This window comes from Podarcis pityusensis, assembly GCF_964106645.2.
Source record: "Podarcis pityusensis genome assembly, chromosome: Z".
Lineage (NCBI taxonomy): Eukaryota > Metazoa > Chordata > Lepidosauria > Squamata > Lacertidae > Podarcis > Podarcis pityusensis.
The window spans coordinates 50,600,758-50,720,158 of record NC_138044.1 but is presented as its reverse complement, the minus strand read 5'-3'; the positions used below and the strand labels follow the sequence as shown (position 1 = coordinate 50,720,158).

Genomic DNA, 119,401 nt, shown 5'->3' with positions numbered 1-119,401 from the left:
ACAGGGCATAAACTGCCACAGTAGCCGGATTAAATCAACCGGTGGGCCGGATTGGGCCCCCAAAACCTTGGACATGCCTGCTTCTGATGGAATCTTTGGAGGAGTTGGAGAGGGCGTTGATAAGTGGTCCATGTTTCACAAGCGGAAAGTAAGATTGGTAGTACAATAGCTTGAAAACGAGCATCTTGCCTTCCCTGCGAATGTATTGACCCTAAATTACTGGCACGACGGGGGTCCGATCTCATGGGAGGCAGCCGTTTCCCACAGCAGGAAACAGGACATATACATGCATACATACATATACACTTACGGTACGTGTGTGTGTGTGTGTGTGTGTGTGAGAGAGAGAGAGAGAGAATTGGTTTTTGCACATGGTTTCCAAACATAACTTCCCATCTGATACAATATAATAAATCTTTGGCTATCACAGCCTAGACAGGAAGCAGGACTTAATACAGGGCATGCTTTTCAGCAGATAAGGCAGGTGCACCGACAACTGTTTCCATTCATTCGGACCCCTTCTTTTTCCAGATGCAAGTAGCAAAACCACTCTGGCAACCACAACGGCCGAAGAGGCGGCGAGGATCTTGGCCGAGAAGCGCCGTCTTGCAAGGGAGCAGAGGGAGCGCAAGGACCAGGAGAGAGCTCAAAGAGAAGAGGAAGAATGGTACTGTATATATAAAAATAATTTTTATTAGTTTTTCCAAATATTTTCCATCCAAACATCAGTCTTGTATACAAAATATAAAACCATTTGGCTGTTTCAGCCTAGGACGTCCCTCCTCCTCGACTAATGGTTTTCCAAATTAATCTCTAATTTATATTTTTTCATAATAGTAATTTTTATTGGTATTTCAAATTTTTCCATCATAACAGCTTTCCTATAAATTACATATAGAAACATTTGGCTGATAATCCTGGAACTTCCCTCCTCCTCAACTAATGGTTTTCCAACTCAATCTCTGGTATGCATTTTGTTCTTATTAATATTACTATTAAATCATAATCTTAAAAAACAGTTTGTGAATTGCATTAAGTAATAAATGATAATCTAACCTACAAAGCTTCTTGTAACCCTACTAGTGATGTCAGTTGTTTACAGTTGTCTTTTAAATACAACTTAGATTTATTCCAGTGTTTCAAGAAATTCTGGTCCTGCTGGTTCCGAATTTTCCCAGTTTCGCCAATTTGGCATAATCCATTACTTTCATTTGCCACTCTTCTTTCGTTGGGATCTCTTCTTGCTTCCATCATTGGGCTAGTAATATTCTCGCTACGGTTGTAGCATCTAAAAACAATGTTTTATCTTGTCTGGGTATGAAAGGTACTGTATTTTTCCGTGTATAAGACTATATTTCCCCCCAAGTTTAAAATGGGGGGTCGTCTTATACACAGAATGTTACCTTTCTTTCTTTCTTTCTTCATTTTGAGCTCCAAAAAGAGCCCCAAGTCTTATACATTGGGGCGTCTTATACATGGAAAAATGCGGTAAATCAATAAGGGGCAGCCATTCACACCCTCCTTCATATTATGATTCTGCTTTCATATTGCCATTTTAAAAAGTCTGATTTAAATTTTAAAAATCTGATTTTTTTAGTATTCTTTTTTTAAAAAGCATTGATTTTTATCCTACCTGTGCAAAAGCAAGGATCTGACCTGTTGTTGATTTATTTGGAACAGGATCAGAAAGGAAGAAGTCGCCAAGCGAGCCCTTGAGAAGCAGGCCCAGCTGGAAGAGGCCCTCCGGGAACTGGAAGACGAGAGGAGGGCAGGGGAAGAGGAGCCGCAAAGGCGGGCCGAGCAGGAGGAGCAGGAGAAGATGGCCGAGCTCCAGCTTCAGGTTTGGACTCGAGGCAGAGTGGAAAGAGGCTAGATACTGGAAAATATTTTATGTTCTGGGATGCTCAGCAGTCTGCAAAAAGCACCCTTTGGGGAATTGAGGGCAGCAGTCCCGGGATCGAATGGATCTTAATTTTCATTTCAGGTTTCTTAAGTGCATGCCAAGCTCCATTTTTAAATCTACACCAGTCAAGTGTGTTGGGATCTCTTACTGCAATAATCCCCATTGGTGGGCGAAAACTTCCTTGTCTTTTGTTTTGGTGATTCCTGCCCCTACTTGATGATGATGATGATGATGATGATTTATTATTTCTACCCCGCCCATCAGGCTGGGTTTCTCCAGCCACTCTGTGCAGCTTCTGACAGGAGATTTATTATTATTATTATTATTATTATTATTATTATTATTTTATTTGTATCCCTCCCTCCCCTGCCAGAGTTGGGCTTACATCATATTAATAACACAATATACATAAAAACAAGCAATCAATGGATTAAAATTCAAATAAATTAAAATTAAACTAAAGAAATGGCAATCCTCAGGTTAATACATCAGTCATAAAAAACTTCCCTAAACAGGGCTGCAAAGTAAGTGTTGAGTGGTTCCACCATCTCTTGGTCACCCAATAGCTTCTCTCTACTACTCAATGATTCCATAAACTCTGCTTAATCTAGTTGTGCTGAGTCTTCTTTTGACATTAGAGTTTCAATTTCAGAAAATGTTTAACAGATAAAGTATAAGCAATATATTAAAATTTTAAAAACTGGGTAAAGATATAGTCTTATATATGGAAAAATACAGTATTCTGGCGACCTCCCTCTTGCAGTCTTTTGATACTTCAGCTGTCAGCTTTAATAATAATAATAATAATTTTATGTCTACCCCGCCCATCTAGCTGTGTTTCTCGAGCTACTTTGGGTAGCCTCCGACAGGAGATTAAAAATACATTAAAACATCAGTCGTTAAAACCTTCCCTAAACAGGGCTGCCTTCAGATGTCTTCTAAAAGTCAGGTGGTTCTTTATTTCCTTTCCTTTACATCTGACAGGAGGGCGTTCCACAGGGCGGGTGTCTGGTTCTCTGTCACTTGGCTTCTCGCGGGGGGGGGGGGGGACTGCCAGAAGGCCCTCGGGATAGGGACCCCGGTGTCCGGGGTGGAGATGCTGCATCAGGTCTACTGGGGCAAGGCCGTTGAGAGCTTTCAAGGTAAGCACTGAGACTTTGAATTGTGCCCGGAAATGTCCTGGGAGCCAACGCAGGTCTTTCAGGATCGGTGTTGTGTGGTCTCAGTCAGACTTGATTTAAATCCTTTATTTTACAGAAAGGTTCAGCTTTGCTGCCTTCCTCTGAATATTGACAACCAGAGAAAAGTTTCCTCTACTGGGCTGTTTAGAGCTTTCAGGGTCTGCACCAACCCTTTGAATTAATAATAATAAAAAATTTTATTTATATCCTGCCCTCCCCAGCCAAAGCCGGGCTCAGGGCGGCTAACAACAATAAAATAGTGCAACATTCTAAAAACATTTTATTATAAAAATTAATTAAAATCAAATTGATGGCAACCATAAGCTTAAGTTCTGTAAAGATTTCCAAAGGAGGGAGTCAGGCTGCGTCCTGACCAAAGGCCTGGTGGAACAGCTCTGTCTTGCAGGCCCTGCGGAAAGATGTCAAATCCCACAGGGCCCTAGTCTCTTGTGACAGAGCGTTCCACCAGATTGGAGCCACAGCCGAAAAAGCCCTGGCTCTAGTTGAGGCCAGCCTAACCTCTCTGTGGCCTGGGACCTTCAGGATGTTTTTATTTGAAGACTGTAAGTTCCTCTGTGGGACATACCAGGAGAGGCAGTCCCGTAGGTACGAGGGTCCTAAGCCGTATAGGGCTTTAAAGGTTAAAGCCAGCACCTTAAACCTGATCCTGTACTCCACCGGGAGCCAGTGTGTCTGGTATAGCACCGGGTGAATGTGATCTCGCAGCAAAGACCCCGTAAGGAGTCTCGCCGTGGCATTCTGCACCCGCTGGAGTTTCTGGGTCAGTCTCAAGGGCAGCCCCACGTAGAGCGAGTTACAATAATCCAGTCTGGGTAAGGAGCCAACTGCTTAGCTTGGCGGAGATGAAAAAATGCCGCCTTTGTTATAGCTGTAATCTGCGCCTCCATGGAGAGGGAGCTATCGAAGATTACACCCAAACTCTTAACAGACGGTGCTGGCACTAATTGCAGCACTGCAAGAGATGGGAGTTGCCCCCTCAATTCCATATCGTCCCATCCCAGCCAGAGGACCTCTGTCTTCGAAGGATTTAACTTCAACCGGCTCCCACATAACCATCCAGCCACAGCTTCCAAACATCTGATCAGTGTGTCTGGGGCCGAGTCAGGATGGCCATCTATTGAGAGATAAAGCTGGGTGTCATCAGCATATTGATGACAACTCACTCCAAAACTCCGGACAATCTGGGCAAGGGGGCGCATAAAGATGTTTCATCCAGAAACCCACCAAGCTGTTCAGCAACCGCTCTCTCAATCACCTTACCCAGGAATGGAAGATTCGAAACTGGGCGGTAATTGGATAGATCTAAGGGATCTAATGATGTTTTCTTTAAGAGCGGGCGCACCACTGCCTCCTTCAGTTCCCCTGGGAATGTCCCGGTGCCAAGGGACAAATTGATGATATCCCCCAGGGGGGCCCGCACCTCGTCTGGACACGCTCTAATCAGCCAAGACGGGCACGGGTCGAGAGGACAGGTGGTGGGCTTTCCAGCTCGGAGGAGTTTGTCCACATCGGCTGGGGATATCTGGTCAAAGTGATCCAATACTGGACCCGAGGACAGTCGAGGGGCCTCCAGTTCCTTTATTGTATCCAAATTGGCAGGGAGGTCATGGCGGAGCAACAGGACCTTCTCCGCAAAAAAGCTTGCAAATGCCTCACAGCTGTGTGTCAAATTGTTATTTAAATTTGGCTGTCCCTCTAGGGACTTTAAAGACCTAATTATACTAAACAATTGCGCCGGGTGAGAGCTAGCGGATGCAATGGAGGCCGAGAAGTAAGACTTCTTAGCGGCCTTCACTGCCATCTCGTAGGTTTTCATAAAAACCCTATAAGATGTTCTTGAGGCTCCGTCATGGGCACCCCGCCATACTGGCTCTAGCCTGGAAACGTCCTGGGAGCCAATGCAGGTCTCTCAGGACCGGTGTTATGTGGTCTTGGCGGCCACTCCCACTCCACAGTCTGGCTGCTGCAATCTGGATTAGTTGGGAGTTTCCGGGTCGCCTTCAAAGGTGGGGCGTACACTTCCTTTGAGGCATGACTGGCTAATTCCCTATGGCCCTGTATTGGGATTCTGGCTGGGTTTGACCCAACTTTATGTTATAATAATAATAATAATAATAATAATAATAATAATAATATCATGGTCTTGACCCAATCTATTTATCAGCCTAATCTGTTTCCTTGGGGAAGTGGGAATAACCCTAATCCACGTATGCTATCCTGATATCACTGGAGCGGTCTTGGTGGTGGGCTTGTATACATATACCAGGCTTCCTCAACCTCCGCCCTCCAGATGTTTTAAGACTACAACTCCCAACATCCCTGACCATTGGTCGTGCTAGCTAGGGATCATGGGAGTTGTCGGCCAAAAACATCTGGAGGGCCGAGGTTGCAGAAGCCTGAAGTAAGGTAAAAGGGATGAATCCGTTCCAGACTTTTAAAAACAACCCCTAAAACAGCCATCAAACTTGAATTTTCTCTCTGACAAGACCATGGATCTGTGAAACGAAAGCAATCAACAATGTACTACAGTCACACAATCTATCCATCAGTAACTGAACTGGGTTCCGCACAATCACACAAAAAAGAGAGCCGCAAAAACGCAAAATAAATCACAAAAACAGACAGACCTCAGCAAAACACTCAAATCAGAAAGATTGCACTCAAAATGGCTTCCGAAAAAACATTCCCCAACCAGAAAACTTCCTTCCAGTTTTTCAGTGTTTGGGTTCTGAGTTGTTTGAGTCCCAAGGCGTTTGAAGACCAAGGTACCGCTATGCATAATATACATAATAATAATAATAACAATTGTACAGGGGAACCCCAGAGTTTGCAGAGGTACACACGCACACAAATTATACCAAACAGTATAATATATTTTGGGACACGGGTGGCGCTGTGGGTTAAACCACAGAGCCTAGGACTTGCCGATCAGAAGGTCGGCAGTTCGAATCCCCACGATGGGGTGAGCTCCCGTTGCTTAGTCCTGCTCCTGCCAACCTAGTAGTTCAAAAGCACGTCAAAGTGCAAGTAGATAAATAGGTACCGCTCCAGTGGGAAGGTAAACGGCGTTTCCGTGCGCTGCTCTTGTTCGCCAGAAGCAGCTTAGTTATGCCGGCCACATGACCCGGAAGCTGTACGCCGGCTCCCTCGGCCAGTAAAGCGAGATGAGCGCCGCAACCCCAGAGTCGGCCACGACTGGACCTAATGGTCAGGGGCCCCTTTACCTTGTATAATATATTTTATATTTTGATTTTGTTCTGCAAACCGCCCTGAGACCACTAGTTATAGGGCAGTATATAAATTCAGTAAATGATAATAAATAATGCCTCAAAGCCCCACTAAAGAGCCCAGAGGACTTTTCCAGTTGATTCTCAACATAACCTGGCGACTGAATAGGCCAGGCATCGCCAAACTTGGCCCTCCAGATGTTTTGAGACTACAGCTCCCATCATCCCTAGCTAACAGGACCAGTGGTCAGGGATGATGGGAATTGTGGTCCCAAAACAGCTGGAGGGCTGAGTTTGCCTATGCCTCCTCTAATACTGGGGGGGCGGGTTTGAACCCCTGCAGCCCATGGGATATCTGCTTGCCAAGACCTACAATATCTGTCATGGGGTGTGGGTGGAGAACGCCACATCTGCTACATGATGCAGGATCAATGATGATGATGATGATGATGATGATAATTAATTTACTGTTTCTACCCTGCCCATCTGGCTGAGCCTCAGCCCCAAAAAGATTAGCCTCCCCCCTGGCTCTTAGCTGCTTAATAGCAGTTATGGGGTGCCTGTGGCGGCACTCCAGATTTTGTAGGGCTCCAGCTCCCTTCAGCCCCAGACGGCGTGGCCATTGGCTGGGAATGGCAAGTTGGCATTTTAGCAACTACGGAAGGGCCACAGTCCCCCACCTCCCTTGCCATTATTATTCTTATTGTCTTCTTCTTTTGCAATCCCTCGTAGCCGAATCAGATTGTCTTCCATCAACATGGATTTTAGCAGTGAGCCCGTAAGTGAGGGTGGAGGCCAATTCCGGATCCGCACATCCTTCCACAGTGGGGTTTCTGGGCGGGGGTTGATCCTGGTGAAGGTTCCTTCTTCCTCGCCCGTTTCTCCCTCGTGTCCCGAATTCAAGTGTCTTCAAAGCCCAGTTACAGATAGGTAGCCGTGTTGGTCTGCCATAGTCAAAATAAAAAAATCCTTCCAGTAGCACCTTTAAGACCAACTAAGTTAGTTCTTGGTATGAGCTTTCTTGTGCAAGCATCTGAAGAAGTGTGCTTGCACACGAAAGCTCATACCAAGAACTAACTTAGTTGGTCTTAAAGGTGCTACTGGAAAGATTTTTTTATTTTTCAAAGCCCAGGACGCCTTTGGTCGAGGCTGTTCTCCAACTGGAGTGCTCACAGGCCAGTGTTTCCCTGTTGTCGGTGTTTATACTACATTTTTAAAATTTGCCTTGAGATCTTTCAACCTCTTTTGTGGACCACCAGCGTTACACTTTCCAGTGTAAGGCGATACACAACATGACCGGTCCAAAGTTGATGTTGAAGGATCATCGCTTCGACACTGGCAATCTTTGCTTCTTGCAGTACACTGCCATTAGTTCACCTGTCTTCCTGAGCGACATGCCCGATTTTCCGGAGACTCCATTGACGGAATCTCTTGCACACGCTGGACGCCTTGCAGTTTGGAGAGCTGTTCCCGGTTTCCATTCGGGTGGGGTTTTGGGAACAAAAGGGTTTTCCGGCGGTGATTCCTCTTCCCCCCAATTTTAGCGCGAAGAGGCCGAGGCAAAAGCTATGGAGGAAGCCGAGAAGCAGCGTCAGGAACGGGAGCAGATTGTGCAGCGGAACAAGCAAGAGCGGCTGGAGAGGAAAAAGGTGAGACGCCTTCCTTTTCTGCTCTCAGTCCTCTGTTTCAAAAGAATGAATGAATTTATTTCCATCGGCCATTGCAATAAAAGAGCATTGCAGTGTGCATATACCAGGCATGTCCAGCATGTAGATCGCAACCTACTGGTAGATTGTGGGGTGTTCCTGGTCAATATCTAGTCTCTCAGGGATCTCCTCCCACTACCTCAAAAAAGAAAAAGTAAAAAAAAGAAGAATGAAATAGCTCAACAACTGCTGTTTCTACTGTTTCCTAAAGAAAGCTCAACCACTCTAGCTTCCTAAGAAAAGCTGAACAACTTTGCCTTTCCAAAAAAAGCTCAGCAACTTTTGTTTTCTAGCCAAAAAGTTGACCATCAGATTAAGGTCCACTATTTGACTTCAGATTCATGAACCCTCAACTGTGTTCATTTCATTCATTCATATCTTCAGTTCCATTCATTCATTTGCTTCCTTAGAAAAAGCTCAGAAACTTTACCTTTCCAAAAAAAGCCCTGCAACTTTTGACTCCTAGCCAAAAAGTTGACCATCAGATTAAGGTCCACTATTTGACTGCAGATTTAGGACCCTTAACTGTGTTTTATATAATCGACTTTTTACTATGTTCTGTGTATATCACAGTGCTCATTCAGTTCCATTCATTCATATATTCAGTTTCATTCATTCATATATTCCATTTCCTTCAATCATTTGCCCCTAAAAAAAAGCTGAACCACTTTAGTTTCCCAGAAAAAGCTCCACAACTTTGATCTGTCCAACAACAACAGGTAGATCACTGCCCAATTTTTTGCACTGTGAATAGATCGCAGCCTCTTGGGAGTTGGACATCCCTGCCATATCCTTCAAAAGAGACATATAATGTTTCATGAAAAAGCAGCTGGATAAGCCCTTGGGTGGACGCAGACCATAGCAGTGGATACAAGTCGAAGGCCGGGATTTCCCTTGTATGCTGGCGGGGGTTGTGGGTGGGGCATTGGGTATGCTCTATAGCAGGGGTCAGCAAACTTTTTGAGCAGGGGGCCAGTCCACTGTCCCTCGGACAGTGTGGGGGGCTGGACTATATTTTGGAAACAAAAAAAAGAACGAAATCCTATGCCCCACAAATAATCCTGAGATGCATTTTAAATAAAAGGACACATTCTACTCGTGTCAAAACACGCTGATTCCCGGACCGTCCACAGGCCGGATTGAGTAGGCGATGGGGCCAGAGCCGGCCCCAAGGCCTTAGTTTGCCTACTCTATGGCCTAACAGTGATATTTGGCATTTGGGGTCCCTTTCATTTAATTGTCTCATGCAGTGGTGGCCCGACTTGACCCCCTCCAGCTGTTTTGGGACTACAACTCCATCATCCCTTGCTAATAGGACCAACGGTCAGGGATGGTGGGAGTTGTTGTCCCCAAAATCAGCCCTGGGCTGCTTTTACAATGGAGCTCAACAAAGTATGCTTGGCTTCCTCCCCAGCCCCATTTATTTCTTTGAACCTCTCTGAGGGATTTTAGGAGGGAGATAACATGACAGGCCCATGATGCACCAATGTGTCTTTTATAGCTGAGAGAGGATTTTGAGCCAGGTCTCTCTCTAACCTAATGGTGGCCAAACGTGGCCCTCTAGCTGTTTTGGGACTACAATGCCTACTATCCCTGACCACTGCTCCTGTTAGCTAGGGATGATGGGAGTTGTAGTCCCCAAACAGCTGGAGGGCCAAGTTTGACCACCACTGCAGTCAAAGTCTAACCAATACTCCCTGCTGGCATTCAAGGGTCTCCAAGCAGGAAAAGGAAAGGGCCAGATGGGCGGGGTCAAAATAATACATTATTATTATTATTATTATTATTATTATTATTATTACTACTACTACTACTACTACTACTACTACTACTGCTGCTGCTGCTATTAACTGAGTCTTGGCGTTATCTAAGTGGTGTGACTGTTCTTTGACAGAGAATAGAAGAAATAATGAGGAGGACCCGGAAGGCAGAGCAGAACGACGCCAAGGTAAATGTCTTCCAACTTTGGCTAAAGGCCTCTGGTTACCTCTGATTTCTGTTGCTAGTGTTCAAGGGGAACGTTGTTGGCGCCTGTCTTAAAAATTGTGGTTTTCTCTGAGCTCCCACAGCTGATCTGATGCTGATGTGCTGTGGCAGCTTTCATTTCATTTCATTAGAATTTTTACTGGTTTTTACACATATTTTCATACATAACATCACAGTATGCAAAAAGAAATGAAACATTTGGCTCCATTTGGCTCCGTTTTTGGACAAATACTTGCCTTGTATTGCAGGCATAGGCAAATTCCACCACTCCAGATGTCAAAAGCACGTCAGAGTGCAAGGAGATAAATAGGTCCCGCTCCGGCAGGAAGGTAAACGGTGTTTCCGTTCGCTGCTCTGGGTTCACCAGTAGCAGCTTAGTCATGCTGGCCACATAACCTGGAAAAACTGTCTGCGGACAAACGCTGGCTCCCTCGGCCAGCAAGGTGAGATGAGCGCTGCAACCCCAGAGTCGTCCGCAACTGGACTTAACGGTCCGGGGTCCCTTTACCTTTCTTATTACTATTAAATCATCGTCTTATATATAAACTAAAATAATGAAGATAAGTAACGAGCAGTAATTTTAACAGGACAAAACTTCCTGCAACCCTGCTAGCGATGTATGTTTTTTACAATTGTCTTTCAGATATAACATATATTTGTCCCCGCCTTTCAGAAAAGTCCGATCCTACTGGTTCTGGATTTTCCCCATCAGTTTGGCCAATTAGGCATAGTCCAATAATTTCATCTGCCAATCTTCTTTCGCTGGCAACTTTTAAGGCAGAATACTCTTCCTAGAGGCAAATACGGATTGCCTGAGCCATGATTGAAAATGATTGCATATTAGGGAAATTTGGCAACCTCCCTCTTGCAGTCTTTTGAGACTACAACTGACAGCTTTCTTCATCATCATCATCATCATCATCATCATATTTATTTCTACCCTGCCCATCTTGCTGATTTTCGCCAGACACTCTAAGCAGCTTCCAGTAACAACAACAACAACAACAATTTATTATTTGTACCCTGCCCATCTGGCTCTGTTTACCCAGCCACTCTGGGCGGCTTCTAGCAAAAGATTAGAAATACATTAAAACATCCGTCATTCAAAACTTCCCTAAACAGGGCTGCCTTCAGATGTCTTCTAAAAGTCCAATAGTTGTTTATTTCCTTGACATCTGACGGGAGGGCATTCCACAGGGCAGGCGCCACCACTGAGAAGGCCCTCTGCCTGCTTCCCTGTAACTTCGCTTCTTGCAGGGAGGGAACCAGAAGGCCCTGGGGAGAGGGACCCTGGCGTCCGGGGTGGAGGCACTCCTTCGGGTCTACTGGGCCGAGGCCGTTTAGGGCTTTCAAGGTCAGCACTGACACTTTGAATTGTGCCCAGAAACGTCCTGGGAGCCAATGCAGGTCTTTCAGGACCAGTGCTATATGGCCTCAATCAGACTTGATTTAAATCCTTTATTTTACAGAAAGGTTTGACTTTGCAGGCATCTTTTCAATATTGACAACCAGAGGAAGGTTATCTGTGGCTTGTAATGTCCTTCAGATGCCAGCTGGGCACAGGGCCATCTTATAACCAGCAGCTCATGTTGCAACTGACTCTTTCTGCTTCCTCTAACACAGAACGACGACAAGTCCAATGAGGAGGATGAAGGCGTCGAAGAAGATGAGGAGCTGGGCCTCGAAAAGCAAGATCAGCCTGGTAAGGGGCAGCCCTGCGACTGTTTGTCTTCCTTGCCGGGTGGATTTGATTTAAATTAAATCGATTTAAATCCCGTTTTAAATCCCTAGTCAGGAAGACTTGATTTAAATTTTTTTACAGAAAGGTTCAACCCTGCTGGCATCCTCTTAATCTTGAGAAGCAGAGGAAGGTTTCCTTTTTGGAATGATAAAACCCTTTTTTACAGAAAGGGTTGGCCTTGCTGGCTTCCTCTTCATATTGAAAACCAGAGGAAGGTTTCCTTTTTGGAATGATAAATTTCCAGAGTAGTTTCTACTGTTATATCAAAAGTGACTGATTTGGTTCTACTCTTAGAAAGACATAGACAGATAATGATGAAATGATGGTGAGGTTTAATAAGTTAACGGTTTCTATTTGGACAACTTTTCCACTGTACTTGATTGGAAGGAGACAAACAATCATTTCCTTCATCACAATTTAAACAATTTATTTAACTAAAGCAGTAACATGATAGCAGATGTATACATGTTCGTTAACTGATGGGGTTAAACTTTTTTTTTTAACGACTTAGACTGAGGGGTTTTTTTTTAAGAATAATTTTTTATTAACCGACCAATCACATCAAATCAAACCAAATTACATAAATTCCAAATTACACAGCCAAATTTTAAATTTTTGTTGGGGGTACCCATATTTCAAATTCCGAAAGGATCCAATCAACTTCTTGCTTCTTACTGCTGTTTTAATGTCCACAAATCTAACCTTATGATGTTCACAGTACTATCCAGTCCTTTCTTATTATTTTTCCACATCTCTTGTTGTTATTTTCATATATTTTTCCTTTCTCTTTGTGACCTCTGATAGTCTCCGCAAGCTGGTTAGAACAGTTTGTAATCCTGCGTGGATATTAATTTTTTTATCCAGTAGCCATATCCAGACGTTTTCCATATAACATCACTTCCATACATCAAAACAGTCTTAGCGTCATTAATCTTCACCAATCTGCCTCCTTTCTCAAAACCTCTGAGGAGATTCACTAGGAATGCAGTCTGAAAACAAATCCGTACTTCCTCCCGGCTATAAATCCTTTGGCAAGATGGCGACCCTGAATTAATTGCTGTGTCATTCCCAAAAGCTCTAATTGCTTCTTGGTCTCCATAAAGCATACTTTTGGTTAAAGTTTATCTCCACACAGACCTTAATCATCCTGCTTGGGTCAGTTCAACCGACGGTTCTAATGAGGAGGGGTTCTTGTAAATCACATAGAAGGAAAGTAAAAAAGGTTCCCCCCACCCATTCAGCCCCGTTGTCAACATACCCCGCCTTTGGTGTATCTTCATCGTAAAATATTCCTGTTTCTCCAGCCCGTTGTCTTCTTTCACAGAGGTCACTTAAATTAGCAGACTTCACTCCCCTTCTTCACTTGAAATATGTGCATTTGCTTCTTTTGTAATTAATTATTCCAAATTGCTGCAACTAGTGCGCGATCAGAGACAGCATCCAGGAGAGCCGATGTCCACACGGGGGCATTCTGCCTAGGGCCCTCACCCCCTTCTTTCGAATTAGGGGGTGATTTATGGGCACAGCAGGCAAGGGCAGTGTTCCCCATTTCCTTGGGGCAACAAGGGAGGCTGCCTACTCCCATAACAGCCTCTTAATTACCCCGTGTGGGTCGGAGAGATGGTATTGTCGGCCATCTTCCAATGCACCCCCTAGTGGCCCCGAGACTTAGACTGAGTTTTAGCAGACATGAAAAACTTAAAACAAATCCTTCTTTCCAGATGAATAGCCTTTGGACTCTAATGTAATTTAAAGAGGAAATCTGTAGAAAGGTTTTTCCTCCAAAAGCATTTTGTTTTAAAAATCCAATTTAAATTTTTAAAAATCAATAACAATTTTTAAAAATCCAATTTAAATCAAGAAAATCCAATTTTATTTATTTGTTTATTTATTTATTTATAAATCATTGATTTTTATCTACCCTGCTTTCTTAGCTAGCTTGGAGGTATTCCCTGATTTTCTCGGAAGGGGCTTCTGGCGCAGAGGGCTTTCATTCCCTCTTGTGGAAAGAATAGCATGGGGTTAGTTAAGCCTGCCATCTGCCTGCCTGCCTTACATCTTCAGTCGCAGTTTGAAAATAGTTTCCTTTTACCACCATCCGCACTCCAAATTTCAGGTGGTGACTCTTAATTATTAATGGCGGCACCCGCCCTGTGGAACGCCCTCCCATCAGATGTCAAAGAGATAAGCAACTATCTGACGTAAGACATCTGAAGGCAGCCCTCTTTAGGGAGGTTTTGAATGACTGATGTTTTAATGTATTTCTAATCTTTTGCTGGAAGCTGCCCAGATGGGCGGGGTATTAATAATAATATTTATTTTTGTTGTTGTTGTTTCAGAAAAGGCAAAATATGACTCCTCCCTCGAAGACGGTCCAGAGGCTGTGTGCGATTTGGCCGCGTTGGAAGACAGATCAAAAATGGAACCGGACAGTGTCTTTGTAAATGGGGATGAGGAGGAGGAGGTTGATCGGAAGAACGACGATGGTGGTGGGAATTCGATGTATTTGACTCAGGTGAAAGAAGCTAGGTAAGCTTGGTGCAGGTGTTGCCCACTCCTGCCCCTCCCCCAAACAGCCCCGTACAGTGGTCCCTTGGTTCCCAAACTTAATCTGTTCCAGAAGTCCGCTCCAAAACCAAAGCATTCCAAAACTGAGGATGCCAGCAAGGCTGACCCTTTCTGTAAAACAGGTACCCTGGTTCTCAAACTTAACCCGTTCCAGAAATCTATTCCAAAGCCAAAGCATTCCAAAACCAAGGCACTTATTTCCCATAGAATATCATGCAAAAGGGATTAATACGTTCCAGACTTTTAAAAGCAGCAATTTAACATGAATTTTACACTCTAACGAGACCATCAAGACATAAAACGAAAGCAATCATCAGTGTGCTGTACCATTAAAGAAATAAGATATTGTAGATGATAAAAATAGAAATAAATTTTTTATTTTCTGACCTGCACTGATGATAGTCATTGTTTGGATGGGGGGCTTTTATCCATTTCCGCAATCACACAATCAATCAATCAATCAATAAAATATCCCCTTTTTTACAGAAAGGTTCAACCTTGCTGGCATCCTCTTAATATTGACAACCAGAGGAAGGTTTCATTTTTGGAATCATGCATTTTCAGAGGAGTTTTTACAGTTATATCAAAAAATACTGATTTGGTTCTACTCTAAGAAATACATTGAAAGATAATGATGAAATGATGGTGAAGTTTCATAAGTGAACTATTTGGTCAACTTTTCTGCTGTACTTGATTAGAAGGAGACAAGCAATCATTTCCTTCATCACAATTTAACCATTTATTTCACTAAAACAATAACATGATAGCATATGTATCCCTGTTTGTTAACTGATATGGTTAAACGTTGTTTTTTTAAAGACTGAGTTTTAGCACACATGAAAAACTTAAAACAAATCCTTCTTTCCAGATGAATAGCTTTGGACTGTCATAAAACTGAAATAAAAAAATCTTTAGAAAGATTTTCCCTCCAAAAGCATCTTATTTTAAAAATCAATTTTTATTTTTAATTTTTAAAGTCATTGATTTTTATCCACCCTGCTCTCTTCCCAGTCCTCCAGCAAAGGAAACGGTTGTTGAGAACTCTGAAATCTCGTGCGTTAACAAAGAGGATCGCTCAACTGGATTTCTATCTAACCTGAATGGGAAATCTACGACATGGAATTTTGAAGAAATCATTGAACTCGGCATCCATCCCAAGACAACCATGGCTGCAGATAAAGCCACCCAGAGCTTGAAAGATGCTGCTGTTGTACCTGCGAGTCCCAGGCTGGCTTTTGAAGAAGAAAGTCCCGTGAATTCCTTGACCAAACCGATAGAGACCGCATCAGGTATAATAATAATAATAATAATAATAATAATAATAATTTATTTTTACCCTGCCCATCTGGCTGGATTTCCCCAGCCACTCTGGGCTGCTTTCAACAGGAGATCTAAAAAATATTAAATATACAGTCACAGGGGTCTGCCCAGTGCACCAAACCACCTCTCCATTGAAAGGTGGCAAATTCGCATTTGAGTTCGGCGTTCAGGGTTCTCAAAATACTTGAAACCTGGGCTGCAGGGCTGGAAAGAAGGATGCTGACTGACCTGAAGTTGGAGGGAAATAAAAGGAGAGGTTTTGGGTGGGTTAATGAAGCCCTTCCGCTTCCTCCTAAAATGGGTGTCCCCAGGGCCCCCTTTTTTGCGAACTCTGGCACTTGTGAACCAGCTCCCTATACTAGATTCAGGGAGGGAGCTGCGTTGGTCTGACGCAGTCAAAATAAATCTTAAAAAATGAAAAAATGGTCCAGTAGCAACCTAGAGACCAACAATGTTTCTTCTGGATCAAAGCTTTTGTGTGCAGGCAGACTTCTTCAAATACACTGAAGCGAAAGTCCCCAGACCCTGATATATAGAGGGAGGGGAGTCCCCAGACCCTGATATATAGAGGGAGGGAAGTCCCCAGACCATGATATATAGTGGGGGGGGAGTCCCCAGACCCTGATATACAGAGGGAGGGGAGTCCCCAGACCATGATATATAGAGGGAGGGGAGTCCCCAGACCCTGATATATAGAGGGAGGGGAGTCCCCAGACCCTGATATATAGAGGGAGGGGAGTCCCCAGACCCTGATATATAGAGGGAGGGGAGTCCCCAGACCCTGATATATAGAGGGAGGGAAGTCCCCAGACCATGATATATAGTGGGAGGGGAGTCCCCAGACCCTGATATACAGAGGGAGGGGAGTCCCCAGACCATGATATATAGAGGGAGGGGAGTCCCCAGACCCTGATATATAGAGGGAGGGGAGTCCCCAGACCATGACATATAGAGGGAGGGAAGTCCCCAGACCCTGATGTATAGTGGGAGGGGAGTCCCCAGACCCTGATATATAGAGGGAGGGGAGTCCCCAGACCCTGATATATAGAGGGAGGGGAGTCCCCGGACCCTGATATATAGAGGGAGGGGAGTCCCCAGACCATGACATATAGAGGGAGGGAAGTCCCCAGACCCTGATATATAGTGGGAGGGGAGTCCCCAGACCCTGATATATAGAGGGAGGGGAGTCCCCAGACCATGATATATAGAGGGAGGGGAGTCCCCAGACCCTGATATATAGAGGGAGGGGAGTCCCCGGACCCTGATATATAGAGGGAGGGGAGTCCCCGGACCCTGATATATAGAGGGAGGGTGAGTCCCCGGACCATGATATATAGTGGGAGGGGAGTCCCCGGACCCTGATATATAGAGGGAGGGGAGTCCCCGGACCCTGATATATAGAGGGAGGGGAGTCCCCGGACCCTGATATATAGAGGGAGGGGAGTCCCCGGACCATGATATATAGTGGGAGGGGAGTCCCCGGAACCTGATATATAGAAGGAGGGGAGTCCCTGGACCCTGATATATAGAGGGAGGGGAGTCCCCGGACCCCGATATATAGAGGGAGGGGAGTCCCCAGACCCTGATATATAGAGGGAGGGGAGTCCCCAGACCCTGATATATAGTGGGGGTGGGGTTTTCTCCAAAGGGTCGTAGGACTCAGTGGGTATGGTCAACCTGCTAGCGACTATGAATGACTGAAAAAGCAAGGGATGGTATGCAGATAACCCAAAATAGCTTTAGCGTGTGTAAAGAGACAAGAATTCAATATCTCTATTCAGACCCCATAGTTTTCAGCTAAGTGATAAGTTGCAATTCACCCACTTCTCTTTCAAGCCTATTTCTGAAATTGTTTTGCAATAAGACAGCTGCTTGGAGATCCTGTATTTAATCTCCCAGGAGATGGAAGTGTTCTCCTATTGCAGTTTTGGCCAAATTCGGCCCTCCAGTTGTTTTGGGACTACAATTCCCATCATCCCTAGCTCACAGGACCAGGGGTCAGGGATGATGGGAGTTGTAGTCCCCAAACAGCTGGAGGGCCAACTGACTTCTCTGCCGTGTGATTCCTGATTTCAGATTGATGCCCATTTATCCTTTGGCATAGAGTCTGGCCTGTTTGCCCAATATAGAGAGCCGAAGGGCACTGCTGGCATTTGATGGCATACACAGTGTTAGAAGATGAGCAATGAAATAGGCCTGAGATGGGATGTTGAATGTTGCTGGGTCCAGTTTCTAACTCAGGCAACCCCAACCTTCGGCCCTCCAGATGTTTTGGACTACAATTCCCATAATCCCTGACCACTGATCCTGTTAGCTAGGGATCGTGGGACTCAATGGGTATTGTCAATCTGTTGGCAACTGTGAACGACTGCAATTAGTCCGCCAGTAGGCATGTCCAACAGGTAGATTGCAATCTACTGGTAGATCACGGGGTGTTCCTGGTAGATCTTTGGCTCCTCAGGGATCTCCTTCCCCCCAGAATAAAAAAGAACAAAAGGAATAAAAAAAGCTCAACAACTACTGCTTCCTGTTATGTTCTGTGTATATCGCAAGGCTTATTCGGTTTCATTCATTCATATTTCCCGTTCCATTCATTCATATCTTCCGTTTCTTTCCTTCATTTGCTTCCTTAGAAAAAGCTCGTCAATGTTGGCTTCCGGAAAAAAGCCGGACAGCTTTGCCTTTCCAAAAAAAACGTGGCAACTTTGGCTTCCTGGAAAAAGCCAGACAACTTTGCCTTTCCAAAAAAAGCTCAGCAACTTTTGGCTCCTAGCCAAAAAGTGGACCATCAAATTAAGGTCCACTATTGGACTGGGGGTTCAAGACCCTCAACTGTGTATTAAATATATTCGACTTTTGATTATGTTCTGTGTGTATCGCAATGCTCATTCAGTTCCATTCATTCATCTATTCCAGGGATGTCTAACAGGTCAGTTGCGATCTACTGATAGATCCCCACGAGGTTTTGGTAGATCGTAGTTGATCTCTGGCTCCCTCGCCCAGCCCTCCATTGTTGTATGATCTCTGGAAGGGAAGACGGAACTTTCTCTGTGCTGCTGTTTTTATGCATAGTGATTTTTTTCTTGAGTGACTTTACCCCTTTATCCGTTGCCTTTAACCCACCCCCCAGAAAACAGAACTCTCCCCCCCCAAAAAAGCCCCTCCCTAAAAATAGCTCAACAACTTTGAGCTAAACCCCCCCATAAAACAAGGGTAGATCACAGCCAGTTTTTAATTCTGAATGCAGTCTCTTGAGAGTTGGCCACTCCTGCAGTTCCATTCATTCATATATTCCGTTCCATTCATTCATATATTCCGTTCCATTCATTCATATATTACCTTTCACTCATTCTTATCTTCAGTTCCAATCATTCATTTGCTTCCCAAGAGAAGCTCCACAACTTCGATCCGTCCAATGACAACAGGTAGATCACTGCCACTTTTTTTGTACTGGGAGTAGATCACAGTCTATTGAGAGTTGGACATCCCTGTCCTACAGGAAAAAGCAAGGGATAGTATGCAGTGACCCAAAACAGCTTTCATACGTGTAACGAGACAAGAATCCAATATCTCTATTGCGCAGCCAAATACTGTATTTTTGCATCTATAAGATGCTCCCTATTTTGAGGGACTCTGATTTAAGAAAATGGGGGAGGTGGCCCCCGTGTATAAGACGCCCCCAAATTTTGGACATTATTCTTTAGGGGGGAAACCTAGTCTTACACACGGAAAAAATGTGGTAACTAATTGCAATTAAAACTCCACCTGTCTTCCGTTTCTTATTAGTTCTTTCTTTCTCTCTCGCTTTTGAACAGAACTGTGAACACTAGGACCCTGGAAAGACTCCAGACTCTCCGCTTCAGGAATTTGGGGTTCCCCCCAAGTCATATGAAGGCCTTGTTTTTGGAAAAGCTGCTTGTTGAACCCCCCCCCCCCCCCGAGTTTGGTGCCGGAAAAGAAGTAAAGTCTACCCCGCCTAACTTTGCACCTTGGAAACCTTTCAGGTAGACTGTTGCTTTAATGAGTTTTCGTTAGAGGGACTGTTTGAACGCAGGTTTCTCGAAGGGACGGGAAGGAAACATTTTCCCTTCCGTGAATTGTTCATTATTCTGTTAGTAGCTTGTATTGGAGATTTACCAAATATTGTTGCACAGAGCACAGCCAGCCTAATAAAATGAAACCTAACCTTTATTAAACCACCTTGTCCTTGTCTTAACTGGCTTCACATGCACGCTCCATTATTGAAGGAGAGCTTCGTTTCAATCGTTAAGAGCGAGCCATCTTCCTTGGTGACAGGTTGGACTGTTTCTGCCATAAAAAAATCTAGCTTAGGGCTAAGATCTCTTCCGGCGCTTGGCAACAAATGTCTTGCTCGTGGCAAGTGGCAAGTTACACATTTTTCCATCTATAAGAGGCCCCCATGTATAAGACGCCCCCATGTATAAGACGCCCCCTGTTTTGGGGGACTTAGATTTAAGGAAATGGGGGGAGATGTATCCGTGTATAAGATGCCCCCTTCTTTTCGACATTATATTTTAGGGGGGGAACCTAGTCTTACACAGGGGAAAATACGGTATTTCGGTGAGCTCGCCAACAATGATCGAGTGCCGTCATTGTAATGTAGCGCTGTCGGGGCTGCAAACTGCTGTTAGCCACTGGTGGACGGAGGTGGCCCATGCCTGGGGTGGGGGTTGACAAAATCCCCCCCCCCAGGCTGATTGGCGTCGTGGCGGGTGAATTTCCGTGACAGGCACAATTGCCGCTGCGGAAATCCGCCCGCTGATCGCGCAAATACGCCAGGCGGGCAGCACTCCCATCCCCAGCAGGCGGCACCACATGCTGGGCGTATATGCGCAGGTGGCAGCACTCTCGGGAGGATCGGTGCGCCTCCGGGTACGCGTCATATTTGCCGCCCGGGTGCCCCAGCGGCTTCCCCCGCAACTGGATCCCCACCGACAACGGTCGAGTGTCATTATGGCAACATGGTGTGCAGTGCTCTACGGGGCCTACAAATTGCTGTCAGCCCCCACTTGTTGATGGCGACGACTCGCCATGAGACATTCGGCAAGGACCCGCAAAGTGCGTGGAAGGGGGGCCAGAATGGCCAAGACCAATGCCCAAATAACCTGCCAGGAGCCCCACCCCAACACCAAATGTTTGGAGGGGGCCCGGGAAGCCCACTGCATGGAGCGTCTTCCCTGATTTACCTTTAAAGCAGGCATAGGCAAACTCCGGCCCTCCAGATTTTGGGACTACAATTCCCATCCTCCCTGACCACTGGTCCTGTTAGCTAGGGAATTGTAGTCCCAAACATCTGGAGGGCCGGAGTTTGCTTATGCCTGCTTTAAACCCATCTTTATTTACTTTATTTACATTGAAAGCCATCTTAAAGTCATGCACCACCCGGAATACGTTTCCACAGGGGAAGCCTCTTCACTGTTGTGAAGCCAGCGCGCATCTGAACATGTCGAGAAAGTGAGAGGCGCGGCGTCAGCAACATGCCCAATCTGTCAAGCTGGATCACTGCGCATTTTGTTTTTTCTGGGCTTGCGCAGGTTTGGGGCCAAGCCCCATTGAAGTGAGCGCCAGCCCCACAGCAATGCCACCCCTGTCCTATGCTCCCTATTGTGTGCTTGCCATTGCTTGCACTTTGAACAGGTTTAAAAACAACAGCAACATGTATTTAAGTCAGGCATTCTGAAACTCGGCCCTCCAGCTGTTTTGGGACTACAATTCCCATCATCCCTGACCACTGGTCGTGTGAGCTAGGGATGATGGGAGTTGTAGTCCCCAAACATCCAGAGGGCCGCGTCTGGGGTGCCTGATTTAAGTTGATATTCACACGTCAGTTTTGTGCATATTGGTGTACATAAAAGCAGTATCGAACCCCTGAGGTTGTGTGTGTGTGTGTTGTGGTTTTGTTTGTTTGTTTTTGTCTTCATTAATTATTCTGTCCTTCTCTTCGTTTGACCTCGCTGCTTGCCTCTGCTGTTTGTGTCAAGCAGTGGTGGCCAAACCTGACCCTCCAGCTGTTTGGGGGCTACAATTCCCACCACCCCTGACCACTGGTGTTTCCTGCTTGGCCGGGGGTTGGACTCGATGGCCCTTGTGGTCTCTTCCAACTCTATGATTCTATGGTCCTGTTAGCTAGGGATGATGGCAGTTGTAGTCCCCAAACAGCTGGAGGGCCAAGTTTGGCCATGACTGGCATAAAGCAACCTATTTAGCCTCCAGCCCTTGGACAGTGTTCTGCGTAAAGCAGTGATGGCCAATCTGGGCCTTTATGCCACCACTGGCATAAAGGGATGAAGTCTGTGGCTAAGAGAGAACGGCAGCTGTGTCCTTGTCCTCCAGTCCTGAATCGCTAGGTGTCCCTTGTCAAAAGATTAATAATAATTTATTCTATAAAGAGCGGCTTCCCAGATCAGTGACCCCTCGGCTTTCAGGGCAGATGTTCATACTGGCACGATGCCCCATTTCTTGGGATTGCAGTTGGGAACTAGAGATCCAGCCCCCTTTCCATCTCATCCTCTGCCCTCTCCCAAACCTTTTTGCCATTCCCAAATATTTTAGAGCGGTGCCTTAGGTTGAAACAAAATGTATTTTTGTATGATCACTCTCTTCATTCTGGCAGAGACAATCATTTGGACAAGCATGATGACTCCAGTTTTTCCCCTGTGCAAACTGATGCCTGTTGAATGCTGTACGTAAACGCGTATTCACTGTTAAATAAATTTTCCCATTGAAAGCAGCCTGCATTGGTTATTAACAGATGATCCAAAACGGTTGCTGTAGGCACGGAGAAATGCAGAGCTTCTGAAACTGACTTTGTATTGACCTATTGTTGGTTCAATAATAATAATAATCAGAATAGATTCAGATAGGTAGCCGTATTGGTCTGACACAGTCAAAATAAAAAAATTAAAAATTGTCGCACCTTAGAGACCAACTAAGTTTGTTCTTGGCATAAGCTTTCATGTGCATGCACAATTCTTCAGAATCACTGAAACAGAAGTCACCAGACTCTTATATACCAGACCCTGGTAGATGAAGGGAACACAGTGGATGTAGCTTACCTTGATTTCAGCAAGGCATTTGACAAGGTGCCCCATGATATTCTTGTAAAGAAGCTGGTAAAATGCGGTCTTGACTATGCTACCACTCAGTGGATTTGTAACTGGCTGACTGACCGAACCCAAAGGGTGCTCATCAATGGTTCCTCTTCATCCTGGAGAAGAGTGACTAGTGGGGTGCCACAGGGTTCTGTCTTGGGCCCGGTCTTATTCAACATCTTTATCAACGACTTGGATGATGGACTCAAGGGCATCCTGATCAAATTTGCAGATGACACCAAACTGGGAGGGGTGGCTAACACTCCAGAGGACAGGATCACACTTCAAAACGACCTTGACAGATTAGAGAACTGGGCCAAAACAAACAAGATGAATTTTAACAGGGAGAAATGTAAAGTATTGCACTTGGGCAAAAAAAATGAGAGGCACAAATACAAGATGGGTGACACCTGGCTTGAGAGCAGTACATGTGAAAAGGATCTAGGAGTCTTGGTTGACCACAAACTTGACATGAGCCAACAGTGTGACGCGGCAGCTAAAAAAGCCAATGCAATTCTGGGCCTCATCAATAGGAGCATAGCATCTAGATCAAGGGAAGTAATAGTGCCACTGTATTCTGCTCTGGTCAGACCTCACCTGGAGTACTGTGTCCAGTTCTGGGCACCACAGTTCAAGAAGGACACTGATAAACTGGAACGTGTCCAGAGGAGGGCAACCAAAATGGTCAAAGGCCTGGAAACGATGCCTTATGAGGAACGGCTAAGGGAGCTGGGCATGTTTAGCCTGGAGAAGAGGAGGTTAAGGGGTGATATGATAGCCATGTTCAAATATAGAAAAGGATGTCACATAGAGGAGGGAGAAAGGTTGTTTTCTGCTGCTCCAGAGAAGCGGACACGGAGCAATGGATCCAAACTACAAGAAAGAAGATTCCACCTCAACATTAGGAAGAACTTCCTGACAGTAAGAGCTGTTCGACAGTGGAATTTGCTGCCAAGGAGTGTGGTGGAGTCTCCTTCTTTGGAGGTCTTTAAACAAAGGCTTGACAACCATATGTCAGGAGTGCTCTGATGGTGTTTCCTGCTTGGCAGGGGGTTGGACTCGATGGCCCTTGTGGTCTCTTCCAACTCTATGATTCTATGATTCTAAGAGTTATATATAAAGGGAGGGTGGGGCGGGGGTTTTCTTCATAATTACTTTTCTATGTATTTCTAATATAACTGTAAAAAACGATTCTGAAAATCCTTTTTCCAAAAAGGAAACCTTCCTCCCAGTTGTCAATATGAAGAGGAAACCCGCAAGGTTGAACCTTTCTGTAAAAAAAAATTAAATTAAATCAAGTCTTGCTGATTCGTGATTTACCGTATTTTTCGCTCCATAGGGCGCACCTAGTTTTTAGAGGGGGAAATCAAGAAAAAAAATATTATTTCCCCCCCCCCCAGCCCCAAAGAGCAGCATACAGGCTGCGCGCGACCTCTCCCTGCCGGAGTGGTTGCGCGCAGCTATGGCACAAGCCAAGACAGTGAGCGGGATGGATCCCGCTCGCTGCTTTGGCTTCCTCTTTAGCCGCGCGCAACCTCTCCCTGCCGGAGAGGTTGCGCGCGGCTATGGCACAAGCCAAGACAGCGAGCAGGATCCATCCGGCAGGGAGAGGCTGTGCGGGGCTAAAGAAGCCATAGCCATGTGCAGCCTCTCCCTGTCAGAGGGGCTGTGCACGGCTATTCCTGAAGCCTTCTGAGCGCAGCGCAAGTTCCCGCTGCGCTCCTCAGGCTTCGGGTTCCTTTTGCTGAAAGGAACCTGAAGCCTCCAGAATGCAGCGGGAACTTGCGCTGCGCTCCAAAGGCCTTCAGGCAGCTATCCCTGAAGCCTGGAGAGTGAGAGGGGTCAGTGCGCACCAACGCCTCTCGCTCTCCAGGCTTCAGCCTGCATTCGCTCCATAGGACGCACACACATTTCCCCTCAATCTTTGGAGGGGAAAAAGTGCGTCCTATAGAGTGAAAAATACGGTAAATTGTGATTTATATCCTGATTAAAATTGATTTGATTTAAGTCAAATCCACCCTGGTTCTCAACAAGCCTGAATTTGAGAGAGAAGCCTCTTGAAATGGGGGGCAGATGTACAGCGATCCAACTCTAAAAGCTGAATAGTAGCGATACTCTCTTTAGGGAGCAGTCATTGTTCTACATCAGGGACGTCTCCAACTCCCAATAGATTGTGATCTACTCTCAGTGTAAAAAAAACTGGTTGTGATCTACCCATTGTCGTTGGACAGATCAAAGTTGTTGAGCTTTTTTTTTTTTGAGTGAATGGATCTGAATTTATGAATGAATGGAACTGTGAGTATTGCGAGATAAACAAAACCTAATTTAAAGTCGATTATATAAAACACAGTTGACGGTCCTGAATCCACAGTCAAATGGTGGACCTTAATCTGATGGTCCACATTTTTTGCTCGGAAGCAAAAGTTGCTGAGCTTTTTTTTGAAAGGCAAATTGTGGAGCTTTTCTTAGGAAACCAAAGTCGTCGGGCTTTTTTTGGAAAGGGAAAGTTGTTCAGCTTTTCTTAGGAAGCCAGAGTGGTTGTTGAGCTTTTTTTTTTTTTTAGGAATCAATGAATAAATGAAACTGAAGATATGAAATGAATGAAACCAAATGAAGCCAAAGTTGCCGCGTTTTTTTTGGAAAGGCAAAGCTGTCCGGCTTTTTTCCGGAAGCCAACATTGACAAGCTTTTTCTAAGGAAGCAAATGAAGGGGAAAAAACGGAAGATATGAATGAATGGAATGGGAAATATGAATGAATGAAACCGAATGAGCCTTGCGATATACCGTATTTTTCGCCCTATAGGACGCACTTTTTCCCCTCCAAAAATGAAGGGGAAACGTGTGTGCGTCCTATGGGGCAAATGCAGGCTTTCACTGAAGCCTGGAGAGTGAGAGGGGTCGGTGCGCACCGACCCCTCTCGCTCTCCAGGCTTCAGGAAGCTATCCACAAGCCTTGCAAGCCCGGCGGGAGTTGCTGCCGGGCTCGCAAGGCTTGCGGGCAGCAGCCTGCAGCCCGAAGCACGGTGCACCCTCCGGAGGGCGCCCCATGCTTCGCGCAGGTGTCCGCAAGCCTTGCGAGCCCGGCAGGAGTTGCCACCGGGCTCGCAAGGCTTGCAGATAGCAGCCTGTTCTGGGGGCTGGGGTAGGGGGAAGCTCGGGCTTCCCCTGCCCCAGCCCCGCGGCTGGGGGGGGGATTTTTTTATTCATTTCCTCCCCCCAAAAACAAGGTGCATCCTATGGGCCGGTGTGCCCTATAGGGCGAAAAATACGGTACACAGAACATAACAGGAAGCAGTAGTTGTTGAGCTTTTTTTAATTCCTTTTGTTCTTTTTTATTCTGGGGGGAAGGAGATCCCTGAGGGGCCAGAGATCGACCAGGAAAGCCAGTAGAGGGGCCAGAGATCGACCAGGAAAGCCAGATCTACCAGTAGATTGTGATCTACCTGTTGGACGTGCCTGTTCTACATGACTGTTCCATAGACATGGTACAGCCTCATCTGCGGAACAGGAATGTTTGGAAATCAGGCACAAAATCAATTGGGCCTTTCTCTGAAAAGAAGTGGCTTTTGTCCCAAATTTCTCAGTGTTTTTCGGCGTTGTGAACATCCGCCTTTCCCCCTCAAAGAAGAACGAGGTGCCCTCTGGGAATTCCCACCTGTGAACTATCAGGTTTCCTTTTAGGACTTCTACTAGAGGTTTAGATTTCTCTCTTTTCTCCTGTCGCCTGGTTGGGGTTATCTTATGGATAATGATCTCATTTTCTTTTTCTTTTAATAATATTTCTTTTTCTTTTTCTCTTTATAACAGGGGTGGCCAACTCCCAAGAGACTGCGATCTAAACTGGCAGTGATCTGCCCCCTTTTCTGGGATTCAGATCAAAGTGGGTGAGCCTTTTTTAGGAAGAATAGCCCTTTTTTAAAAAAAGGGATTCAGGTCTAAGTGGGTGACTTTTTTTTTAGGGAGGTTCAGGTCAAAGTTGTTGACCATTTTTAGGGAGGAGGAAGGCACCATTTTAAATGTTGAGCTTTTTAGGGGAGCCAAAGTTGTTGAGCTTCTCTACAGACATCCAGTCATAATCTACCTGTTGGACATGCCTGCTTTATAACAACCAAATAACATTTCTTCATCACATAGATCTTTGCTCAAATTGAGCTTTGACTTCCTCCCATCCCCCTCCCTGACTTCCAGATGTAATCACTTTTATCTGAGCATTTCTGAATTGCCCTGTTTACCATATATCCATACTTATGATCTCATTTTCATCCATTCTGAGTTTTTTCTTGTTACTAGTTTGTCATACTTTGTCTCTGGTGTCCATCTATGTTCCCACATGAGGCTTCCAGGAATGGTGAAAAATAAGGGACTCCTGTCATATGGGACATGTGAAGGTTCCTGCGGCCGGCATGCAAAAACGGAATACAAACCCAGGCAAGTTGAAGCAAAGCAGCAAAGATGCTGGACCTTTATTTGAGATTTCTGCGGCAGCAGGGTCAAAGCCAGTCTCGCCAAGGAGGAAAGGAGAAGACTCCAAACGGGAGACGTTTCTTACTTCTTATACAGTTTTGAACCAAGCACACGTAGATTTCCGTAATCCCCCCTCCCCTTAATTCCCCATGAGACACTTCATTGGACGCAACCTTGGGTGTGATAACAGATACAAGTATCAGCTAAGAATGGGTGGAGGAAATTGTGTGTTGCAAACGTTTGGTTTTATTCCTTCGTGCGCATCAAGGGTTTCATTGTGTTAATCTGCGAAGGCCAGGTTTTCTGGAGACGTTTCTGGGCTGGACCATGTGATGCTGATCAGATCTGCATATTGACATACTATCACCTAGGGCACGGGTGTCAAACACAAGGCCCGTGGGCCGAATCCGGCCCGCCAGACCTCGTCATGTGGCCCGTGTAGCCGCCGCCACCCTTCACCTTTTATTCTCGCTTTTTTTTTTGACACAAGAAAGCCGCCTCTTCAGCGCATGCGCGGCAGCCTACAAGCCAGAGAACGTCTGCCCTGTAGCGGCGCCGGCCGTTCTACACAGGAAACCTCCACTTTACGTGCATTCAGGAAACCTCCACTTGTTTTTATATTGAGCGCATGAGGGTGACCAAACTGCTGATGCGGACCCCGATGAATTTGAGTCTGACACCCTGACCTAGGGCAGGGATGTCCAGCTCCCAAGAGACTGTGATCTACTCACAGTGTAAAAAAAACTGGCAGTGATCCACCCATTGTCGTTGGATGGATCAAAGTTGTGGAGCTTTTTTGGGGAAGCCAAGGTGGTTGAGCTTTTTTTTTAGGGAGCAAATGAATGGAACTGAATATATAAATTAATGGAACTGAATGAACGTTGTGAGATACCCAGAACATAATCAAAAGTTGATTATATAAAACACAGTTAAGGGTCCTGAATCCTCAGTCCTATATAGTGGAACTTAATCTGATGGCCCACTTTTTGGCTAGGAAACAAAAGTGGCTGAGCTTTTTGGGAGAAGCCAAAGTGATCTACCTGTTGGACGTGCCTGACCTAGGGCATTGCTAGGCAAACTAAGGCCTGGGGGCTGGGGCCGACCCAATCGCCTTCTCAATCCGGCTGGCGGATGGTCTGGGAATCAGCATGTTTTGACATGAGTAGAATGTGTCCTTTTATTTAAAATGCATCTCTGGGTTAATTGTGGGGCATAGGAATTTGTTCATTTCCCCCAAAAAAATATAGTCCAGCCCCCACAAGATCCGAGGCACAGTGGACCGGTCCCCTGCTGAAAAAGGTTGCTGACCCCTGCTTTTCATTGTCAAACAAATAAGAAGGCATCATTGCTTGTGGAAACTGACGTTGCAAAGGGCTCAGGCCGGCCATTTCCTGGCTTTCCTGGGATTTTTGATATGGAAGAGCACACAAGCATTTTGCCTCCCACCCCACCCCAGGATTCAGTTTAATACAGGCAGAGGGCCTTCTTGGTGGTGGCACCCTCTCCCATCAGATCTCAAGGAAATCAGCAAGACGTCTGAAGGCAGCCCTGTTTAGACTTTTAAAGGGTCAGTGAGTGAACCTTTAAAACGGCCTCAAACTCTCTCCCGATCTTTTGCTCCCCAGGAAGGAAAAGCAAAAATTTCTGTTTCAAAAGCAGCCATGTGATTTCAGCCCTCATCTTACTGCTCACTTAGAAGTTAGTAACCTACCATACTTTTCCTTGTATAAGACTAGGGTGGTTTTTTTTTACCAAAAAATAATGCAAAAAGGGGAGGGGTAATCTTATACCTGGGGGCAATCTCCCTCCATTTTCTTAATTTTTGAGTCCCCCAAAATAAAGGTAAAGGACCCCTGCCAATTAAGTCCAGTCCAAAATAGGGTGCATCTTATACAGTGGTACCTCTGGATGCGAACAGGATCTGTTCCGGAGCCCCGTTCGCAAACTGAAGCAAACGCAACCTGCGTCCGCGTGTGCGTGGGTCGCAATTAGCCACGTGCCCATGACGTCATTTTGAGCGTCTGCGGAAGCGGCGAAACCCGGAAGTAACGCACTCCGTTACTTCCGGGTCGCCACAGAGCGCAACCCGAAAATGTTTAACCTGAAGCTACTTCAACCTGAGGTATGACTGTACATGGGGGCATGTTATACACGGAAAAAGACTAATTAGCTGTATGTGCTCAGTTATCAGCAAGTACCGTACTTTTCCGTGTAGAAGACGAGGTTCTATATAAGACTCAAAGCGCAGGCTGCAAAGACCCCTCGGTGACCACAGCGGGTAGGCAATTTGTGGCAACGCACCCTAAAAAATCCCCCCCCCCCAATTTTGGAAATTTTTAGTCCCTCAAAATAGGGGGCATTTTACAGAAGGGGGAGTCTTCTAGATGGGAAAGTGCGGTATATTTGGTTGTGTGAAGCTTGAGCCGAAACAGCCGGCACCCACGAAGCATGGCAAGAGGATCCCAGCGAGGTTGAACCTTTCTGTTTTTTAAAAAATGATTTAAATCAAGTCTTCCTGACTAGTGATTGAAATCCAGTCTTACTGAATATACGATTTAAATCAAACCCACCCTGGTTATCAGTAAGTACATTTGGATGTGCAAAGCTTGAGCCTAAACTTCGGCCGGCACCTGCGAAGCATGGCAAGAAAATAAGAGGATCTTTCCTTTAAAAAGGGGGGGATTTTAAGCAAGGTTAGCAGCAGGTAGGATGCTAAGGCAGAGCTTTTATTGAATGCCACCTGTCAGATGGGGAGGGGGGAGATGCCGGGCACCTCTTAAGGATGGGGATGGGGAAGCCTAAAATGTGGGCAGGAGAGTGGGCAGGTTTTCTCCAAGCACACGGATCAAGCCCCTCCAGGGAAGAGGTGAGGCCGTGTCCCCCCTTTGCCCCTGGCTCCGCCCCTTACAGCTTCTTGGCGCAGGTGGGGCAGTAGACTTGCTCGCTGTGGAAAACGAAGGGCTTGTTGGCCAGCGGGATGGAGCACTTCTTGCAGTTGAAGCAGTAGTCGTGCCAGGAGTGGCCTTCATGGCTGACCACGTTGGTTCCTTTCCCGAAACCTGCCAGTTCAGAGGAGGAGCAGGGAGGGAAGGGTTAGAAAGGAAGGAGAAGGAAGCACACAGGTCACTTATTCAGGCATAGGCAAACTTGGCCCTCCAGCTGTCTTGGGACTACAACTCCCATCGTCCCTAGCTCACAGGACCAGTGGTCGGGGATGATGGGAATTGTAACCCCAACACAGCTGGAGGGCTGAGTTTGCCTATGCCTGGAAGAAGGAGTGGGGGAGTTCGGGGACAGGTAGGTGGGCTTCCCTCCAATGAGCCCCGCCCCCAGGTCTCCCAAGACTTGTGGGCTTCCTCAAACCTGGCCTACAACTCTAGCTAGCAGGACCAGCGGTCAGGGATGATGGGCGTTTTAGTCCTCAAATAGCTGGAGGGCCAAGTGTGGCCACCACTACTCTAGATCAGACATGGCCCAACTTGGCCCTCCAACTGTTTTCGGACTACAACCCCCATCATACCTAGCTCCCAGGACCAGTGGTCAGAGACGATGGGCGTTGTAGTCCCAAAAGAGCTGGAGGGCCGAGTTTGGGGATGCTTGACTTAATTGCTTATGAGCTAGGCCAGGGATGTCCAACTCTCAAGAGACTGCGATCTACTCCCAGTATAAAAAAACTGGCAGTGACATACCCATTGACGTTGGACATATCAAAGTTGTCGAGCTTCTTTTGGGAAGCAAATGAACAAATGGAACTGAATATATGAATGCATGGAACGGAATATATATCCTGTGTATCCTATAGCAGAAGAATCTGATATACCCTATATCCCAGTGATAGCTGAACTTGGCCCTCCAGCTGTTTGGGGGCTACAACTCCCATTGTCCCTAGCTCACAGGACCAGCAGTCAGGGACGATGGGCATCGTAGTCCCCAAACAGCTGGAGGGCCGAGTTGGGCTGCCACTGCAGTAGTCCAAGCGGGAGATAACCAGAGCATGCACCACTCTGGGCAGAGAGGGGTCTCATCCTGTGTCCCAGATGGAGCTGCCCTGGACACAGAATGGACCTGTGCCTCCTTGGGTCCAAGATCACCCCCAGGCTGCGCAGCTGGTCCTTCAGGGGCACAGTTGCCCCATTCAGGACCAGGGAGTCCCCCACACCCGCCCACCCACAACAGGACTGCTGCCTTGCCAGGATCCAACCTCAACCTGTTAGGCGCCACCCATCCTCCAACCACCTCCAGGCACCTGTCCCGGACCCATCACTGACCCACCTGTGATGGGGTTCTTGCAACCGCTGCATTTCTTGGCCACAAAGGACTTGTAGCAATCGACGCAGTAGAATTGATCCTCCACAGCTGTGAAGCGCTGCCCTCCCAGTTTCTTGGAGCAGGTGGCACACACAAAGCACTCGGAGTGGTACGGTTGCTCCTGGTAGGCGACCCCTCCGCAGGTGATGGCCTGGCGTGGGGAAGGAAGTCAAAGGTCAAGCGCTGCTTCGACTCCTGGGGAACCATTTGTCCCAGCCGCCCCGAACCCTGTGTCACCTGTGGAAGCTTTCTTCTGTGGGTGGACAATGATTTTTTAAATGATGTTTTTATTTTAAAAAAATAATATTTGGATGGGGGGTTTCATTTGAATTAATTTGACGACCATTTGTATTAAAAATTTTCATTTAATTTAAATTTTATTTACGGTGGTACCTTGGTTTGCAGACGTCTTGGTTTGCAGACGTTCTGGATTACAAACATATCAAATCCTGGATTGCAACCTTTTTTTGGATTACAGCCCTTCCCCCCCTTTTTGGGGGGGGAATAACAAACAATTTTGGGGGGGAGGCACCATTGGCAAAAGCGTGCCTCAAGTTCAAAACTGTTTTGGTTTACAGATGGACCTCTGGAACGGATTATGGTTGTAAACCAAGGTACCACTGTACATTGTACAACATAAATCCACCACAACTCAAATCAACAAATCCACCACCATTAGACATGAACATAACATAAAATAAACATAACATAAAACGTCAGAATAAAAGACTTCCTTTATCCTGTACATGGCCTCCTTGTTTACTTCTTATAAACTGTTTTCTTTATGAATTATTCTTCTGATTTTTTCAATTATGACTTTAAAAAACCCACAAACTCTTAATTTTGATTTAAATGGGATTTTTATTATTATTCAAATCAGGATTTTTAAAATGAAATGCTTTGGGAAGAAAAATCTTTCTAAAGGTTTTCTATTGAAATTACATTATAGTCCAAAGGCTATTCGTCAGGAAATAAGGATTTGTTTTTAAGTGCTAAAACTCAGTCTGTTGGGTTTAAAAAAGAAAAAAAGTTTAAGCACATCAGTTAACAAACGTGGATCCATATGCTAGCACGTTACTGTTTTAGTGAAATAAATGGTTTAAATTGTTATGAAGGAAATGTTTTTTCTCCTTCCAATCAAATACAGCAGAAAAGTTGTCCAAATAGAAGCAGTTAACTTATGAAACCTCACTATAATTTCATCTTTATCTGTCAATGTATTTCTCATAGTAGAACCAAATCAGTCATATTTTATTTAACTGTAAAAACTCCTCTGAGAATTTATGATTCCAAAAATGAAACCTTCCTCTGGTTGTCAATATTAGGAGGATGCCAGCAAGGTTTAACCTTTCTGAAAAAAAGGTTTTTAATCAAGCCTTAATGATGAGTGATTTAAATCAAAAGGGCCAGAGGGCCAACCAGAGTTGTTAAGCTTTTTTTAGGATTTTACCCCAGGACCTATACTGCCACGGGGGCCAGATTAAATCCACTGGTGGGCCAGATTAGGCCCCCAAAACGGACTTTGGACATCCCTAACCCCTATACCTAGGGTGGCCAACTCCCAAGAGACTGCAACCCACTCACAGTTAAAAACTGGCAGTGATCTACCCCTTCTTGGGGGTGCAGGGCAAAGATGTTGACCTTGTTGAGCTTCTTTAGGGAGAGCCAGTGATCTACCACAGATGTCCAGTGATCTACTGGTAGATCATGATTTACCTGTTGGACATGCCTGCTATCCCTATCCCTATCTTTAACCCCTATGAGTGCTGCAACCCCATCGCCGCCTTGGACTGGACTGAACCTTCCAGGAGTCCCTTGACCCTGACCTTATCTCCACCATATGTCCTCCGTTAAGAACTGTACCAAGAGAGGCCATGGTGAAAGAAGAGTGGATGCATTGGTCGGCATAAGTGCCTTTTGGCGCACCTTCCGAACTGGCGGAGGAAACTCTGATAATGAGCGCAGCTCCGAGCCCTTTGGGGGAAAGCCAGGATCCAAATGGGATCCAGGTAAGCTGGGGGAGGGTGGGTCGGCAAAACTTACCTGCTTGCACTTCACACAGGTCTTGGCAAATTTCTGCTCATGGCAGGAGGTGCAATAAATCTCGTCGTCCTTGGGGAAGAAGCTGGCGGTGCCAATTACCTGCTTGCACTGGCTGCAGGTGAAGCACTCCTTGTGCCAGACAGTCTTCTTGTATTCCACATTCTGGTCGCCTGCAAAGAGGGAGGGAAAGAGATGGTGCTCACTGCCAGATTGATGCAATTTGTGGCACTGAGAAAATTGTGATTCACGAATGGCAAGCTGAAAGCTATAATTATTATTATTATTATTATTATTATTATTATTATTATTATTATATTTACTTTTAGCCCACCCATCCGGATGGGTTTCCCCAGCCACTCTGGGTGGCTCCCAATCAATTATTAAAAATGCAAGATTAGGGATAGGGGTTAGGGATAGGAATAGGAATAGGGGTTAAGGATAGGGGCTAGAAATAGGAGTTAGGGATAGGGGTTAGGGATAGGAACAACTTTGAACTGAACCCCCCCCCCCAAAAAAAGGGGGTAATCACTGCCAGTTTTTTTATACTGGGAGTAGATCGCAATCTCTTGAGAGTTGGACGTCCCTGCAATACAGCATCAAACATTAAAAATTTTCCCTCAACAGGGCTGCCTTCAGATGTCTTTTAAAAGTAGGATAGTTGATTATTTCCTTGACATCTGAAGGGTGGGCGCCACCACCAAGAAGGCTCTCTGCCTGGTTCCCTGTAACCTCACCTCTCGCAGTGATGAAACACAGTGGTCTAAATCTCTTGGACTCTAAAATTGGAAAGGGGACAACATCCCCTCAGTAGAAGATTGGTTAAACAAATTGTGTGAACTCATCAAGTTGGCTAAACAAATTATGTGAATTCATAGAGTTGGCTAAAATGACCGCAACCATGAGATTTCCATTGGAACCGAAACGTCAGAAGGAACGGAACTAGTTTGGAAGAATGACCAAACATTGATCCAAAATGGATTGATATGCGTGGGCTAACTTCGTAAAGGAGTGGGAAAATTATTGTCAGATTGTCCTGGGGGCCAAAGTAACTAATAGATATTAGGGTGATTCATAAAAAAGTCTGGTCTTACTACACTAGGAATTATATAGATATATCTGAAATTTTATGCATATCAGTTAGTATCTTGACCCTGCTCCACTGAAAAGCATTGGGTGTTCAGTAGGACGGTTTATAAAAAAACTCTATTTTGAAAATGCCTGCTCCCAAGTTCCTATCTTACTACACTAGGGATTATATAGCTATAGCTGAAATTTCATGCATATCAGTTAATATCTTGACCCTCCTCCATGAAAATAGCTGTTTATTTGGCCATTTTCCTATGTTGTGAAGGCTGAAATGTCAATTCAGTAGAGCAGGGTCAAGATATTAACTGATATGCATGAAATTTCAGAGATAACTATATAACCCCTAGTGTAGTAAGATAAGACCTTTGGAACAGGCATTTTAAGAAAAAGGTTTTTTATGAACTGCCCATATTTCTAACAGATTCAAGTAGGTAGGCATGTTGGTCTGCCATCGTCAAAATATACCAAAACCATTCTTTAAAAAGATAGTTTAAAAGACTTTTCTTAAAAATCTAAAAACTTCCTTAAAAGAATCAAGTCTTCCAAAAAGTGATACGATCTAAGAAAGTCTTTCAAATAATTCTTCCAAAAGAATAAAAAGCAGCACCTTAGAGACCAGCTGAGTAGTTTTAGGTATAAGCTTTTGCATGTATGCACACTTCTTCAGATACACACACAATAACAAGTTCAAAATGTATTAAAGGATGTCGTGTTGTCAGAGTATCAGACGGAGTGTGTATTACACACAAAACCTCATACCTTGAAAGCTTATATTTAGTTGATCTTTAAGGTGCCACTGGAATTATTAAATATTTTTTCATCTTGTTATTTATTATGACACACACACACACACACACACACACAAAAATGACAAGTTCAAAATGTATGAAAGGCTGCCATGTGGCAGAGGGAAGTCACAGAAACAGAATGAGAGAGGAAACGGGGATTTTTATCAATGTCATAATTGACACTAGATTCTGCAATACGATGAAATGAAATAAAGATGAAAATAAAAAATAAGAATAATGAATCTCTTGGACTATAGTACATGGATTATAGTGGGGTGGGGCTGGCAAAAAGCATGCATGCTCTTCCAGGTCAAAAATCCCATGTCAACCAGAAAGCCGGGAAACAGTTTGCAACTCCACTTTCAACAAGCAATGATGCCTGAATGTTTGTTTGACAATGGAAAGGAAACCGAACCATTATTGCAGAATATTCTGCTACCAGAGATTCAGTGGGAACCCTCTGTTTCCACTTTTAAATACTGGCTGAAAACTCCTCTATTCCAACAGACAATGAAGAATACCTATTTCCACAATAGCTACCTGACTAATGGTTTTGATTATTTATATGGTTCTTGCAGTTTGGATTTGTTAAGAGCTACCTCTACCTGTTATGAAAGAATAAATACCATATTTCCCCATCTATAAGACGGCCCCATGCATAAGCTGTCCCCTATTTGGGGGGGACTCAGATTGAAGAAAACGGGGTGGGGTGGGGTAGATGGATCCTAGTATAAGATGCCATCTCATTTTTGACATTATTTTTAAGGGGGGGGAACCTAGTCTTATACACGGGAAAATGTGGTGATTTTGATCAAGCTAGTACAGGCATTGGCAAACTCAGCCCTCCAGATGTTTTGGGACTACAACTCCCATCATCCCTAGCTAACAGGACCAGTAGTCAGGGAGGATGGGAGTTGTACTCCCCAAACATCTGGTGGGCCGAGTTTGCCTATGCCAGAGCTAGGAAAAAATAGACATCTATACCTAGGTATTCCCAAAATGTAGACCCACTGTTTCACTCGAGGACTTTCAATTTTGTGCGCTCATTTACCAAAGATGTGGTGCGCCCGCAGCAGCGCTTCTCATTCACCTGTCCAACTCAACAGCGGCACCTGTCATTCTCTGTGGTGCCATGCGTGCAAAATTAACTAAATTTGGGGGGCACTGGGCTGGTCTTTGCACCCGGGCGGCGCATATGTGAAGGGCTAAAGTATATTTTGTCCAGAACGTGGTGGTGGATGAGTGTTCAGACCCCTGGGCTCTCACTTGTGGGGTGCCTCAGGGTTCCGTCCTCTCCCACATGCTTTTCAATATCTACATGCAGCCGCTGGGAGAGATCATCAGGGGATTTGGGCTGGGTGTTCATCAGTATGCAGAGATACAACCTCTCTTTCAAATATGAACCAGTGAAGGCAGTGAAGGTCCTGTGTGAGTGTCTGGAGAAGGTTGGAGGATGGATGGTGGCTAACAGATTGAGGTTGAATCCTGACAAGACAGAAGTACTGTTTTTGGGGGACAGGGGGCGGGTGGGTGTGGGGGACTCCCTGGTCCTGAATGGGGTAACTGTGCCCCTGAAGGACCAGGTGCGCAGCCTGGAAGTCATTTTGAAGTCACAGCTGTCCATGGAGGCACAGGTCAATTCTGTGTCCAGGGCAGCTGTTTATCAGCTCCATCTGGTACGCAGGCTGAGACCCTCCCTGCCCACAGACTGTCTTGCAAGAGTGGTGCATGCTCTAGTTATCTCCCGCTTGGACTACTGCAATGCGCTCTACATGGGGCTACTTTTGAAGGTGACTACAACTAATCCAAAATGCGGCAGCCAGACTGGGGACTGGGAGCGGCTGCCAAGACCACATAACTCCGGTCCTGAAAGACCTACATTCCTCCTGGGACATTTCCAGGCACAATTCAAAGGGTAGATGCTGACCTTGAAAGCCCTAAACGGCCTCGGCCCAGTATCCCTGAAGGAGCACCTCCACCCCGGACACTGGGGTCCCTCTCCCAAGATCCTTTTGGCGGTTCCCTCCCTGCGAGAAGTGAGGTTACAAGGATCCAGGCAGAGGGCCGCCTTGGTGGTGGTGCCCACCCTGTGGAACACCCTCCCAGCAGATGTCAAGGCAATAAGCAGCTATCTGACTTTTAGAAGACATCTGAAGGCAGCCCTGTTTAGAGAAGTTTTTAATATTTAATGCTGTATTGTTTTTAACACTCAATTGGGAGCCGCCCGGAGTGGCTGGGGCAACTCAGCCAGATGGGTGGGGTATAAATAATAAATTATTATTATTATTATTATTATTATTATTATTATTATTGCGCTGGACGGGTCTTTGCACCCTGGCAACGTGTATGCACAAGACAGCTCTGGTTTTGTGCGCAACATTAAAAATGAATTCGTGTTACGTAAGTATTTTGGTAAAAGAAATGTTCCATAACCCAGCTGGCCGCCCCATGACAAGGCTCCATAGTCGAGTGGGGCAAGAAGCAAAGGGGTGCAAGGCAGCTGAGGGGAGTCCTACCTGCCACGATGGGCTTCTGGCAGCCCTTGCAGTGGGGGGCCTGATCCATGGTGCACTTGTTGCACCACACCTTGTTGTGCTCCTTCAGCATGAAGGGCTCGTTGACCAGAGACGTGGAGCACTTGAAGCAGCGGAAGCAGTTCTCGTGCCAGTAGCGATTCTTGAAATGGAGCTCCTGGAGGGAGAGGAGGGGGAGGCAGCAGAATTGAGGCTGAATCCTGACAACACCGAAGTCCTGTTGTGGGGGGGACAGGTGGGGGGACTCCCTGGTCCTGATCAATCTATCTATCTATCTATCATCTATCTATTTAATCTATCAACCACCTATCTATCTCTCTATCTCTCTATCTATCTATCTGACAGCCTTAGCTTATTGAGCTTCTGTTCCAATTTCTCTGCACGTTTCCCCTCCTCTACTTGATGATTTTCACTGTTTCCCTTTTAAAGGCAAGAGTGTGTAACTAGAGAAACCGGCCAGGTAAGTTTTGCATGTTCATGTGTTTTTTTTAGCAAGGCTTTCCAATGCTGCCATCTGTTGGTTCTTATCCGGCAGTTCCCGGTCCAATTTTTTCCATCTCTCTTTATGGGGGTGGGGGGGTGGGATAACAGTCACGAGGAGGCCGTGTCATATTCAAGCATGTCCCAACTCCCAAGAGACTGTGATCTACTCCCAGTATAAAAAAACTGGCAGTGATCTACCCGTTGTCATTGGAGGGAGGGGGAGCGTGCGTGGGGTGGGTATATTGCCCAAAGTTGTTGAGCTTTTTTGCGGGGGGGGGGGGTTGCACAGAGATTTTTTAAGCTCCCCCCCGTAACTTTTTGTACACGATAAGAATCCGGCGATCTACCAGGATCGGCTGGGGATCTACCGGTAGATGGCGAGTGAGAAGCTAGTCTTGAGCCAACCGCTATGCGTTCAAAAGGGGATGCACTCTGCTTGGCAAAGGGACTTGCTAGCGCAAGTTAGGAAGAAATATATAAAAGATAATCATAATCATAATTCATAACGAAAAAATAAATATGTAAAAATATATATTTATTTCTGGCATAGTCGAAATAAATTAGAAAATTAGCACCTTAGAGGCCAACTCAGTTTGTCCTGGGTAGAAGCTTTCGTGTGCAGGCACACCTCTTCAGATACCTTTTTTATTTTTTATTTTTTCCATCAGGCGGATATTTTAGTTCCAAAAAGGTTTGCTGCAGATGTCTTAGGGGAGCATCCCTGTCTGTAGAGTTGGAACAGAGCCTGGCTATACACAATGGATTGTTTGGTATGTTTGGGGTGGTGGCCAGAAGCATGTTAGATATGTTTGCCAGTTGTTTGGTTTCCGGCCTCAGGTGGTGTCTATGCGCCCATCCTGTCTTTTTATAGTAGTGTCCAGACAATGCATTTATTGCATAGATTGGTTCCTTGTTAGCTTGATGGTGGGGCGAAAGCCATTCTATTGAATGTCCAGTGGAAGGTGCCCAGGGTCTGCTGACCATGTGTCCAGAATCCAAAGGCTATTCATCAGGAAATAAGGATTTGGTTAAAGTTTTTCATGTGTGCTGTTTTGGGACTAAAATTCCCATCATCCCTGACCACTGCTCCTGCTAGTAGTAGTAGTAGTAATAATCATAATAACAATAATAATAATAATAATATATTATTTATACCCCGCCCATCTGGCTGGGCTTCCCCAGCCACTCTGGGAGGCTTCCAACAAAACACTAAAATACAATAACCTATTAAACATTAACAGCTTTCCTAAACAGGGCTGCCTTCAGATGTCCTTTAAAAGTGAGATAGTTATTTCCTTGACATCAGATGGGAGGGCGTTCCATAGGGCGGCTGCCACTACCGAGAAGGCCCTCTGTCTGGTTCCCTGTAACCTCACTTCTCACAAGGAGGGAACTGCCAGAAGGCCTTCGGCGCTGGATCTCAGTGTCTGGGGAGAACAATGGAGGTGGAGACACTCCTTCAGGTATACTGGACCGAGGCCGTTTAGGGCTTTAAAGGTCAGCACCAACACTTTGAATTGTGCTTGGAAACATACTGGGAGCCAGTGTAAGTCTTTCAAGACCGGTGTTATATGGTCTCGGCGGCCGCTCCCAGTCACCAGTCTAGCTGCCGCATTCTGGATTAGTTGTAGTTTCCGGGTCACCTTCAAAGGTAGCCCCACATAGAGCGCATTGCAGTAGTCCAAGCGAGAGATAACCAGAGCATGCACCACTCTGGACAGTTACCCCATTCAGAACCAGGGAGTCCTCCACACCCGCCCGTCTCCTGTCCCCCAAAAACAGTACTTCTGTCTTGTCAGGATTCAACATCAATCTGTTAGCCGCCATCCATCCTCCAACTGCCTCCAGACACTCACACAGGACCTTCACCGCCTTCACTGGTTCCGATTTGAAAGAGAGGTAGAGCTGGGTATCATCCGCATACTGATGAACACCCAGCCCAAACCCCCTGATGATCTCTCCCAGCGGCTACATGTAGATATTGAAAAGTATGGGGGAGAGGACAGAACCCTGAGGCATCCCACAAGTGAGAGCCCAGGGGTCTGAACACTCATCCCCCCCCACCACTTTCTGGACACGGTCCAGGAGAAAGGAGCGTAACCACTGTATAACAGTGCCCCCAGCTCCCAGCCCCTCTAGACAGTCCAGGAGGATGTTATGGTCAATGGTATCAAAAGCCGCTGAGAGATCCAGCAGAACTAGGAAACAGCTCTCACCTTTGTTCCTAGCCCTCCGGAGATCATCAACCAGCGCAACCAAGGCAGTTTCAGTCCCATGGTGAGGCCTGAATCCCGATTGGAAGGGATCCAAATGGTCCGCTTCTTCCAGGCGTGCTTGGAGTTGTTCAGCAACCACTCGCTTAGTCACCTTGCCCAAGAATGGAAGATTTGAGACTGGGCAATAGTTGGCCATATTGGCCGCATCTAAAGATGGTTTTTTAAGAAGCAGTTTGATAACCGCCTCTTTCAGTGGGTCTGGGAAGGCTCCTTCACAGAGAGAAGCATTCACCACCCTGCGAAGCCCGTCTCCCAGCCCTTCCTGGCTAGCTTTTATAAGCCAGGATGGGCAAGGATCAAGGAGACAGGTGGTTGGTTTCACTCATCCAAGCAGCCTGTCCACATCCTTGGAGGTAACAGATTGGAAGTGATCCCACGCAGCTTGACTAGACAGGACTCTAGCACTCTCCCACCCCGGCCCTGCTCCCACAGTGGAGTCTACCTCTTCCCGAATCTGAGCTACTTTATCTGCAAAAAACTTTGCAAAATCATTACAGGAGATCATGTGGCCCATACTGGGCCCCAATGTAGCAGGTGGTTCTGCTAAATTGCAAACCACCTGAAAAAGTCTCCTGCTGCTATTTTCTGCAGATGCAATAGAGGCGGTGAAGAAAGTCTTCTTCGCCGTCGCTATCGCCACTTGGTAGGCTCGACATTGAGCTTTAACCCCTGTCCGGTCAGATTCAGAATGAGTTATCCGCCGCCGGCGCTCTAGCCGTCTCAGTGATTGTTTCATTGCCCTCAGGTCCGTGGAAAACCACGGGGCTGTCCGGGCTCCATGCAATCGGAGAGGGCGCTTCGGAGCCAAACAGTTGATAGCCCTGGTTAACTCCACATTCCAGCGGGTCACCAGGGAATCAGCTGAAAGGCCATCAACATGGGATAAAACATCCCCTACCACTCTCTGGAAACTATTTGGATCCATTAAGTGGTGGGGGCGGACCGTCTGAATCAGTCCCACCTCCTTGCAGAGGGGAAGGGTCGCGGAGAAGTCCAGTTGCACCAGGAAGTCATCTGACCATGGCACGATGTTGGAATGAAATCACGACAGACGAGTAGCAGGTGTCATGTGAGAGGCATCTCTCGAGCAAAACCCCGAGAAGAAGCTTTTCTTGAATATTACAACATTGCCACAGGTGCGCTCGTTGCTGATTGGTTAACAGGAATACAATGTAAGGGCATTAATCATGAAGGTTGGGAAAGGGAAGACATGGTTACTAATGACTGATATTGCATGACTTGAAAGAACATAACAATCGCAGTCCGTAGATGTGGTCAACAATGCGTTAAGAACAGGTCAAGGTACACTGTTTCATGAACTCAATGGGAACTGATCAGAACATTCTCAGACTCATGTGCAGAGGAAAAACTTCCCAGCATCTCCCCCTTTCTTTTCTTATTTGCGAGGGGTTACTGTATGATTTCTGGGTGAATAAGACAAAATATTTCGGGATACGTGGTATGCCAGCGCATGCCCAAAATAAGTTCGCCAGGGTTGACGGGACAAAAATACTTTGGGATACGTGGTATGCCAGTGCATGCCCGAAATAAGTCTGCCCACATCTCCCCTAATGTTTACTCTTGGTGCTGCCATTTTGCAAAGTAGGCAGCAATGAGTTTATTGGGTGGCTGAGGGGGAGAGAGAAGCCGAGACAAAAGACTTATGAGGCCAGGAATGCATTGGAGGAAGCAACATAGCAAAATTAATATACATATAATGACAATGGCATATTGAAAGAGATTACGAAGCCAAGTCAGGTTTGGTAACCAAGCGGTAAGCCACTGGGTGAAAGAATCCCAGAGGCCAGAAAATCCAACGTCCTGTTTAATGTGGTGTATAAGATTTTGCAAATGAGAGATTTGGCTTTGAATGGCTTTAGAATTATCAGTAATATTGAAACAACACATGTCAGCCACTTGTTCACAACCATAATGATGAAGCATGAGCAAATAATCTATAGCAGCGCGGTTCTGCAAAAGTCCATGCTGGAGTTCACTTTGTTCTTTATTCAAAAGGTGAAGAGCTTGAGAAGTATAATTCAGGGCTTTTGCTGCAGAACAAGCTAAAGAGTTAATGTTCCTACTATTGCGTACAGCCAATCCAGGGACTCCTAAGAGAGAAACAGCTACGGAGATATATTCAGACCTACTGGGAAGAGAAATTGAATCGTCACAATCGTTAGTCAATTCAATAGAGCGGCGATATCGAGAGCGGGTCAAATAATGCTTTTTGGGTAAAATGATGGACAAACGGCTTAAGCAACAGGGTGTGCCATGGCTGATTTATTGGCACATGGTAGGGGAATTCAGCATTCCTTGCGGTAGGACTTTCCATTGATACCGTTCCGTGGGCTGACTGTTATTTAACACAGGAACAGTAAAAGCAAAGAATTTACAGTTGAGGGGGAGTGCAAGCTTACTCATTAAATTGAATGGTAGCTTGTAATTGTTGTAGTAAGTCTCTTCCCCACAGATTGAGGTGGATTTTCAGCACAGAGGGCTGGATGTATGCAATGGTTTCAGAGCTATCAGGCAGAGAAACAGGCAGCCACTGTACGCTTTTGGAAGAGGTTTGAGGTCCACCTACACCCCAAACTGCAGAGGCAGATTCAAGGCGCCACGTGGGGTCCCAGCAACTACTGGAAATTACAGAAACGTCTGCGCCCGTGTCAATCAAGCCTTCCAGAACTATACCATTGATTTTATACTTACGAAGAAGTTTCTTTTCACCAATCCTCTGGACTACAGCTAACAGGAAATAGCGCGCTGAGACTTTTCCAGTCGAGTGAAGTATGAGGGCTGGCTGCGTAAGGGATCTGGCAAATCACGTCGGGGTCACCAGATGTTGGAATGAAATCATGACAGACGAGTAGCAGGTGTCATGTGAGAGGCATCTCTCGAGCAAAACCCTGAGAAGAAGCTTTTCTTGAATATTACAACCTTTCGTTAGTATAGTGGTAAGTATCCCCGCCTGTCACGCGGGTGACCGGGGTTCGATTCCCCGACGGGGAGCCAATATTATGTGAATCAAGCCCTTCAGCCTTCTCGTTTGCAGTATCCACACCTCTCAATTTATCATTATATGGATGACGTGCTTATCAGTGGGCCACGCCTTCCCCCTCAATGGAAGCATGATATGACAGCCTGTTTGTCACTTTATGGTCTAAAAATTGCCCCAGAAAAAGTTCAGGAATCCTCTCCCTTCCATTATTTGGGACACAAAATGATAGCTAGCTATTCTATTCCTATAGTCCCTGAACTTCATGTTCCAAAAACAATGAAATATGTCCAGCTGCAGCAATTGCTGGGCAATATCAACTGGATAAGACCCTATTTTAAAATCCCCCTTGAAGTTTTACAGCCGCTTTTTTCAGCCTTAAAAGGCCATCAATCTCCTGGTGAGAAAATCACCTTGACCTCCTCTCAACAGAAGACTGTTGCCCAGTTAAAGGAAATCATGCGTCTCCACTGGGTTGATCGAGCAATTCTTAATGTTTTGCCCAATGTAGTCATAATGACAGATTCTGTCCAACCTTTTGTGGCCATTATTCAGTTAGGACCATCGAAAGTTCATATAATTGAATGGCTGTATTTACATCATACGCCAAAGAACACGGTGACTCCTTTAGTGGATCTCCTTGCTCAGCTCATCAGCAAGGGACGCCGTCGCTGCAAAAGCCTCTTTGGCATTGATTGCCGCCAAATTATTGTGCCCATGCCCTTAGAACAATGGGAAACTGCTCTCTCCACTAGCATGGATTTGCAGTGCGCTTTAGCCGATTTTGTTGGCCAAGTGGGTTGCCATATCCCAGCCGACCCTCGCCTGCAAATGAGCAAACAAATTTCCCTGTCCTTTTCTTCCATATTATCTCCTGTCCCTTTGGATGCCCCTACTGTTTTTACTGACGGAGCCCCCTCCAGGGGGGTGGTTGCTTGGCAACAAAATGAGGAATGGCACAGCCTCTACACTCTTCCACAAAAGTCTGCCCAGTGTCCTGAGTTAGCAGCTGCTGTCAAAGCTCTGCACCACTTCTCCTCACAGCCCTTTAATTTGGTAGTGGACAGTCTTTATGTTGCAAATGTCATAACTCGTTTACAGGGCAGTTATGTAGGTCCTTTATTGGATGATAACTTATTGAGCCTTTTCCTGTCCTTACAATTGCTTCTTTCTAATCACTCCCACCCACTATTTGTGGTGCACATTCGCTCTCACCAACCCTTCCCAGGCTTTATTACTGATGGCAATGCAAAAGCGGATTCTTTGCTTACGGCTTTGCCTGTTTCCCCTATTGAAAGTCATGCTTTCCATCATCAAAATGCAAAAGCCCTTAGCCGCCAGTTCCAAATCCCGTTGGAAGCGGCACGTGCAATTATCCAACAATGCCCTCAATGCTCTAATCAGATTGGCCACCCCAGCCCTGGTGTTAATCCCCGTGGGCTGGCAGCCAACCAGTTGTGGCAAATGGATGTAACTCACTTCGCCCCTTTTTCACCTTGGAAGTTCATACATGTTTGCATTGATACGTTCTCTGGCTTTATTTGGGCCACCCCTCAAAGGGGAGAACAGGTTAAGCATGTTTGCAATCATCTTGTTCGTACCATGTCAGTCATGGGCAAGCCTCATTCCTTGAAAACTGACAATGCCCCAGCGTACTGTGCAAAAACCTTTGCTCAGTTCTGTGAAACATGGAATATTCACCATTTATTTGGCATCCCCTACAATTCTCAAGGCCAAGCGATTGTTGAACATGCCAATCACACTTTAAAAACTGCCTTGATTCGACAAGAAAAGAAGGCCGGAGTCCCAGCCTCACTCTCTGAAAAGGAAGGCTGGTTGGCTAGTGTTCTCTTTACTCTCAATCATTTGAATGTTTCCATACAGGATCATCAATCTTATACTCGCCTCCAGAAGCATTTTCAGCAAACAGAGATACTCCCAGCCCCACTGGTCCGCTATAAGATATTACCCTCCAACGAATGGAGTGAACCTGTAAAACTGATCACCTGGGGAAAGGGTTACGCTGCAGTTTCTACTCCACAGGGTGCTCGCTGGGTTCCCGCACGCTGCATCCGCCTATACCATGGCGTGGCGACAGACCCTACCGGATCCGATACCGCAGTTCGACTGCAAACTACAGATCGCCCAGGATGCGGCGTCCAGCCCCCCCAGGACTCGCAAGCGGGGAAATCGTAATGGACCTGTGACATGGGGCCAAATAAAATCACTCTCATTTCAGGCTGAACAGCTTAGAAAGGAAAAGCAGCTTGAAGCAACCCCTGAGAATTTGCTTCTGTGTATTATTTCCTGCCTTAACATTAATTCCATGATAGTGCTCATTCTTAGCGTTTTGTTTTTGCCTCTCTCTGCTTCTGCTCCTAATAGCGATAACCACACACCAACAAATGTGTGGGAATCTTTTGCAAAGACCCTCAATATTTCTTCCTTTTGCCTAACCCAACAGGTATCTATAGGTGAAATCCTTGGCTCCTGCCTTATCCCTGTTTGCCATGACCCTTTTGATATACAAAATGATACCTGGTTTTTCTCATCCCTACCCAAAAATGATTCTCTCCGCACCCTTGGTTATTCCGGTTACTATGTCTGGGGTAACCAAGTGCGCCAACGCCCACCTCTGGCCATTGACTTATTGACCCCATACGTGGCTTCTTTTAATGTCACTTGCGCCCGTATGGTGAATTGCACAAAAACCAACTGTGTGAAAATGGGCAAGGATAATTTCCACTGCTCTAATTATGTAAATATTTCTTATGTATACAAGTATACAGAACTACCTGCAGGTTGGTTCTGGTCGTGTCCTGGCTATACATTTAATTACATTCCAGCAAACATCAGCCATGGAACACCCTGTTGTTTCAGCCGTTTGTCCATTGTATTACCCAAAAAGCATCATTTGACCCGCTCTCGATATTGCCGCTCTATTGAATTAACTAACGATTGTGACGATTCAATTTCTCTTCCCAGTAGGTCTGAATATATCTCCGTAGCTGTTTCTCTCTTAGGAGTCCCTGGATTGGCTGTACGCAATAGTAGGAACATTAACTCTTTGGCTTGTTCTGCAGCAAAAGCCCTGAATTATACTTCTCAAGCTCTTCACCTTTTGAATAAAGAACAAAGTGAACTCCAGCATGGACTTTTGCAGAACCGCGCTGCTATAGATTATTTGCTCATGCTTCATCATTATGGTTGTGAACAAGTGGCTGACATGTGTTGTTTCAATATTACTGATAATTCTAAAGCCATTCAAAGCCAAATCTCTCATTTGCAAAATCTTATACACCACATTAAACAGGACGTTGGATTTTCTGGCCTCTGGGATTCTTTCACCCAGTGGCTTACCGCTTGGTTACCAAACCTGACTTGGCTTCGTAATCTCTTTCAATATGCCATTGTCATTATATGTATATTAATTTTGCTATGTTGCTTCCTCCAATGCATTCCTGGCCTCATAAGTCTTTTGTCTCGGCTTCTCTCTCCCCCTCAGCCACCCAATAAACTCATTGCTGCCTACTTTGCAAAATGGCAGCACCAAGAGTAAACATTAGGGGAGATGTGGGCAGACTTATTTTGGGCATGCGCTGGCAGACCACGTATCCCGAAATATTTTTATCCCATCAACCCTGGCGAACTTATTTTGGGCATTCGCTGGCATACCACGTATCCCGAAGTATTTTTGTCTTATTCACCCAGAACACCTCGCAAACAAGAAAAGAAAGGGGGAGATGAAGGGAAGTTCTCTTTCTGCACATAACTGGCATTATGGGAAGTCCTGCTTCTAAGCTTTTCTCTGTTTCTGTACATACTGTACAACCCGTTCTAAATACCTAGACATTCCCTCATTCTCCTAGGCTGTTCAGTTCATCCCAAGTTCATGAAAACATTATACTCTGACCTGTTCTTAATGCACAGTTGACCACATCTACGGAACACGATTATTGTATTCTTTCATGTTATGATCAATCATTAGTAATTGTTTTGGTCATGCTATATCAATCATTAGTTATCATTTAATTAGGAGGTTTTCATGCCTGTCTAGTTCTGTGCTCCCTTTCCCAGCCTTTAATCTATTGGTGATTAATGCCTATATGTAACCCTCGCCTTGTACTTGTGTTAACCAATCAGCAACAAGTTGCTTTGTGTTTGTATCAACCAATCAGCAACTAGCGCACCTGTGGCAATGTTGTAATATTCAATAAAAGAGTCTTCTCAGGGCTTGCTCCAGAGATGCCTCTCACATGACACCTGCTACTCGTCTGTCGTGATTTCATTCCAACAGCACTTCTTTCGTTTCACTTTTACTTAGTGTCAGATCACCAACATCCATAGAGGTGAACACCAAGGCATGTCCTTGGGTTGGGCCAGACTTATTCAGGGACAGCCCCATGGAGGCCATGCTTTCCATGAAGTCCCGAGCGGCCCCTTGTAAGGTCCTGTTGGCATGGATGTTAAAATCCCCTAGGACAACCAAACTAGGTGTCTCCAGGAGAACATCTGCCATGACCTGAAGCAGCTCGGACAGGGAATCCTTGGTGCAGCGGGGAGGTCGGTACACCAAAAGGAATCCTGTACTGCCCCTATTGCCCAGCTTCCAGAGCATGCACTCAGAGAAGTGGGTCTTCCCAATAGGACGCCTGGTGCAGACTGATTACTTCCTAAAAATCACTGCAACCCCCCCCCCCACTACGCCTGGGTTGCTGTGCGTAAGAGAAACTTGGTGGACAAGCAGCAGCAAGGACAGGCCCATCTGCATCATCCAACCAAGTCTCTGTTACACAGGCCAGGTCAAGTCCTCCATCCATGATCAGGTCATGGATGGCAGTGGTCTTATGGATCATTGACCTGGCATTGCACAGCAGCACCTTCAGGTCGTGTAGGTATCCCTTGCTGATTCCAGTATCTGTCCGGACAAGACCAGACCTGGAGGCACGGATAGTCCTCAAACAATGACTAAACCTGCCTCCTCAGTAATGACATGGTCTGGTCTTAGCGTAACTCCTCCTCCTACCTGTGATCACTGATTGTCCCAGTGCATCCCCCCTGTGGAACATGCCCCGACTATTTTGTTGACTGGGACCCACTCCCCGGCAGCCCTTAAGTACAAAATAAAACCTTTAAAACAAAACACAATAAAACAATACAAACAAAAAACTGTAAAAATTACAAACACATCAAAATCAAAACAAATTCCCAAACCCAACCAAACATCCATCCACCCCCACCCCCCACAAAAAAAAATTCAAAAGGGAAATAATAGAATTTTAAAACATTTTAAAAAGAACACTGCACTGCTCCGAGTCTTCCTGGCCAGCAGCAGCAACTGTCCTTATGAGGCCTGTCAGGCCCTGCCCTGGGCCAGGTGGTGAGCGGCAGGAGTGGGGCCCTCAGGCACTCACACAGGGGAGTCCTAGCTAAGGATCATGGGAGTTGTAGTCCCAAAACAGCTGGAGGGCCAAGTTTGCCTATGCCTCTATTAAACAATGGGTCCTCTCCTGCCTCCCTGAACATCCCCACATTTCTTGGGGCAGGGAGCGTGGGATGGAAATATCCATTCAGTAAACAAGCAAACTGTTAAAATAACCACCTTGGAATCGGCCCCGATGGGCTTCTTGCACTCAGCACAGGTGTTTGCGCAGAACTTCTCAAAGCACTTGATGCAGCAGTGGCGGCCTTCCTTCTGCACATACTTCTTCCCGTGCAAGTTGTCCCGGCAATAGTGGCAGTCAAAGCGCTCCGACATGGTGCCCACCGTGTAGCTGGTAGGCCCTGTAATAATAATAATAATAATAATAATAATAATAATAATAATAATATATTTAGGGCAAAGGCGGCGGGGAAGGAGACAGTGAAGCACATGGTTGGTGCATGGCAAACGGGAAAAGCATCTGCAGCTCAGAACATGGTATTGGACAGGCATCCCCACTCTGGGGGGCTTCCGACATAGATTAAAAATGCATTAAAAGAAGTCATTCAGCTTCCCTAAGCAGGGCTGCCTTCAGATGTCTTCTAAATGTCATACAGTTGTTTATTCCTTTAACATCTGACAGGATGGCGCTCCACAGGGACGGTGCCACTACCAAGAAGGCCCCCTGCCTGGTTCCCTGTAACTTCGCTTCTTGCCGGAGAGGGACCCTGGCGTCCGGGGTGGAGGCACTCCTTCAGGTCTACTGGGCCAAGGCCATTGAGGGATTTAAGGGTCAGCACCAACACTTTGAATTGTGCTTGGAAATGTCCTGGGAGCCAATGCAGATCTCTCAGGACTGGTGTTTTATGGTCTCGGTAAGACTTTATTTTACAGAAAGGTTCAACCTCACTGGCATCCTCTTCACATTGACCCGCAGAGGAAGGTTTCCTTTTGACAAGACTAAAATCCCTTTTTAAAAAACAGTAAGTTAATTTATTATTATTATTAAAGATTTTCTTGTCTTCTTGTAATGTCTCTCGTATTTCTTCCATGTAACATTTTTACAAATCAGTTTCATTTGTTGAGACATTAGTGGGGGGGAAAGGGGTGGAGGGGGGAAGGTGGGTGGGGGTGGGTGGCAATGTTTCTATTTTGCTTAATGGGTTTCGTGTCAGCTTTACTCGTGCCGGTTCTCTGCTGTTCACTTGTGTTTCTTTGGTGATGAGAGAGGTTGGGGTTGGCCTAGGGTGTGGTTGTTTGTTTGTGATTGGCTGTGGTGGTCTTTGTTTTCGTGTGTGAGTGAGGTGGGTTATTGTCATTGTCTTGTTGGGCTGTGTATGTGATAAAGGGGAGCCATACCGGGGTGAAGGTGTCTTCTTCTGTTTGTCCCCATGTCAGTTTCAGTTTATTCGTTAATTTTTTTAGTAGGGCTGTTTCCCATACTATTTGGTACCATTGGTCCATGTTTACTCCTGACAGGTCTCTCCAGTGTCTGGTTATGGTGTTTCTGGCTGCTGAAAGTAGGTGGGTTATGAGTTCTTTGTGGTGTAAATGGGAATTGTAGTCTTGGAAGATGTTTAGTAGGGCCAATTCTGGGGTGATGTCTAATACTTGCTTAGTTATTTTACATATTTCTCGTATGGCTGTTGTCCAGAATAGTTGGATTTTGGGACACTCCCACCACATGTGGAGGTATGTGCCTGTGGAGGTGCACCCTCTCCAGCATTTTGGTGAGGTTCCTGGGCATATTAGCGCTAGTTTTCTTGGTGTTAGGTACCACCTGTAGGTGAGTTTCAGAGTGAGTTCTTTTCTTTTCATTGATATGGATTTAAAGGGGGGGTTAGACCACATTCTGGTCCATTGAGTGGGGTTAATCTCATAGCCTATGTCATTCTCCCATTGTTTTTTTATTGCGTCTTGGGGGTTTGTGGGATTTTGGAGTAGTATTTTGTATATTGCGGATACCGTCCCTTTACCTTAAAACAGTAAGTTTCAGTGAAATATACTCAGAGTCGCAAAGTGATTCCATGCTCTTTATTCAGCTCATAGTGGTGAGGAGGAATGAATGAAGGTCCCCTCAAAGTATCTGCTTTATATACATTATTTACACAATGGGCTGCACATGATTGGCTAATTCTGGAATTCTACTGTAAGCCAATCAGGTTGTGGATTCACTTATATCTGGAGCATGATTGGGTGGTTCCTGCCAACCAATCATACTGCTGCATTGTTCTAGGACCAATCAGACTGCTGCATTCTGAATCCTATTGTTCTAGGACCAATCAGACTGCTGCAATTTGGATCCTATTGTTCTAGGACCAATCAGACTGCTGCAGTTTGGATCCTATTCAACTCAGTACATAACACCCCTCCCCTCTAAGTTCCAGTCCTGCCCGGGAGGTCGCATTCATAGTCCTCGAGGTACGCCGGCGGCCTACGTGTGCGTTGCGGCCTGGGGTGTTCCCTGGTCCGGGGTTCAGGTTCTGGCTCGTGTTCCAAGGATGCTGGCTGTGATGGGCCTGTTTGGTCTGGCGCAACCGGCTCGCTCAGTCGTGGTTCTGGTTCCGGTGTCCTTTCGGCCTCGTGGGTCCTCTCTGTATTTACTGATTCTGCCTCTCCTGCTGGCCCCTCCTGCTCTATGGGCCTCACTGCCCCTCTGTTCCCTTGGGACTCCTCTGACCTTTCCTCCTCCTGGTTTTCTCCTGGGAATCATCGCCGTATCTGGTTGCAGTGGCGGCGCCAGCATTGCCCCCATCCGTTAGCACCTCGTACGACACGGGGCCAGTGACCCTGGTGACTGTGGCGGGTACCCATGCTGGGCCTGCCCCAAAATTCTTTGCGTACACTGGGTCCTAGGCCTCGAAGGTCCAGGGGTTCCTGCCTTTCCCCACCACTACCTCATCCTGAGCTCTATCGGGGTGAAGGCGGTCCAATCTGATTGCAAGGCGCCGACCCATTAGTAGTTCCGCGGGGCTCCGGCCAGTCGTTGAGCTGGGGGTGCTGTGCTAGGAGGAATGTGGCAAGGCGGTACTCCCAATCCCCTTGCGTCATGCGGCGAAGGGTGTCCTTGGTGGTCCGCACCATGTGTTCTGCTTGGCCATTGGTGGCAGGGTGGAATGGCGCCGAACGGATGTGGCGGGTGGCGTTCTGCGCTGTGAAGGTTTGGAATTCTCCTGACGTAAATGCAGTCCCGTTGTCTGAGACGAGAGTGTCAGGGAGCCCGTGGGTTGCAAACAGCCTGCGTAGTACCCGGATGGCTGCGGATGTAGAAGTGGACGGTACCAGTGCGACTTCCAGCCATTTGGTGTAGGAGTCCACCACTATGAAGAATGTTTTCCCCTGAAAGGGGCCAGCAAAGTCCACATGCAGGCGTGACCATGGTGCTCGGGCGGACTCCCAGGACTGGACTGGGGCCCTTGGGGGATCTGGGCGGGATTCTTGGCAGGCCTGGCAGTGTTTGACCCAGGCCTCTATCTCTCCGTCGATCCCCGGGCACCACACATAACTCCTGGCCAGGGCCTTCATTCTTACTACCCCTGGGTGTGTCTCGTGTAGGGCTGTGAGGACCCTTTTGCGGAGGGGCTGGGGAACAACGACCCTGCTTCCCCATAACAGGCACCCCTTGTGGGCCGACAGTTCATGTTTGTGGGTTGTGTAGCCAGCGAATTCTGGCCCAGGGCTGCTGCTGGGCCATCCCCTCCACACCCAGTCCAGGACCCGGGAGATAATCCTGTCTTTCTTGGAATGGTGTGCAACTTCTTGTGCCTGAATGGGGCGGTCGGGAAGCAGCTCCAGGCTCATAACCTCTTGTGCAGGTGCCTGTTTCCGGTAGTGGTAGCCTGCTGAGGGCGTCCACATGGCCCATCACCTTCCCCGGGCAGTGAATCAGTGCATACTGGTAGCTGGCAAGGAAAATTGACCACCTGAGGACACAAGGAGACAGCACTTGGGGGGTCTGCTTTTCGGGGGCAAACAAGCCAAGCAACGGCTTGTGGTCAGTCACCACGGTGAAGGGCCGCCCATACAAGAAATCATGGAATTTTTTTACTCCCTTCACGATTGCCAGCCCCTCCTTGTCTATTTGCGAGTAGTTCCGCTCGGTTGCGTTGAGTGTCTGGGAAAAGTATGCTACCGATACTTCTCTTCCATCCGGGAGTTGGTGTCCCAGGACAGAGCCAATGCAATAGGGCGAGGCGTCGCATGCTAGCACCACCGGCAGCCTCTCGTCGAAGTGTGCCAAGACCGAGTTTGAGACAAGCAAGTCCTCGACTGCCTGGAATGCAGCCTCCTGGCGCTGGCCCCACACCCAAGGGGCCTGCTTGTCCACCGCCTTGTGGGGAAGGAATGGTAAAAGTTCAATAGTCCCAAGAAGGCCTGAAGTTCAGTCTTGCTCTTGGGCACTGGGGCATCACAAATGGCCTGTAGCTTGTCCCCAGCTGGGTGGACCCCTTCTGCGTCCACCATAAATCCCAGAAAGTCCACCTGAGGCACTCCTAGTAGACATTTTCCCGCTTCACCTTGAGACCCGCCGTCTGGAAACGGTGCAGAACGGTGCGGAGGCGGTCCTCAAACTCCTCTGGTGTGGGCCCGGCAATCAACACATCATCGAAGAAGGGGGTGACGCCAGGAATCCCTTTAAGGAGCGAGTCCATTAGATTCTGGAATATGCCTGGTGCCACACTGACACAGAATTGCTGCCGCTTTACCCTGAACGCTCCTCTGTGCGTCACAATCGTCTGTGCCTCTGCTGTGGCCTCATCTACTGGCAGCTATTGATATGCTTGGGCCAAGTCCAGCTTGCCAAAATTTTTTGACCCAGCCAGGGTGCAAAGGACATGGCTGACCACTGGCACTGGGTATGCATGGGCCGTGAGGGCCTTGTTTATGGTACATTTGTAGTCTGTGCAGATGCAGACCGAACCATTAGGCTTGGCGGGTGTGACAATTGGGGTTTCCCAGGGGGCATTAGGCACTGGCTCCAGCGCTCCTTGCTCCATGAGCCGGTCCAATTCCTCATCTATACGGGGTTTCAGGGCGAACGGGACCCAGCAGGCCTTGAGTACTGCGGGGTCAAGCTGTAGAGCAATGGGGGGGCCTGTATACTGTCCCAATTTCCCATCGAAAACCCCTGGAAATTCCTTGCATATGGCGTCCACGTCCACTTGTAAACTAGTGTGGTTCACCCCGGTGACGGCTAGCCCCAGTGGTCCAAACCATGCCAATCCCAGTAAGCTAATGTAGGGGCCCTTGACCACAAGCAAGTCCAGTTGCCGCGTCCGCCCTCGGTATTGCACCCTGAAGGTCCCCACCCCCATTGTGGGGACCTTACGTTTCTGGAAGTCCCGGAGGGTGAATGGGGCCGGCCTGAGTTTGGGACCCCCAGTAGGACACAGTTTCCTTAAGGTCCTTGCCAAGATTATGGATAGAGCTGAACTCGTGTCAAGCTCCATGCGGCATGGGGCCCCCTCTATCTGTACCTCTACATAAATTTTCTCTACGTTGGGGTGGGGCAACTGGTATACCTGGAAGTCCGTGAGCTCCGTCGAGTTGCCTTGGTGCGTTGGGCCCCGGGACCTGGGGCTCTTGGATTGGTCATCTGATGCCTGGCGTCGGGTGGGCCGAGCTCGACACACCCGGGCGATGTGTCCCGATTTTCTGCACTGCCTGCACTCTGCGTTGCAGAAACGACAGGTCCTCCTCTCGTGACTTTCCCCGCAGCTTGCGCAGTTCCCTCCTTCTCGTCGAGGCAGCTGTGGTATGTGGGCTGCTTGAGTGCGCTGCTGTACTCGGTGCACCTCCTCCCTGTCAGATCCTGAGTCGTCGGTGAGGTCTTCGTGGTGGACCCTCGGTTGGGATGGCAGGCTCGGCCGTGCCTCTTGCATCAACCTCTTGGCAGTTCCGTTGCCAGGGCCTCCTCCAGAGCGACCTGGAACGTTAGGTCCTTCTTAGCGTAGAGGCGTCGTTGCAGCTTCTCATCCTTCAGGCCACCGACAAGGCGGTCCCGAAGCATGTTCTCCAGCTCTGAGAAGTTGCAGAACCAGGTGGCTTGGCGGAGAGAGGTCACAAACCCAGTTATGGTTTCCCCAGGGGCGTAGAAGGCATTTTGACGAGCCACCACTGAGGGCTGTGGCGAAAAGTGCCCCTTCAGCTGTTCCATTATTGTTTTGTATGGAACAGTAGCGACGTCTTCAGGCGCAAGGAGAGCCCGGGCGATTTCAAACGTCTCCTCTCCGCAGATGCTGAAGAATATTGCCCTCTTCTTGGCGTCTTCTTCATCGGTGACCCCTTTGGCTTCTAGGAGGAAGGTGAAATGGGAGGCGTACGCTTCCCAGTCTCCAGATGCTGGGTTGAACGTCGAGAAGCTGCTGTCGGTTGCCATTCTGAGTTCCTTGTGTCCTGGAGCTGAAGCCTGGATACACGGTGTGAGGCAGTGGTGCGGCAGGTGGCGGTGCTGCAGTGCTGTGTGTGGCAGTCAGCTCAGCGGGATCCCACCTTCGTCGCCAGTGAAATATACTCAGAGTCGCAAAGTGATTTCATGCTCTTTATTCAGCTCATAGTGGTGAGGAGGAATGAATGAAGGTCCCCTCAAAGTATCTGCTTTATATACATTATTTACACAATGGGCTGCACATGATTGGCTAATTCTGGAATTCTACTGTAAGCCAATCAGGTTGTGGATTCACTTATATCTGGAGCATGATTGGGTGGTTCCTGCCAACCAATCATACTGCTGCATTGATCTAGGACCAATCAGACTGCTGCATCTTAATCCTATTGTTCTAGGACCAATCAGACTGCTGCAATTTGGATCCTATTGTTCTAGGACCAATCAGACTGCTGCAGTTTGGATCCTATTCAACTCAGTACATAACATTCAGCCTTGCTGGAATCCTCTTAATACGCTTTGAATTGGGCCTGGAAACATCCCTAAGTCTTTCAAGACTGGTGTTATGTGGTCTTGGTGGCTGCTCCCAGTCGCCGCATTCTGGATTAGTTGCAGTTTCCGGGTCACCTTCAAAGGTAGCCCCACGTAGAGCGTGTGGCAGCAGTCCAAGCGGGAGATAACCAGAACATGCACCGCTCTGGGCAGGGAGGGTCCCATCCTGCGTCCCAGATGGAGCTGCCCTGGACACAGAATGGACCTGCGCCTCCTTGGGTCCAAGATCACCCCTAGGCTGCACACCTCGTCCTTTAGGGGCAGAGTTGCCCCATTCAGGACCAGGGAGTCCCTCACTCACACCCACCCACCCCCTGTCCCCCCAAAATAATACTTTTGTCTTGTCAGGATTCAAGAAGTTGATGTTGAAGGATTGTCACTTCGACACTGGCAATCTTTGCTTCTTCTAGTACTCTGGCATTAGTTCTCCTGTGTCTTCCCAAACTTTTTCAAGACCCCGTTGATGGAATCTTTCGAGGAGTTGGAGACGGCGTTGATAAGTGGTCTGTGTTTCACAAGCAGACAGTCAGGTTGGTAGTAAATTTGGGTTTCCCTGCGAATGTCCCGGTCCTCAAACACTCTGCCCTTCAATTGGGAGAAAGCTGCACTCGCAGAGCTCAGGCAATGCTCGATTTCAACATCAATGTTGGCCCTTGTGGAAAGAGAACTGCTCAGGTAGGAGATGAGAATGACATTTCCCAAAGTTACACAGATCAATAAACGCCTAACTGGGTGATTCTCCACAAGGAGACCATCACAACAGAGACCAGGAAACCAAAGTTTTAAAAAACCAGCCAGGAGGACTTCTCAGACATGGGAAAAGATCTTTGAAACCCCACATTCTGAAAGATGGCATTTGAGATCCAGCGCGGGGCCTGGGAGACTGCCTGGAATTAAGTCAAGCCTTCTCTCCTCCAAAACATGGAAAAAGGCTTGAAAAATCCAAACTATGCTGCTCCTTGGCCAGCTCTGTGCAGCCGCATAAAGCAAACAGTTTGTTTTCCATCTCTTGCTAAGAACTCCTGGTTGTTCAGGATCCAAATAATCCATTGCCAAGGTACCGTACTTTTCTGTGTATAAGACTAGGTTTTTTTTACTTTAAAAAATGTTTAAAAAGGGGCCCCCATTTGAGTCCCCCAAAATATGACAGATGGTGACAGCAGTCACAAAATCAAAAGACGCCTGCTTCTCGGGAGAAAAGTGATGACAAAACTAGGCAGCATCTCAGAAAGCAGAGATCACCTTACCAACAAAGATCCATATAGTTCAAGCTATGGTTTCCCCAATAGTGATGTATGGAAGTGAGAGCTGGACCATAAAGAAGGCTGATCGCCAAAGAATTGATGCTTTTGCATTATGCTGCTGGAGGAGACTCTTGAGAGTCCCATGGACTGCAAGAAGATCAAATGTATCCATTCTGAAGGAAATCAGCCCTGAGTGCTCACTGGAAGGACAGATCCTGAAGCTGAGGCTCCAAGACTTTGGCCTCCTCATGAGAAGAGAAGACTCCCTGGAAAAGATCCTGATGTTGGGAAAGATGGAGGGCACAAGGAGAAGGGGACGACAGAGGACGAGATGGTTGGATAGTGTTCTCGAAGCTACCAGCATGAGTTTAACCAAACTGCGGGAGGCAGTGGAAGACAGGAGTTCCTGGCATGCTCTGGTCTGTGGGGTCACGAAGAGGCGGACATGACTAAACAACTCAACAACAACAATTTTTCTCCTACTGATAGGGAACCCACTTAAGGACTCTAGACGGGCTTTTGGGTACCCCATAAGGGGAAAAGGAGCAATGGCATTTTTTAAATAACATGACGTGACCCAGCTGCTCTTTGCAGAGCGGGATGGCCTGTTTTGCTTCCTAATCCACAAAGGAACACATTGCTTCAATGGCTGGGACGCTGTCTCCCCTCCGACTTGCCAAAACTTCCAGCTATGTTAACCTCGACCTGTCTCCCATTCATCAGGCCAGTTGCCACCTCATCCATCAAGAGACAGAACACAGGAGACAGACAAACTCCCAGGGTTTCCCCAGCAGTTCACATTCTTGGCCAAAATTGCTTTGGATGTTGGTCTTCTTTCAAACAGCCTTAGATCCTAGATTCAGGTGTTTTGGAATTCAAAGTTCAACAACAGATTGACAAAGTGAGACAGATTGCCAGAGAGCGCTTGCTGCGAGACAGACCCCAAAGAGAAAATAACAGAATGCCACTAGCGATCACATACAGCTCCCAAGTTAAAACAGTTCAACGCCTCAGAGATTTGCAACCTTCCTAGACGGCGACAACAACTCCTCACCCACAATCATACCTTAACACGGACACAGGTACCAGAGCCTGCAATAAACCCAGGTGCCAACTTTGCTGCCACTCACACCCAGACGACACCATCGCTGGACCCAGCAATGCCAAACATCCCATCTCAGGCCTATTGAATGGCTCATCTTCGAACGTTATGTATGCCATCAAATGCCATCAAATGCCATCAAATGTCATCAAATGCCAGCAGTGCTCTCTATTGGACCAACAGGCCAAACCCTGTGCCAGAGGATAAATGGGCATCACTCCGACATCGGGAATTGCAAGGCAGAGAAGCCAAAAGGAGAACGCTTCCATCTTCTGGGACGTTCAATATAGGATCTCCAAGCAGCTGTATTATTACAAAAGAATTTCAGATAGAGACTTGAAAGAGAAGTGGCTGCATTGCAACTTATCACCTAGCTGAAAACTATAGACCTGGCTATTTTTGGCACCCCTGTTTTTTTCTGCAGGACTAATTGCAGTTGTTCACAGTCGCCAACAGGCTAACCATACCCATTGAGTCCTACTACTCTTCAGAGAAAACCCCCACCCCACCCTCCCTCTATATATCAGGGTCCGGGGACTCCCCTCCCTCTATATATCAGGGTCTGGGGTCTCCCCCTCCCTCTATATATCAGGGTCCGGGGACTCCCCTCCCTCTATATATCAGGGTCTGGGGTCTCCCCCTCCCTCTATATATCAGGGTCCGGGGACTCCCCTCCCTCTATATATCAGGGTCCGGGGACTCCCCTCCCTCTATATATCAGGGTCCGGGGACTCCCCTCCCTCTATATATCAGGGTCCGGGGACTCCCCTCCCTCTATATATCAGGGTCCGGGGTCTCCCCCTCCCTCTATATATCAGGGTCCGGGGACTCCCCTCCCTCTATATATCAGGGTCCGGGGACTCCCCTCCCTCTATATATCAGGGTCCGGGGACGCCCCTCCCTCTATATATCAGGGTCCGGGGACTCCCCTCCCTCTATATATCAGGGTCCGGGGACTCCCCTCCCTCTATATATCAGGGTCCGGGGACTCCCCTCCCTCTATATATCAGGGTCCGGGGACTCCCCTCCCTCTATATATCAGGGTCCGGGGACTCCCCTCCCTCTATATATCAGGGTCCGGGGACTCCCCTCCCTCTATATATCAGGGTCCGGGGTCTCCCCCTCCCTCTATATATCAGGGTCCGGGGACTCCCCTCCCTCTATATATCAGGGTCTGGGGACTCCCCCTCCCTCTATATATCAGGGTCCGGGGACTCCCCTCCCTCTATATATCAGGGTCCGGGGACTCCCCTCCCTCTATATATCAGGGTCCGGGGACTCCCCTCCCTCTATATATCAGGGTCCGGGGACTCCCCTCCCTCTATATATCAGGGTCTGGGGTCTCCCCCTCCCTCTATATATCAGGGTCCGGGGACTCCCCTCCCTCTATATATCAGGGTCCGGGGACTCCCCTCCCTCTATATATCAGGGTCTGGGGACTCCCCTCCCTCTATATATCAGGGTCCGGGGTCTCCCCCTCCCTCTATATATCAGGGTCCGGGGACTCCCCTCCCTCTATATATCAGGGTCCGGGGACTCCCCTCCCTCTATATATCAGGGTTTGGGGACTTCCGCTTCAGTGTATCTGAAGAAGTCTGCCTGCGCACAACAGCCAAGTGTTGTTATTATTATTGACTACAAGTATTAAAAAGATGTCAATCATGGAGGCACAGGTCTGTAATCCTTTTTTAGGAAAAGGTTCAGCTTTGCTGGCATCCTCTCAATATGGACAAGCAGAGGAAGGTTTCCTTTTGGGAACCATAAAATCACCCATCTCCAACTACCCTTCTGAGAAATACCCCACCCCACCCTCCCACTACATATCAGGTCTGGGGACTTCTGTTTCACTGTATCTAAAGAAGGGCGCCTGCACACGAAAGCTTCAACCAAGAACAAACTGAGTTGGTCTCTAAGGTGCTACTGGACAATTTTTTTTATTATTTTATTTATTTCAAACAGCGTTAGATCGGGACAGAGACCCAGATCTGACGCATTCCTCTCTGAAGCTCTCACAGCTAGAGGTTCAGGTGCACAAGCTCGGAACAAGAGAAGCAAGCAAGCAGTGTGGCCGCACAGAGCACCTCCTCCTAAGGACAGCCAAGGAAAACCAATGTGTTCATGGCTAACTTGTTTCTGCAATGTTCTCTCTGGCACGTACCCCACCCGCCCGCCCTCCAATCTAAATATAGGCCCATGACCCCATTGTTTCATGAGTCGCTTGCCCTTTCACTCAATTACCTGGATTTGGTCCAGCTCTACACCAAGTATTTTGTGTCGTGGCAACAGTTTGTGGAGCACATTCAACAAACAGGAGGGAGTGGAAACTGATAAGCAAAGAGCTTTTTGGGGGGGATTCGCTAATGTCTCTGGATAGACGCGAAACGATTTCTGCAGCCTCTGTCCGTCCGTCAGCAGGCAAAGTGGGATTGAAGCATGAACAGCAAATGCCAGTCCTACAGTGCAGGAGCACAGCTAGGGCGAATGAGCACCAAAGTGCTTATGGAAGACAGAGACAAGGGGCTAAGCTGTGAGCCCTGCCAAGCAAGTGTTAAAGAAAATTCTGGGATGAGACTGTACTCAACAGCCCAGCTTGTTGGGGAGCAAGTCCCCCATGGGTCCATGCGGTCAGTAAAAGAAGGAAATTCCAGGCATGTAATTTGGAGCAAAACAGCAGTCAGTAGACTTTGATCCCTTATTGTTGTGTGACAGGTTCAAACGGCAGTAAGAACCCTGAGCATTGGGGCGACATTGACTTTTTAAACAGTTCACACAGCATCATCGATACTTCATTGCTACACCACTAAAACCGTCAGAAAGGGGAGGGTTACACAAGATTAGCATAGACAGATATGTCAAGGCAACACCCAAGTATAAGATTAGCACATGTCTCAAGTACCAACCACCCAAAAGTACAATAGAACTTTCTTTGCATGTCTGGAGCCTGAGACAAGTTTGGTGATGAGATTTGGCTTCCCTTGGCCAACAATCAGCTCAGCAATTGTCACCTCTGGCATTTCCTGGGGTAGGAGGTGTGTATACATGTCCCCAGGCTTGGGGAGGTGGCAGGGAAAAGAGTCCTTTTTCCAAGGGCAAAATAGCGTTGAAATGGAGGAAACTGGCAAAGGAGTTGATGTTATACGATTTTTTAAAGCTGGGCATCTTCCCTGAGCTGTCAAGTCAAAATGATACATTCAGGCATAAAATTTGTAACATTTAACAACTTTAAAGATGTGGGGGGCACCTGTCATTCCCGTAAGAGAAGTTAACACCCTTTCTCTCGCCCTCTGCCTCAATCTACCTGATCTGTAATATGGACCCAATAACATCACCCTAGGAAGCCGCTTGGTTCCAGGTCGGGATATTTGTCCACCAAATGCCATACTCAGAAAGGCAGCAGGTCTCGGGGGTTTTCGATTCACCTGCGACCTCAGGTGTTTTAAAGTGGTGGTCCCAGGGGTCTAGCTTGGAGCTTTCCTGCATGCAAAGTTTCTAAGGCAATTTTTTTTCTGTACCACCCTGTGTCCCAAAGGCATCATTTGCGCCTAGAGGCCAATCTCCCTTCAGTAGAATTACGAATCTGGCACAGGACATTTAACTTCTGGCTTCACCTATACTCAAATCCCCCCAGTCTAATATCCCTAGTGCTACAAGATTGTCCCAAGAGCGCCTGGACTCAAATGGTCTATCCAAAACTTCACTCTTCAGGTTTTAGTAAAGCAAATAGTCTAATTTGTCTACACCTAAATGATATAAATGATCACTGCAGATGGTGACAGCAGCCACGAAATTAAAATTCGCCTGCTTCTCGGGAGAAAAGTGATGACAAACCTAGACAGCATCTTAAAAAGCAGAGACATCACCTTGCTGACAAAGGTCCATATAGTTCAAGCTATGGTTTTCCCAGTAGTGATGTATGGAAGTGAGAGCTGGACCATAAAGAAGGCTGATCGCCGAAGAATTGATGCTTTTGAATTCTGGTGCTGGAGGAGACTCTTGAAAGTCCCATGGACTGCAAGAAGATCAAACCTATCCATTCTGAAGGAAAGCAGCCCTGAGTGCTCACTGGAAGGACAGATCCTGAAGCTGAGGCTCCAAGACTTTGGCCACCTCATGAGAATAGAAGACTCCCTGGAAAGCCCCTGATGTTGGGAAAGATGGAGGGCACAAAGAGAAGGGGACGACAGAGGACGAGATGGTTGGACAGTGTTCTCGAAGCTACCAGCATGAGTTTGACCAAACTGCGGGAGGCAGTGGAAGACAGGAGTTCCTGGCATACTCTGGTCCAGGGGGTCACGAAGAGGCGGACACGACTAAACAACAACAAAATTTAAAAGAATGGCGACCAAGGAGTTTAATGGAGAGTCTAAGCAGGGACAATGCTGTCCCCGAAGCTTATCTGTGTCCTGTCTCCTGCTAAAAGGATCTGGCAGTTGTTTAGGGTCCAATCCATGAGCTATATTATAAAAAAAAAAATATTATTATTATTATTATTATTATTATTATTATTATTATTAATACCCCACCCATCTGGCTGGGTTTCCCCAGCCACTCTGGGCGGCTTCCAACAGAATATTAAAATGAAGTTAATGATATTCTGCTTAATTGCCCTTTACCAGCTCTTATACTTGCTTATCCACACCATCTCCAGCTTCTCAAAAGATTCCGTCAACAGGGTCTCCGAAAATTTTTACATATCACTTGGGAAGACAGGCGAACTAATGCCAGCGTACTGGAAGAAGCAAAGCTCGCCAGTGTTGAAGCAATGATCCTTCAACATCAACTTTGGACCAGTCATGTTGTGTATCTCCTTCCAAAGCAATGACTCTCTTCCGAACTTAAAAATGGAAAGCGTAACGCCAGTGGTCCACAAAAGAGGTTGAAAGATCTCAAGGCAATTTTTTTAAAATGTAGTATAAACACTGACAACTGGGAAGCACTGGGCTGTGAGAGCTCCAGTTGGAGAACAGCCTTGACCAAAGGTGTCCTGGGCTTGGAAGACACTCAAACTCAGGATGCAAGGGTGAAGAGGAAGAAACGCTTGTGATCAACTCCCACTCAGAAACCAATGTCCCCACTGTGGATCCAGAATTGACCTCCACAGTCACTTATGGACTCAATGTTAAAACCTTGTTTATGGAAGATCTGACTCAGCTACGAGGGATTGCCAAAGATGAAGGAGAAGAAGACCCCTCCCCACGAGCATCTCTACCAGGCTCTTGCAATACTGAAAGGTTTGGAAAGTTTCAGGGGAAAACAGGACAGAAACACTAACAGACACCCACAGCATGAAAGTAAAGCAAAGGAAATGTTTGTGCAAGGATCCTTCTTGCAGCAGTTAGCAGAACCTCTACCCACTAGGGCGGTTCATAAAAACTTTTTTTTTAAATGCCTTCTCCAAAGGTTTTATCTTACTACACTAGGGATTATATAGCTATTTCTGAAATTTCAAGCATATCAGTTAATATCTTGACCCTGCTCCACTGAATTGACATTTCAGCCTTCACGATATAGGAAAATGGGCAAGTAAACAGCTATTTTTGTGGAGGAGGGTCAAGATATTAACTGATATGCACGAAATTTCAGAGATCCCTAGTGTAGTTAAGATAAGACCTTTGGAGAAGGCATTTTCAAAAAAAAAAGTTTTTTATGAACCACCCTACTGCCCACCCTGGAAGGAATATCATCGCACAAAGGGTCTCTTTTTTGTTAGAAAGCACACACACACCCCAAGGCTCAAAGGAAGAATTTCCAGCACAGCGAAATCCTGTTGAAAGAGCAAGCCAGCCTGCCAGATCTCTTGCCCAAAGCACAAAAGACAATGAAATGCCATATATATATTTGGGGCGCAGAGGAGGGTTACCTGCGTGCCTGTGATACGCCATCCTTCAGCGAAGACCAATTCCCAACTAGCCCTACTTTAGGCGCTCGGCTGGTAAGAGCTCTCCCAGTTTGAGAGTTCAGGGAGGCTATTAATATGGGGGGGGGGCACCAAGAGATGTCCACACCCCTTTGCCCAGGACTGGTGGCCCTCATCCCACAGAAAACATTTACCATTTTAGGTGATCTCAGGGGAGAAGAATAGGGCACCGTCAACAGGATATAAATACCTGCCCAGCTACTTCAGTCTCTGAAAACGTCCAAAATGCTGAGTAGCCCCTGTAGGAATCTGAGCCCTCTCAGGGGGGGGGGTGCATAATTTCAGGAAATTTTAAACGGCTGTCTTTTTAATCTTTTGTGGGAAGCAGCTCAGAGCGGCTGGGGAGAGCCAGCCAGATGGGCAGGACAGAAATGAATAATAATAATAATAATAATAATAATAATAATTATTATTATTATTATTATTATGGTTCAGGCTGAGCATCATCAGGCAACTTCACTTCTGAGCTTCTGTGAGTCCTCTGTGAGTATCTGGAAGTGGTTGTGTTATATTGTGAAATTAAACGTTTGTTGTTTGATTTCTTATGTAGAGCAGACTTCCTCAACCTCAGCCCTCCAGATGTTTTGAGACTACAATTCCCATCATCCCTGACCACTGGTCCTGCTAGTGGGATCTTGGGAGTTGTAGGCCATAAAAATCTGGAGGGCTGAGGCTGAGGAAGCCTGATGTCAAGCATTTTGAATGCTGTTTAAATACTGTTTTATTCACAGGATGGGACTCTTTCTGAGAGTCCTGCTTCCATCAAATGTAACCTGTATAAACTAACTGTATAAACTAACTCAGGGGTCAGCAAACTTTTTCAGCCATGAGCTGGCCCCCTGTTCCTCAGACCTTGTGGGGGGGCGAACTAGATTTTGGGGGGGGGGGAATGAACGCATTCCTATGTCCCACAAATAACCCAGAGATGCATTTTAAATCAAAGCACACATTCTACTCATGGAAAAACTAAATATGACATAATAGGCATCACTGAAACCTGGTGGGATAAGTCCCACGATTGGAATGTAATAATGGAGGGATACAATCTATTTCAGAGAAACAGACCAGACAAGAAAGGAGGAGGAGTGGCGTTATATGTCAGGGATGTGTATACCTGTGAAGAGATCCAAGATTTAGAACCTCAAAGCCAAAGTGAGAGCATTTGGGTCAAAATTAAGGGAGAGAAGAATAACAGTGACCTCATTGTGGGAGTTTACTATAGATCCCCAAGCCAAACGGAGGACATAGATGATGCCTTCCTGGAACAGATGGCCAAGCATGCAAAAGGAAGGAAGATAGTAGTAATGGGGGACTTCAATTACCCGGATATTTGTTGGATGTCAAACTCAGCCAAGAGCATAAGGTCAAACAGATTCCTCACTGGCCTTGCAGACAACTTCATTGTCCAGAAAGTGGGAGAAGCAACAAGAGGAACAGACATTTTAGATCTGGTCCTAACCAATGTTGATGACCTGGTTAGTGGGGTAGAAGTGGAAGGATTATTAGGCGCGAGTGATCATGCTCTTCTGAAGTTTACTATACAGCGGAAAGGAGCAGCCAAGCATACTAGGACTCAATTTCTTGACTTTAAGAAAGCCGACTTCATAAAACTTAGGGAAGTGCTGGGTGAGATCCCATGGACAGTAATACTAAAAGGAAAGGGAGTTCATGATGGCTAGGAGTTTGTTAAGAGGGAGATAGTAAAAGCACAACTTCAGGCAATACCAATGAGACGGAAACATGGAAGGTGCCTAAAGAAGCCAGGGTGGCTACCTAAAGAACTTTTAACTGAGTTAAGATTAAAAAAGGATGTGTACAAAAAATGGAAAAGGGGGGAAACCACCAAAGAGGAATTCAAACAAATAGCCAGCACGTGTAGACACAAAGTCAGAAAAGCTAAAGCACAGAATGAACTCAGGCTTGCTAGAGAGGTGAAAAGCAACAAAAAAGGCTTTTATGGGTATGTTCGTAGCAAAAGGAAGAACAAAGAAACAGTGGGGTCACTCAGAGGAGAAGATGGTGAAATGCAAACAGGGGACACAGAAAGGGCTGAACTCCTCGATGCCTTCTTTGCCTCAGTCTTCTCCGATAAAGAAAACAATGCCCGACCTGAAGAATTTGGAGCAAATGATTTAGCAGAGGAAACACAGCCCAGAATAACTAAGGAGATAGTACAAGAATACTTGGCTAGTTTAGATGTATTCAAGTCTCCAGGGCCAGATGAACTGCATCCAAGAGTATTAAAAGAACTGGCAGATGTGATCTCAGAACCACTGGCAGTCATCTTTGAGAATTCCTGGAGAACAGGCGAAGTCCCGGCAGACTGGAGGAGGGCAAATGTTGTCCCTATTTTCAAAAAGGGGAAAAGAGAGGACCCAAATAATTACCGCCCAGTCAGTCTGACATCAATACCAGGGAAGATTCTGGAGCAGATCATTAAGCAAAAAGTCTATGAGCACCTAGAAAGGAATGCTGTGATCACCAATAGTCAGCATGGATTTCTGAAAAATAAGTCATGCCAGACTAACCTGATCTCGTTTTTTGACAGAATTACAAGCCTGGTAGATGAAGGGAACGCAGTGGATGTAGCCTATCTTGATTTCAGCAAGGCATTTGACAAGGTGCCCCATGATATTCTTGTAAAGAAGCTGGTAAAATGCGGTCTTTGACTATGCTACCACTCAGTGGATTTGTAACTGGCTGACTGACCGAACCCAAAGGGTGCTCATCAATGGTTCCTCTTCATCCTGGAGAAGAGTGACTAGTGGGGTGCCACAGGGTTCTGTCTTGGGCCCGGTCTTATTCAACATCTTTATCAACGACTTGGATGATGGACTCAAGGGCATCCTGATCAAATTTGCAGATGACACCAAACTGGGAGGGATGGCTAACACCCCAGAGGACAGGTTCACACTTCAAAACGACCTTGACAGATTAGAGAACTGGGCCAAAACAAACAAGATGAATTTTAACAGGGAGAAATGTAAAGTATTGCACTTGGGCAAAAAAAAATGAGAGGCACAAATACAAGATGGGTGACACCTGGCTTGAGAGCAGTACATGTGAAAAGGATCTAGAAGTCTTGGTTGACCACAAACTTGACATGAGCCAACAGTGTGACGCAGCAGCTAAAAAAGCCAATGCAATTCTGGGCCTCATCAATAGGAGTATAGCATCTAGATCAAGGGAAGTAATAGTGCCACTGTATTCTGCTCTGGTCAGACCTCACCTGGAGTACTGTGTCCAGTTCTGGGCACCACAGTTCAAGAAGGACACTGACAAACTGGAACGTGTCCAGAGGAGGGCAACCAAAATGGTCAAAGGCCTGGAAACGATGCCTTATGAGGAACGGCTAAGGGAGCTGGGCATGTTTAGCCTGGAGAAGAGGAGGTTAAGGGGTGATATGATAGCCATGTTCAAATATAGAAAAGGATGTCACATAGAGGAGGGAGAAAGGTTGTTTTCTGCTGCTCCAGAGAAGCGGACACGGAGCAATGGATCCAAACTACAAGAAAGAAGATTCCACCTCAACATTAGGAAGAACTTCCTGACAGTAAGAGCTGTTCGACAGTGGAATTTGCTGCCCAGGAGTGTGGTGGAGTCTCCTTCTTTGGAGGTCTTTAAGCAGAGGCTTGACAACCATATGTCAGGAGTGCTCTGATGGTGTTTCCTGCTTGGCAGGGGGTTGGACTCGATGGCCCTTGTGGTCTCTTCCAACTCTATGATTCAATGATTCTATGATTCCCCAGACCCTGATATATAGAGGGAGGGGAGTCCCCGGACCCTGATATATAGAGGGAGGGGAGTCCCTGGACCCTGATATATAGAGGGAGGGGAGTCCCCGGACCCTGACATATAGAGGGAGGGGAGTCCCCGGACCCTGATATATAGAGGGAGGGGAGTCCCCAGAGCCTGATATATAGAGGGAGGGGAGTCACCAGACCCTGATAAATAGAGGGAGGGGAGTCCCCAGACCCTGATATATAGTGGGGGTGGGTTGGGTTTTCTCCAAATGGTTGTAGGACTCAGTGGGTATGGTCAGCCTGCTAGCGACTATGAATGACTGAAAAAGCAAGGGATGGTATGCAGATGACCCAAAATAGCTTTAGCGTGTGTAAAGAGACAGGAATTCAATATCTCTATTCAGACCAGCTCCCTCCATAGTTTTCAGCTGAGTGATAAGTTGCAATTCAGCCACTTCTCTTTCAAGTCTATTTCCGAAATTATTTTTTCAGAAGACAGCTGCTTGGAGATCCTGTATTGAAACTGTTAAAAAGAAAGCTGTGTTCACCTACAGCTGGCATCCCCAACCTGCAGCCCTACAACTTGGCCTACAACTCCCATGATTCCTAGCTAACAGGACCAGTTGTCAGGAATGATGGGAACTGTAGTCCAAAACATCTGAGGTTGGGAATGCCTGACCTACAGCCTAAACCAATTCTGGGCTTCGGCCTTGGAACGTTTCCTTCAGAGTGCTTCATTGAACTCGCACAAGTTGCTCTCCATCAAGGTTGAAGCTCTGTTTTCCCAATCCGTGGCTTTGCACGGTGAGTATGTGTTGTGTTTTCCAAAGCTTTTCCTCAGCCTTAACGCTCCTGCCATAAATAGGAAGGGGGGGTGTTATGTACTGAGTTGAATAGGATCCAAACTGCAGCAGTCTGATTGGTCCTAGAACAATAGGATTCAAATTGCAGCAGTCTGATTGGTCCTAGAACAATAGGATTCAGCAGTCTGATTGGTCCTAGATCAATGCAGCAGTATGATTGGTTGGCAGGAACCACCCAATCATGCTCCAGATATAAGTGAATCCACAACCTGATTGGCTTACAGTAGAATTCCAGAATTAGCCAATCATGTGCAGCCCATTGTGTAAATAATGTATATAAAGCAGATACTGTGAGGGGACATTCATTCATTCCTCCTCACCACTATGAGCTGAATAAAGAGCATGAAATCACTTTACGACTGAGTATATTTCAGGGTGGGAGAACGGATGAATGGTGGCATTCTCATGTTTCCTCCTGTCACTCAACGCTGCTTAAAAGGGCCCCCGCATGGATGAACTATTAGTCACTATCACCAAACAGATAATTTCAGTGGCAATCAACAGCAAGCAAAGAAGGGCATCAGAACCTCACTTCGGGGTAATGTTTCATATGAAATTGGCATATAAATTCCTTAATGGGGAGGCAGCCCAACGAAAGGGCCAAGAGGATGCAGAAATAATAAAACGCAGGGCTGGAGGCAGTAATGTTTCTGAGCTCCAGACGCTAGAAATTGCAGGAGGGGACAGGATTCTTGTTCTGAACTAGTTGTTGTTGTTGTTGATGATGATGATTTATGGTTTCTATCCCGACCATCTGGCTGGGTTTCCCCAGCCACTCTGGGCGGCTTCCAATGGAAGGTTAGAAATACATGAAAACATCTGTCATTCACCCTAAACAGGGCTGCCTTCAGATGTCTTCTAATCGTTCTTTATTCCTTTGACATCTGACGGAAGGGTGTTCCACAGGGCAGGCACCGCTACTGAGAAGGCCCTCTGCCTGGTTCCCTGTAACTTGGCTTCTAGCAGGGAGGAAACCGCCAGAAGGGAGAGGGACCAGGGTGGAGATGCTCCTTCAGGCCTACTGGGCCGAGGCCATTTAGGGCTTTCAAGGTCAACACCGACACTTTGAATTGGGCCCAGAAATGTTCTGAGAGCCAACGTAGGTCTTTCAGGATCGGCGTTATATGGTCTTGGTCAGACTTTATTTTACAGAAAGGTTCAGCCTCGCTGGCATCTTCTTAACACACTTTGAATTGGGCTCGGAAACTTCCTGGGAGCCAACGCAGGTCTTTCAAGACCGGTGTTATGTGGTCTCATTGGTCCCAGTCCCCAGTCTGGCTGCCGCATTCTGGATTAGTTGTAGTTTCCGGTCACCTTCCAAGGCAGCCCCATGTAGAGCGCATTGCAGTAGTCCAATTGGGAGATAAAACTAGAGCATTCACTACTATGGCGAGACAGTCAGCGGGCAGGAAGGGTCTCATCCTGCATCCCAGATGCAGCTGCCCTGGACACAGAATGGACCTGCGCCTCCTTAGGTCCAAAATGACCCCCAGGCTCCACACCTGGTCCTTCAAGGGTACAGTTGCCCCATTCAGGACCAGGGAGTCACCCCCCCCCTACCTACAACAGGACTTCTGTCTTGTCCGGATCCAACCTCAACCTGATAGTCATGACCCGTCCTCCAACCACATCCAGGCACTTGCACTCGACCTTCACCGCCTTCCCTGGTTCCGATTTGAACGAGAGTCAGAGGTCTCTCCCCAAAACCCCTCCCCAAAACAACAACTCTGGGGAACCCCACTACCCACCCACCCCAAAAAAGCTCAACAACTCTGGGCACTTTGTGTTAACACTTTGCGATAAATAAAGGGGTTTGGGGCTGCGGTTTGGGCACTCGGTCTCGAAAAGATTTGCCACCACTGGTCTAGGCATGCATAGGCCACCTTCGGCCCTCCAAGTATTTTGGCCTACAACTCCCATGATCCCTATCTAGAAGGACCAGTGGTCAGGGATGATGGGAAGCCTAGTCCAAAACATCTGGAGAGCTGAAGGTTGCCTATGCCTCGTCTAGGGTGAAAGTTGTCGATTTTTCCAAACATGCTTTGCCGCGAAGCGGCCAAAACCTTCCCATTTTGTGTCCCTACATCTCCGACATTTCCAAATAAAGCTTTCTCCCTGTGGCTTCTTCTCTAATGACTAATACACTGGAAACCTCTTCCAAGGCCCCGTGCTTATACTTCATTCTCGTTTGGAAAAGCGAGCCAAGTCTCCATTTGTCTCCGTTTTATTACACTTGCCAGGAACTGATATACAACACCAGGCTTCCTCAACTTCAGCCCTCCTGCTGTTTTGAAACTATAATTCCCAGCATCCCTGACCACTGGTCCTGCTAACTAGGAATGATGGGAGTTGCAGCCCAAAAACATCTGGAGGCCCAAGGTTGAGGAAGCCTGCACAACATTATCAAACCTATAGTTATGTAAATCCAACTAGCATGCCCAAAAGATTCTTCTGCAGAAGGAAACTAGATTGATTTTCCTGCTTGATTCTTTGCATCCCTCAGGTTTAAATACAGAAATAGATTATAGTTTTTTTATGAGTCATCATTAATATATTGACATACAATGGATAACCTTAAAAATCTATGTTGAATCTGGTGGTTTCAAAGGGGTCACTTTAAGACAGGCACCCCCAACCTTTGGCCCTCTTGATGTTTTGGACTACAATTCCCATCATCCTTGACCACTGGTCCTGTTAGCTAGGGATCATGGGAGTTGTAGGCCAAAACATCTGGAGGGCCGCAGGTTGGGGATGCCTGTTTTAAGAGATTAAAAAACTTTGCTGTAGATTGCTGCCACCTGTAACAAGAATTAACACTGTGTCTCTCTAGAAAAGTAAACATAGGATTACTGTTTGTTTACTGTGGGATCTGCCATGTCACTTGTCCCACGTCTCTGATACACAAAATATGGTATGGAGATCCATGCGTCTTATGTTTTATTTCTTAATTTGTTAAAAAAAAAGCTACAGGCAGCCCTGTTTAGGGAAGCTTTTAATGTCTGGTGCACTATTGTATTTTAATATTTTGTTGGAAGCCGCCCAGAGTGGTGGGTAGATATAATATTATTATTATTATTATTATTATTATTATTATTATTATTATTTAAAGTATGCATGGCTGACGAAGCCTGACAAGGCGAAACAAGGTGCTATTCCGGGAATCCTTGTCTTAAGTTCTTTTGTGTGATACCCGCATACAGCAACTATATTTTGCAAAGGCATATGTTAAGATCTTTTGTATCTTTTGTCTTATACCTGCATACAATAACTATACTTTGCAAAGGTGTACGTGGAACCCTTCAAATAAAAAGTTCATTTTCTGCGAGTACCGCTTCTTAAAGTTGTCGCATCTGACACTTGTATTCGTAAAGACGTACTGTATGTGGAACACAAAAAAAGCTTCTATTTGGACATTACGTATGTAAGAAAGGATCTATTTGTATTTCCTGTTCAGAATGGTGGTTTTTAATTGCTTCTACTTAATTTGATAATGTTTATGTTTATATGATGTATAAAGAATTCATATAGTTAAACACAGTCAGGAACTGATACATACCCATCAAAATTAGTTTTATTTCCCATTGGGCAGCGGCCGCAGACACATTGCAGGCTCAGGATTCTCTCCCAGCCGATGTGAAGCAATGTGGCCTTTTCTGAAAGTGAGCCTCCATGGTTTTACTAGCGCTCCTTTCCTCAATTTTCCTTGGTGCCTTGTCTCCTTGCCTTAGTCCCCCGCCTGGTTTCTGATACACTTTCCAACATAGCCCCAAAGCAGTTGCTTTTGCAATACCACCAACTGCCCCAAACAGAGGGTCGTGATGAGGGTCAAGCTGAAGGGTGCAAAGAATCTCCCACCTTTAAGCCTGAAAGGTGGGAGTGAGGGGGTTAAATTGGTAACAATGAAATGGGACAAGATATAGAACATCATGTACAAATGGAGGGTTGGGAAAAGTTACGGAGAATGAATTTAATATTCACTGATTGCATACTAGGGTGGTTCATAATTTATTTATTTATTAAATGCCTGCTCCAAATGTCTTCTCTTTCTACACTAGGGATTATATAGCTATATCTGAAATTTCATGCATCTCAGTTAATATCTTGACCCTGCTCCACTGAATTGACATTTCAGCCTTCACGACAATATAGGAAAACGGCTATTTTCATGAAGGAGAGTCCCTAGTGTAGTACCTTTGGAGAAGGCATTTTCAAAAAAAAGTTTTTCATGAACCGCCCTATTGTACGCTGCTAAAAGATAATTATATGAAAATGTTGTATAGAGGGTATATTACAGGGTTAAAAAATCACCGAGTTAAAAACTGGCAGTGATCTACCCCCTTTTGGGGGGTTCAGGTCAAAGCTGTTGAGCTTCTTTGGGGCGAGCTTGTGATCTGATTTGATCCTAAACTTATCTCTTGAAGAAAGTGCATCTAAGGCCCTATGCTTCAGCCGACTTAGCCCCCTAGACATAAATCTGGCAATGGCGGAGACCGTAATACAGGGGTGAGCAAGCTTTTTTGGCAGGGTCTGGTCCCTCAGACCTTGTGGGGGGCCGGACTAGATTTTGGGGGGAAAATATGAATGAATTCCTATGCCCCACAAATCACCCAGAGATGCATTTTAAATTAAAGGGCACATTATACTTATGTCAAAACATGCCCATTCCTGGACCGCCCGCTGGCGGGACTGAGAAGCCGATTGGGCCGGATCTGGTCCCCGGGCCTTAGTCTGCCTATCCATGGCATAATAGAAGGGAGAGAAGAGGGAAGAGGGAAAGCACAAGGCTTGGAGGAGGAGTCAAAGCTGCTGCTGAATTATGCCCCCAGCCAAACTCTCTTTGGCAAACACCTCTCAGCGAATGGTCAGGGATGTTCCGTCTCAGCAACAGGTGGGATTGGCCAAAGCTAAAGAGAATTTCAGACCCGAAGGTTCACAGAGAGGAGAAGCAGATGGCAAACATCTAAAAGGAACTGGAAAATCTCTCCCTCTCTCTCTCTCTCGCTCTCCTTCCTTCTTTCCTTCCTTCCCTCCCCCTCCCCCCCCCTCTCTCCCTCCCTCCCTCTCCCTCTTCTGTGATGGGAAGAGCCCCTAGTTATCAAACCTTCAGAGGTACAGAAGGGGCACTGGGGGGAAAACTACGCAGCTTTCTCTCCTGATCCACCACAGCTCAGCTGTGAAGAGAGCAGAATCGCATTGAATGAGTTGCTCATGACTCCTTGACCTAACCTACCTATCATCTATCTATCACCTATCTATTGATCATCTATCTATCTTATATCTATCTATCATCTAATCTATCATCTTATATTTTCTATCTACAGTGGTACCTGAAACTGTTCTTAACCTGAAGCACCACTTTAGCTAATGGGGCCTCCCGCTAGCACCACACAATTTCTGTTCTCATCCTGAAGCAAAGTTCTTAACCCGAGGTACTATTTCTGGGTTAGCGAAGTCTGTAACCTGAAGCGTCTGTAACCTGAAGCATATGTAACCCGAGGTACCACTGTATCTATCTATCTATCTATCTATCTATCTATCTATCATCTATCTAATCTATCTAATCTATCGATCAATCAATCAATCAATCAATCAATTATCTATCTATCTATCTATCCATCCATCCATCCATCTATCTATCTATGCCAGTGCAGGATTTAAGTATGAGCTCAACAAGCTGTAGCTTAGGGCCCCACTCTCTCTCAGGACTGGTGTTATATGGTCTCTGCGGCTGCTCCCAGTCCCCAGTCTGGCTGCCGCATTCTGAATTAGTTGTAGTTTCTGGGTCACCTTCCAAGGCAGCCCCACATAGAGTGCATTGCAGTAGTCCAAGTGGGAGATAACCAGAGCATGCGCCACTCTGGCAAGACAGTCAGTGGGCAGGGAGGGTCTCATCCTGCATCCCAGATGGACCTGCCCTGGACACAGAATGGACCTGTACCTCCATGGATCCAAAATGACCCCCAGGCTGCACACCCAGTCCTTCAGGGATACAGTTGCCCCATTCAGGACCAAGGAGTCCCCCACACCCAGCAGCCTCCTGCCCCCCCCCCAAGAAGAGTAGTAGAAGAAGAAGAAGAAGAAGAAGAAGAAGAGTTTGGATTTGATATCCCGCCTTTCACTCCCTTTAAGGAGTCTCAAAGCGGCTAACATTCTCCTTTCCCTTCCTGCCCCACAACAAACACTCTGTGAGGTGAGTGGGGCTGAGAGACTTCCGAGAAGTGTGACTGGCCCAAGGTCACCCAGCAGCTGCATGTGGAGCAGCAGAGACGTGAACCCGGTTCCCCAGATTACAAGACTACCGCTCTTAACCACTACACCACACTGGCTCTCAGAGTACTTCTGTCTTGTCAGGATTTAACCTCTATCTGCTCTATCATATAAGGAAGGAAAGTGGGTACAAACAGCTCTTTGGGGGAGGGGAATTCCCACCCTCCACGCAGGTATCAAATCAGAAGTTTGGAACAATGTCCGCCTGCTGCAGCATCATCCATCTCTGTCCAATACATCATTTTCACTGGTACCCCAAAGGGATAAACCAGCAGGAATATTTTGGGGGCAACTGGGATGGCAATGGTCACATTGTGTCTGTCGTTCGTTACAAAGGCAGAGAAAGCTTTTTGAGAGCCCTAAACGTCAAGATCCTATGGGAAGGATTAAGCGGAAAGGTTACCCTGCAAATAGTCGGCATGGCAGCCGAAGCGAGCCAAATGGTGTTCTAAAATGAGCTGCCAGGCTGCGAGCCACTAAACAGCCCCACAAGAACATGCAAATATTTTGTTCCAACTTGAATAATCGCGTTAATCCCTTTGTCACGCAGCCAACCTTAGAGCTTAGTTTCCATGGTGTTTGGAAGACAACTTGGCACACACAGAAGAAGGCAGCAAGATGAAATGCTTGGCCTCCCATAGTTGCTGCTACTCAAAATAGAGCATGAAGGACCAGGTGTGCAGCCTGGACACCATTTTGGACTCAGAGGTGTTCATGAAGGTGCAGGTTCATTCTGTGTCCAGGGCAGCTCCATTTGGGACACAGGATGAGACCCTACCTGCCCAGAGTGGCGCATGCTCTGGTTATCTCCCGCTTGGACTACTGCAATGCACTCTACGTGGGGCTACCTTTGAAGGTGACCCAGAAACTACAACTAATCCAGAATGCGGCAGCCAGACTGGGGACTGGGAGCGGCCCCTGAGACCACATAACACCAGTCCTGAGAGACCTGCATTGGCTCCCAGGACGTTTCCAGGCACAACTCAAAGTGTTGGTGCTGACCTTGAAAGCTCTAAATGGCCTGGTAGAGGAAACTTTCCTCTGGTTGTCACTATTAAGAGGATGCCAGCAAGGTTGAACCTTTCTGTAAAATAAAAGTTTTAAATCAAGTCTCACCAAGGCCATATAACACCAGTCCTGAAAGACCTGCATCGGCTCCCGGGGCTTTTCTGGGCACAATTCAAAGTCTCAGTGCTTACCTTGAAAGCCTTTAACGGCCTCAGCCCAATAGACCTGAAGGAGCATCTCCACCCCGGACACCGGGGTCCCTCTTCTGAGGGCCTTCTGGTGGTTCCCTCCCTGTGAGAAGCGAGGTTACAGGGATCCAGGCAGAGGGCCTTCTCGGTAGTGGCACCCGCCCTGTGGAACGCCCTCCCATCAGATGTCAAGGAAATAACTGTCTCACTTTTAAAGGACATCTGAAGGCAGCCCTGTTTCGAGAAGTTTTTAATGACTGGTGTTTCAATGTATTTTTAACCTTCTGTTGGAAGCTGCCCAGAGTGGCTGGGAAAACCCAGCCAGATGGGCGGAGTAGAAATAATAAATTGTTATTATTACTATTATTACTATTACTATTATTATTATTATTAGACTGAGCTAGGGAGGCCACGTTCTGACCCCAACATCTCTGGGGCTGCAGACCAAACTGCATCATTTTCAATCTGGAGATGGATCAACAACAAAAGTGTGGATTCTTCTGTCATCCTCTTTGCAGTTATTTTAACTGCATGCCAGGAACTGTGTCTGCTTGGCTGGGACCCCGACATAAGCTTCTGTGATATAAATCACATTTTATTTTTATGCAGCTTGTCTGGCCGGCTTGCTACGCAGGCAGGTCAAAGGCTGGGCAGGGCGCCATGGGCAGAGGTTTCCCAAAAGGTCTCCATTGCATTGCAGTGAACATGCAGCCCTCGCTCTGCATGTGCCAACTGGGGCCCTGGCACAGCCCTGCCCTTTTATGGACCTTGGTTGTCTCGTCTGGGACCCCTAAACGTATTTTTATTGCATTTCTCCATCGTTCAGGGTGAGGGGTTTTCTGTCCACAGCAGGAATCTTAAGAGCCATGGAGTTTTTTGGGGAGTGGCAGGTCAGGGCCGTCTTGACCCAGGGGCGCAAGGGGCGTGGGGCACTTGGGTGCCAAATTCTGGGGTGCACGGAAGTCTACCTGTTATGAAAGAATCAATCATTTTGATCAAGCTAGAAAAACAAAAGACATCTATATATAGTAGGGCGGTTCATAAAAAACCTTATTTTTTAAGACCTGCTCCCAAGGTTTTATCTTACTGCACTAGGGATTATATAGCAATATCTGAAATTTCATGCATATCAGTTAATATCTTGACCCTGCTCCACTGAATTGACATTTCAGCCTTCACGACATAGGAAAATGGCCAAGTAAACAACTATTTTCATGGAGGAAAACTGGACATTATTATTATTATTATTATTATTATTATTATTATTATTATTTTATTCTGTCTCTCTCTCTCTCTCTCTCTCTCTCTCTCTCTCTCTCTCGCTCGCTCTCTCTCGACTGCATCAGACAAACATGGCTACCTACCTGAATCTGATGTTTGTAGTTATTTTAACTGCACATCTGGAACCGTGGCTGCTTTGCTGGGACCATAGTACTCTTTTCTAAGCTTCTGTGATGATATAAATCCCATTTTATTTTTATGCAGCTCGTCTGGCTGGCTTACTACACAGGCTAGGCAGAGGTTTTCCGAAAGGTCTCCATTATGTTGCAGTGAACATGCAGCCCTCGCTCTGGATGTGCCAACTGGGGCCCTGGCACAGCCCTGCCCTTTTATGGACCTTGGTTGTCTCATCTGGGACCCCTAAACATACTTTTATTGCAGGGGATTTCCCTTTCTCCCTCTTTTAAAATTAACTTTTATTTGCTTCTCACATTACTACTTTGATCCATTTAAAATAAAACACCTTTTAACATTTTTTGACGTACGTTGTATATATATGTATCCAAACATCCTTCTGCAATTTCACCCTTAGTGTCCCTATGACCTTCCCTCCACCCATGCTTGGCCCCATTAGATTGATTTCTACAGTATATCCTTTATTTGTGTTCAAACAGTATACTGTATTTTTCCGTGCCTTCTGGCAGTTCCCTCATTGCAAGAAGCAAAGCTACAGGGAACCAGGCAGAGGGCCTTCTCAGTAGTGGCGCCCGCCCTGTGGAACGCCCTCCCCTCAGATGTCAAAGCGATAAATAACTACCTGACAGTCAGAAGACATCTTAAGGCTGTTCAGGGAAGTTTTCAATGTGTGACATCTTAGTGTATTTTTGGTCTCTGTGGAAGCCACCCAGAGTGGCTGGGGAAACCCAGCCAGATGGGCGGGGTACAAATAATAATTTTTTAAAAAATTATTATTATTATTATTATTAAACTAGGTTTCCCCCCTAAAAAATAATGTCAAAAATTAGGGGGGCGTCTTGTACATGGATATCTCTCCCCCCCCATTTTCTTAAATCTGAGTCCCCAAAAATAGGGGGCATCTTATACATGGGGGCATCTTATAGACAGAAAAAATTTGTACTTTAGATATTAGCCCATATAATCTTGTAGCTCTTTCTATTGTAACTGTGGATTTCAGTCTAAACATATAAATCAATTTCATTCAGAACACTGTTTTCCCATAGATTCATCTACACATTCCCACTCTTTCTTTAAGTTTTGGTTAGAATGTAATCTGATTGCTGTCATCGTTTTGGCCAATTCAATGAATTCACAAAATTCAATTTGCCCTTCTGCCACTGAAAGGACTTTATCTCCCTTCCAGTTTTTTGCCACCAAAATCCTGGAGGCGTATAATAATTTTTTTTCTTGTTGTTGGGGATGTCCCTATTCCTAGAAGAAAGGCTTCTGGGCCATTTAGAGAGATGGGAAAGGTTATGGAAAACCGATATAAACTTTACAGCCTGCTATCTGATTAAAGAGAATATAATGAAGATGTTCTATCGTTGGTACCTCACCCCAGTAAAATTATCAAAGATGTACAAAAAGTACTCAAATCTCTGCTGGAGGGAGGTGGGGACAATGTGCCACATGTGGTGTAAGCTGGTTAAACAGTTTTGGATTGTGATACATGAAGAGCTCCAAAAGATACTTAGGAGTTCAATTTGTAAAAAGCCAGAATGTTTTCTGCTGGGCTTAATATCTAGTGACATCCCCAAGGATAAAAGGAATGTATTCCTTTATTCAACAGCAGCGGCCAGAATATTAGTGGCAAAAAACCGGAAAACAGACAAAATTCCAGAATTACTAGAATGGCAAGCTAAACTTTGTGAATTTGCAGAGATGGCAAAGTTAACAGCAACAATTAGAGGCTGTGCTAATAAAATTTTTTATAAAGAGTGAGAGTGCGTAAAGGATTACATGAAAAGAGTTGGCTTCGGAGTCTAAAATTGATATGCGATAGTTTAAAGGGCTCAAGGTTATAGGATGATATTAAAACAAATATGGAAAAACAAATATAAACAGCTGTTAACTCAACAACAAAAACAGCAACAACAGTATGTAAAGAAGATCGTACATGGGTGAAGGGAAGCAACAAGTTTAGGGGGAAGGAGGTGAGGGCATTAATTGAAAAATTGTTAAAGATATATATGGGACCTAAGAGATTAAGGATAAGGAACCAAAAGGAGACAGAAATTAAGGAATAGTAAAATAAGGGAATCTGAGAGGAATCAGTACAAATGAAAATATGAGACTCAAGGTTTTGTTATATACTGTTTTGTCTTGGATGTGAAGTCTTTTGTTGTAAAGATTGTACATAAAATGAATAAAGAAGTGTTACCCGGGGGGGCGGGGGAGAGAAGAAAGGCTTCTGGTCTTTTTTCAAATGTCATTTTGAACACCCATTAAAATTCTTCGTAAATATTACCCCAGAGCTTTTTGATTTAATCGCATTGGGGCGGGGAATTTTCGGTTTGCAGCAGGACTCTTAACAACCATGGAGGGGTTTTTTTGGGGGGTGGTGGCAGGTACTACTAGCTGAGACCCTCCACCCATTTCCTCCCAAGCCACAAAACTAATAGCATCCCCCAGAAATTGCCTTCGTCATTGACATCCGTTTCCGCATTTCCGCTTCCTTCACCATCGTTTTTCTCGCACATGTGGGTGACCTCGGTGAAGCCTCTGGGCTCTGCGTTCTCCTTTGGGTGTTCTCAGTGACAGTGAGGAGAGAAGATGTCACAGTTAACAGGAGATGGAGGACCAGGGAGGCATCCGTGGTTGCTTAGCAACCACCTATCGGATGCCACCGAGGCCTCTGGGAGGAGGCTGGCAGTGCAAATGGGTATTCCCTGGTCTCCCACTACTTTGGGTGAGGTGGACTTTCTTTCCTTCTCTTTTTATAGTAATATTGATTAAATTTCCATTTTAACAATCTAATAAATACCACATTAAAAACATTCCAAATGATAAAATCACCAAATGATCCAAATATTAAGCCAAATAGTAAGTCTTTGGTTGACTTCCCATGCTCTGAGGTTCGGGGCGGGTGGGCGTGATGGTGATTTCACATTTGTGCGGCTTATCTTAATTAGTCCAGGTCAATCCAATAAAACATTCCGATATTGATCCTTCGTTTATTTTTAACAGACTGAGTTCGTCCGGCAAGTGGGTTGGACCAATGTCATATGTTTCTGTGTGGATATTTATTTTCTTTATTTCTCTCTTTATATTCTTTGGACTCAACAGTCTGTCCGTGCCGTTTCTCTTTCTCTTTCTTGTGCCTGTGATTTTCCACTGCGACGCGTCCCAAGGTGGAGGAAATCTGGCTTTTTGCCATTTGTACCAGGCATATGTCCAAACTTCTTTGTTTTATTTCCTTCCATGACAAATCAGCCTGCACTTTGGCTAGAAACCATCATTTCCATCATCTATTCTTGTCAATCCGTTGAAGGTAATTGCAAAATTCACAAATCATTTCCATGCAGGTAATTTGATAGCTAGACTATAATCATAACAATGATGAAATACTCTTTCTTTCTTTCCCCTCCTACTTATGCACATAAACAATCAGGCACGCAGTCCTTACAGGGAGGTTGGCCAAATAAGATAGCAAATACGAAGTATATCAAAAAGAAATAATGGAGGCACATGCCCCCCTTCCATTCCGACATAGGGTGAGGTGGACTTTCAGTACAGAATCAGGTAGATAGCTGTGTTGATCTGACGCATTCGAAATATATTAAAAAATAAAAACATTGTCTAGTAGCAGCTTAGAGACCAACTAAGTTTGTTCTTGGTATGAGCTTTTGTGTGCATGTTTCAGTGTATCTGAAGAAGTGTGCGTGCACACGAAAGCTTAGACCCAGAACAAACTTAGTTGGTCTCTAAGGTGCTACTGGACAATTTGTTCAGTACAGAAGTTAGGAAGCCAAGAATATAGGACTGCACTTGAGAGAGCCTGGCCAGCAAGGCAGTGTAGCCCTGCCCTTTTCCTGAGGATTCCAGATTTCCTTTCTGGTTAGTTAAAAGCATGGGTAGGCAACCTAAGGCCCAGGGGCTGGATCAGACCCAATCACCTTCTAAATCCGGCCCGCAGACGGTCCGGGAATCAGCGTGTTTTGACATGAGTAGAATGTGTCCTTTTATTTAAAATGCATCTCTGGCTTATTTGTGGGGCATAGGAATTCGTTTATTCCCCCCCCTTAAAATATAGTCTGGCCCCCACAAGGTGAAGTAAACAGCTATTTTTGTGGAGGAGGGTCGAGATATTAACTGATATGCATGAAAATTCAGATATAGCTATATAATCCCTAGTGTGGTAAGATAAGACCTTTGGAGTAGGCATTTTCAAAAAAAAGTTTTTTATGAACCGCCCTACCGTACAAGCGGTGGGTTGGCGCTTTAAATTGGCCATTGGCAGCCGCCCCAGCCGCCCAAAATAAAATCGAGATTAAAGTGACTCATCCGTTTACAATGGATTCATTCCTTGACACCGCGGACGTCAAGAGAAGATACAGAGAGGAACGTTTCGCCACAAGCCAGAGAGGGCTGAAGAAACCAGAGAGGGAGGGAGGGAGGGAGGGGGCAGCCACCCAAATATTTTGGCAGCAATGGAGGCGAGAGGAGAAAGAGAGAGAGAGAAAGAAAGAGAGAGAGAGAGAGAGACTGTGCAGTCGCTATGCATGAATATCCCAGAGCAGTGGGGAAAGCTATGGAGGCGAGATATTAGATTGACTGCCTGTTACACAATTAAGGAGAACCAAATGAAAATGATGCACAGGTTGGACATGACCCCAACCGGACTTGCTAAAACGTACAAATTAAAATCCAACTGAAGTTGGAGATTCAACAGAGCAGAAGGAACGATGTTTCCCATATGGTGGGGATGCGAAAAAATGGGGGGGGGGGCGGTCTGGAATACAATTTATGAAGAACTAAAAAAGATGTTTGAAACATCCTTTGAGAAAAGGCCAGAAGCATTCCTAACAGGTATTGTTACAAAAGACATCCTGAATGATAAGAAAAGTGTGTTTCTAAATGCCACGGCCGCTGGCAGGTTGTTGATAGCTAAAAATTGGAAAGGGGACACTGTCCCCTCAATAGAGGATTGGTTAAACAAATTACCGCACCTAGTTTTTGGAGGAGGAAAACAAGGGGAAAAAATTCTGAATCTCAGAATCCAGAACAGCAAGAGGGATAGCTGTGCAGCGAAAGCAGCAATCCCTCTTGCTGTTCTGGCTTCTGGGATAGCTGCACAGCCTGCATTCGCTCCATAAGACGCACACACATTTCCCCTTACTTTTTAGGAGGGTAAAAGTGAGTCTTATAGAGCCAAAAATAAGGTATGTGAATTTAAAGAACCGGATAAAATGACAGTGGCCATTGGACTTCAGTCAAATCAAAAACTCAGTATGGAACTGATTAGAACAAGCATGTCCAACAGGCAGATCGTGACCTGAACCCCAAAAAACGGGGCTTTTCCTCCTAAAAAAAGCTCAACAACTCTGACCTAGATCCCTGCCAGTTTTTCACTGTGAGTAGATCACAGTCTCTTGGGAGTTGGCCACCTCTGGCTTAGAAGAATATATGACAAAACATTGTTCCAATTTCTTGATATGCATGGACTGAGTTTGTAAAGGTTTGGGGAAGTTATTGTAAGACTGTAAGATCATTCTGGGGGTTCAAGTAACCACTATATATAAAAAAAACCACAATGACTAGTTTAAAATATACCAAGAAGGTCTAGCTGTGGTGGAGGGAAGCCATGATAACAGAACAAGATAGAAACAGAATGGAAAATGGGAACTTTATCAATATCACATCTTACATTGTATATTCTGTATATCTTAGAGCATAGATTCCATGTTATAATAATCAAATGAAATAAAGACTTGCAATATGAATATGAATATATATATATATATATATGGCGGTTCATAATTTTTTTTAAAAAAAATGCCTGCTCCCAAGGTCTTATCTTACCACACTAGGGATTATATAGCTATAGCTGAAATTTCATGCATATCAGTTAATATCTTGACCCTCCTCCATGAAAATAGCTGTTTCCTTGGCCATTTTCCTATGTCGTGAAGGCTGAAATGTCAATTCAGCGGAGCAGGGTCAAGATATTAACTGATATGCATGAAATTTCAGATATAGCTATATAATCCCTACTGTAGTAAGATAAGACCTTGGGAGCAGGCATTTTTTTATATATAAAAAAGTTTTTTTTATGAACCACTCTAAATATATATATCCCAGAGCAGCTGCCGGCCACTAATGGGAGAGACCGTCCAAAACCTCTGGAGGGCACTGACTTCCGGGTTAGCTCCTCCGGCAATGGCGGAATTCCTCTGATCGGGAGGAATCCACTCCGTGGAAATTAGGGTCTGGCCGCCACGGCGAAGGCGGAGACCCATCAAAAACCACAGGCGGGAGAGGCTTGTGGACGTGGGATTCAGCTGGCACCTTTTGCGCCTCCCCTACTTGCGGGGAAACCCGGTTTCGGGGATCCGGAGCGAGGTGGGGTGAGTGGCGCGGTGCTTGGAATCGACTGCTTTTTTCACGGAGTGAAGCCGCATTGCTGTTGCAGGAGAGCGCTGACTTTTTCCTGTGGACAATTTGATCTTAAAACAACAACCCGTGAGTAGAACGGAAAATTGGGTTTTTAAACATCTTAATTTGGCACCGAAACGGGGAGGTTTCAAACAGGAAGTCCGCCTCCCCCTTTTGTAAATAGATTGAAGCAAAGAGGCTGCAAGCTAAAGCCTTGGAAAGTCTCTCATAAAGGATTAAACTTCCATCGGTTAAATCACCAAACCCCCCTTGGAAGCAGGAGAAGAGGGGGGAGATTTAAGATCGTGTAAGCCTGCAGGACAGAGTGAAGAAAGTCAAATTACCACCGCTCTGAACCTGGAAACGGGCTGCTAGTAAAGATTGAAGTTTTGGATATGCTCATTGACTGTGAACAGATTGTCTGCTGACAGTAAGTTAAAGAAGGGAAATATCTTGTTTCCATTGTCTCCTTCTGCGTTTTAAAAGGAGTAAAAGTAACTGAAAATTGAAACAATTTTTATTGTTTGAACTGTGCTTAAAAGGATTGATACAAATAGAAATTGTTTTCCCCTAGAGGAAACCTTTGAAATTGTTACAAGAGCTGAGCTGGGGGAATTTTCCACCTGCAAGATAAAGCTGTGAGAATCTGGGATTGACCTTGATTCGTTAAGAATGTTGACAGAAGAAGCCTTAGTGGTTGCATTTTGCAAGATTAACGACTCACTGGAACAGCTTTTCAAGAAGACGGATGCGAGGACTATAAAAATTGATAACTTGGAACAAAAAGTGACTAATTTGGCACAAAAAGTCAATATTAATACAGAAATTATTCAGAAAACGATACAGGGATCTATTTTGACATGGCAAATCGAGGAGAAGGCGGGGGAGAAAGTTTTCGCTGTGGAACTTAAAGTGGCACAAGTGGTGAGGCAGAGAGCTCCAGCCTTACAGTTGCAATTTGATGATTATAAGTTGATGCCTTCCAAGACTGAATTTAGAGAAAGTCAGACTTCCAGGATTGGAGCCCCGCTTGGACTGGAGATTGACCTTTGGGACCTGGACTTGGGTCAGAAGGAGACTGGAGCTGTGGGGACTGCCAGACTTGGAGGAACTTTGGAACATGATTGGAAATATCTTTTGAATTTCAGTTTTAATTATGGAGATTTGATTGACTTGTCGAGAAGGAATAAAAACATTGCTAGATGGGAATTCCCCGGAGATTTACTTTTCAGCATCAAAGGAAGGAAAATAAGAACAAGATCAGGAGAAGACAAAGTAAAGTGCACGTATAAATACGAAGAAGACCTGCAGAAGGGACCTGGAAAAGAGTTAAGAGCCCCGGACAGAAGATCACCAGGTTGATGGGCTACAGTGGTGCCCCGCAAGACGAATGCCTCGCAAGACGAAAAGCTCGCTAGACGAAAGCGTTTTGCGTTTTTTGAGTCGTTCCGCAAGACGAATTTCCCTATGGGCTTGCTTCGCAAGACGAAACGTCTTGCGAGTTCTTGCGAGTTTGTTTCCTTTTTCTTAAAGCCGCTAAGCCGTTAATAGCCGCTAAGCCGTGCTTCACAAGACAAAAAAACCGCAAGACGAAGAGACTCGCGGAACGGATTAATTTCGTCTTGCGAGGCACCACTGTATTTGGAATTGACCGAAATGACTGGTAGAACCCGAGACCAGGGAGAAGAGACAGTGGAAGAGTATTGGAAAAAGTTTAAAACCTATTTTCAGGGAACTGACATCAGAGCTAAAGGTGGAGGGAAGGCTCTCTAATGATGCTGGAGAAGGGCCCAGCAGGGAGAGAGGCAGCTCAGCAGATGGGGAAGCAATTCAGTGCAACACCAGGAATAAGGAGGGGCAGATGGGGGAATCGGCGAGAGGGTTCCCAGACTCTTCACTGGACACCAGCGGGGAGAGCACTGGTCCTCCGTTACCCACGCCCTCCCTGCGCAGAAGACTTCCGCGCAGAGAAAGTAGGAGGAGACTGGGTGTCAAACAACTTTTATGTTGGAAAAGGTTTAAGAAACGCCCACTGACGGATTCTGCTAGCGACTGAGGCAGCCACGAATTGAAGGGCTGTCCAGACAGAAAGGTTTAACAAGGCAACATAGCCAGGAGAGGCGGCAACTTACGCACGAGCAATCCCATACCATTATAGCAATCCGTCAGTCCCTGACGTTGCTTGTGCACAGCGGCAGGCAGCATCATGAGTAAAACCGGAGAAGCTGGCGCCACGGAGGGAGCAGCAGGAGTGCAAAATCTGGTGGAGAGGAACCGAGATTTGGAGCAGCATGTGGCTCTTCTAATGGCGCGGCTGGATGAAAGGCGGGCTCAAGATGCACAGGTCAGACCCACCCCCGTAGCAAGGAAGGTACCGGGACTGATACACAAATTTGGAGGGAAGCCTCAGGACTATAGTGCGTTCCGGACGGAAATAGAGTACGCTTTGGAACTGCAGCAGAATGATATTGCAGACGACGGGGCATCTGCAGGATGGGGCCAGGGAATGGATCAGGCCCCTAATGGCAACGCAGAATGCCGCCTTGAAGGACCTGAGGAAATTTTTCCAGGCGATGGACGCAATGTACTCCAGTGATGTGCAGCAAAGTGTGACTCGGCGGGAACTGATGAACTGTAAACAGGGGCACCAGTCAGTTAGAGACTACTGGTCATGCTTTGCCATGTTAGTTCACCGGCTCGGGTGGGAACTGGACTCTGAACCCATTCAAATGTTGTTCAAGGAGGGGTTGTCCCCAACGGTGAAGGATGAGCTTTCCCGCGCACCCCGCCCACAGTCGATGGATCAGCTGACCAAGACTGTGCTTGCGATTGGTGTAAGGCAGGAAGCGCGGGCTCAGGAGAAGCGGGAAGGGAGAGAGCAACGTTACCATGACTACCGCATTCCTGAAATACCAAGGCAGCCTTCCCCGCCGGCGGAGCCAATGGAAATAGATGGGGGGCGCGCGCGGGAGGTTTCAAATTCCAGCGACGGTCGCAAGAAGGAGGGAAAGGATTGGAAAACTAATAAGAAGTGTTTCCTCTGCCAGCGGCCAGGACATTTTGCCAGGGTCTGCCCTCAAAGAAAGGCCTGGCAAGGAATGGTGGGAGCTGCAGGGGGTGAGGAGGAGGTGGAAAAAGAAAAGGAGCTGGGAAACGACAACGCTTGGCTGCCACTCAGCGGGCACAGCAGCCAGGCCAGCAACCAATAGAAGTGCCCCAACCAGACCCCCCCAGGGCGGCCATAGCCATAGAAGTGGTGCTAGAACTCCCGAATGGCACCCAGTCAAGGTGAAAGGGCTGTTGGATTCAGGCAGTTCCTGCAATTTCTTCAGCAAGGACTTTGCACTAGAACACCAGCTCCACCTGCTGCCCTTAGATTTCCCCTTGCAAGTAACCACCATTGATGGCAGAGAGCTGCTGGGAGGGGAAGTGACACACCAGACCCCACCAATGAGAATGAGGGTTTCCAGGCACTCGGAGACCATCGCCTTTCACGTAGCCTCACTGGCAGGGCCCCCAATAATATTAGGGATGAGCTGGCTAGCACAACATGATCCAGTGGTGGCGTGGCATCAGAGGACGGTCACCTTTGGGTCCACTTACTGTTTGGAACACTGTCTAGGGGGGGGGGGAACCCCAAGAATGACCGTGGCCAGGGTGGCTGGGATAGCTGTGGAGCGGAAAGGGGAGGTGCCACCACAATATGCTGACCTGCAGGAGGTCTTCAGCGAGAAGGAGGCGGATAGACTACCCCCCCATAGGCCCTTTGACTGCCAAATCAACTTGCTCCCGGGGGCGCAGCTGCCGGTGGGTAAACTGTATGCCATGTCGGACAGGGAGATGAAGGAGTTGCGGGAATTTATTGACAAGAACCTGAAAAGAGGCTTCATAAGAGAATCGAAAGCGGTGGGGGGCAGTCCGGTGTTCTTTGTGAACAAAAAGGACACAAATAAACCCAGGCTCGTTGTGGACTATAGGGCCGTCAATTTGGTGTTGGAACCCGTGACCTTCCCGATGCCCAGGATTGACGACATTTTAACACGGGTGAGGCAAGGGAAAATTTTTACCAAGCTGGACCTCAGGGGAGCATACAATTTGATTAGGATGAGGGAAGGGGACGAATGGAAGACCACAATGTTCACACCCCTAGGGGCCTTTGAGTACCTAGTTATGCCTTTTGGATTACAGTCGGGCTCTGCCTGTTTTCAAGCATTCATGCACCACGTGCTGGGGTTCCTGTTGTACAAGAACTGCGTAGCCTTCTTGGACGACGTCTTAATCTATTCGGACAATGAGGAGCAACATGTCAGGGACGTCAGGGAAGTGCTAAAATGACTGCAGAAACACCAGTTGTGGGTCAAACTGGAAAAATGTCAGTTTCACGCCAGAGAAGTCGAGTTTCTGGGGTACAGGTTGTCAGACAAAGGCCTAGCGATGGACCCAAGCAAGGTGCAGGCAGTGCTGGAGTGGAAGGCTCCCAAAACCCGGAAGGACGTGCAGAGGTTCCTAGGGTTCAGCAACTTCTACAGGAAGTTCATCAAGAACTTCGCCCACTTGACAGCGCCCACCACAGATTGTCTCAGTAGCAAAAGGAACTGTTTGGCCTGTTTGTCCAAAAGGTTTGGCCTGTTTGTCCAATATAGAGAGCTGTCCTTCAGCTCTCTATATTGGACAAACAGGCCAAACCTTACGCCAAAGAATAAATGGACATAAATCTGACATCAAGAATCACAAAACAGAGAAACCAGTAGGAGAACACTTTAATCTCCCAGGACATTCTATACAAGATCTCAAAGTAGCTGTTTTACTACAAAGGAATTTCAGAAATAGACTGGAAAGAGAAGCTGCTGAATTGCAACTCATTACCAAACTTAAAACCATGGAGAAACCTGGTTTGAACAAAGACATTGGATTCTTATCCCATTATACATGACTAAGCCATTTCTCACCTTCTCACCCCTTGCCTTTTCCTGTAAGACCCATTACAGTCGTTAAGAGTCGTCAGCAGGCTCATCCCAGCTATCTGCCAATCTCCCATTCCCACCACCCTTCTGAGTAATACCCCTCCCCACCTTCTCACTATATAGAAGGATCTGGCAACTTCTGTTTCAGTGTATCTGAAGAAGTGTGCTTGCACACGAAAGCTCATACCAAGAACTAACTTAGTTGGTCTTAAAGGTGCTACTGGAAGGATTTTTTTATTTTAGCAAAAGGAAGTTCGTCTGGACAGAGGGAGCCCAGCAGTCCTTTGAAAGACTGAAGAAGACGTTCACATCGGAAGAGCAGCTCCTGCACGTGGATCTGGAGAAACCCATGAGGCTAGAGACCGACGCGTCCGACAGAGCCATTGGGGCGGTTCTTTTGCAGCCAGGGAGGAGCAAGCAGGAAAGGAAGCCGTGTGCCTTTTTCTCACGAAAGCTGTGCAAATCAGAGCAAAACTATACTGTGTATGACTGTGAACTGCTTGCGATCTATGCGGCGTTTCGTCGATGGCGCCATCTACTAATAGGGGCGCAGCACAAGATCCAGGTTTGTACAGATCACAAGAACTTGGAATACTGGAGGACCGCATGAGTGCTCAACCAGAGACAGATTCGATGGGCACAGGAGTTCTCCAAGTTTTCCTTCGAAATCCGATACGTACCAGGGGAGGAAAACGTGAGAGCAGATGCTCTCTCCAGGAAGCCAGAGTACTGGGAAGGAGAGGGGCCGCCGGAGATACGACACATGATCCCCGAGGACCGGTGGGTGTGTGGGGGAATCTTGGTGGGGAAACGAGAACTGGCCGGACTCACTAGAAACGACGTGTTCGCACAAACTAAAATCCGGGAAATCCGAGACGGAAGAGAAACCCAGGGAGGGTTTGAGGAGAAGGAAGGGGTGCTGTACTATAAGGGGGCGCTGTATGTACCGGGGGAGACCCTACGGGGGAAGGTACTCAAACAACTCCACGACAACCCCACAGCTGGACACTTTGGACAGCACAAAACCATGATGCTTGTCACCAGGCAGTTCTGGTGGCCCAGGGTGAGGGAGGATGTACGGGAATATGTACGGGATTGCGACTGCTGCCAAAGGGCAAAGGGGGAGCGGGCTGCCCCCGCAGGATTACTGGAACCCTTACCCACGCCGGGAAAACCCTGGGAGGTGGTGTCCATTGATTTTATGACCGATCTGCCCAAGTCCCGGGGAAAGACAGCAGTCATGGTAGTGGTCGATTTACTGACAAAAATGTGCCATTTTATAGCCTGCTCACATGCGGTTACGGCAGAGGAAACAGCCAGGTTGTTTGTAGATCACATCTTCAGGTTGCATGGGGCTCCCTCGAGGGTTATCTCCAACCGCGGGAAACAATTTACTTCCCGGTTCTGGAGGAAGCTCATGAGCTTGCTACAGGTCGAAGTGGGCTTCTCGACGGCGAGACACCTGGAAACCAACGGGCAAGCAGAAAGAGCGAACAGTATACTCCAGCAATACCTACGCTGTTACATCAGCGAGAGGCAGAACGATTGGGTGGAGAAACTAGCGCTGGCTGAATTTGCGTACAATAACGCTGAACATGTGTCCACGGGAATGAGCCCGTTCATGGCCAATTATGGGTGTCACCCCAGGGCCTTCCCGGGGAGTGGGGAGGAAAGTTGGAGCGTACCTGCGGCAGAGCAGTTTGTGGAAGAAATGGAGGCCCTGCACCAGCAACTTAAGATGAACTTGGAGCGGGCTAAGGAAATTTACAAGAGGCAGGCAGACAAGCGCCGTAGGGAAGGGGAGACCATACGGGTGGGGGACAGAGTGTGGTTGTCAACCCAAGGGTTACCCTTTAAGGGGGGGTGCAAGAAGTTGCAGCCCAGGTGGCTGGGACCGTTTGAAGTAACACAGCAGGTGAACCCCGTGGCATTCAAGCTCAGATTGCCTGACAGCATGAAAATACACCCGGTGTTCCATAGGTCCCTACTCTCACCGTACAGGGAGGGGCGGGAATTCCCGGGGCGAGAGGGAGAAGTCACCACACACCCGCAGGTAGAAGAGAGGGAGCACCACCACTTGGCCACGGAAATACTTGATTCAAGGTGGTGAGGATGCCAGGTGGAGTACTTGGTAGCTTGGGAGGGAGAACCCGGGTCAGAAAACACGTGGGTTCCCACGGAGGCAATTGATGACGGGTATCTGGTGGAGGAATTCCACTGCCTGTTCCCGGGCAAACCCAAACCACTGGCGAGATTCTGGGAGGAGCAATTTGGAACCACAGACGATGAAGAGGATTTTGTGGGTTTTCCTGCCTCCGAGGAGGAGGGAGGAGAGGTTTTGGAGGAAGAAGAATCAGACTGGGAGGCCCACCCCGCGGGAAGGGATCAGAACGGGTGGGAAGCGGGCTTCGAATCCTCTGAGGATGACGACAGCTCCTTCCGGGGGTTCCCCGCATCGTCGGCCGGAGAAAGGGACGAAGTTGGATCAACAGGTTGGGCCGGGGGTGGAGGGGGTCCTGGGGGGGAGGTGGATGTCAGGGAACTGACATCGGAGCTAGAGGTGGAGGGAAGGCTCTCTAATGATGCTGGAGAAGGGCCCAGCAGGGAGAGAGGCAGCTCAGCAGATGGGGAAGCAATTCAGTGCAACACCAGGAATAAGGAGGGGCAGATGGGGGAATTGGTGAGAGGGCTCCCAGACTCCTCACCGGACACCAGCGGGGAGAGCACTGGTCCTCCGTTACCCACACCCTCCCTGCGCAGAATAATAATAATAATAATAATAATAATAATAATTTATTATTTGTACCCCGCCCATCTGGCTGGGTTTCCCCAGCCACTCTAGGCGGCTTCCATAGAAACAAAAAATACAGTAAAATATCACAGATTAAAAGCTTCCCTGAACAGGGCTGCCTTAAGATGCCTTCTAAATGTCAGGTAGTTATTTCTTGCTTTGACATCTGATGGGAGGGCGTTCCACAGGGCGGGCGCCACTACCGAGAAGGCCCTCTGCCTGGTTCCCTGTAGCTTTGCTTCTCGCAATGAGGGAACCGCCAGAAGGCCCTCGGCGCTGGACCTCAGCGTCCGGGCAGAACGATGGGGGTGGAGACGCTCCTTCAGAAGAAGACTTCCGCGCAGAGAAAGTAGGAGGAGACTGGGTGTCAAACAACTTTTATGTTGGAAAAGGTTTAAGAAACGCCCACTGACGGATTCTGCTAGCGACTGAGGCAGCCACGAATTGAAGGGCTGCCCAGACAGAAAGGTTTAACAAGGCAACATAGCCAGGAGAGGCGGCAACTTACGCACGAGCAACCCCATACCATTATACCTATATATGGAAATAACATAAAATTAATGAGTGTTAGAAAAAAGTTGGAAGGGAATTATATGGCTTTAGTAGAAATATCTTAAGGAATTAAGTATAAATAAGTATTATAGTATTAATGGAAAATAAGGTTAAAATATGTTAAGATAATTACATGACAGAAAATAGAGAAAGATGGAAAGGATTTGCTGAAACAATTAGTAGAAATGGAATACAAAAAGGGAGGTGAGAGGAGGTCGATGAAACAAGGGAATGAAAGAGAGGATATTGAGATGGTACGATTTTTTTTTATTGTTTTTGTTTTGTTAATCTGTTAATGTTAATGTTGCATTCTGTATTGTTTATATATTGTATTGTATTGCTTTCTCTTTTGCTTTTTTTGCTTTTTTTCTCTTCTTTTCTTTCTTCTTTTCTCTTTTTTCCTTTTGTAAGGTATAAAAGCAATAAATATTATTTAAAAAACAAAAACAAAACCTCTGGAGGGCACCAAATTGGGAAAGGCTGCCCAAGAGTTAGAGCACACACAGGCACAGCCCAGGTGACTTAAAACACTCTGACTGCTGGTCCCTTGTAAATAGCTGCTTTCCATATGTCCCTTTTCCTGCCTGGGGTGGAGTAGTCTTGATGCCTTACTAAAAAAAGGTTGTGTCAAGGCCTACATTGACGTGGCACCGTTTGTGCAATTCACAATTTGTGCCAATGGGGTTTTCAAACTAAACTGTCACAGCAGGGCCCCCCAATCTGGATTGGCACCTTGGCACAGGCTGGTGTGTGTGTGTGTGTTCCTGCCCAGCAACGTATGTCCCCACTGTGGAAGGATGTGGGGATCCAGAAGTCATGGTTAAAACCGTATTTATGGAAGACAATCTTACTTGGCTAAAAAAAAATAAGAGCTTCCAAAAAAACCTACAAACGCCTGTGTTTCCTTCTAACAGACACGACACAAAAGGAAAACGGAGGATGAGGGAGGGAGAAAAGAGCAAACTCTAGCACTAGATTTGGGTTACGAAGTTTTTGCAAAGGCCAGCAGGAGTGGACAAATTGGGAGTGGCATAATCCTGGCATAATTAGCAGCTGAATCCCATCATCTGATTCCTATGCATATTTACTCACTGCAACCTAAGCCTTTAAGCTGACATTGGAACTTGGACACATTTAGGAATGTGAAAGGAGCTGTTCGTCTTTGTTACTGCTGCCGCCACTGTAACCCTAAACACATCTACAGTGGTACCTCTAGATATGAACGGGATCCGTTCCGGAGCCCCATTCGCATCTAGAGGTAAACGTATCTAGTGATGGCACGTCTGCGCACATGCGCGTCACTTTTCGCCACTTCTACGCATGCACGTGATGTCATTTTGAGCGTCTGCGCATGCGGCAAAACCCAGAAGTAACGCACTCCGTTACTTCTGGGTTGCCGCGGAGCACAACTCGAACGCACTCAACTCAAAGTGTATTTAACCCGAGGTATGACTGTATTTCTCTTCCAGGCACAACCCTAAAACGATTCAAGCCATATTTGGTTCCAAAATTTGGAACTCGGCTCTTTGCTTTCCAAACCACCCTAAATATCTTCACAGAAGCTTACGAAAAGCTTGGCCTGTCGCTTCACATGCAAAAAACCAAAGAGCTGCACCAACAAGCACAAAATAATACCTCTGCAGCGCCACAAATCCAGCTCAATGGTGTAATGTTGGAAAGTGTCGATCACTTCTCCTACCTAGGGAGTTATCTTTCCATAAGGGCCGACATTGATGCCGAAATCCACCACTGCCTGAGCTCTGCAAGTGCGGCTTTCTCCCGAATGAAGAGCAGAGTATTTGAGGACTGGGACATTTGCAGGGAAACCCAAATTTGCTATGGTACTACCAACCTGACTGTCTGCTTGTGAAACATGGACCACTTATCAACGCCGTCTCTAACTCCTTGAAAGATTCCATCAAAAGGGTCTCCAAAAAGTTTGGGAAGACACAGGAGAACTAATGCCAGCGTACTGGAAGAAGCAAAGATCGCCAGTGTTGAAGCAATGATTCTTCAACATCAACTTTGGACTGGTCGTGTTGTACGGATGCCTGATGATCGTCTTCCAAAGCAACTACTCTATTCCAAACTTAAAAATGGAAAGCATAATGCTGGTGGTCCACAAAAGTGGTTGAAAGATCTCAAGGCAGATCTTTAAAAATGTAGTATAAACACTGACAATTGGGAAACACTGGCCTGCGAGAGCTCCAATGGGAGAACAGCCTTGACCAAAGGTGTCAATGGGGTTTGAAGACACTCAAACTCTGGATGCAAGGGAGAAACACGCTAAGAAGAAGGCACACTTGCGGGATCAACTCCCGCCCGGAAACCAATGTCCCCACTGTAGAAGGACGTGTGGATACAGAAGTGGCCTCCACGGTCACTTACAGACTCATTGCTAAAACCGTGTTAATGGAAAAGAATCTGACTCAGCTACAAGGGATCGCCAAAGAAAGAAAGAAGCCATGCCTAAGCCATTGTAAGGGTCCCTTCCAACTCTGCAATTCTGTGATCTCCACCACTTCCTTCTCTACAGGGAAAACATTTGGTTTTTGTGCTGTGCTCTCCATGTTACAAAACCACCATGCGTCCCTCCAAGTGGGAAGGGAAATAAACAGGCCCTGCAACATCTGGCTGAGCATCTGGCTGCTGTGTCCTAGGCTCAGTGGTTTAGACCACAGCGCCATCCGCGTCCCTTCTCATGAGGGTAGTAGGACTCAGTGGGTATGGTCAACCTGTGGACGACTATGAATGACTGCAATTAGTCCTACAAGAAAAAGCAAGGGAAAGTATGCAGATGACCAAAATTAGCTTTAGCATGTGTAATGAGACCAGAATCCAATATCTCTATTCAGACCAGGCAGATAAGCCAGGAGGAGAACACCTCCATCTCCTGGGATATTCAACGCAGGATCTCCAAGCAGCTGTCATACTGCAAAAGAATTTCGGAAATAGACTTGAGAGAGAAGTGGCTGAATTGTAACTTATCACTCAGCTGAAAACTATGGAGAGACCTGGTCTGAATAGAGATATTGGATTCCTGTCTCATTGCATATGCAAAGCTATTTTGGGTCATCTGCATACCATCCCTTGCTTTTTCCTGCAGGACTAATTGCAGTCATTCACAGTCGCCGACAGGTTGACCATACCCATTGAGTTCTACTACCCTTCGGAGAAAAACCCCGCCCCACCCTCCCTCTATATATCAGGGTCTGGGGACTTCTGTTTCCGTGTATCTGAAGAAGGGCACCTGCACATGAAAGCTTCTACTGAGAACAAACTTAGCTGGTCTCTAAGGTGCTACTGGTCAATTTTTTAATTTTTTTATTTATTTTGACTGTCAGACCAACAAGGCTACCTACCTATATTTCGTTATGTGCAAATGGCTTTAGATACCTATTAGGTCCTTCAGTGACCATATAGCACACATTCAACACACTCAAAAAGTGACAAAATGTTGTTGACAAATGACAGCTGGACAGATCAAGGGCCCCATGACTTTCAGTAGCTGAGGGCCTCATCAAACCTAAATCCGGCCCTGGCTCTGCCCGATTGTGAGATTGCCAATGGGTACAGAGAAAACGGGGCGATTCTGAGATCCTGAGAGAGGCAGCCCCTTCCATTGCACAGCCGAGGGAAAGAGCCAAGCATTTCAGATCACAGAAAGTGAAAGAAAAGTTGACATTAATTTGTTGGCAACTGACAATGCACAGGAACCCTGCCGGCAAGAACATTGCACCCTTTGCCATCTTCTAGTTCTGTTAGGAATTTTTTTGGATAAAAAGAAGCACAAACTTTCCCTCCAGAATAAGTTGGGGAAGGGGGATTACCCAAGCTAGCAAGAAACGTACTAACAGTTAGAGACAGTCGCCTGCAGCAGCCAGAGGCTTGGACAGCCGTCTTCTAACCCTCAGGCTGGAAGATGTCCTTGGAGAGGTGTTAGAGGAGACAGACAGACAGACAGACAGACTCACACTGAGACAGACTCACCTCTGACCTGCTGCCTGGATGATGCCCAGGAGGAGAGACTGGGGAGCGGCTGCTTTACTCAGGAGGAAGGAAGGGGAACTAAGATCTGGAAGCAGCTGAGCCAGAGGGTTGGTGCTGGCTGGGTGGAGCACTGGAGCGTGAGGTGGGAGGGCGAGGAGGAGGAGGGGGGGTGCAGGCGAGCCTGGACGGTCCTGAGGCGCAGACCCGGATCCTGCTGCTCCAAAGGTGGTCCCATGGGATGGAGCCAAAGGGAAGCGACATGCATATAAAACATTTGGAGGTTTCATCTGAAGAAGGCAATGGAAGAGTATCCAGGGTTCTGAATCTGAGCCAGGGTGCCCTGCCCGATGGTGAGATTGCCAACAATGGGCTCAGAAAGAAGTGGGTGATTTTGAGAATCTGAGAGACGGAGCCTCTTCCATTGCACAGCCAATGGAAAGAGCCAAGCATTTCAGATCACAGAAAGCAAAAGAAAAGTGGCACATTAATTCGCAACCCACAGGAACCCTGCCGGAAACAACACTGCCCTCTTTGCCACCTTCTAGTACTGCTAGGAAATTTTTTGGATAAAAAGAAGCATAAACTTTCCCTCCGGAATACGTTGGGGAAGGGGGATTCCCCAAGTTAACAAGAAACTTACTAACAGAGACGGTCGCCTGCAGCAGCCAGAGGCTTGGACAGCTGTCTTCTAACCCTCAGGCTGGAAGATGTCCTTGAAGATGTGTTAGAGGAGAGAGACTCACACTGAAGGATCTCTGACCGGCTGCCTGGATGATGCCCAGGAGGAGAGACTGGGGAGCGGCTGCTTTGCTCAGGAGGCAGGGAAGGGGAACTAAGATCTGGAAGCAGCTGAGCCAGAGGGTTGGTGCTGGCTGGGTGGAGCCAGTGCCTGCTTTACATATAAGCTCAAAAAGCTCTAGTTTAGGGCCCCCTCTCTTGGCCCCGCCCCCAAAAAATTAACGTGAAAAAACCTGGATGTACATTTCCAAAAGAGAAGATAAAAAACAAATAAAACCGACATACAGCAACCGTGTTTTGTGTTGTGTAGGCTCTTATGATGTAAGTCATGGTGTAAGCCTGTAAGCATGTAAGCCTGCTCCCCAAACTATCACTGCTTTGCTCCTTTCTATATATAGGGTGCCTACATTCTGAATGGATTGGTGCATGGCAACATGTGCAAATGGCTTGAGATACGTATTATTTGTTGTGGACAAAGGACAGCTGGACATATAAAGGGCCCCATTAACTTCAGTAACTTAGGGCCTCATCAACCCTAAATCCAGCCCTCTATCTACCACCTATTAATAATCTATCTATCTATCTATCCATCCATCTATCTATGCCAGTGCTGGATTTATGTATAAGCTCAACAAGCTGTAGCTTAGGGCCCCACTAACTCTCTTGTGGGCCCCCCAAAAACCTAAAGGGGGGGGGACTGGACGTACATTTCCAAAATAGAAGATAAAAAACAGCTGAGCAAGAGGGTTGGTGCTGGCTAGGTGGAGCACAGGCACAGGGGGTGGGAGGGCAAGGAGGGGGGGTGCACACTTAATAATAATAATATTACAGTATTACATTCCAAAAAAAGAGAACATCTTCTAACATTTCTTCCTTGACATTCTGTAAATATATCTCCATATATCATTGTACATTCCCCACCCCGTAACTTCCCTCCCCCTAAATAGTGCTCGGCATAATTTAGTTAATTTAATATTCTTTTAATATTGTGTTAAAGCAAAATACCGTATTTTTCTGTCTATAAGATGCCCCATGTATAAGACTATTCGGGGGGACTTGGGTTTAATAAAATGGGGGGGGGAGAGATGTATCCATGTATAAGACACTCCCAAATTTTGGACATTGTTTTTTAGGGGGAAAAACCTAGTGTTTTAAATGGAAAAATATGGTACTTTACATTGTTTTTTAGTCGCCTTAGTCATGTCTGATTCTCCGTGACCCTATGAACCAGAGCACGCCTTAGAAACCCTCACTTTTCTTCTCAAAGCTTCTCCTTTTTTATGTCCATTGAGTTTTCTTGGCAAAATACTGGAGTGGTTTGCCAGTTCCTTCTCCAGGTGGATCACATTTAGTCTAAACTCTTGGCTATGACCTGTCCATCTTGGGTGGCCCTGACGGCATGGCTCACAGCTTCTTGGGGTTATTCAAGCCCCTTCGCCACAAGGCAGTGATCCATGAAGGGGCTACTTTACTTTTTGTTGTTGCTGTTTAGTCGTTTAGTCGTGTCCGCCTCTTTGTGACCCCCTGGACCAGAGTATGCCAGGCACTTCTGTCTTCCACTGCCTCCCGCAGTTTGGTCAGACTCATGTTTGTAGCTTCGAGAACACTATCCAACCATCTCGTCCTCTGCCATCCCCTTCTGCTTGTGCCCTCCATCTTTCCCAACATCAGGGTCTTTTCCAGGGAGTCTTCTCTTCTCATGAGGTGGCCAAAGTATTGGAGCCTCAGCTTCAGGATCTGTCCTTCCAGTGAGCACTCAGGGCTGATTTCCTTCAGAATGGATAGGTTTGATCTTCTTGCAGTCCACGGGACTCTCAAGAGTCTCCTCCAGCACCATAATGCAAAAGCATCAATTCTTCGGCAATCAGCCTTCTTTATGGTCCAGCTCTCATTTCTATACATCACTACTGGGAAAACCATAGATTGAACTATAAGGACCTTTGTCAGCAAGGTGATGTCTCTGCTTTTTGAGATGCTGCCTAGTTTTATCATCACTTTTCTCCTGAGAGAAGCAGGCATATTTTGATTTTGTGACTGCTGTCACCATCTGCAGTGATCATGGAGCCCAAGAAAGTAAAATCTCTCACTGCCTCCATTTCTTCCCCTTCTATTTGATAGGAGGTGATGGGACCAATGGCCATGATTTTAGTTTTTTTGATGTTGCGCTTCCGACCATATTTTGCGCTCTCCTCTTTCACTCTCATTAAGAGGTTTTTTTATTCCTCCTCACTTTCTGCCATCAAAGTTGTGTCATCTGCATATCTGAGGTTGTTGATATTTCTTCCAACAATCTTAATTCTGGTTTGGGATTCATCCAGTCCAGCCTTTCGCAGGATCTATCGGGCCTATACCTTAAGTTGAATAAGAAGGGAGGCAATATACAGCCTTGTCGTACTCCTTTCCCAATTTTGAACCAAGCAGTTGTTCCATATCCAGTTCTAACGGTAGTTTATTGTCCAACATAGAAACCCATAAAATCTTCTCCAACTTTTATCCTGACTTTGCGAACATCAGCCTATCAGTCAGTTTCTTTGGGAACAATGTTTTGCCATAGACATCTCTACACATTCCCATTATTTCCTGAGTTTTTGATTCGGTTGTCATCCGATTGCTGCTGTCATTTGGGCCAATTCAATCAATTCACAAAATTTTACTTGCCAGTCCACTACTGATGGGACTATATCTCCCTTCCAGTTTTTGGCCACTAAAATCATAGTGGCAGAATATTTTTTTCTTATCGTTGGGGATTTCTTTTTTCACTATACCCAGAAGGAACGCTTCTGGACTTTTCTCAAACATTATTTTGAACCTCTTTTTTAGTTCTTCATAGATATTACTCTAGAACTTTTGGATTTTATCACATCCCCCCATGCACAATACCTTGTTCCTTCCGTTGTCTTACATCTCCAACATGCGTTTGATTGTAATTTACAGTGGTACCTCGGGTTACAGACGCTTCAGGTTACAGACTCCGCTAACCCAGAAATAGTTAAGAACTTAACTCGGTTAAGAAATTTGCTTCAGGATGAGAACAGAAATCGCACAGTGGCGGCAGCGGGAGGCCCCATTAGCTAAAGTAGTACTTCAGGTTAAGAACAGTTTCAGGTTAAGAGTGGACCTCCAGAACTAATTAAGTTCTTAACCCGAGGTACCACTGTATATGTTTTAGCTCATCTGGCAGGGGTCACGTACCACCTGTACCACATCTTCATTAGATTTTCCTTGATTGTGTAACAGGCAGTAAAATTGACATCTTGTCTCCACAGCCTTTCCCACTGATCCATCCTGATTGCATACTCAAAATCCTGGCTCCACTTAATCATAACCTCCTTTACCTCTTTGTCTTTCAATTCCCATTGTGGGGAGGGGGGGGCACACTTGCCTGGACGATCCTGAGGCATCCTGCACCAAAGGTGGTTCAGTGGGATGGAGCGAAAGGGAAGCAACATGCATATAAAACCTTTGGAGGTTTCATCTGAAGAAGGCAATGGAATAGTATCCAGGGTTTAATGTGAACCAGGGCTCAGCCAAAATTATCATTTCTTCCCTGACACCCATCCTGGGAAAAATCTGCTCAAAGGAAGGCAGATGAATAAATGAGCGAACCGTGTTTCGGTGAATGGCTCAGTGCTGGAACTTGTGAAGTCCTGAAAACTGGGATTTGTCCTCTTTTCCTTTCTTTTCTTTAAATAATTTTTATTGCATTTTACATTGTTATCTTTTCCACAAATATATCTTAATAAATAATAACAGATTAACCCCCCTCAACATGAAAAAAATGGTCCTGCTTACAATACTATACTTCAGTACTATATTCTTAAATGAAATGTTGTTCTATCCTGACATTCTATCATTTCAATGTTTCTGTTGTTAATTGTCAGTGTCTACTCAAACCCTGTGAGCGAGTCCATTTCTTTACATAGATTCTGTATATACAACATAAATGATTTCCAATCTTGTCTCAAAGTCTTTCAGTTCATTTCGCCATTTCAGCAAATTCCACCAGTTTTTTATCACTTTTCCATCTTTGGGTGAATAAAACCCTCACCGCAGTTGTAGCTGACGTGTCCTCTGATCATGTGCAGAGTGCAACCTTCCGCCACCCCACCCCCTGCAATATCTTGTTCTGTTCATTGAAATGCCTTCGCTGCATTTTGGCTAGTTGCAATATCCAGTTCAAAATGCTGGCAATTCTTTTCGATGGCTAGTTTGTTTTTTTAAAAAAACCTTTCTAAACCACCCTTCCTAACATAAAAAGATATACAGCTGGCTGTGACACAAGGGGGGTCTTCTCTGTGAGATTGCCAATGGGCACAGAAAGAACGGCACTATTCTGAGGATCCGAGAGAGGTGGCCAATTCCATCACAGAGCCAAGGAACACATTGCACACTGAGAGCCAGTGTGGTGTAGTGGTTAAGAGCAGTGGACTCGTAATGTGGTGAACCGGGTTTGCGTCTCTGCTCCTCCACATGCAGCTGCTGGGTGACCTTGGGCCAGTCACACTTCTCTGAAGTCTCAGCCCCACTCACCTCAAAGGGAAAGGAGATTGTTAGCCGCTTGGAGACTCCTTTGGGTAGTGATCAAGTAGGATATCAAATCCAAACTCTTCTTCTTCTTCTTCTTCTTCAAGGGCAAGAGCCAAGCATTTAAGATCATAGAAAGTAAAAGAAAAGTGGCACATTAATTCGCAACACACAGGAACCCTGCTGGCAACAACATTGCCTCTCTTTGCCACTTTCTGTTAGGAATTTGTTTTTGATAAAAAGAATCATAGAATCATAGAATCATAGAGTTGGAAGAGACCACAACGGCCATCGAGTCCAACCCCCTGCCAAGCAGGAAACACCATCAGAGCACTCCTGACATATGGTTGTCAAGCCTCTGCTTAAAGACCTCCAAAGAAGGAGACTCCACCACACTCCTGGGCAGCAAATTCCACTGTCGAACAGCTCTTACTGTCAGGAAGTTCTTCCTAATGTTGAGGTGGAATCTTCTTTCTTGTAGTTTGGATCCATTGCTCCGTGTCCGCTTCTCTGGAGCAGCAGAAAACAACCTTTCTCCCTCGTCTATGTGACATCCTTTTCTATATTTGAACATGGCTATCATATCACCCCTTAACCTCCTCTTCTCCAGGCTAAACATGCCCTTAGCCGTTCCTCATAAGGCATCGTTTCCAGGCCTTTGACCATTTTGGTTGCCCTCCTCTGGACACGTTCCAGTTTGTCAGTGTCCTTCTTGAACTGTGGTGCCCAGAACTGGACACAGTACTCCAGGTGAGGTCTGACCAGAGCAGAATACAGTGGCACTATTACTTCCCTTGATCTAGATGCTATACTCCTATTGATGAGGCCCAGAATTGCATTGGCTTTTTTAGCTGCTGCGTCACACTGTTGGCTCATGTCAAGTTTGTGGTCAACCAAGACTTCTAGATCCTTTTCACATGTACTGCTCTCAAGCCAGGTGTCACCCATCTTGTATTTGTGCCTCTCATTTTTTTGCCCAAGTGCAATACTTTACATTTCTCCCTGTTAAAATTAAGCATAAACCAACTCTCCCACAGGAACATGGGGTGGGAGGCGAGGAGGAGGGGAGGGATGCATACTTTTTATTTATTTATTTTTATTTCTTCTTACAGTATTACATTTTTTTAAAAGAGAACATCTTCTAACATTTCTTCCTTTACATTCTGTAAATATATTTCCAATTCCCAATAGACTGCGGTCTACTCACAGTGTGAAAAAAACCTAGCAGTGATCTACCCATTGTCGTTGGACGGACCAAAGTTGTTGAGTTGAGCTGGGGGGGGGGGCACAGAATTGTTGAGCTGTTTTTGGGAAGCCAGAGTTGTTGATCTTTTCTTGGGAAGGCAAAGTTGTTGAGCTTTTTGGGGGGGTGGGAGGGGATCACTGAGGGGCCGGAAATCTATCAGGATCTACCAAGAACACCCCATGATCTGCCAGTAGGTCGCAACCTACTTGTTGGACATGCCTGGTATATTTGATGTGTGTGTGTGTGTGTATATATATGCAATATTAAAATAACAACAACAACAATAATAAAAACAACTTTCTTGGGCTCCATGATCACTGCAGATGGTGACAGCAGACATGAAATTAAAAGACGCCTGCTTCTTGGGAGAAAAGTGACGGCAAAGCTAGACAGCATCTTAAAAAGCAGAGAGTTCCTCCTCAGGAACTGTCCTAGAAACAATACTCTTCACCCCAAAGCTGTCCTGTTAATGCACGGTCTGCTCCAGGTCCCTAGCAACGCAAGCAAAAACAAGGAAAGGTCACGATTCTAGAATTAAGTTTGGCGAAATCCAGCAGAAGAAGGTGTGGTGGCCCTTCATATAAAGTCAGCCAACACCCCGTGAAAACTAATCTGGATCCCATATACGGCTCATGATTCCAGCCCTGGGTGGCTTTCTAGTTTTTTTCCATTGCTGTAATTCAAAATTATCTCCCCGCCGTGTATGTACACAGTTTAGATAGCTGCACAAAGGAGAAATGACTGAAGCGTTGAGGAATTTTTAGTGTCGAGAGGGAGACTGAGTGTGGGGTGAGGGAAGGACAGAGAGACAAAAGCTCCTTCAGAAGGCAAGGAGCAAGGAAAGCAATGCTACTATACGGTGCAACGTTGGTTTTCAAACGCTGCAAACCCGGAGGGAAGTGTTCCGGTTGGTGGACTTTTCCCAGAAGCCGAACGTACTCCATTTTGAGCACGCTCAGGCCTGTCTCGACCTGGGGGTGCAAGGGGGTGTAGGGAACCAGGGCGCCGGATTCTGGGGGGTGCCCAATGTATACCTATTGTATACAGTGCTACCTCTACTTACGTGCCCCTCTTGTTACATATCCTTTGAGATACGCGCGCAGCAAGCCTGGAAGGATTGCGGAAACCTTGGGATCCGGCCAGATCTCCGGAACGGATCCCGCCTGCAACTGTACCAGCCCCTCTCTATTGGCAGCAGTGAAAAGCACGGGAGTGAAAGACCCTGCCCCCACCCTCTGCCACTGTTACTCCATGGCGGCAATTATTCCTGATGAGTAAGGAAACTAAAAGCTTTGAGTTTGCCCCCCCCCAAAAAAAAAATTGGGGGTGGCTAAACTAAATGACAAAACTAGGCAGCATTTTAAAAATCCGAGACATCACCTTGCCAACAAAGGTCCTTATAGTTCAAGCTATGGTTTTCCCAGTAGTGATGTATGGAAGTGAGAGCTGGACCATAAAGAAGGCTGATCGCCGAAGAATTGATGCTTTTGAATTCTGGTGCTGGAGGAGACTCTTGAAAGTCCCATGGACTGCAAGAAGATCAAACCTATCCATTCTGAAGGAAATCAGCCCTGAGTGCTCACTGGAAGGACAGATCCTGAAGCTGAGGCTCCAATACCACCTTGTGAGAAGAGAAGGGTCCCTGGAAAAGACCCTGATGTTGGGAAAAATGAAGGGCGCAAGGAGAAGGGGATGACAGTGTTCTCGAAGCTACAAACATGAGTTTGACCAAACTGCGGGAGGCAGTGGAAGACAGGAGTGCCTGGCGTGCTCAAGACAGCCCTGGTTCTGCTTCTGATTTGAGTGCCACACTTCTGCTTTGAGTGTTACGCTGAGGTCTGTTTTGTGGTCTCCAAAAGAGGTTGAAAGATCTCAAAGCAAATCTTAAAAAAAATGTAGTACGAACATCGGCAACTGGGAAGCACTGGCCTGCGAGCGCTCCAATGGGAGAACAGCCTTGACCAAAGGTGTTGTGGGCTTTGAAGACACTCAAACTCGGGACGCAAGGGAGAAACGGGCGAAGAGGAAGGAAGCCTCGCTGGGATCAACTCCCGCCCAGAAACCAATGTCCCCACTGTGGAAGGATGTGTGAATCCAGAATTGGCCTCCACAGTCACTTACAGGCTCACTGTTAAAATCCATATTTATGGAAGAAAATCTTACTTGGCTACGAGGGATCGCCGGAGAAGGAGGAGGAGGAGAAGGAGAAGGAGAAGGAGGAGGAGGAGGAGGAGGAGAAGGAGGAGGAGGAGGAGGAGGAGGAGGACAACAACATGTCCTATTGCAGGCAGGAAAGCAAAGTGACTCTGATTTTTTATTCTGGAAAAGTACAGCTTTGCTACCAGAAAGAGAACTGGCTTTTTCATGCTTGCTGGAAGAAAAAAAAAAGCAATTTTCCTGCTTACAAATGTGCAAAGCAGGATTTAAAACAAAATGGTGAAGTAAATTCTAGACTGCAATATGCCCTTTTGTTATGTTGTAAGCCTAAAGTGGCTTATCTCCTGCCAGTGAAAACCCAGGAGCTTGAGGAGTTAAAAGTCCAACGCTGATTGCAAAGCAATAGGTTACAGTCAGATTGTTCTGCAAAAGTGCAACCCCGCCCAGTGGTTCTGGTAGTGGTGTTGATAAAGTTTCAAACAAAGGATTCCAGTTTCCACTAGTTGTATGAAGCATATCCTACTGCATTGTGGGCAATGTGAGGAAGAGATCAACGTATCAAACCCTTCCTGGCAAATTTGCCGGGAAAATCCAAAGTCCCCCATATTAAATATCTTTCGGAAGACACGTCAAATGATATTACACTGGTCGTGGCAAAGTTTCTCTCGGAGGTTATAAGAAACAAATATCATTATGCCCTAGATCAGGCATGGCCAAACTTGGCCCCCTCCAGATGTTTTAAGACTGCAGTTCCCATCATCCCTGACCACTGGTCCTGTTAGCTAGGGATGATGGGAGTTGTAGTCCCAAAACAGCTGGAGGGCCAAGTTTGCCTATCACCTCATTTTATGTTTAATATACATGTGTAATAAGGAGTGGCCATTTGTGCCGATTCAGGTTTGATTCTCACCCATTTCTGTCAAGTAAGCTTGGATTCCCACCATGTGCTGTTACATCAGGCATCTTCAACCTGCAGCCCTCCAGATGTTTTGGCCTACAACTCCCATGATCCCTAACTCACAGGACCAGTGGTCAGGGATGATGGGAATTGGTCCAAAATATCTAGAGGGCTGAAGGTTGGGGATGCCTGTGTTACATTGTGTTAGCGTGCATGCCGTTTGCACCATGTAGCGGTTCTAGCTTTGAGCTGTATCTTTGTGATCCACAATTAGCTGTACAGTGGTACCCCTGGTTGCAAACGGGATCTGTTCTGGAGGTCTGGCTGCATCCCGAGGAATTTGCAACTGGAGGACCGCTTCTGCGCATGTGTGCGCGGCAACAACCAGAAAAATACTTCCGGGTTTGCTGCGTTTGCATCCCAAAAATTACGTATCCAGAGTAAGCAGAGGTACGACTGTATTCCTGCCCCAATTGGGGGGGGGGGGGACGGCAACTTGCAAAATCCTCAGTTTCATAAAGCAACAGGTTACCATAACTTTCCTGTTAGAAGTACACTGAAGGATTTCTAGGGATACACATTATGACATTTATTTTGGCCCTTTGGGCCACCACCACCACCCCTTTCAAGCTTAAAGGTTCACACCTTAACTCATCACGACCCTCTGTTTGGGGCAGTTGGTGGTACTGCAAATGCAACTGCTTTGGGGCTATGTTGGAAAGTGTATCAGAAACCAGGCGGGGGACTAAGGCAAGGAGACAAGGCACCAAGGAAAATTGAGGCAAAGAGCGCTAGTAAAACCATGGAGGCTCACTTTAGAAAAGGCCACATTGCTTCCCATCGGCTGGGAGAGAATCCTGAGCCTGCAATGTGTCTGCGGCCGCTGCCCAATGGGAAATAAAACTAATTTCATTTGGTATACAGTGGTACCTCTGGTTAAGTACTTAATTCATTCCGGAGGTCTGTTCTTAACCTGAAACTGTTCTTAACCTGAAGCACCACTTTAGCTAATGGGGCCTCCCGCTGCTGCCGCGCTGGCAGAGCACGATTTCTGTTCTCATCCTGAAGCAAAGTTCTTAACCCGAGGTACTATTTCTGGGTTAGCAGAGTCTGTAACCTGAAGCGTCTGTAACCTGAGGTACAACTGTATATCAATTCTTGGCAAACGTAATAAAACGGAGACAAATGGAGACTTGGCTTGCTTTTCCAAACAGGAATGAAGTATAAGCACGGGGCCTCGGAAGAGGTTTCCAGTGTATTAGTCACTGCAGAAGAAGCCGCGGGGAGAAAGAGCTTTATTTGGAAATGTTGGAAATGGAGGGACACAAAATGGGAGGGTTTTGGCCGCTTCGCTGCAAAGCATGTTTGGAAGAAGGCGACAACTTTCACTCTAAACGCTTGCTTAGGAGGCTCCTTCTCAACACCAGACATGGAATCGTCTACTTCGTTCAGAGTGTTGTAAGAACTGAAGGTCTCCAAGATATAAATTCAATGTTCAATAATGTACAAGGCAAACATGTACATAAAGATGTAAACCACGTGTCTGAAACAGCACAAGAAGACCATCCTGAAACCATTTGGACTCTACCCAATTGACCTCACATGTTTCTCCGCAGGGAGGGAAGCAATGGGGTCACTGGCAGGTCACTGGCTCCCCCCAAAGAAGCTAAACACCTTTGACTCGCCTAAAAAAGCTCAACATTTTTGCCCTGCACTCCCCCAAAACGGGACTTTTCTCCTCCCTAAGAAAAGCTCAACAACTTTGACCCGAACCCCCCCAAAGTGAGTAGATCACTGCCAGTTTTTAACTCTGTAGGCAGATTGCAGTCTCTTGGGAGTTGGCCACCCCTGCGAATAATTAATCAAATATTAAAACACGAGAGTGTCAGGGAACCCGTGGGTTGCAAACAGCCTGCGTAGTACCCGGATGGCTGCGGATGTAGAAATGGACGGTACCAGTGCGACTTCCAGCCATTTGGTGTAGGAGTCCACCACTATGAAGAATGTTTTCCCCTGAAAGGGGCCAGCGAAGTCCACATGCAGGCGTGACCATGGTGCTCAGGCGGACTCCCAGGACTGGACTGGGGCCCTTGGGGGATCTGGGCGGGATTCTTGGCAGGCCTGGCAGTGTTTGACCCAGGCCTCTATCTCTCCGTCGATCCCCGGGCACCACACATAACTCCTGGCCAGGGCCTTCATTCTTACTACCCCTGGGTGTGTCTCGTGTAGGGCTGTGAGGACCCTTTTGTGGAGGGGCTGGGGAACAACGACCCTGCTTCCCCATAACAGGCACCCCTTGTGGGCCGACAGTTCATGTTTGCGGGTTGTGTAGCTGGCGAATTCTGGCCCGGGGTTGCTGCTGGGCCATCCCTTCCACACCCAGTCCAGGATCCGGGAGATAACCCTGTCTTTCTTGGAATGGTGTGCAACTTCTTGTGCCTGAATGGGGCGGTCGGGAAGCAGCTCCAGGCTCATAACCTCTTCTGCAGGTGCTGGGTCGGGGCCTGTTTCCGGTAGTGGTAGCCTGCTGAGGGCGTCCGCATGGCCCATCACCTTCCCCGGGCAGTGAATCAGTGCATACTGGTAGCTGGCAAGGAAAATTGACCACCTGAGGACACGAGGAGACAGCTCTTGGGGGGTCTGCTTTTCGGGGGCAAACAAGCCAAGCAACGGCTTGTGGTCAGTCACCACGGTGAAGGGCCGCCCGTACAAGAAATCATGGAATTTTTTTACTCCCTTCACGATTGCCAGCCCCTCCTTGTCTATTTGCGAGTAGTTCCGCTCGGTTGCGTTGAGTGTCTGGGAAAAGTATGCTACCGGTACCTCTCTTCCATCTGGGAGTTGGTGTCCCAGGACAGAGCCAATGCCATAGTGTGAGGCGTCGCATGCTAGCACCACCGGCAGCCTCTCGTCGAAGTGTGCCAAGACCGAGTTTGAGACAAGCAAGTCCTTGACTGCCTGGAATGCAGCCTCCTGGCGCTGGCCCCACACCCAAAGGGCCCGCTTGTCCAGGAGTCTGTGTAGGGGCTCCGCTACCGCCGCCTTGTGGGGAAAGAAGGAATGGTAAAAGTTCAATAGTCCCAAGAAGGCCTGAAGTTCAGTCTTGCTCTTGGGCGCTGGGGCATCACAAATGGCTCGTAGCTTGTCCCCAGTTGGGTGGACCCCTTCTGCGTCCACCATAAATCCCAGAAAGTCCACCTGAGGCACTCCTAGTAGACATTTTTCCCGCTTCACCTTGAGACCCGCCGTCTGGAAACAGTGCAGAACGGTGTGGAGGCGGTCCTCAAACTCCTCTGCTGTGGGCCCGGCAATCAACACATCATCGAAGAAGGGGGTGACGCCAGGAATCCCTTTAAGGAGCGAGTCCATTAGATTCTGGAATATGCCTGGTGCCACGCTGACACCGAATTGCAGCTGCTTTACCCTGAACGCTCCTCTGTGCGTCACAATCGTCTGTGCCTCTGCTGTGGCCTCATCTACTGGCAGCTATTGATATGCTTGGGCCAAGTCCAGCTTGCCAAAAATTTTCGACCCAGCCAGGATGGCAAGGACATGGCTGACCACTGGCACTGGGTATGCATGGGCCGTGAGGGCCTTGTTTATGGTACATTTGTAGTCTGCGCAGATGCGGACCGAACCATTAGGTTTGACGGGTGTGACGATTGGGGTTACCCAGGGGGCATTAGGCACCGGCTCCAGCACTCCTTGCTCCACGAGCCGGTCCAATTCCTCATCTATACGGGGTTTCAGGGCGAACGGGACCCAGCAGGCCTTGAGTACTGCGGGGTCAAGCTGTAGAGCAATGGGGGGGCCTGTATACTGTCCCAATTTCCCATCGAAAACCCCTGGAAATTCCTTGCATATGGCGTCCACGTCCACTTGTAAACTAGTGTGGTTCACCCCGGTGACGGCTAGCCCCAGTGGTCCAAACCATGCCAATCCCAGTAAGCTAATGTAGGGGCCCTTGACCACAAGCAAGTCCAGTTGCCGCGTCCGCCCTCGGTATTGCACCCTGAAGGTCCCCACCCCCATTGTGGGGACCTTACGTTTCTGGAAGTCCCGGAGGGTGAATGGGGCCGGCCTGAGTTTGGGACCCCCAGTAGGACACAGTTTCCTTAAGGTCCTTGCCAAGATTATGGATAGAGCTGAACCCGTGTCAAGCTCCATGCGGCATGGGGCCCCCTCTATCTGTACCTCTACATAAATTTTCTCTACGTTGGGGTGGGGCAACTGGTATACCTGGAAGTCCGTGAGCTCCGTCGAGTTGCCTTGGTGCGTTGGGCCCCGGGACCTGGGGCTCTTGGATTGGTCATCTGATGCCTGGCGTCGGGTGGGCCGAGCTCGACACACCCGGGCGATGTGTCCCGATTTTCTGCACTGCCTGCACTCTGCGTTGCAGAAACGGCAGGTCCTCCTCTCGTGACTTTCCCCGCAGCTTGCGCAGTTCCCTCCTTCTCGTCGAGGCAGCTGTGGTATGTGGGCTGCTTGAGTGCGCGGCTGTACTCGGTGCACCTCCTCCCTGTCAGATCCTGAGTCGTCGGTGAGGTCTTCGTGGTGGACCCTCGGTTGGGATGGCAGGCTCGGCCGTGCCTCTTGCGTCGACCTCTTGGCAGCTTCCGTTGCCAGGGCCTCCTCCAGAGCGACCTGGAACGTTAGGTCCTTCTTAGCGTAGAGGCGTCGTTGCAGCTTCTCATCCTTCAGGCCACCGACGAGGCAGTCCCGAAGCATGTTCTCCAGCTCTGAGAAGTTGCAGAACCGGGCGGCTTGGCAGAGAGAGGTCACAAACCCAGTTATGGTTTCCCCAGGGGCTTGCCGCTTTGCGTTGAAGGCATTTCGAAGAGCCACCACTGAGGGCTGCGGCAAAAAGTGCCCCTTCAGCTGTTCCATTATTATTTTGTATGGAACAGTAGTGACGTCTTCAGTGCAAGGAGAGCCCGGGCGATTTCAAACGTCTCCTCTCCGCAGATGCTGAAGAATATTGCCCTCTTCTTGACGTCTTCTTCATCGGTGACCCCTTTGGCTTCTAGGAGGAAGATGAAACGGAAGGCGTACGCTTCCCAGTCTCCAGATGCTGGGTTGAACGGCGAGAAGCTGCTGTCGGTTGTCATTCTGAGTTCCTTGTGTCCCGGAGCTGAAGCCTGGATACACGGTGTGAGGCAGCGGTGCGGCAGGTGGCGGTGCTGCAGTGCTGTGTGTGGCAGTCAGCTCAGTGGGATCCCACCTTCGTTGCCAGTGAAATATGGACACATATTTTATGAGCTTGAGCTCTTGGTACAGCAAACTAAATATGACATAATAGGCATCACTGAAACCTGGTGGGATAAGTCCCACGATTGGAATGTAATAATGGAGGGATACAATCTATTTCAGAGAAACAGACCAGACAAGAAAGGAGGAGGAGTGGCGTTATATGTCAGGGATGTGTATACCTGTGAAGAGATCCAAGATTTAGAACCTCAAAGCCAAAGTGAGAGCATTTGGGTCAAAATTAAGGGAGAGAAGAATAACAGTGACCTCATTGTGGGAGTTTACTATAGATCCCCAAGCCAAACGGAGGGCATAGATGATGCCTTCCTGGAACAGATGGCCAAGCATGCAAAAGGAAGGAAGATAGTAGTAATGGGGGACTTCAATTACCCGGATATTTGTTGGATGTCAAACTCAGCCAAGAGCATAAGGTCAAACAGATTCCTCACTGGCCTTGCAGACAACTTCATTGTCCAGAAAGTGGGAGAAGCAACAAGAGGAACAGCCATTTTAGATCTGGTCCTAACCAATGTTGATGACCTGGTTAGTGGGGTAGAAGTGGAAGGATCATTAGGCGCGAGTGATCATGCTCTTCTGAAGTTTACTATACAGCGGAAAGGAGCAGCCAAGCATACTAGGACTCAATTTCTTGACTTTAAGAAAGCCGACTTCATAAAACTTAGGGAAGTGCTGGGTGAAATCCCATGGATAGTAATACTAAAAGGAAAGGGAGTTCATGATGGCTGGGAGTTTGTTAAGAGGGAGATAGTAAAAGCACAACTTCAGGCAATACCAATGAGACAGAAACATGGAAGGTGCCTAAAGAAGCCAGGGTGGCTATCTAAAGAACTTTTAACTGAGTTAAGATGTGTACAAAAAATGGAAAAGGGGACCAAACCACCAAAGAGGAATTCAAACAAATAGCCAGCACGTGTAGACACAAAGTCAGAAAAGCTAAAGCACAGAATGAACTCAGGCTTGCTAGAGAGGTGAAAAGCAACAAAAAAGGCTTTTATGGGTATGTTCGTAGCAAAAGGAAGAACAAAGAAACAGTGGGGTCACTCAGAGGAGAAGATGGTGAAATGCAAACAGGGGACACAGAAAGGGCTGAACTCCTCGATGCCTTCTTTGCCTCAGTCTTCTCCGATAAAGAAAACAATGCCCGACCTGAAGAATTTGGAGCAAATGATTTAGCAGAGGAAACACAGCCCAGAATAACTAAGGAGATAGTACAAGAATACTTGGCTAGTTTAGATGTATTCAAGTCTCCAGGGCCAGATGAACTGCATCCAAGAGTATTAAAAGAACTGGCAGATGTGATCTCAGAACCACTGGCAGTCATCTTTGAGAATTCCTGGAGAACAGGCGAAGTCCCGGCAGACTGGAGGAGGGCAAATGTTGTCCCTATTTTCAAAAAGGGGAAAAGAGAGGACCCAAATAATTACCGCCCAGTCAGTCTGACATCAATACCAGGGAAGATTCTGGAGCAGATCATTAAGCAAAAAGTCTATGAGCACCTAGAAAGGAATGCTGTGATCACCAATAGTCAGCATGGATTTCTGAAAAATAAGTCATGCCAGACTAACCTGATCTCATTTTTTGACAGAATTACAAGCCTGGTAGATGAAGGGAACGCAGTGGATGTAGCCTACCTTGATTTCAGCAAGGCATTTGACAAGGTGCCCCATAACATTCTTGTAAAGAAGCTGGTAAAATGCGGTCTTGACTATGCTACCACTCAGTGGATTTGTAACTGGCTGACTGACCAAACCCAAAGGGTGCTCATCAATGGTTCCTCTTCATCCTGGAGAAGAGTGACTAGTGGGGTGCCACAGGGTTCTGTCTTGGGCCCGGTCTTATTCAACATCTTTATCAACGACTTGGATGATGGACTCAAGGGCATCCTGATCAAATTTGCAGATGACACCAAACTGGGAGGGGTGGCTAACACCCCAGAGGACAGGTTCACACTTCAAAACGACCTTGACAGATTAGAGAACTGGGCCAAAACAAACAAGATGAATTTTAACAGGGAGAAATGTAAAGTATTGCACTTGGGCAAAAAAAATGAGAGGCACAAATACAAGATGGGGGACACCTGGCTTGAGAGCAGTACATGTGAAAAGGATCTAGGAGTCTTGGTTGACCACAAACTTGACATGAGCCAACAGTGTGACGCAGCAGCTAAAAAAGCCAATGCAATCCTGGGCTGCATCAATAGGAGTATAGCATCTAGATCAAGGGAAGTAATAGTGCCACTGTATTCTGCTCTGGTCAGACCTCACCTGGAGTACTGTGTCCAGTTCTGGGCACCACAGTTCAAGAAGGACACTGACAAACTGGAACGTGTCCAGAGGAGGGCAACCAAAATGGTCAAAGGCCTGGAAACGATGCCTTATGAGGAACGGCTAAGGGAGCTGGGCATGTTTAGCCTGGAGAAGAGGAGGTTAAGGGGTGATATGATAGCCATGTTCAAATATATAAAAGGATGTCACAAAGAGGAGGGAGAAAGGTTGTTTTCTGCTGCTCCAGAGAAGCGGACACGGAGCAATGGATCCAAACTACAAGAAAGAAGATTCCACCTCAACATTAGGAAGAACTTCCTGACAGTAAGAGCTGTTCGACAGTGGAATTTGCTGCCCAGGAGTGTGGTGGAGTCTCCTTCTTTGGAGGTCTTTAAGCAGAGGCTTGACAACCATATGTCAGGAGTGCTCTGATGGTGTTTCCTGCTTGGCAGGGGGTTGGACTCGATGGCCCTTGTGGTCTCTTCCAACTCTATGATTCTATGATTCTATGATTCTATTCTATATACTCAGAGTCACAAAGTGATTTCATGCTCTTTATTCAGCTCATAGTGGTGAGGAGGAATGAATGAATGTCCCCTCAAAGTATCTGCTTTATATACATTATTTACACAATGGGCTGCACATGATTGGCTAATTCTGGAATTCTACTGTAAGCCAATCAGGTTGTGGATTCACTTATATCTGGAGCATGATTGGGTGGTTCCTGCCAACCAATCATACTGCTGCATTGATCTAGGACCAATCAGACTGCTGCATTCTGAATCCTATTGTTCTAGGACCAATCAGACTGCTGCAATTTGGATCCTATTGTTCTAGGACCAATCAGACTGCTGCAGTTTGGATCCTATTCAACTCAGTACAAAACACTTCCCAAAACAGGGCTGTCTTCAGATGTCTTCTAAAGGCCAGAGAGTTGCTTATTTCTTTGAGATCTGATGGGAGGGCGTTCCACAGGGTGGGCGCCACCACTGAGAAGGCCCTCTGCCTGCTTCCCTGTAACTTCGCTTCTTGCAGGGAGGGAACCAGAAGGCCCTGGGGAGAGGGACCATGGCATCCAGGGTGGAGGCACTCCTTCGGGTCTACTGGGCTGAGGCCATTGAGGGCTTTCAAGGTCAGCACTGACTCTTTGAATTGTGCCTGGAAACGTCCCGGGAGCCAATGCAGGTCTTTCAGGACCGGGGTTATGTAGTCTCTGCAGTCCCAGTCCCCAGTCTGGCTGCCACATTCTGGATTAGTTGTTGTTTCCAGGGCATCTTCAAAGGCAGCCCCACATAGAGCGCATAGCAATAGTCCAAGCGAGAGGTAACCAGAGCATGTGCTGCTCTGGGCAGGTAGGGTCTCATCCTGTGTCCCACAAGGAGCTGCCCTGGACACAGAATGGACCTGCACCTCCATGGGTCCAAAATGACCCCCAGGCTGCGCAGCTGGTCCTTCAGGGGCACAGTTGCCCCGTTCAGGACCAGGGAGTGCTCCCCACGCACAACAGGACTTCTGTCTTGCAGGATTCAACCTCAACCCGTTAGCAGCCACCCGTCCTCCAACTGCCTCCAGACACAGGACCTTCACTGCCTTTACCGGTTCCGATCTGAAAAAAGAGGGTACCATCCGCATACTGATGAATGCCCATCCCCAAACCCACTGGTGATCTCTCCCAGCGACTGTGAGAACAAGCCAAGACGGCGAGCAAAGCTGGAAGGTTTTGAACTTTTAGGTTTGCTATCTTTTGCTTTCTGCATTCGCAGGGCCAAAAACCTTCACACATCACCTTCAAAGTGAAGGAACTCACACACTCCAGACCAAGTTGGGAGACTGTAACCAAATATGGCAGCTTCTGACGGCGGCAGCTCCCTGTTTTGCAAAAGGGTTTGGCACCACCGAGGATGGGAAAGGAGAAACTGGGTTGGAATTTATGGGGGAAACCTCGGCAGAAATACCAAAATGGGGGGAGGGGGTAATTCTGTTTACAAAGGCCTCTGTCTAAATATTTGACACAGAATTAAAAATTCTGCTCTTTGTACTCCGTGACTCTAACACCCCAGAGGACAGGATCACACTTCAAAACGACCTTGACAGATTAGAGAACTGGGCCAAAACAAACAAGATGAATTTTAACAGGGAGAAATGTAAAGTATTGCACTTGGGCAAAAAAATGAGAGGCACAAATACAAGATGGGTGACACCTGGCTTGAGAGCACTACATGTGAAAAGGATCTAGAAGTCTTGGTTGACCACAAACTTGACATGAGCCAACAGTGTGACACGGCAGCTAAAAAAGCCAATACAATTCTGGGCCTCATCAATAGGAGTATAGCATCTAGATCAAGGGAAGTAATAGTGCCACTGTATTCTGCTCTGGTCAGACCTCACCTGGAGTACTGTGTCCAGTTCTGGGCAGTTCTGGGCACCACAGTTCAAGAAGGACACTGACAAACTGGAACGTGTCCAGAGGAGGGCAACCAAAATGGTCAAAGGCCTGGAAACGATGCCTTATGAGGAACGGCTAAGGGAGCTGGGCATGTTTAGCCTGGAGAAGAGGAGGTTAAGGGGTGATATGATAGCCATGTTCAAATATAGAAAAGGATGTCACATAGACGAGGGAGAAAGGTTGTTTTCTGCTGCTCCAGAGAAGCGGACACGGAGCAATGGATCCAAACTACAAGAAAGAAGATTCCACCTCAACATTAGGAAGAACTTCCTGACAGTAAGAGCTGTTCGACAGTGGAATTTGCTGCCCAGGAGTGTGGTGGAGTCTCCTTCTTTGGAGGTCTTTCAGCAGAGGCTTGACAACCATATGTCAGGAGTGCTCTGATGGTGTTTCCTGCTTGGCAGGGGGTTGGACTCGATGGCCCTTGTGGTCTCTTCCAACTCTATGATTCTATGATTCTATGACTCTTTGGCTTCTGTTAGTGTGAGCTGTGGGTTCTTTTTAAGCCATAGGATAAGAGCAGCACACACCCCACATTTCCTAAAACAGGCATGTCCAACAGGCAGATCATGATCTACTGGTAGATCTCTGACCCTTCAGTGATCTACTCCCCCCCTCCACAAAAAAAAAAAGCTCAATAACTTTGCCTTTCCTAAAAAGAACTCAAGAACTTTGGCTTTCCAAAGAAAAGTTCAGCAACTTTGGCTTCCTAGCAAAAAAGTGGGCCATCAGATTAAGTTCCACTATCGGACTGGGGATTCAAGACCCTCCACTGTGTTTTATATAATCAAATTTTGATTGTGTTTTGTGTATATCGCAATGCTCATTCAGTTTCATTCATTCATATATTCAGTTCCAATCATTCAGTTCCATTCACTCATTTGCTCCCTAACAAAAAGCTCAACCCCCTTGGCTTCCCCAAAAAACTGTTTTTTCACAGTGTGTAGATCACAGTCTATTGGGAGTTGGATGTCCCTATCCTAAAATAACGGGATCCAAAGGATTGATATTTGCCGTTCTGCTCAAACTCTGCTGTACGGGCTCTCGTGCTTAATTTACTAGTGTTATTAGAAAATAAACCACCAAAGAGGGGACAATTGTTATGAGCTGAATAAACTGCAATAAATTGCCAGTCCTCAATACCTTCCCTCACTTCCTTCGTTGTAGCCTTGTGCGTTACACTGACATTTGTTGCCATTTTATTGTATTGTAGTTTATTGTACCACTGGTCCCATGAGCTAGGGATGATGGAAGTTGTAGTCCCAAAAGAGCTGGAGGGTGAAGTTGCGCAATGCCTGATCTAGAGCAGTGGTGGCCAAACTTGGCCCTCCAGCGGTTTGTGGACTACAGTTCCCATCATCCCTGACCACTGGTCCTGTGAGCTAGGGATGATGGGAGTTGTAGTCCCAAAAATAGCTGGAGGGCCAAGTTGGGCCATGCCTGCAAGGGTTTGACTTTACTCCCAAAGGCAGTGCACTCTTCCTTCGTCTTACAAGACAGGCGGATGACTTTTTTATTCACATTGCAATCTGCTTTCCCATACATATATATACCACATTTTTCTGTCTATAAGACGCCCCCATGTATAAGACACCCCTTATTTGGGGGGACTCTGATTTAAGAAAATGGGGGGAGATGGCCCCCGTGTATAAGACGCCTCCAATTTTGGACATTATTTTTTAGGGGGGAAACCTAGTCTTATACACGGAAAAATACGTACTCAAAGTGGCTCAAAACATGGCAAGAATCAAAACCCTCTGCAGGCATGGGCCCAACTTGGCCCTTCAGTGAATGAATTTATTATTACAGTCACAGACCAGTTCTGGCTCACTTACAATCTCAGGAAAATCATAAAAACACAAGAGGGATACATTGAATGGCAATTGGGTCTAACAGGGACAATACGGATATAGCAGTAGTTAAAAACATATAAGTTAAATCTTAACTTGGAAGAAGCGGACAATTTGGATCCCTTCCAGTTGTGATCCAGGCCTCACCATGGGACTGAAACTGCCTTGGTCGCGCCTGTCGAGGGGACAGGGGGCAGGTGGGTGTGGGGGTACTGTTTTGGGGGGACAGGGGGCGGGCAGGTGTGGAGGACTCCCTGGTCCTGAATGGGGTAACTGTGCCCCTGAAGGACCAGGTGCACAGCCTGGGAGTCATTTTGGACTCAAAGCTGTCCATGGAGGCGCAGGTCAATTCTGTATCCAGGGCAGCTGTCTACCAACTCCACATGGTACGCAGGCACCCTACCTGCCCGCGGACTGTCTCGCCAGAGTGGTGCATGCTCTAGTTATCTCCCGCTTGGACTACTGCAATGCGCTCTATGTGGGGCTGCCTTTGAAGGGGACTTGGAAACTACAATTAATCCAGAATGCGGCAGCCAGACTGGGGACTGGGAGTGGCTGCCGAGACCACGTAACACTGGTCTTGAAAGACCTACATTGGCTCCCAGTACGTTTCCAAGCACAATTCAAAGTGTTGGTGCCTAGCCTGAAAGCCCTAAACGGCCTCTGCCCAGTATACCTGAAGGAGCGTCTCCACCCCCATCGTTCAGCTCAGACACTGAGGTCCAGCTCCTAGGGCCTTCTGGCGGTTCCCTCTGTGAGAAGTGAGGTTACAGGGAACCAGGCACAGGGCCTTCTCGGTGGTGGAGCCCCCACTGTGGAACACCCTCCCATCAGATGTCAAAGAAAGAACCAACTCTCTGGCTTTTAGAAGACATCTGAAGGCAGCCCTGTTTACAGAAGCTTTTAATGTTTGACACACTATTGTATTTTAATATTTTGCTGGAAGCCGCCCATGGTGGCTGGGGAAAGCTAGCTAGATGGGTGGGGTAGAAATAATAATAATAATAATAATAATAATAATAATAATAATAATGTTTCACTAAAATATAACCTAAAATTGTCATTTAAGAGCTTAGTCATTTTGGTAGCACAGCTTGTTCCCTAAGTTTTATGGCAGTCGCACGGAATTTGGCCACCCTGAGCGTGATCTCTGGATCCTTGTCCTCTACCAGGAGTTTTAGACATTGAAGTTCGGACCCATTTGGAGATTTTTGTATAGCAGGGGTGATAAATGCCGAGCGTAACAAGACATGAGAGACAGTTTCTACCTCCATCAAGCCACGGGGCAGACTCCTTCTGTGGATTATGGATTATGGATTACCCGCGAATCTGCCCTACAATAAGGCAGATGGCAGCATGTTGAACCTGGCGAGGCCCTCCAGCTGTTTTGGGACTACAACTCCCATCATCCCTAGCTCACAGCGGTCGGGGTGCTGGGCATTG

At 46.8% G+C, this 119,401-nt stretch overlaps 2 protein-coding genes and 1 long non-coding RNA gene across 6 annotated transcripts in view; 2 read left to right on the top strand and 1 right to left on the bottom strand.

The window, feature by feature from the left end:
* The window catches only part of LOC308467853 (uncharacterized protein), a 34,736-nt gene extending 14,887 nt beyond the window's left edge, over positions 1–19,849 (top strand). Inside the window, exons 5-12 of the mRNA XM_080989503.1 lie at positions 485–667; positions 1,681–1,840; positions 7,877–7,981; positions 9,933–9,986; positions 11,648–11,726; positions 14,105–14,294; positions 15,345–15,622; positions 19,469–19,849. Of these exons, the coding sequence (XP_080845629.1) occupies positions 485–667; positions 1,681–1,840; positions 7,877–7,981; positions 9,933–9,986; positions 11,648–11,726; positions 14,105–14,294; positions 15,345–15,622; positions 19,469–19,476 (1,057 nt within the window). The 3' untranslated portion in view covers positions 19,477–19,849. The remainder of the gene's footprint in view (positions 1–484; positions 668–1,680; positions 1,841–7,876; positions 7,982–9,932; positions 9,987–11,647; positions 11,727–14,104; positions 14,295–15,344; positions 15,623–19,468) is intronic.
* A 7,350-nt stretch (positions 19,850–27,199) lies between these two features.
* FHL1 (four and a half LIM domains 1) lies at positions 27,200–97,358 on the bottom strand. 4 transcript variants are annotated; one of them, XR_013981545.1, is made up of 6 exons: positions 49,349–49,530; positions 37,972–38,146; positions 33,582–33,751; positions 31,503–31,689; positions 27,917–30,289; positions 27,200–27,597 (listed from the first exon to the last, which is right to left on the bottom strand). XR_013981545.1 is itself a non-coding variant. In XM_080990417.1 (6 exons), exons 2-6 carry the CDS (start codon positions 49,502–49,504, stop codon positions 30,135–30,137), a joined length of 843 nt encoding a protein of 280 aa, XP_080846543.1. In that variant the 5' UTR covers positions 49,505–49,530; positions 97,208–97,358; the 3' UTR covers positions 27,200–30,134. The 4 variants fall into 4 exon arrangements, 3 of the variants coding, with proteins under 3 accessions (XP_080846543.1, XP_080846544.1, XP_080846542.1); XM_080990417.1 differs by adding an exon at positions 97,208–97,358 and having other exon boundaries at positions 27,200–30,289; XM_080990418.1 differs by adding an exon at positions 96,568–96,591 and having other exon boundaries at positions 27,200–30,289.
* LOC308468322 lies at positions 73,373–115,697 on the top strand. Its single transcript, XR_013981567.1, has 3 exons — positions 73,373–73,862; positions 74,296–74,471; positions 115,186–115,697. It is a non-coding gene; the product is annotated as an uncharacterized lncRNA (long non-coding RNA).
* Positions 115,698–119,401: the final 3,704 nt, after the last annotated feature.

Excerpts from the sequence above, each read along its gene's own strand:
- FHL1 (XM_080990416.1), bottom strand. The coding sequence starts at position 64,333 with ATGGCGTATCACAGGCACGCAG. Across the intron at positions 38,147-49,348 it reads CCATCGGGGCCGATTCCAAG|GAGCTCCATTTCAAGAATCG; the intron begins GTGGTTATTTTA and ends CTCTCCCTCCAG. Across the intron at positions 30,290-31,502 it reads TTGCAAGAACCCCATCACAG|GTTTCGGGAAAGGAACCAAC; the intron begins GTGGGTCAGTGA and ends CTGAACTGGCAG.